General features: G+C 43.2%; 4 protein-coding genes and 1 long non-coding RNA gene across 8 annotated transcripts in view; 3 read left to right on the top strand and 2 right to left on the bottom strand.

Moving 5' to 3' along the window:
* Positions 1-15,323: 15,323 nt before the first annotated feature.
* Positions 15,324-65,985, bottom strand: LOC311150709 (uncharacterized protein). 4 transcript variants are annotated; one of them, XM_084188223.1, is made up of 12 exons: positions 65,848-65,985; positions 46,784-46,986; positions 37,182-37,286; positions 36,844-36,939; positions 28,521-28,631; positions 27,342-27,465; positions 26,215-27,154; positions 25,824-25,912; positions 23,084-25,446; positions 19,454-19,596; positions 19,129-19,199; positions 15,324-18,880 (listed from the first exon to the last, which is right to left on the bottom strand). In XM_084188223.1, the coding sequence occupies exons 1-12, from the start codon at positions 65,870-65,872 to the stop codon at positions 15,411-15,413; spliced, it is 7,740 nt and encodes a 2,579-aa protein (XP_084044349.1). In that variant the 5' UTR covers positions 65,873-65,985; the 3' UTR covers positions 15,324-15,410. The 4 variants fall into 4 exon arrangements, with proteins under 4 accessions (XP_084044349.1, XP_084044351.1, XP_084044350.1 ...); XM_084188225.1 differs by lacking the exons at positions 15,324-18,880; positions 19,129-19,199; positions 19,454-19,596; ... (3 more) ...; positions 27,342-27,465; positions 28,521-28,631 and adding exons at positions 30,703-30,838; positions 32,619-32,718; positions 33,715-33,840; XM_084188224.1 differs by lacking the exons at positions 15,324-18,880; positions 19,129-19,199; positions 19,454-19,596; ... (3 more) ...; positions 27,342-27,465; positions 28,521-28,631 and adding exons at positions 30,703-30,838; positions 32,619-32,718; positions 33,694-33,840.
* Positions 65,986-66,190: 205 nt separating this feature from the next.
* Positions 66,191-75,927, top strand: LOC311099047. The gene is made up of 4 exons (XR_014609676.1): positions 66,191-66,356; positions 71,906-74,537; positions 74,705-74,783; positions 74,882-75,927. It is a non-coding gene; the product is annotated as an uncharacterized lncRNA (long non-coding RNA).
* On the bottom strand, positions 75,739-86,992 carry LOC311099046 (rho GTPase-activating protein 45-like). The gene is made up of 22 exons (XM_084139651.1): positions 86,851-86,992; positions 85,783-86,176; positions 82,811-82,978; positions 82,617-82,701; positions 82,440-82,512; positions 82,249-82,327; positions 81,975-82,109; positions 81,685-81,746; positions 81,478-81,582; positions 81,130-81,210; positions 79,860-80,024; positions 79,530-79,667; positions 78,978-79,279; positions 78,629-78,780; positions 78,345-78,437; positions 78,125-78,190; positions 77,816-77,964; positions 77,516-77,701; positions 77,285-77,422; positions 76,740-76,987; positions 76,318-76,543; positions 75,739-76,105 (listed from the first exon to the last, which is right to left on the bottom strand). Exons 1-22 carry the CDS (start codon positions 86,935-86,937, stop codon positions 76,019-76,021), a joined length of 3,219 nt encoding a protein of 1,072 aa, XP_083995777.1. The 5' UTR covers positions 86,938-86,992; the 3' UTR covers positions 75,739-76,018.
* Positions 86,993-93,526: 6,534 nt separating this feature from the next.
* Positions 93,527-108,365, top strand: LOC311098678 (kidney mitochondrial carrier protein 1-like; the record flags this gene model as incomplete). Its single annotated transcript, XM_084139214.1, has 9 exons — positions 93,527-93,590; positions 93,681-93,828; positions 96,110-96,204; positions 100,188-100,273; positions 101,277-101,372; positions 101,449-101,573; positions 101,684-101,810; positions 104,343-104,423; positions 108,324-108,365. 9 exons carry the CDS (start codon positions 93,527-93,529, stop codon positions 108,363-108,365), a joined length of 864 nt encoding a protein of 287 aa, XP_083995340.1.
* Positions 108,366-137,075: 28,710 nt separating this feature from the next.
* The window catches only part of LOC311098616 (endothelin receptor type B-like), a gene marked incomplete at its 3' end in the record, with an annotated part of 4,466 nt that continues 4,056 nt past the window's right edge, over positions 137,076-137,485 (top strand). Inside the window, exons 1-2 of the mRNA XM_084139148.1 lie at positions 137,076-137,118; positions 137,282-137,485. The exon at positions 137,282-137,485 is cut by the window's right edge and continues 243 nt beyond it. Of these exons, the coding sequence (XP_083995274.1) occupies positions 137,300-137,485 (186 nt within the window). The 5' untranslated portion in view covers positions 137,076-137,118; positions 137,282-137,299. The remainder of the gene's footprint in view (positions 137,119-137,281) is intronic.

Genomic DNA, 137,485 nt, shown 5'->3' on the forward strand with positions numbered 1-137,485 from the left:
CTAGCCCAGCTGATTTGTAGAGGGTCCAGATTTTTCAGCTCTTTCAGAACATCAGCTGTCTGAATTTGTGTAAAGGAGAAGCGGGAGGTGCATGGGCAAGTTGCAGCGGAGGGTGCAGAGCTGGTTGCCGGGGTAGTGGTAGCCAGGTGGAAAGCATGGCCAGCCGTAGCAAAATGCTTGTTGAAATTCTCGATTATTGTAGATTTATCGGTGGTGACAGTGTTTCCTAGCCTCAGTGCAGTGGGCAGTTGGGAGGAGGTGCTCTCATTCTCCATGGACTTTACAGTGTCCCAAAACTTTTTGGAGTTAGTGCTACAGGATGCAAATTTCTGTTTGAAAAAGCTAGCCTTTGCTTTCCTAACTGATTGTGTATATTGGTTCCTGACTTCCCTGAAAAGTTGCATATCGCAGGGGCTGTTCGATGCTAATGCAGTACACCACAGGATGTTTTTGTGCTGGTCAAGGGCAGTCAAGTCTGAGGAGAACCAGGGGCTATATCTGTTCTTAGTTCTGAATTTCTTGAATGGGGCATGCTTATTTAAGATTGAGAGGAAAGCACTTTTAAAGAACAACCAGGCATCCTCTACTGACGGAATGAGGTCAATATCCATCCAGGATACCCGGGCCAGGTCAATTAGAAAGGCCTGCTCGCTAAAGTGTTTTAGGGAGCGTTTGACAGTGATGAGGGGTGGTCGTTTGACCGCGGACCCATTACGGACGCAGGCAATAAGGCAGTGATCGCTGAGATCCTGGTTGAAGACAGCGGAGGTGTATTTAGAGGGTATATTTTTCAGGATGATATCTATGAGGGTGCCCATGTTTACAGATTTTTGGTTGTACCTGGTAGGTTCGTTGATAATTTGTGTGAGATTGAGGGCATCTAGTTTAGATTGTAGGTTGGCCGGGGTGTTAAGCATATCCCAGTTTAGGTCACCAAGCAGTACGAACTCTGAGGATAGATGGGGGGCAATCAGTTCACATATGGTGTCCAGGGCACAGCTTTGGGCTGAGGGGGGTCTGTAGCAAACGGTAACAGTGAGAGACTTATTTCTGGAAAGGTGGATTTTTAGAAGTAGAAGCTCAAACTGTTTGGGCACAGACCTGGGTAGTATGATAGAGCTCTGCAGGCTATCTCTACAGTAGATTGCAACCCCACCCCCTTTGGCAGTTCTATCGAGACGGAAAATGTTGTAGTTGGGGATGGAAATGTCAGAATTTTTGGTGGATTTCCTAAGCCAGGATTCAGACACTGCTAGAACATCAGGGTTGGCGGAGTGTGCTAACGCAGTGAACAACTCAAACTTAGGGAGGAGGCTTCGGATGTTAACGTGCAATAAACCAAGGCTTTTACGGTTACAGAAGTCAACAAATGATAACACCTGGGGAGTAGGAGTGATACTGGGGGCTACAGGGCCTGGGTTAACCTCTACATCACCAGAGGAACAGAGGAGGAGTAGAATAAGGATACGGCTAAAGGCTTTAAGAACTGGTCTTCTAGTGCATTGGGTACAGAGAAAAAAAGGGGCAGATTTCCGGGCGTTGTAGAATAGATTCAGGGCATTATGTACAGACAAGGATATGGAAGGATATGAGTACAGTGGAGGTAAACCTAAGCGTTGGGTAACGATGAAAGAGATAGCATCACTGGAGGCACCGATTGAGTTGGTCTCCACGTGTATGGGGGGTGGGACAAAGGAGCTGTCTAAGGCAGGTTGAGCTGGGCTGGAGGCTCTACAGTGAAATTGTACAATAAGAAATAACCGAAACAGCAATAAGCAAGGCATATTGACATGGGAGAGAGGCATAAAGCAATCACAGGTTTTATTCGAGAGAGCTAAGACAACAGCTGGTAATGACGACAAAGTTTGGGCTGAGGCTAAACATAAACAGGATGCGGTACCGTATAAAGGAACAGTCCAGCAGGCATCAGCTGTATAGCTGAGTTATCATAAGGTCCAGTGAACAGCAATAGGAGAGTTCGGATGTAGTTCGGGGGCTGCTACAGCACTGGCGAGCAAGAGGCCCGGCTTGCGTGTGCTAGCGGGCCGGGGCTAGCTGATGGATGTTCGTGGTCGATGTCGTAATGGGAAGCCTGTTGAAACCACATCAGACGATTTTGTCGGCAAACCAGTCGTGTTGGATCGGCGGGGCTCCGTGTCAACACTAGGAGGTCCCGTCCGGTTGACAGAGAGGTAGATAGCCAGGAGATGGGCCTGGCTCGAGGCTAGCTCAAGGCTAACTGGTGCTAACAGCCATTTGGTTGCAACTAGCTGGTTGCGATGATCCGGCGCTAAGGTCCAGTGATTCCGGCAGAAAATCCGATATGCTCTGGGTCGATAGCACGCTGTGCAGACTGGCCGACAAATTGTCCAGGCTAGAGCTAGAGCTGGCTGGTGGGTAGTGCAGGCCACGGACAATGGTGAAGCCGCTAACGGTGGCTAATAGCAAGTAGCCATTCAGTTGCAGCTAGACTAGTTTCAGCTTAAGGTTCTTGATAAAAGAAATAATAGAATTCTTCCCACGTTGGGTGAGGCGGGTTGCAGGATAGTATATTTAGTTAAAGAATGAAAAGTAAAATTTAGAAATATATACAAAATAGACCGCACTGCTATGCCGTCTTGGACTCACATCATTATGACATGAACATGTGTTTGGGTTGACACCCTTACAAGCATTATACTTCAAATCTTACCTCAACATTGTGTGAAATACACATATAAACAACAGCCTAAATGTAGTCTATCTTTGCTTGGAGGCGATGAAGAGATTAGGGATCTTTCCCCTTCGTGTTTCCATTGCAATTCCATTACTTTGTTCGAGTTCGATTTACCTCTTTAACCACTGAGGTATTTGTATTTGTATTTATTTCCTGATCCCCATTAGCGGCTGCCAAGGCAGCAGCTACTCTTCCTGGGGTCCAACCACAATTTACATACAATAAAACAATACATAACACAACACCTTATTACACACTACTCTACCATAACAAATGTACAATACAAAATCAATAATACAGCAAAATAACATTATTAAAATGTGTGTGTGTAGAGTGCGTGTTAGCATGTGTTTGTGAATGCTGTGTGTGTGCATGTGTGTGTGTGTCTCTTCAAAGTCCGCGCTGTTCCATAAAGTGTAGTTTTATCTGTTTTTTAAATCTGATTTTACTGCTTGACTGAGTTACATGATGTGGAATAGAGTTCCATGTATTCATGGCTCTATGTAGTACTGTGCGTTTTCCGTAGTCTGTTCTGGACTTGGGGACTGTGAAGAGACCTCTGGTGGCATGTCTTGTGGGGTATGCATGGGTGTCAGCATTTCAAACAGACAGCTCAGTACATTCAGCTTGTCTACACCTCTTTAAAAAACAAGCAGTGATGAAGTCAATCTCTCTTCCACTCTAAGCCAGGAGCGACTAACATGCATGTCATTAATGTTAGCTCTCCGTGTACTTTTAAGGGCCAGCCGTGCTGCCCTGTTCTGAGCCAACTGTAATTTTCCCAAGTCCCTCCTTGTGGCACCTGACCACACTACTGAACAGTAGTCTAGGTGCGACAAAACTAGGGATTGTAGGACCTCCCTTGTTGATAGTGTTGTTAAGAAGGCAGAGCAGCGCTTAATTATGGACATACTTCTCTACTGTTGTATCAATATGCCTTGAAAAAAAACGTATTAAAAAAAATTCTAAAAAATAAATAACGGAAAAGTGGTGCGTGCATATACACTGCTCAAAAAAATAAAGGGAACACTTAAACAACACATCCTAGATCTGAATGAATGAAATAATCTTATTAAATATACTTTTTTCTTTACATAGTTGAATGTGCTGACAACAAAATCACAAAAAAATTATCAATGGAAATCAAAAAAATGTATCAACCCATGGAGGTCTGGATTTGGAGTCACCCTCAAAATTAATGTGGAAAACCACACTACAGGCTGATCCAACTTTGATGTAATGTCCTTAAAACAAGTCAAAATGAGGCTCAGTAGTGTGTGTGGCCTCCACATGCCTGTATGACCTCCCTACAACGCCTGGGCATGCTCCTGATGAGGTGGTGGATGGTCTCCTGAGGGATCTCCTCCCAGACCTGGACTAAAGCATCCGCCAACTCCTGGACAGTCTGTGGTGCAACGTGGCGTTGGTGGATGGAGCGAGACATGATGTCCCAGATGTGCTCAATTGGATTCAGGTCTGGGGAACGGGCGGGCCAGTCCATTGCATCAATGCCTTCCTCTTGCAGGAACTGCTGACACACTCCAGCCACATGAGGTCTATCATTGTCTTGCATTAGGAGGAACCCAGGGCCAACCGCACCAGCATATGGTCTCACAAGGGGTCTGAGGATCTCATCTCGGTACCTAATGGCAGTCAGGCTACCTCTGGCGAGCACATGGAGGGCTGTGCGGCCCCCCAAAGAAATGCCACCCCCACACCATGACTCACCCACCGCCAAACCGGTCATGCTGGAGGATGTTGCAGGCAGCAGAACGTTCTCCACGGTGTCTCCAGACTCTGTCACGTCTGTCACATGTGCTCAGCGTGAACCTGCTTTCATCTGTGAAGAGCACAGTGCGCCAGTGGCGAATTTGCCAATCTTGGTGTTCTCTGGCAAATGCCAAACGTCCTGCACGGGGTTGGGCTGTAAGCCCAACCCCCACCTGTGGACGTCGGGCCCTCATACCACCCTCATGGAGTCTGTTTCTGACCGTTTGAGCAGACACATGCACATTTGTGGCCTGCTGGAGGTCATTTTGCTCTGGCAGTGCTCCTCCTGCACCTCCTTGCACAAAGGCGGAGGTAGCGGTCCTGCTGCTGGGTTGTTGCCCTCCTACGGCCTCCTCCACGTCTCCTGATGTACTGGCCTGTCTACTGGTAGCGCCTCCATGCTCTGGACACTACGCTGACAGACACAGCAAACCTTCTTGCCACAGCTCGCATTGATGTGCCATCCTGGATGAGCTGCACTACCTGAGCCACTTGTGTAGATTGTAGACTCCGTCTCATGCTACCACTAGAGTGAAAGCACCGCCAGCATTCAAAAGTGACCAAAACATCAGCCAGGAAGCATATGAACTGAGAAGTGGTCTGTGGTCACCACCTGCAGAACCACTTCTTTATTGGGGGTGTCTTGCTAATTGCCTATAATTTCCACCTGTTGTCTATTCCATTTGCACAACAGCATGTGAAATTTATTGTCAATCAGTGTTGCTTCCTAAGTGGACCGTTTGATTTCACAGAAGTGTGATTGACTTGGAGTTACATTGTGTTGTTTAAGTGTTCCCTTTATTTTTTTTAGCAGTGTATATTCACCCCCTTTGCTATGAAGCCCCTAAATAAGATCTGTTCCTCTGTAGCTCAGCTGTTAGAGCACGGCGCTTGTAACGCCAAGGTAGTGGGTTCGATTCCCGGGACCACCCATACACAAAAATGTATGCACGCATGACTGTAAGTCGCTTTGGATAAAAGCGTCTGCTAAATGGCATATTATTATTATTATTATTAATTACCTTCAGAAGTCACATAATTAGTTAAATAAAGTCCACCTGTGTGCAATCTAAGTGTCACATGATCTGTCACATGATCTCAGAATATATACACCTGTTCTGAAAGGCCCCAGAGTCTGCAACACCACTAGGCAAGGGGCATCACCAAGCAAGCGGCACCATGAAGACCAAGGAGGTCTCCAAACAGGTCAGGGACAAAGTTGTGGAGAAGTACAGATCAGGGTTGGGTTATAAACAAATATCAGAAACTTTGAACATCCCACGGAGCACCATTAAATCCATTATTAAAAAATGGAAAGAATATAGCACCACAACAAACCTGCCAAGAGAGGGCCGCCCACCAAAACTCACGGACCAGGCAAGGAGGGCATTAATCAGAGAGGCAACAAAGAGACCAAAGATAACCCTGAAGGAGCTGCAAAGCTCCACAGCGGAGATTGGAGTATCTGTCCATAGGACCAGTTTAAGCCGTACACTCCACAGAGCTGGGCTTTACGGAAGAGTGGCCTGAAAAAAGCCATTGCTTAAAGAAAAAAATAAGCAAACACGTTTGGTGTTCTTCAAAAGCCATGTGGGAGACTCCCCAAACATATGGAATAAGGTACTCTGGTCAGATTAGACTAAAATTGAGCTTTTTGGCCATCAAGGAAAATACTATGTCTGGCGCAAACCCAACACCTCTCATCACCCCGAGAACACCATCCCCACGGTGAAGCATGGTGGTGGCAGCATCATGATGTGGGGATGTTTATCATCGGCAGGGACTGGGAAACTGGTCAGAATTGAAGGAATGATGGATGGCGCTAAATACAGGGAAATTCTTTAGGGAAACCTGTTTCAGTCTTCCATAGATTTGAGACTCGGACGGAGGTTCACCTTCCAGCAGGACAATGACCCTAAGCATTCTGCTAAAGCAACACTCAAGGGGTTTAAGGGGAAACATTTAAATGTCTTGGATTGGCCTAGTCAAAGCCCAGACCTCAATCCAATTGAGAATCTGTGGTATGACTTAAAGATTGCTGTACACCAGCGGAACCCATCCAACTTGAAGGAGCTGGAGCAGTTTTGCTTTGAAGAATGGGTAAAAATCCCAGTAGCTAGATGTGCCAAGCTTATAGAGACATACCCCAAGAGACTTGCAGCTGTAATTTCTGCAAAAGGTGGCTCTACAAAGTATTGACTTTGGGGGGGTGAATAGTTATTCACGCTCAAGTTTTCTGTTTTTGTGTCTTTCTTCTTGTTTGTTTCACAAGAAAAAATATGTTGCATCTTCAAGGTGGTAGGCATGTTGTGTAAATCAAATGAAACAAACCTCCCAAAAAATCAACTTTAACTCCAGGTTGTAAGGCAACAAAATAGGAAAAATGCCAAGGGGGGTGAATACTTTTGCAAGCCACTGTATACATACAAGATATTCGCCCGTTGTTTTCAAAGTAATCTCACAGAGTTTCTAAACCCAGAGACGCAACATCGCGAGACTTCCGGGAAGGCTTGCGAAACAAACCAAGCAGACCAGTCTGGGGTTTGGGGTTTGAGAAGTCAATGAGAGAAGTGAAAAATTATTCCCTAGTTGTTCATTTTCTTGAAATCTATAGGCACAACCTAGATTCGAGACAATGTCTTAAGTAGTTAAAAATGTTATTACTCCAACCTCATGTATCGAAAGAGTGCCTTTGATTTGACGGCCTGCACATGCACATTTTGGCACGAGACGACCGTTAGACCCGATGACGTGTTTCTGCGCATGAGCTTAGCTAGCCAAAATCGCCATGAAATCGCCTACAAGCGTGATCGGGGTTTCTATTGGAGAAGCAGTTTTAGCCTATCTTCATACTGTATTGTCTTTGGTAATCTACTCACGTTTGCATACGCTGATACATGAACCGTCTACATTCAGGTAGCATCTGGTTTATACAGACCAACATCACATGTGCACTAGCCACAAATATTATGGATATACTGACAAGATACATGTCTCTCCGCCCTAACAATGGGAGTTGTTGTCCACAAAGTGGCAAGGTGGGTTGTCAAGCTCCTGCCTGTCCTTTCTTTGGATTGGTGGATATATCTCATTATTGTAATACTTTTTTGAATATCCGATGAGGGTTGTTGACGTCAACCACCTGTATTCAATGGAGAGAGATGCTATGCTACTAGCCTTATGCCATGAATATGCATAGCCATCTCTAGACAACTCTGATATAGTGTTTTTTCTCAAAGTTGCCGGGATGTCACATGTCCTACTTATATCAGTACACTCATAACAACTTAAGCATTACGAAAATTCTATTAAATCAAATAAACCTCACGTAGCAAATAAGCCATAAATTTTTTTTGTTGACCAAATTCGACACCCTCTCATTGACCTCCATGCAAAAAGCTTGGTGGAGGAAAACAAAAGAAAAACGCCACCTGCTGGAGGGAGACAGACATGTCCCCCCCCCCGTCCCCAGTGAAAGTTGCACCCCTGGTTTAAAGTACTTAAGTAAAAATACTTTAAAGTACTACTTAAGTATTTTGGGGGGTAATCTGTACTTTACTATTTATATCTTTGACTACTTTTACTCCAATACATTCCTAAAGAAAATAATGTACTTTTTACTCCATACATTTCCCTGACACCCAAAAGTAGTCATTACATTTTGAACGCTTAGCAGGACAGGAAAATTGTCCAATTCCGGACTTATCAAGAGAACATCCCTGGTCATCCCAACTGCCTCTGATCTGGCGGACTCACTAAACACAAATGCTTCGTTTGTAAATTATGTGCTGGAGTGTGCCCCTGGCTAGCCGTAAATAAAAAAAACCCAGAAACAAACCGTCTGGTTTGCTTAATATAAGGAATTTGAAATTGTACTTTTAATACTTAAGTATATTTCAGCAATTACTTAAGTACATTTAAAACCAAAGACTTTGACTTTCACTCAAGTAGTATTTTCACTTTTACTTGAGTATCTATCTTTACTTTTACTCAAGTATGACAATTGGGTACTTTTTCCACAACTGCTTATTAGGAATTTTCTAATCTGACTTCTCTATGTGGCCGTCTATGGAAATTGTCTTTCTGGGCTGGGCGTCAGTTAAACTGCAGTACCGAAGCAAAACTGTAGGAGCAGTAGAAACCGTGCTTCTAGACCAGAACCCTGGCCCCTTGTCTTTAACGCATCTATGGCTGTCATTTTCATCCCATTCTGGAACTTTGAGGGTTCATAATGCTGAGGTTGTTACGTGTGTACTAATATAAGTGTGATGCACGTGACTTCCCAGCATCTTTAAAATTTGAGACAGTTAGACCACTAACCGAAAGGTCGCTGGGTTGAGTACCCGAGGGGGTGCAACTCAATATTAGGAAGGTGCTCCTAATGTTTTGTACACTCTGTGTATTTGTACATTCAGTGTATATCTATATACACAGAGTGCACAAAACATTAGGAACACCTTCTTAATATTGAGTTACACCCCCTTTTGCCCTCAGAACAGCCTCAATTCATCGGGGCATGGACTCTACAATGTGTCGAAAGCATTCCACAGGGATGCTGGTCCATGTTGGCTCCAATTCTTTCCGACAGTTGTGTCAAGTTAGCTTGAGGTCCTTTGGGTGGTGGACCATTCTTGATACACACAGGAAACTGTTGAGCGTGAAAAACCCAGCAGTGTTACAGTTCTTGACACACTCAAACCGGAGAGCCTGGCACCTACTACCATACCCCATTCACAGGCACTTAAATCTTTTGTCTTGCCCATTCACCCTCTGAATGGCACAAATACACAATCCAAGTCTCAATTGTCTCAAGGCTTAAAAACATTTATTTAACCTGTCTCCTCCTGTTCATCTACACTGATTGAAGTGGATTTAACAGGTGACATCAATAAGGGATCATAGCGTTCAACTGGATTCCCCTGGTCAGTCTATGTCATGGAAAGAGCTCGTGTCCCTAATGTTTTGTACACTCAGTGAACAAAAATATAAATGCAACATGCAACAATTTCAAAGATTTTACAGTTCATAGAAGGAAATCAGTCAATTGAAATAAATAAATAATGCCCTAATCTATAGATTTCACGACTGGGCAGGGGTGCAGCCATGGGTGGGCATAGGCCTGGGCTGGCATGGTTACACGTGCTCTGCGGTTGTGAGGCCAGTTGAATGTACTGCCAAATTCTCTAAAACAACGTTGAAGGCGGCTTATGGTAGAGAAATTCTCTGGTAACAACTCTGGTGGACATTCCTGCCGACAGCATGCCAATTGCACGCTACCTCCAAACATCTGTGGTACTGTGTTTTATAACAAAACATTTTAGTGGCCTTTTATTGTCCCCAAGCACAAGGTGCACCTGTGTAATGATCATGCTGTTTAATCAGCTTCTTGATATGCCACACCTGTCAGGTGGATGGATTATCTTGGCAAAGAAGAAATGCTCACTAACAGGGATGTAAACAAATTTGTGCACAACATTTGAGAGAAATAACCTTTCTGTGCGTATGGAATATTTAACATTTCTGGGATCTTTTATTTCATCTCATGAAACATGAGACCAACACTTTACATGTTGCGTTTGTTTTTGTTCAGTATATTATAGTCATAAAAATGCACTCAGACTCAGACATGCCTTTTCATTTTTCTTCTTTAATATATTGAAATGTATCACACCAATGTCAACTTTAAAAAACAGATGGATAAACATGTAAATACAAAGCCTCATAGATGCTTTTATCCAAAGTGACTTACAGTATACAGTGACATGACATTTAAGCATTATAAAAATGTTATAAAAGTGGGTAATTAATTATATATAGAGAGAGAGAGAGAGAGAGAGAGAGAGAAAGGGGAAAGAATATACAGTTGTCACATTTTGACATAAAGTAAAAACAAAAACGTGCACATAGAAAAATGTCACTTCAGCTCGGTCGATAGGCAACCCATAACTTTTATCCAAAGTGACTTACAGTATACAGTTACATTACATGATAGTTAAGTGTTATAGACGTGTTAAAAAGGTGGATAATGATAAAGACGGGGAGAAAGGGGAAAGAAGAGATATATAAACTCCGCAAAAAAAGAAACGTCCTTTCACTGTCAACTGCGTTTATTTTCAGCAAACTTAACATGTGTAAATATTTGTATGAACATAACAAGATTTAACAACTGAGACATAAACTGAACAAGTTCCACAGACATGTGACTAACAGAAATGGAATAATGTGTCCCTGAACAAAGGGAGGATCAAAATCAAAAGTAACAGTCAGTATCTGGTGTGGCCACCAGCTGCATTAAGTACTGCAGTGCATCTCCTCCTCATGGACTGCACCAGATTTCCCAGTTCTTGCTGTGAGATGTTACCCCACTCTTCCACAAAGGCACCTGCAAGTTCCCTGACATTTCTGGGGGGAATGGCCCTAGCCCTCACCCTCCGATCCAACAGGTCCCAGACGTGCTCAATGGGATTGAGATCCGGGCTCTTCGCTGGCCATGGCAGAACACTGACATTCCTGTCTTGCAGGAAATCACGCACAGAACGAGCAGTATGGCTGGTAGCATTATCATGCTGGAGGGTCATGTCAGGATGAGCCTGCAGGAAGGGTACCACATGAGGAAGGAGGATGTCTTCCCTGTAACGCACAGCGTTGAGATTGCCTGCAATGACAACAAGCTCAGTCCGATGATGCTGTGACACACCGCCCCAGACCATGACGGACCCTCCACCTCCAAATCAATCCTGCTCCAGAGTACAGGCCTCTGTGTAACACTCATTCATTCGATGATAAACGCGAATCCGACCATCACCCCTGGTGAGACAAAACCGTGACTCGTCAGTGAAGAGCACTTTTTGCCAGTCCTGTCTGGTCCAGCGACGGTGGGTTTGTGCCCATAGGCGACGTTGTTGCCGGTGATGTCTGGTGAGGACCTGCCTTACAACAGGCCTACAAGCCCTCAGTCCAGCCTCTCTCAGCCTATTGCGGACAGTCTGAGCACTGATGGAGGGATTGTGCGTTCCTGGTGTAACTCGGGCAGTTGTTGTTGCCATCCTGTACCTGTACAGGTGTGATGTTCGGATGTACCGATCCTGTGCAAGTGTTGTTACACGTGGTCTGCCACTGCGAGGACGATCAGCTGTCCGTCCTGTCTCCCTGTAGCGCTGTCTTAGGCGTCTCACAGTACGGACATTGCAATTTATTGCCCTGGCCACATCTGCAGTCCTCATGCCTCCTTGCAGCATGCCTAAGGCACGTTCACGCAGATGAGCAGGGACCCTGGGCATCTTTCTTTTGGTGTTTTTCAGAGTCAGTAGAAAGGCCTCTTTAGTGTCCTAAGTTTTCATAACTGTGACCTTAATTGCCTACCGTCTGTAAGCTGTTAGTGTCTTAATGACCGTTCCACAGGTGCATGTTCATTAATTGTTTATGGTTCATTGAACAAGCATGGGAAACAGTGTTCAAACCCTTTACAATGAAGATCTGTGAAGTTATTTAGATTTTTATGAATTATCTTTGAAAGACAGGGTCCTGAAAAAGGGACGTTTCTTTTTTTGCTGAGTTTAGTTGTCACATTTTGACATAGTGTAACACAATTTATAAAAAGGAATGTCACTTAGCCGGTCCAGAAGCAACCCCCAGAGTTTGTATCCCAGGTGGGGACAGAACTCACTCTGTTACAATGGTGCCGTAACCCGGATCACAGACTGCTGTAGCAGACTACTAGGGGGTGAGTGTAGTGGATGTGAAACTAGCAGGCTAGAACTAGTAGCCATCATGTGGTGAAGTCACCCTCACCAAGATCTTAAGTGAACTGTTTCTCACCGAGTCACAAGCTCTGTCTGTCAGTACAGTTGACTTCAGTGCCAAGTGTTGTGTACAGAGGGTGGGATGGAACACACTCCGTTACAGCAACATGTTGGTGCTCCATTTGCCTTCCAATCAGGGTCCTAGATTCTAAAGGTTCTAAAGATTCTCAGAGTATGAGTGCTGATCTAGGATCAGGTCCTCTTTATCTTATTTATTATGATCTGAAAGGCAAAAACACTTATGAAACCAATTAACTAGCCTACTGATTTTGCTACACTCGTTATGTCTAGGGGTCCTAAGCCTACTTACTTAACTACCAAACCTATTCTATATCTTCTCCCCCCAACAAGAAAAAACCTCACAGTCACCACAATCTATTTTCCTGAATTTTTCTAAACTTGTAACCTTTTTTTTTATTTTAATTTTTTTCATAAAAGTTCCTTAACTGAAGAGACCAATATGTACACTAGTGCTGAGCGATTAGCCGACGATTAGCCGACATTCCAGAGGTCCCCCCTCTGAATTGACCAACGTCTTCAATTATTTGAATTCCATTTAGTTCATTTTTTTGTGAGCTCAAAGCACTGTTTTTAGAAAGAAATCAAATCAAGAAGCACAAACTGTGGGACTTAGTAGGAAGTTGTCGTTTTCAACAGGCAAAAACTAAACATAGTTTAGCGCAGAAAACGTGGTAATTAGCTACAATGACCATAATGCATTGCGCCTACTGCTGCCTGTTATTGACACACACAGACCGCATGAGAGGAAGGGACTGCAGAACTCGAACTTGAGGGAGAGGGACAGAGACACAGAGTCCCCACACAAAGCATCCTTCTCCCCATCTGGTTTGCCATCAGCACTCTTCTGAACATGAGTAGCTTCACAAACTGGGGATTGCTCAAAACTCTCCTTGAGAGACTCCACCCCCTGAGAGACCAACTCCATTCACAGCGCCCATGATCACATGCACCAAGCTCCATCTGATAGGTGGCCAGTGACTAGAGACCTGGAGCAACCACCAACAGGGACAAGTGAACATCGACCAACATCTTCATCTCCTCACACTTAACTTCACAAAACTCACTCTGAAGTGTATCTGGCTTTTCCACCAAACTCACTTCTTTAATGCCCTATTCTTCTCCCAAGACACAGCCGTGTCATCCCGCAAAATCCAGACCGGGTCTCCCAGCGGACCCTCACTAACCTCACAGAACATGTCAGCTAAAAGAACAAATGAATCACTGACAAACTCTGAATCCAACAGATCACTCAGGGGAACCAAATCCTTTCTCAGACCACCAAGAGAACCTAGTTGCTCAGTGTCACTCAACACAACAAAGAACGTCTCCCCTAAATTGACACATGAATCAACCTCATCCTGTGCAGAGGGCACACTACATCACATACAGGGCTGTGAAAAAGTATTTGCCTCCTTTCTGATTTTCTCTATTTTTGCGTATTTTTGATACTGAATGTTAGATCTTCAACCAAAACCTAATATTAAAGGGAACCTACGTTTATTTTATTTCTTTAATTAACAAAGTTATGCAACACCCAATTCCCCTGTGTGAAAAAGTAAATGCCTCCTTACACTCAATAATAGGTTGTGCCACCTTTAGCTGCAATGGCTGCCACCAAATGCTTCCTGTAGTTGTTGATCAGTCTCTCACATCGCTGTGGAGGAATTATGGCCCACTCTTCCATGCAGAACTGCTTTAACTCAGCGACATTTGTGGGTTTTCAAGCATGAACTACTCGTTTCAAGTCCTGCCATAACATCTAATTTGGGATTAGGTTTGGACTTTGACTAGGCCATTTCAAAACTTTAAATTTGTTGCTTTTTAGCCATTTTCATGTAGACTTGATTGTGTGTTTTGGATCATTGTTTTGCTGCATGATTCAGCTGCACTTCAGCTTCAGCTGACAGACGGATGGTCTGACATTCTCCTGTAGAATTCTCTGATACAGAGCAGAATTCATGTTTCCTTCTATTAAGGCAAGTCGTCCAGGTCCTGAGGCAGCAAAGATTCCTCAAACCATCACACTACCACCACCATGCTTGACTGTTGGTATGAGGTTCTTACTGTGGAATGCAGTGTTTGGTTATCGTCAGGCATAAATGGGACCCACGTCGTCCAAAAACCTCATACCAACGGTCAAGCATGGTGGTGGTAGAGTGATGGTTTGAGGATTCTTTGCTGCCTCAAGACTTGGACGACTTGCCTTAATAGAAGGAAACATGAATTCTGCTCTGTATCATAGAATTCTACAGGAGAATGTCAGGCCATCCATCTGTGAGCTGAAGCTGAAGCACAGCTGGGTCATGCAGTAAGACAATGATCCAAAACACAATCAAGTCTACATGAAAATGGCTAAAAAGCCACACATTTGAAGTTTTAGAATGGCCTGGTCAAAGTCCAGACCTAACCCCAATTGAGATGTTGTGGCAGGACTTGAAATGAGCAGTAGTTCTGCATGGAAGAGTGGGCAAAAATTCATCCACCGCGACATGAGACTGATCAACAACTACAAGAAACGTTTGGTTGGAGTCATTGCAGCTAAAGGTGGCAAACACTTTTTCACAGCACTGTATATCTCTGCCCAGAAGTTCTCTGCTAGAGACACAAACTTTCTCACTATGGAGAACCATTACCTGAACCACCATCTAGTTTGGCAAAGAATGTTTCCTCTAAGTCCCCACACAAATCATCCTCCTCCCTATCTGGTTTGCCATCAGCACTCTTATGAACATGAGTAGCTTCACAAACTGGGGATACCTCAAAACTCTCCTTGAGAGACTCCGCCCCCTGAGACACCTGACTTTTCACTGGGGTTATGCTGCGTTCATAACATCTCGTAAATTCGTAAATACCAACATACGACTGGGAAAGATCCACTTGAATGCCCCTCCAACTGGTAATTACTAGTGGGAATCTTGTCTATCATCTCTAAATACCTAACCTAATCAATAACAACATCTACAAAAAAAACAAAGAAATATAGAGAAGTTGTTGCTGTTCATCATTTTCTTAAAACCTCAAATTGCAGGGCTTTTAGTATTGTTGTATGTATTGTCAATACCGGTATAACCTGTATCTCGTTCTTCGCTTCTCTGCTCGGCTCAGATTGAGTCCTGGAGAGGCCTTGGGTCAGTCTGGGACACCTGCTTCCCTGTTAAGCCGTTGGTTGAGTTTGGTTCTTTGTCATTGGGCATCTCATTTACCCCTGAATCATTCACAGACATTCTGTCCTCTTTTGGGTCAATGTCCTTAACAGGTTGGTATTGACTGATATCGTCACTATAGACTTCATGGAGGCTATTCAGGTCAACGTCCTTCATGGGTTGATATTGACCGATCTCCTGACTGTAGTCTTCATGTAGGCTATTCAGGTCAGTATCCTTCATGGGGTGGTATTGACTGATCTCCTGACTGTAGTCTTCATGGAGGATATTCAAGTCAACATCCTTCATGGGTTGGTATTGACTGATCTCCTGACTGTAGTCTTCATGTAGGCTGTTCAGGTTCACATCACTACTCATGCTGATATCGGAGTCATTAGAGAGCTCTTCAAAGAACTCTTCAAAGCTCTTCAAACCCAACACAGGCCCACTCTTCGAAGGCCCACCTGTGTTGCTGGAGCTTGGTTGTTGGCACCTTGTCATGACTCCTGTTTCATTCACAGTTTTTCTACATATACCATCTACTGAAGAAAGTAATTCCTTCGCCATCTCATCAGAACATTTCTCCCTACAAAGTTTTTTCGTTTTCAGGTGCGTCTTCAAATCAGTATGGAATATAAAAGTCTTTGGACACACCAGGCACTTGATGGGGCCATTGTTGTAGTGTTTTAACATGTGCCTTCGCATGTCACATGCCTTCGAGGATATTTTCCCACACACCTGGCACTTTCTGGAACAGTCTTTTGTGTGTCCTTTCAGATCATCTGGTTGCTGGAAAGTGTCCCCACAGTAAGGACACTTGTACTCACCAGGGTTGGATTGGTCAATGTCCTTAATGGGTTGGTATTGACTGATCTCCTGACTGTTGTCTTCATGGAGGCTATTCAGGTTCACATCACTACTCATGCTGTTATCGGATTGCTGCGTGTCATGAGAGAACTCTTCAATGCTCTTTGAAGGCCCACCTGTGTCGCTGGAGCTTGGTTGTTGACAACTTGCCCCTTCTCCTGTTTCATTGACATTTGTCCTACATCTACCATCTACTGAAGACAGTAATTCCTTCGCCATCACATCAGAACATTTCTCCCTACAAAGTTTTTTTGTTTTCAGGTGCTTCTTCAAATCAGTATGGTATACAAAAGTCGTTGGACACACCGGGCAGTTGATGGGGCCATTGTAGTGTTTTAACATGTGCCTTCGCATGCCACATGCCGTCGAAGTTGTTTTCCCACACACATGGCACTTTCTGGAACAGTCTTTTTTGTGTCTTTTCAGATCACGTGGTAGCTGGAAGGTCTCCCCACAGTAAGGACACTTGTACTCACCAGGGTTGGATTGGCCAACGTCCTTAATGGGTTGGTATTGACTGATCTCCTGACTGAAGTCTTCATAGAGGCTATTCATGTTCACCTCACTACTCATGCTGATATCGGAGTCATTAGAGAGCTCTTCAAAGAACTCGTCAAAGCTCTTCAAACCCAACACAGGCCCACTCTTCGAAGGCCCACCTGTGTTGCTGGAGCTTGGTTGTTCACACCTTGTCATAACTCCTGTTTCATTGACATTTGTCCTACATCTACCATCTACTGAAGAAGGTAATTCCGTCGCCATCACATCAGAATATTTCTCCCTACAAAGTTTTTTCGTTTTCAGGTGTGTTTTCAAATCAGTATGGAATATAAACGTCTTTGGACACACCGGGCACTTGATGGGGCCATTGTTGTCATGTTTTAACATGTGCCTTCGCATGTCACATGCCTTTGAGGATATCTTCCCACACACATGGCACTTTCTGGAACAGTCTTTTGTGTGTCCTTTCAGATCATCTGGGAGCTGGAAAGTGTCCCCACAGTAAGGACACTTGTACTCACCAGGGTTGGATTGGTTAACGTCCTTAATGGGTTGGTATTGACTGATCTCGTCACTGAAGTCTTCATGGAGTCTATTCAAGTCAACGTCCTTAATGGGTTGGTATTGACTGATCTCGTCACTGTGGTCTTCTTCGAGGCTAATAAGGTTCATATCACTACTCATGCTATTCTCGGATTGCTGCGAGTCATGAGAGAGCTCTTCAATGCTCTTTGAAGGCCCACCTGTGTTGCTGGAGCTTGGTTGTTGGCAGCTTGTGATGACTCTGGTTTCATTTAACATTTTCCTACATCTACCATATCCTGAAGACAGTAATTCTTTCATCATCACATCAGAACATTTCGCTCTACAACGTTTTTTCAGTTTCAGGTGTTTCTTCAAATCAGGATGGTATATAAAAGTCCTTGGACACACTGGGCACTTGTAGGTGCCATTGTTGTTGTGTCTTAACATGTGCCTTCGCATGCCACGTGCCGTTGAAGTTATTTTCCCACACACATGGCACTTTCTGGAACAGTCTTTTGTGTGTCCTTTCAGATCACGTGGTAGCTGGAATGTGTCCCCACAGTAAGGACACTTGTAATCCCCAGGGTTAGATTTGAGGTGGAGCTTGGTTGTAATTACTTTATCAGAACATTTCTTACTATAAGACCTTTTCAATCTTCGGGGCAATTTCAAATCAGCATTGTCCTTCACCATCATATCAGAACATTTCTCCCTACAAAGTTTTTTCGTTTTCAGGTGCTTCTTCAAATTAGTATGGTATACAAAAGTCTTTGGACACACTGGGCACTTGATGGGGCCATTGTTTTTGTGTTTTAACATGTGCCGTCGCATTTCCATCATTCGAGAAGTTGTTTTCCCACACACATGGGACTTTCTGGAACAGTCTTTTGTGTGTCCTTTCAGATCATATGGTAGCTGGAAAGTGTCCCCACAGTAAGGACACTTGTAATCTCCAGGGTTGGATTTGAGGTGGAGCCTGGTTATAATTACTTTATCAGAACATTTCTTCCCACATGATCTTTTCAATTTCAGGTGCGATCTCAAATCACAATTTAATATAAAAGTCTTTGGACACACAGGGCACTTGTATGCGCCATTGTTGAAGTGAAGTAGAAGGTGCCTTTGCAAACTTACAATACGAGTAGTTATTTTCCCGCACACATGGCACTTTATGGAGCCATCTTTTGTGTGTCCTTTCAGATCAGGCTTTTTGTCTCTTTTCAGATCAGGTGTTTTTTTCAGATAATTTTTTTGCTGGACAGTTTCCCCACAGTAGTCATCACCACTCTTGTTCTCCTCACAGCTACTCTTCTGGTGTTCCTCTAAGTCCTCACTGAATTCAAAGTCTTGCCCACACTGGGTGCATTGGTGTGACCTCTGCTCAATGTGAGATCGCATGTGTCTTGTCAAGCCCAGTGTTTCAGTGAAAGTCTTGCGACAGAAAGAGCATGCTTTGACTCTTTGGCTTCTTTTGTGAGTGGTGTTGGATAGCTCAGGAGTTATTGAGTCCTGAGGTACACTCTCTGAGACTCCACCTAGTGTTGAAGAGAGAAAAGTGAGCAAGACATCCACATCTTATCAACAAACTCAAGTCAAGGTACTACAGCCTAAAAGATACAGTAAAAGTGTTCACTGAACTCAAAGGATGATACACATAAGCACTTGGTTATTCTGACAGCAGAATAGCATGGACGCTTAGGGCTAGTAACCTAGTTTGTTTATTCAGTAGTTTTGAATAAGGAGCTCATGTTCACTGCTCTACACACTAAGGAACACTCCTTACCAGAATCACTGACAGTGGTCCTTTTAATGACAGTGGTCCAAAGTTTATTATCTGGCGGTTTGGCATCTTCCCTGAGGAGAGACAAATATAAAGTAAGTTATGATTTTCAATGGGTAAGTTCAGTTCCAAGGTCCTAGCCACTACAATAGGGGCATTCAAATCTGGGCCTCGAGGTCTGCACCACTGCTGGTTTTCACCCTTCCCCCAATAACCCCTCAAATCAGGGACAGACCCTCTGTACAATAGGTGAATGTATTCCTTCGTCGATCAATTTACTCCCTTGAAGCCTGGATTTGAATACCTCTGTTCCACAGCTGACACTCACTCAGTTTCAGGTGACCGCTCTCTTTTCACACCCTTTGTTTCGGTCTTCTCATTTTTGTCACCATGTCCTCTTTTCTGTTTTCTCTTTCTGCCTCTTCTTTTCTGTCCGTGGGAACCCGTGGCCTCAGCAGGCAGTTTCCCGCTCTGTATAAAATATATATTCTGGTCATAAAAATGCACACTCAGACTTAAAGCCATGCCTTTTCATTTATTTTCTTGAATTAACTTAAATGTATCACACTTATGTAAACTTCAAATGAAGGTGGATAAACATGTAGCTAATACTAGATGACATAGATGCTTTTATCCACAGTGACCAAATGATATTAAAGTGTCATAAAAGTGGATAATTAATGATATAGAGGGAGAGAAAGGGGATAAAATACAGTGAGGGAAAAAAGTATAAAAGTATTTGATCTCCTGCTGATTTTGTATGTTTGCCCACTGACAAAGACATGATCAGTCTATAATTTTAATGGTAGGTTTATTTGAACAGTGAGAGACAGAATAACAACAAAGAAATCCAGAAAAACGCATGTCATAAATGTTATGAATTGATTTGCATTTTAATGAGGGAAATAAGTATTTGACCCCTCTGCAAAACATGACTTAGTACTTGGTGGCAAAACCCTTGTTGGCAATCACAGAGGTCAGACGTTTCTTGTAGTTGGCCACCAGGTTTGCACACATCTCAGGAGTTTTTTGTCCCACTCCTCTTTGCAGATCTTCTCCAAGTCATTAAGGTTTCGAGGCTGACGTTTGGCAACTCGAACCTTCAGCTCCCTCCACAGATTTTCTATGGGATTAAGGTCTGGAGACTAACTAGGCCACTCCAGGACCTTAATGTGCTTCTTCTTGAGCCACTCCTTTGTTGCCTTGGCCGTGTGTTTTGGGTCATTGTCATGCTGGAATAACCATCCACAACCCATTTTCAATGCCCTGGCTGAGGGAAGAAGGTTCTCACCCAAGATTTGACGGTACATGGCCCCGTCCATCGTCCCTTTGATGCAGTGAAGTTGTCCTGTCCCCTTAGCAGAAAAACACCCCCAAAGCATAATGTTTCCACCTCCATGTTTGACGGTGGGGATGGTGTTCTTGGGGTCATAGGCAGCATTCCTCCTCCTCCAAACACGGCGAGTTAAGTTGATGCCAAAGAGCTCGATTTTGGTCTCATCTGACCACAACACTTTCACCCAGTTCTCCTCTGAATCATTCAGATGTTCATTGGCAAACTTCAGACGGCCCTGTATATGTGCTTTCTTGAGCAGGGGGACCTTGCGGGCGCTGCAGGATTTCAGTCCTTCACGGCGTAGTGTGTTACCAATTGTTTTCTTGGTGACTATGGTCCCAGCTACCTTGAGATCATTGACAAGATCCTCCCGTGTAGTTCTGGGCTGATTCCTCACCGTTCTCATGATCATTGCAACTCCACGAGGTGAGATATTGCATGGAGCCCCAGGCCGAGGGAGATTGACTGTTCTTTTGTGTTTCTTCCATTTGCGAATAATCGCACCAACTGTTGTCACCTTCTCACCAAGCTGCTTGGCGATGGTCTTGTAGCCCATTCCAGCCTTGTGTAGGTCTACAATCTTGTCCCTGACATCCTTGGAGAGCTCTTTGGTCTTGGCCATGGTGGAGAGTTTGGAATCTGATTGATTGATTGCTTCTGGTGGACAGGTGTCTTTTATACAGGTAACAAACTGAGATTAGGAGCACTCCCTTTAAGAGTGTGCTCCTAATCTCAGCTCATTACTTGTATAAAAGACACCTGGGAGCCAGAAATCTTTCTGATTGAGAGTGGGGTCAAATACTTATTTCCCTCATTAAAATGCAAATCAATTTATAACATTTTTTACATGCGTTTTTCTGGAATTTTTTGTTGTTATTCTGTCTCTCACTGTTAAAGCCTACCATTAAAATTATAGACTGATAATTTCTTTGTCAGTGGGCAAACGTACAAAATCAGCAGGGATCAAATACTTTTTCCCCTCACTGTATATAGTAGTTACATTTTGACATGAAGTTATTTGTTTAAATATAATAATACAAAAATAAGGAACGGCACTTCAGCCCGGTCCAGAGGCAACCCCCAGAGTTTGTGGAACACACTCCGTTATAGCAACATGTTGGTGCTCCATTTGCCTTCCAATCAGGGCCCTAGATTCTAAAGCTTCTCAGAGTACGAGTGCTGATCTAAGATCAGGTCTTATTTATTATGATCTGAAAGGCAAAACTGATCCTAGAGCAGAACTCCTATTCTGAGACACTTTGTGAATAGGGGCCCAGGTTTAGGAGAGCTACCGCCATATTCCTTACATTTTCGAGTATCTACACATCTGCTAACACCAATGCATTATAGGAAAAGGGGTTGAAAGCCATTGTTGTCCATCATTTCAGGGCTCCAGACTGTGACCATTTAGTCCCTTTGACTTGGCTGTGCAAGTAAAAACAAATAATTGGTCGCACTGGTGCAAGCTGAACATTCTACCTGGTCAAGTCAATCAAAACATCCTATTTTTTAGGCAGATATAACTATGAATTTGTTAAACAGTAAAGTAAATTATCTGCCCTGCCTGCCTGTTTCACTGGGGCCGGCTGTAACGAGCTAGCTTCTCACACTCTCTCTCGCCCCTCGTGATTGTATACCACTTCAAAATGCAATTGCGGGAAAGAAACAACTTTGGGAGCAACTAGTTGTCCATATTAAAGTGAGGAGTGTCTCAGCTTTCTGTAGGTATACTTTTATTTCTCAACTATCGTTACTGAGCTCAAAGTACACTGTTTTACAATCAAGATATCTGATATGGCTTTGAAACACGGACCGTGCAAAATTGTGCATTGGCAATCACGAGTGCACTAGGCCTCATTGCAAAGTTTTTTTTAGGACATTACATTTACTGTTAGATTAATACATGGCTACTAGCAGTAGGTGTTATATGTAGAGTGCTAGCTAATGTGATCTATCTAATGCATTTTGAGTTTCCACTTCCTCAGGTGGTGAATTAGTACCAATTGAATTAGGCCTAGGCTATATATAATATTACACATGACGATGATGAAGACAAATTCATCTCTATTGAACGAAAAAATATGAACATTCTAAAGCCCTATTTTGACAGTCAAATATAACACAAATAGCCTAATTGTCAACCCAAATGACAATCAATGGATTAGGTTGGATATCAAAATATTTTGAATCATGCATTCCTGCTTGGATATGTTAGATGTAACAACCTATTTATTGAATACCGTCTCAGTAGTCTATTAAACTTCTTGATAAAGCATTGTGAATGACTGACTTCATAAATTACATGTATTTATTATTGAAATAAGTTTGCTAATATGGAATAATTGATGCTAAAACCATCAAACTAGTAGTAGTTTAAAGAAAAGAGAAAACAAATGGTGCACATTGTTTTAAACTTATCGTTCTATTTATTGTTATCGCATCAATTCAGGCAATTTATCGCGTTACGGATTTTTGTCCATATCGTCCGGCTCTATGTGATACTGCGAAAAAAACTGAAAAAGTTAGTGGCACCAGTGCCATCAGCGGAAAATGTTAGTCTGGAGCCCTGCATTTCCTTAAAACCTTTAGTATTGTCGTATCTATTGTCGATTACGGTATCACCTGTATCTCGGTCTTCACTTCTCCGCTCGTCTCTGGTTGAGAATCCTGGAGAGGCCTTGGGTCAGTCTGGGACACCTGCTTCCCTGTTAAGCCGTTGGTTGAGATTGGTTCTTTGTCATTGGGCATCTCATTTACCCCTGAATCATTCACAGACTTTCTGTCCTTCTCTGGGTCAACGTCCTTCATGGGTTGGTATTGACTGATCTCATCACTGTAGTTTTCAGTGGTCATCATGGAGGCTTCATGGAGGCAATTCAAGTCAACATCCGTAATGGGTTGGTTTTGACTGATCTCCTGACTGTAGTCGTCATGGAGGATATTCAAGTCAACATCCTTCATGGGTTGGTATTGACTGACTGTAGACTGACTGTAGTCTTCATCAAGGCTATTCAGGTTCACGTCACTACTCCTGCTGTTATCAGATTGCTGAAAGTCATAAGAGAACTGTTCAAATAACTTTTCAATACTCTTCGAAGGCCCGCCTGCGTTGCTGGAGCTTGGTTGTTGGCAGCTTATGACTCCTGTTTCATTTTTCCCACATCTACCATCTATTGATGACAGTAATTCCTTCACCATCACATCAGAACATTTCTCCCTACATTGTTTATTTTTTTTCAGGTGCATCTTCAAATCAGTATGGGATATAAAAGTCCTTGGACACACTGGGCACTTGTAGGGGCCATTGTTGGTGTGTCTTAACATGTGCCTTCGCATGCCGCATGGCTTCAAAGTTGTTTTCCCACACACATGACACTTTCTGGAACAGTCTTTTGTGTGTCCTTTCAGATCATGTGGTAGCTGGAAAGTGTCCCCACAGTAAGGACACTTGTACTCACCAGGGTTGGATTGGAGATGGACCTTGGTATTAATTACTTCATCAGAACATTTCTCCCTACAAGATCTTTTCAATCTCAGGTGCGATCTCAAATCAGCATTTGTTATAAAAGTTGTTGGACACACAGGGCATTTGTATGCGCCATTGTTGAAGTGAAGTAGAAGGTGCCTTCGCAAACCCAGCATACGAGTAGTTATTTTCCCGCACACATGGCACTTTATGGCGCGGCCTTTTGTTTGTCCTTTCAGGTCAGGTTTATTGTCTGCTTTCAGATCAGGTTTTTTGTCTCTTTTCAGATCTGTTTTTTGCTGGACAGTTTCCCCACCACTGTCTTTTTTTATCTTCTCCTCACAGCTACTCTTCTGATGTTCCTCTAAGTCCTCACTGGACTCATAGTCTTGCCCACACTGGGTGCATTGGTGTGACCTCTGCTCAATGTGAGATCGCATGTGTCTTGTCAAGCCCAGTGTGTCAGTGAAAGTCTTGCCACAGAAAGAGCATGCTTTGACGCGTTGGCTTCTTTTGTGCGAGCTGTTGGATGGCTCAGGAGTTAATGAGTCCTGAAGTACAATCTCAGTTAGTAAATCATTAGGTACACTCTCTAAAATAATTTCTACGTTCTGCCCTTTGCCCATATGACCACTGTGCTCATCTGAATTAATTTTGTGAGAGGTGTTGGATGGCTCAGGTGTTAGTGAGTCCTGAGGTACCATCTCTGAGAGTTCTTCTCTGTTCTGCGCTTCGGCCATCTGAACACTGTGCTCCTCTGAGTGAATTTTGTGAGAGGTGTTGGATGGCTCAGGAGTTAGTAAATCCTGAGGTACCATCTCTGGGAGTTCTTCTCTGTTCTGCGCTTCGAACATATGACCACTGTGCTCCTCTGAGTTAATTTCGTGAGAGGTGTTGGGTGGCTCAGGTGTTAGTGAGTCCTGAGGTACCATCTCTGGGAGTTCTTCTCTGTTCTGCGCTTCGGCCAACTGAACACTGTGCTCCTCTGAGTGAATTTTGTGAGAGGTGTTGGGTGGCTCAGGTGTTAGTGAGTCTTGAGGTACCATCTCTGGGAGTTCTTCTCTGTTCTGCGCTTCGGCCAACTGAACACTGTGCTCCTCTGAGTGAATTTTGTGAGAGGTGTTGGGTGGCTCAGGTGTTAGTGAGTCTTGAGGTACCATCTCTGGGAGTTCTTCTCTGTTCTGCGCTTCGGCCAACTGAACACTGTGCTCCTCTGAGTGAATTTTGTGAGAGGTGTTGGGTGGCTCAGGTGTTAGTGAGTCCTGAGGTACCATCTCTGGGAGTTCTTCTCTGTTCTGCGCTTCGGCCATCTGAACACTGTGCTCCTCTGAGTGAATTTTGTGAGAGGTGTTGGATGGCTCAGGAGTTAGTGAGTCCTGAGGTACCATCTCTGGGAGTTCTTCTCTGTTCTGCCCTTCGGCCATATGACCACTGTGCTCCTCTGAGTGAAAGGTCTGTATGGGCTGTTCCTCCTCCCTCTTATGAGATGATGGGCAATGAAGAGAAGCATGGACTCCACCTAGTGTTGAAAAGAGAGAAGTGAGCAAGACATCCATATATCGACATAACTCAGTCAAAGAGAACAAGTAAGACAGATTCAGTGCTTGATAAAAATAGACTAGACCACATTTGAACAAATCTCAATACTGTGCCCATTTAATGCAGTGAAGAGATATGGAACTTCTCAAATAAAGAACAAGGTACTGCAGCCTAATAGATGCAGGGAAAGTGTTTACTGAACTCGCAAGAGAGTATCATGGACATTTCGGTCTAGTAACCACTTTCTCTGCATCTTTAAGGCTGTCATTTATAGTTTCTTCTTCTTTATTCAGGAGTTTTGCATATCTAAGGATCTTGACGTTCACTGCTCTACACTCACTAAGGAACTTTTCTTACCAGATTCATCGTCAGTGGCCCTTTCATTGAGAGTGACCCCTGTATTGACAGTGGTCCAAAGTTCATTATCTGATGGTTCAGCTTCTTCCCTGAGAAGAGACCAAAATGAAAGTCAGTTTTCAATGAGTAAGTTCACTGCCAAGGTCCTAGCAACTACTAGTAACCGCTACTACTTCAAATCTGGGCTGAGGTCTGCATCACTGCTGGTTTTAATCTTTTCCCCAATACCCCTCGAATCAGGATTCAATCCTCTGTACACTAGGTGAGTGTATTCTCTGAACAATCACTGATATTAATAAATACATTTACTACCTGGGAGAAAAGAAAACCAGCAGCACTGCAGACCTTGAGGCCTGGATTTGAATACCTCTGTTCCACAGCGGACACTCACTCAGTTTCAGGTGACCGCTCTCTTTTCACACCCTCATTTTTGACACCACATCCTCTTCTCCATTTTTTCTTTCTGCCCCTTTTTTTCCCCCCTTGAGAACCCGTTGCCTCCGCCGGCAGTTTCCCTCTCCTTATAATCAGTTTTAGTGAGGGCTTGGGTAATGGCATATCGCTAATGTCAAGCGTGTGTGCTCCAATCTTCTCGATCTTTAATCTGGTGGTACCAGGTCCTATTTTCTTTCCTTTCTTCCTGCCTCTTTTTTTCTGTACTTGGGAACTCGTCGGCTCATCCAGCAGTACCCCTCTCTTTAGCGTCAGTGTTAGCGAGGATTTGGGTAGCGGCATATCGCTTATGTCAAGTGTGTGCATTTCAATCTTCTCATTTGTAATACCACGACCTCTTCTCCGTTTTTTCTTTCTGTCAATTCCTTTCGGTCCTGGGCGTCTTGTCTCAGCCTGCAGTCTCCCTCTCCTTAGAATCAGTGTTAGCAAGGACTTGGGTAACGGCATATTGCTAATGTCAAGCCTGTTCAACCGCAGTACGGGTTGACGGCGCAGACAGGAAGCGGTCAAGCGGCTGGTTTTCAGCCCGCTGCGGGTCTGAGGGCAGAGAACAGCTTTATCTCTCCTGGTCTCTTTGATCATCTCTTTGTTTATTGTCTTGCGTTTAACGGTTATCTCAGTGGCATCCTCTATAGTCTTGACCTCTACCTCCACAGAAGCAGAAACAGCTGGTTGATTTACAGTCCAGACCCTACAATCTGCCATTCTGCAGTCCCAGCTCATCCCTGGTTCATCACATGGGAAAAGGGTTTGATATCCCTGCATGGTGGGATAGGACGGTTTCTCTGGGCCTGCTTGGTAAGAGGCAATTTCTTCCTTCACAGAGGAAGGGAAAGACAGTGAAGAGAGGATGTAGTCACCACCAGTGGACCTTAGAGCTAGAAAAGGAGAGAGACCATCACAGGTTAACATCAGCAATTACTGATCAATTATAAGTTATCTTAATTTCCTGCATTTCCACCGGTAAATTTTGAAATATTAGGACAGCCGCGTTTTCTTTAACAAATAAAATAAATTCAGGCAAACAGGCGGGTAAATTATTTCCAAATCCTGTACCCCACCTACCATTGGTGTCTAAGTGATGTCCATTTTTATGGTGACGGAGGACTGCCTGTAATGGCTCAGGGTGAGCCACAGACTGCACACACTCCTCTAAGAGAGCAGGGGCAAGGCTAAGCCACGATGCAGTCTAAGAGATGGAGAAAGTTACAATTGTTACAAAACCAATTAACTAGCCTGCTAATATTGCTGCTCTCGCTAGGTCTAGGGGACTTAGGCCTATTTAACTGGTCTGTAACCGGATTTATGATGTGCATCTATGTGAGAAATCAGCGTATGAGGACCGTGTTGTATAATATAATAATAATATGTCATTTAGCAGACGCTTTTATCCAAAGCGACTTACAGTCATGCGTGCATACATTTTTTTTTTGTGTATGGGTGGTCCCGGGGATCGAACCCACTACCTTAGCGTTACAAGCGCCGTGCTCTACCAGCTGAGCTACAGAGGACCATAGGAGACAGCACATTTTACCGGGATCCACGACCTCTTGGTCGGACAGTCCAAGCAGATTAGTATTCGTTGTTCATAGTGACAAAATAAATGTTGAAAAATACTAAACTACAAAAAGGCATGCCAAACTAAAGATATTAACTGGCCACCTCTCCTCACTGAATGCCAATCAACCTGATTGCGCCCACCTGTGCACTTTATCAAGGCTTGACAGAGCACCTGGACCTGGTTGCTGCTGCCACCTGGGGAAGGAGTGTGGAAGTGGTAGTGTCTAATCATGCTCCTAAGACCTAACTTACCTATAACCTATTCCATATCAAAATGGTGTTTCAAGGTTCTGTTTGGAATGAGAGGCACTTTGGGACACATTCTTTCCTGAAAGCCGCATTCATACTAGGGATGGGTGTGAGTACTAATCCAAGGAGTGTATTCGATTGCTAATAATCTAATACAAATACTTAAAACGTACAAAATTCTACTATTAAGCAGGTTAAATGTATAAGCACTGACAAAATTACAAACTCTAAGATGTGTCAATTGTTTGTGGAGTGTGTTAAGTGCAGTGAAAATATGTTACATTTCCTTATCAGAACAACCAGAAATTAGAGCAACCGATAGCATACCATACTTGAGTACTCAAAATATTATAATATGAGAGTACTCGAACACAGACATTCTTTCAAATGGCCATCCCTAATGCATACCTCAGATGATGTACAGAATAATAATACCTGTTTAAGGTTTGGAGCAGGAATCAGTTTCTCCAGTCTGGACAGGAACTCCCACACAAGAATCTGCAGTGTTGAGTCATACTTGGGGCCATACTCCTCTGGAAAAACATTCTAATAAACAGGACAATCAGATGACAGTAGAATGTACATACAGTGCCTTCAGAAAGTATTCACACCCCTTAACTTTTTCCAAATTTTGTTGTGTTACAGCATGAATTTTAAATTGATTAAATTGAGATTATGTTGTCACTGGTCTACACACAATACCCCATAATATTAAAGTGGAACTATTTATTTATTTATTTGTACAAATTAATTAAAAATGAAAAGCTTAAATGTCTTGCATCAATAAGTAGTCAACCCCTTAGATATGTCAAGCCTAAATAAGTTCAGAAGTAAAAATGTGCTTAACAAGTCACATAATAAGTTGCATGGACTCACTCTGTGTGCAATGTTAGTGTTTAACATGATTTTTGAATGACTACCTCATCTCTGTACCCAACACATACAATTATCTGTAAGGTACCTCAGTCAAGCAGTGAATTTCAAATACAGATTCAACCACAAAGACCAGGGAGGTTTTCCAATGCCTCGCAAAGATGGCACCTTCGGTAGATGGGTAAAAATAAAAAAAGCAAACATTGAGTATCCCTTTGAGAATGGTGAAGTTATTAATTACACTTTGGATGGTGTATCAATACACCCAATCACTACAAAGATACAGACGTCCTTCCTAACTCAGTTGCCGGAGAGGAAGGAAACCGCTCAGGGATTTCACCATGAGGCCAATGGTGACTTTAAAACAGTTACAGAGTTTAATGGCTGTGATAAGAGAAAACTGCGGATGGACCAACAACATTGTAGTTACTCCACAATACTAACCTAATTGACAGAGGGAAAATAAGGAAGCCTGTACAGAATACAAATATTCCAAAACATGCATCCTGTTTGCAACAAGGCACTAAAGTAACACTGTAAAAATAATTGGCTTAGTAATTCACTTTTTGTCCTGAAAACAAAGTGTTACGTTTGGGGCAAATCCAATACAACACATTACCGAGTACCACTCTCTGTATTTTCAAGCATAGTGGTGGCTGCATCATGTTATGGGTATGCTTGTAATCGTTAAGGACTGGGGAGTTTTACAGGATAAAAAAGAAATGGAATGGAGCTAAGCACAGGCAAAATCCTAGAGGAAAACCTGGTTCAGTCTGCTTTCCACCAGACACTGGGAGATGAATTCACCTTTCAGCAGGACAATAACCTAAAACACAAGGTCAAATCTACACTGGACTTGCTTACCAAGAAGACAGTGAATGTTCCCAAGTGACCGAGTTACAGTTTGACTTAAATCTACTTGAAAATCTATGGCAAGACCTGAAAATGGTTGTCTAGCAATGATCAACAACCAATTTGACAGAGCTTAAATTTTTTTTTTTTTAATTGCACAATCCAGTGGGCAAAACCTGGTTAAAAATACGTCAGTATGACTTATTTTTATGACGTCTTATTCTGGTCGAAACCGGTTGAAAAATGAAGTTTTTTTAATGTATTTTTATTGACCACCACATGACCAGTTGGTCATAACTGTGAACTCCATCTGACCAGCTGGTCATAATTCTGACCACTATATTATGTGCTTCTATATTATGTAGCCTACTGGTCATAACCTGGTAATGACCACCTGACTACAGCTTATTACCTACACTCTTAGAAAAAAGGATTCCAAATGGGTTATTCGGCTGTCCCCATAGGAGAAGTCTTTTTAGTTCCAGGGAGAAGCCTTTTTGGTTCCACATAGAACCCTTTTGGTTTCCATGTAGAACCCCCGGTGGAAAGGGTCCTACATAGAACCGAAAAGGGTTCTACCTGAAACCAAAAAGAGCTATTCAAAGGGTTCTCCTATGGGAACTGCCGAATAACCCTTTTAGGTTCTAGATAGCACCTTTTTTTCTAAGAGTGTACTGTAAAAAGTATTGCAGAGGATAAAGTTGGATATTGAAAAAATTGCTCATTACATTTCTATTTATTTCCATAGTCACCAATTAAAGTTAATCTGCAACATATTCTTATATTTAAAATAGATCAAGCAATGGCAAAAACAAATCTACAATTTACAGTAATTGTTTCATAATTCACTCACAGACATTACATGTATAGAAAGACTGGGACACGGAGTATATAAAGGCCCATTGTTTTATTTGATTAATGATTAATAAGAGTGGTGTGGTTGGGTAGATCCTCATCATGAAGCTCTGAGCACAGAAGCCAAACTGGAGCGTAGTGGCCCTCTTGAAGAGTCGTGTGATGGGTCAGATCTGCAGTTAAGACAATCAGCACATTACAACTTAATCAATTTGAGATTTTAAAAGCAAACAAGAAAATGACATTATTGAAGAAACTTTGTGGACTCAGCTGGCTAAAAGTATTTCCATGGTACTAGTTGAAGAAGTTTGTGACAGTTATAGCTTAGAGATGTCTTCAAAAAAGAGCAACTTGCTCATATACAGTGGGGGAAAAAAGTATTTAGTCAGCCACCAATTGTGCAAGTTCTCCCACTTAAAAAGATGAGAGAGGCCTGTAATTTTCATCATAGGTACACGTCAACTATGACAGACAAATTGAGAGAAAAAAATCCAGAAAATCACATTGTAGGATTTTTTATGAATTTATTTGCAAATTATGGTGGAAAATAAGTATTTGGTCAATAACAAAAGTTTCTCAATACTTTGTTATATACTCTTTGTTGGCAATGACACAGGTCAAATGTTTTCTGTAAGTCTTCACAAGGTTTTCACACACTGTTGCTGGTATTTTGGCCCATTCCTCCATGCAGATCTCCTCTAGAGCAGTGATGTTTTGGGGCTGTCGCTGGGCAACACAGACTTTCAACTCCCTCCAAAGATTTTCTATGGGGTTGAGATCTGGAGACTGGCTAGGCCACTCCAGGACCTTGAAATGCTTCTTACGAAGCCACTCCTTCGTTGCCCGGGCGGTGTGTTTGGGATCATTGTCATGCTGAAAGACCCAGCCACGTTTCATCTTCAATGCCCTTGCTGATGGAAGGAGGTTTTCACTCAAAATCTCACGATACATGGCCCCATTCATTCTTTCCTTTACACGGATCAGTCGTCCTGCCCCAAAGCATGATGTTTCCACCCCCATGCTTCACAGTAGGTATGCTGTTCTTTGGATGCAACTCAGCATTCTTTGTCCTCCAAACACGATGAGTTGAGTTTTTACCAAAAAGTTCTATTTTGGTTTCATCTGACCATATGACATTCTCCCAATCCTCTTCTGGATCATCCAAATGCACTCTAGCAAACTTCAGACGGGCCTGGACATGTACTGGCTTATGCAGGGGGTCACGTCTGGCACTGCAGGATTTGAGTCCCTGGCGGCGTAGTGTGTTACTGATGGTAGGCTTTGTTACTTTGGTCCCAGCTCTCTGCAGGTCATTCACTAGGTCCCCCCGTGTGGTTCTGGGATTTTTGCTCACCGTTCTTGTGATCATTTTGACCCCACGGGGTGAGATCTTGCGTGGAGCCCCAGATCGAGGGAGATTATCAGTGGTCTTGTATGTCTTCCATTTCCTAATAATTGCTCCCACAGTTGATTTCTTCAAACCAAGCTGCTTACCTATTGCAGATTCAGTCTTCCCAGCCTGGTGCAGGTCTACAATTTTGTTTCTGGTGTCCTTTGACAGCTCTTTGGTCTTGGCCATAGTGGAGTTTGGAGTGTGACTGTTTGAGGTTGTGGACAGGTGTCTTTTATACTGATAACAAGTTCAAACAGGTGCCATTAATACAGGTAACGAGTGGAGGACAGATGATCCTCTTAAAGAAGAAGTTACAGGTCTGTGAGAGCCAGAAATCTTGCTTGTTTGTAGGTGACCAAATACTTATTTTCCACCATAATTTGCAAATAAATTCATAAAAAATCCTACAATGTGATTTTCTGGATTTTTTTTCTCTCAATTTGTCTGTCATAGTTGACGTGTACCTATGATGAAAATTACAGGCCTCTCTCATCTTTTTAAGTGGGAGAACTTGCACAATTGGTGGCTGATTAAATACTTTTTTCCCCCACTGTACATACTTTGCGTCCTTCTCCACCACAGCGGTCATGGGAATATTTGAAGACTTTCCAGAGGGCCCGCAACACACCAACCTCCTGAGTTTTCTGGCTTTTCATGATACTTACGGTAAAAAGATAAGAAAATGAATTAATGATTGGCATAATGTGGGCATGCAGGACACGACAGAAGAGTAACGCACAGTAAAACATCTTTAACAGTCAGAATCTACTAAAAGTGGTAGCAAAGGCATGTTTGCTCTTCTGTCCCCTCATATTGAAGTGGGACATTAATTCATTGGTCATCAATTTCAAACATTTTAAGAAGAGGATATCAAAAGTAGACTGTAGTTGGATAATTACCATTAACTCATCTCTAAAAATAGTAAAAAGTATGTGTAAAGAGGCAATAGAGACAAAATATTATCTTGTTCAAAAGTTCTGTCTGTCATATCATTCCTGCAACAAGCATTGTTAGAAATGGGTGTGATTCCAAATCTCTTCCTCTTCTCTGCAACTGCGCACGTTTGAGTTTAAGTGAGCAAAACAGAAATGGGAGAAACTTTACATGACTCACCAAGGGAGTCAGCTTTACAAACTTATATTATTGCTATTAGTGCTACTTCAATTGGATCTACTTACACTACACTGAGAAAAAAGGGTTCCAAAAGGGTTCTTCGGCTGTCCCCATAGGATAACCCTTTTTGGTTCCATGTAGAACCATTTTTGGTTCCAGGTAGAACCCGTTTGGGTTCCATGTATAACTCTCTATGGAAAGGGTTCTACATGAAATCCATAATACTTCTACCTGGAACAAAAAAGGGTTCTTCAAAGGGTTCTCATATGGGGACAGCTGATGAACACTAAGGTTCTCGATACCACCTTTCTTTTCCTAAGAGTGTAAGATCAGGCAATAATGGGCAGCTAAATAGGCAGCTGAATAGCATGTCTCTTGGGGAATCCAGTCTCAGTGAGACCTGATGCAATGAAAATAGTTAATGATCATCAGCATAGCTAGCACAAACCTAATCGTTACAAAGCTGGTTGGTAGGAATCAATACACACTGAAGATCAGAGTATCAAACCGGAAAAAACTAACATTTTGCACACTGTCAATTACTATTGATTTAAGGAGGGGTGGTTCTGCTCTCCCCTGGGATGTGGCAGAATAGGTCACTGGTAACTTGGTGGGTGGCCAAGCACTGCTGTAGAGGCCATGCATCAAGTCATTGACATGTTTCAGGAACTGTAAAGAAAGACAAATCATGATTAATCATTACCTAAGGTCTTTACAAAGTTAGACTTAGCCTAGCAAGTGCATTGACTATGTTGCCCCTCAGCAATCTGGCAGTCAGGCAGACAGACGGATAGAGATAGACAGCAAAACATAGGCTATTTGCATTCTTAGTCAGCAGACTGGATAACTTCTGTACTCCTCCTCTTTGTTCCCTCCTCCATCCTTCCATCCAAGCTAGAAGATTCCTGCAAAAAAAGAGAATCGAGAATTGAAAAAGACAGTTGAGAGGTGTAATGTTAGAATGAGTGTTGAGGGGGAGCAAAGACAGGCAAAATTTATCATATTGTCAAATACAAAATACACAAAAATACAAGGATCTCTGATGAATCAAGAAAGTCTAAACATCCATATTGGTGGCACATGTTTCACACACACACACACGTTTCCTATCTGTGTATTCATGTACCATCTCTCGCTCTCACACACACACAATGTTGACATGATGACAATGTTTTCCATAAGTTATTGCGATCATAGTCATCATCTCTCCCCCCCTCACACAGAACACACACTCATAGCTAGCATGACAAAGTTATCATAATCTCTCACACACACGCAGAGAACACACACACACGTTTACTATCATTAACTAAACAGATATCAAAATGTCAAAATGTTAGCTAGCTAGAACCAACGCCTACAAAATGTTAAATAAAAACTTACCATGTCCATGGAGATTAGCCAGAGAGCTAACGTTAGAATTAGCCAGCTAATTTAGCTAGCTAGCAAATCTTTCCTTGACGTTCTTCTCCCCAACAAACCACTGCTTTACTTACAAAAGTAAAACAAGACTGCAGGAGAACAGGGACTACCACTTAGCAGGCACATCTTTTAGATGTTTTTTGTCTAAATTTCAAGAAAACTGTTGTTGTTTTCCCACTGTGTTGTTGTGTAGCCTAAAGGGCGCTCTGTCCCAACTAACATATGGAATGTTGACCTATGTGCTCGAGCAGGCTGCCTGCGCGCAGAGATCTATTGCTGTGCGTGAAGGATAGATTCCAATCCAAGTTTTAGCTGGAACTGATATGCCTACCTCCTAATTTAGCTACTGAAATTAAAATACAATTACTGCACACATTATGTTAATTGCTTAAAAGCTTTAAGGAAAAATATTATAGTCATATTTTCAGGGTCAAATTCAGGTGCAATCATTTTGGATTAATTATTGATGGAAATAAATGCGATAAAAATAGGGTTTTGTAAATCCTGGTGGATTGTAGTAGGATATTGAAATAAAAGACATAGGCCCACGTGTTATTTGTTAAATTCTGAAAACACATTTTGTTAGTCAAAATAGAACATCAAAACAGCATTCAGTGGAACAGAAGAAAATGTGCAGCACAATAAACAGTACAATTAGCTAACACAGACAAAAGACTACCATTAGAAAGCAAACACATACAGCAAACTACCAGATATTACTAATTAAACAACCATTATTTCATTGTACCACAGTTTTACTGCATTATAACAGCAGTGACATTTTTTAAGGGTATCCTGTATTATTGTGCCTGTTTATCTTACATGCTGGTAGCCTAGAACAAATGTTATGGAAATGAATGTGCACTTTTCAATTGGGTGGACTGCAACTACGAAAAACATAGCCTTCAATAAAAGCAATAGCATTTAGAGTATTGGATATTCTCTCAATTAGGGACCATCTCTGATAGCTATAGGACCACAGAGACAGGAATACATTTGAGCTTTTAATGACCTAGCAAATTCAATGACTTGGAGGTGAAATTGATCACATTTCTTTGTTTTTGTAAATAGTTCATCACCTGCCGTATAAAAACCTCAAATGTCCCTACTCCTGAAAAAGTTAATCGGACCGGATAAGCTGAAGTAGACTTGGCTGAGTACTATTAGCCGGAGCCCAGAGTAATATGATTCTGCCGGACTCGGGAAGAGCTCGGCCCACATGAAGCCCCCCGAGACCGAGTCAATGCAGAGTCTCAAATGGAATAAGCCCGAGCCCATTGTGTTGACTGGGTACAGTATGCCACGAGACCCTAACCCGCTTTGGTGCGCTCTGCCAGCTGTTGTTTGCCAAGTGTGCTAAATTTTAATAATTGTAATGGTTCTAGTGTCTTATATGCAATGAATGCATGGCCCACAAACACTATGCACATGTTTATATAGATTGGTTTCTATTAATTGAATAGCATTTAGATAACTGGTCAGTAGTTCAATCAGATTTAAACTTAAAACCTGATATTAACCAAAATAAGATGTATTTTTCATGACCTTCATCTGGTTATATGTCCAGACCAGATTTCAACCAGTAAAAGACGTCTTTATCACGTCGTATGCCCACTGGGTAGAGAATTACCCAGAAAGACTCACATTTACATTTAAAGCTACATTTACATTTTAAGCTACATTTACATTTTAGCAGACGCTCTTATCCAGAGCGACTTACAGTTAGTGAGTGCATACATTTTCATACTGGCCCCCCGTGGGAATCGAACCCACAACCCTGGCGTTGCAAACGCCATGCTCTACCAACTGAGCTACACAGGACCTCACAGCTGTAATCGCTGCCAAAGGTGCTTCTACAAAGTATTGACTCAGGGGTGTGAATATGTATGTATTTCATTTTCAATACATTTGCAAACATTTCTAAAAACATGTTTTCACTTTGTCTTTATGGGGTATTGTGTGTAGATGGCTGAGAAAAAAACTACTATTTAATCAATTTTGAATTCAGGCTGTAACAACAAACTGTGGAATAGGCCAAGGGGTATGAATACTTTCTGAAGGCACTACATACAGAAATCGTGTATGAATAACATCAGCCTGGAAATACGGTTGTTGGTTTGCAATCTATGGCAAGAAAATGGGTTCCATTGAAAGGAAGGGCTCACTGATTATGATTCTCGCATCAGGTTGGACCTGGAAGCAGTGAAATGCAATCATGTCACTTTTCCCCCAGCATGCTATGACACTGACCTGGAAGAAGAGTTCCCTCTCCTCTGGCTGCTCCAGCAGGGTTTCAATCAGCTTCATGAAGCTGGCCTCTGATGCTTCCACCTTTGGATCTGAAACCTGCAGCAATAATGCACAGTGGGTAAATAAAACTAGCCATAGGATAACAAGACTTCCAAAACACTGTGGATCTACTGTATATAGACATTTAGAAAATATACATACTGCCTTACATACTTAGCCTTTTGAGGCAAATGAGGGAATAAAACCCACATTATAAGCACCAAGTTCCATGTCACAAGGACCACACTACTACCAATAGAGCAATTAGAATCAAGGTTCCTTCTCTGAGCAGTCCTCACCTCTCCCTTCTGATTGGAGACACAGTTCCTTATCCTGTTCAGGTGTGGCTGGACGGTGTCAGGGCGACACAACTCATCATCACAGCGACACAACTCCAGAACCAGCTGTCAATCAAATGAGAATTGATCATAAATGGCAACAGGTGTGTATATGTGTGATCGTTGAGTTCAATGTTCAAGTAGGATGAGGTTGCACTTATCTAATGTAAATCTTGCGTTTTCCTAGGGCTGGCACGGTAATTGTATAATCGTGTAACAGACTATTATGGATGAAGACCGTCATGTAAATAAAATAACTATCATAAGCGTTTTAATAAAAAATAAAAACATTTTTATGTCGACAAACTTGACCTATATGCAGTCAAATAAAAGTAAGCGTGGATCACATCTAACAGCCGATATAAGGAAAGACGAGAGGGCACAAAACTAGCCGGTTTTAGAATGTTGTGTTGTGGAACAGATAGGGCAAGGGCAGATAGCCTAGTGGTTAAGAGTGGGGTCCAGCAACATTAAGGCAGTTATTTACAATTAAAAATACTACATGACATTACATTTCATAACACTTTTCACAACACATTAAGCGTGTGCCCTCAGGCCACTACTCTACTACCACATATCTACAATACAAAATCCATGTGTACGAGTGTGTATAGTGCGTGTGTTAGCATGTGTGTGTCTGTGCGTGTCTCTTCACAGTCCGCACTGTTCCATAAGGGTGGGTTTTTATCTGTATTTTTTAATAACAGAAAGGTTGCTGGTTTGAATCCCCCAGCTGACAAGGTGAAAAATCTGTCGATGTGCCCTGGAGCTAGGGCTGGGCTGAATACCGTATTTTACGATATACCGGTATTGATGCACGGACTGGTTTGGGTTTTTACTTTACCTTCTATAACGTTATTTGAATGTTTGCCTTGTTAAATGTGATAAGCAGTTTGTAACGTCCATTTTTATAGTTTACTTCGCTACTTGAGTCATCTCTCTCTACTCTCTCTCTATGCCGCTTTCCACACAGACCTAGCCTCGCCCCGTCACTCAAGGAGCGCATTTGTTGTTCCTCGACCACGAGACACTTGCATTCAGTCTACATGGTAAATTTACATTTACGTCATTTAGCAGACGCTCTTATCCAGAGCGACTTACAGTTAGTGAGTGCATACCATTTGTTATAACTGCTGCTCCAGGGCTATTGTATATACTGGAAACCCATCTTCTAAAAAAAGGACCAAAGCCAAATCTTTCCATTGTATATAATAAATATTTCCACTCTACTTGATCAAATGCTTTTTCAGCATCAAGTGATACATCTGGTACCTGCAACATCTTAGCTCTATGCACCATATTATAAAATGTCCTTGCATTATCGGAGCTATATCAATTTGAAATTAAACCAATCTGATCAGTTGAAATCAAAGGGTGAATAACTTTCCTAAGTCTGTTTGCTAATAATTTTGAAAGTATCTTAAAATCAACATTTAGTAAAGAGATTGGTCTATGGTCTGAGCATTGAGACAGGTCTTTTTCCCCTTTAGGAATGAGTGTGATAATTGCCTCAGCAGTAGTTCCATTCACAATATCATGATCCCCCCAAAGTATTATACAGTCTAAGCAGTATTGGTTAAAGTATAGTTACAAACTGCTTATACAATTCTGAGGTATAACCATCACTTCCTGGTGCCTTTAATTTTGGTATCTCGAAAATGCAGCACATGCAGCAATGTTGATGACAACTATGCTGTTTTCACTTTGCTTCTTAATATAAATCCACTAGCGTTCTATAATTACACTATTAGTTTGTGCTTATTACATCTGCAAACAGCTAGTTTGTCTTTGTTTAGCAAGTTTGTCCTACATCTTGTTAGCCGCTAATGCTAATTGCTAGCTAGCTAGCTAATAAATGAGTCAGAGCAAACGTAACTAGCTATGCAGCCTGATAATGCCAGTGAGGGTGTAGACCTACATCAGCATGTTGTTTGTGCAACAGTATCTTCTAAATCAAAGAAGAAAACGCAAAGCATGAATATGTTAGCTACATGAAGTAGCTAAGAGAAAACATTCAATGTAGACAAAGACTATAGGGTCCCCTAGGAAACACAACACTTTGTTTCCTACCCTGTCACAATAACTCCTCCCTGGCATTTTCATTCGTTGTCATGTCAAAGAACACTGTATTCAACGTGCCCACTATTATATTCTAACTATAGAATTAAAATAATCATTCTATTTCCATGATTTCAACAGTTCACCCAAGTGTTTTGCTCTAAAATCGCAAGTCAAATCGCAATTGCAACATTTGGTTAAAAATAAGGTCTAGATTGTTTGCCCATATCGTGCAGCCCTACATGGCATTCTGGAAATGATCTCAAATGAGTGAAGGAAATGCAAATATTTATGAAAATGCTGAAAGTGATTTTGGGTTGATGTTGAAATGAACAGTATAAAACAATCAGAATAGAGAAAGACCCATTGAAATCACTTATAATGTATGTGTTGCCACCCTAGGATCATGCACTACTCATTTTATAACTTGTATTATTCAAAAACATCAAATACCATCATACCGTAAAATATTTTTTAAATACCGTGATATATTTTGGCCATATCGCCCTGCCTTGAGCAAGACACTTAACCCTAATTGCTCCTGTAAGTCGCTCTGGATAAGAGCGTCTGCTAAATGACTAAAATGTAAATGTAAACGAAAAAACTGCTGACTGAGTGAAAATAGCCAGGCATTCAAATGAGATGTATGGTTGAGTACGTTTCCGCATTAACATGGACTCTTTACTACAGTTGAAGTCGGAAGTTTACAGAGAGGGAAAAAAGTATATGATTTTGTACGTTTGCCCACTGACAAAGACATGATCAGTCTATAATTTTAATGGTAGGTTTATTTGAACAGTGAGAGACAGAATAACAACAACAAAATCCAGAAAAACGCATGTCAAAAATGTTATCAATTGATTTGCATTTTAATGAGGGAAATAAGTATTTGACCCCTCTGCAAAACATGACTTAGTACTTGGTGGCAAAACCCTTGTTGGCAATCACAGAGGTCAGACGTTTCTTGTAGCTGGCCACCAGGTTTGCACACATCTCAGGAGGGATTTTGTCCCACTCCTCTTTGCAGATCTTCTCCAAGTCATTAAGGTTTCGAGCCTGACGTTTGGCAACTCGAACCTTCAGCTCCCTCCACAGATTTTCTATGGGATTAAGGTCTGGAGACTGGCTAGGCCACTCCAGGACCTTAATGTGCTTCTTCTTGAGCCACTCCTTTGTTGCCTTGGCCGTGTGTTTTGGGTCATTGTCATGCTGGAATACCCATCCACGACCCATTTTCAATGCCCTGGCTGAGGGAAGGAGGTTCTCACCCAAGATTTGACGGCACATGGCCCCATCCATCGTCCCTTTGATGCGGTGAAGTTGTCCTGTCCCCTTAGGAGAAAAACACCCCCAAAGCATAATGTTTCCACCTCCATGTTTGACGGTGGGGATGGTGTTCTTGGGGTCATAGGCAGCATTCCTCCTCCTCCAAACACGGCGAGTTGAGTTGATGCCAAAGAGCTCGATTTTGGTCTCATCTGACCACAACACTTTCACCCAGTTCTCCTCTGAATCATTCAGATGTTCATTGGCAAACTTCAGACGGGCCTGTATATGTGCTTTCTTGAGCAGGGGGACCTTTCAGTCCTTCACGGCGTAGTGTGTTACCAATTGTTTTCTTGGTGACTATGGTCCCAGCTGCCTTGAGATCATTTACAAGATCCTCCAGTGTAGTTCTGGGCTGATTCCTCACCGTTCTCATGATCATTGCAACTCCACGAGGTGAGATCTTGCATGGAGCCCCAGGCCGAGGGAGATTGACAGTTTTTTTGTGTTTCTTCCATTTGCGAATAATCACACCAACTGTTGTCACCTTCTCACCAAGCTGCTTGGCGATGGTCTTGTAGCCTATTCCAGCCTTGTGTAGGTCTACAATCATGTCCCTGACATTCTTGGAGAGCTCATTTGGTCTTGGCCATGGTGGAGAGTGGAATCTGATTGATTGCTTCTGTGGACAGGTGTCTTTTATACAGGTAACAAATTGAGATTAGGAGCACTCTCTTTAAGAGTGTGCTCCTAATCTCAGCTCGTTACCTGTATAAAAAACACCTGGGAGCCAGGATTCTTTCTGATTGAGAGGGGGTCAAATACTTATTTCCCTCATTAAAATGCAAATCAATTTATAACATTTTTGACATGTGTTTCTCTGGATTTTTTTGTCGTTATTCTGTCTCTCACTGTTCAAATAAGCCTACCATTAAAATTATAGACTGATCATTTCTTTGTCAGTGGGCAAACGTACAAAATCAGCAGGGGATCAAAAACTTTTTTCCCTCACTGTACATACACCTTAGCCAAATACATTTAAACTCAGATTTTCACAATTCCTGACCTTTAATTCCCTGTCTTAGGTCAGTTAGGATCACCACTTTATTTTAATAATGTGAAATGTCAGAATAATAGTAGAGAGAATGATTTATTTCAGCTTTTATTTCTTTCATCACGTTCCCAGTGGGTCAGAAGTTTACAAACACTCAATTAGTATTTGGTAGCATTGCCTTTAAATTGTTTAACTTGGGTGAAACGTTTCGGGTAGCCTTCCACAAGCTTCCCACAATAAGTTGGGTGAATTTTGGCCCATTCCTCATGACAGAGCTGGTGTATCTGAGTCAGGTTTGTAGGCCTCCTTGCTCGCACACACTTTTTCAGTTCTGCCCACAAATGTTCTATAGGATTGAGGTCAGGGCTTTGTGATGGCCACTCCAATACCTTGACTTTGTTGTCCTTAAGCCATTTTGCCACAACTTTGGAAGTATGCTTGGGGTCATTGTCCATTTGGAAGACCCATTTGCGACCAAGCTTTAACTTCCTGACTGATGTCTTGAGATGTTGCTTCAATATATCCACATAATTTTCCTTCCTCATGATGCCATCTATTTTGTGAAGTGCACCAGTCCCTCTTGCAGCAAAGCACCCGCACAGCATGATACTGCCACCCCCGTGCTTGACGATTGGGATGGTGTTCTTTGGCTTGCAAGCCACCCCCTTTTTCCTCTAAACATCATGATGGTCATTATGGCCAAACAGTTCTATTTTTGTTTCATAAGACCAGAGGACATTTATCCAAAAAGTACGGTCTTTGTCCCCATGTGCAGTTGCAAACCGTAGTCTGGCTTTTTTATGGCGGTTTTGGAGCAGTGGCTTCTTCCTTGCTGAGCGGCCTTTCAGGTTATGTCGATATAGGACTCGTTTTACTGTGGATTTAGATACTTTTGTACCTGTTTCCTCCAGCATCTTCACAACGTCCTTTGCTGTTGTTCTGGGATTGATTTTCACTTTTCGCACCAAAGTACGTTCATCTCTAGGAGACAGAACGTGTCTCCTTCCTGAGCGGTATGACAGCTGCGTGGTCCCATGGTGTTTATACTTGCGTACTATTGTTTGTACAGATGAACGTGGTACCTTCAGGCGTTTGGAAATTGCTTCCAAGGATGAAAGAGACTTGTGGAGGTCTACAATATATTTTCTGAGGTATTGGCTGATTGCTTTTGATTTTCCCATGATGTCAAGCAAAGAGGCACTGAGTTTGAAGGTAGGCCTTGAAATACATCCACAGGTACACCTCAAATTGACTCATATGATGTCAATTAGCCTATCAGAAGCTTCTAAAGCCATGACATCATTTTCTGGAATTTTCCAAGCTGTTTAAAGGCACAGTCAACTTAGTGTATGTAAACTTCTGACCCACTGGAATTGTGATACAGTGAATTATAAGTGAAATAATCTGTCTGTAAACACTTGTTGGAAAAATTACTTGTGTCATGCACAAAGTACAGTGGGGAGAACAAGTATTTGATACACTGCCGATTTTGCAGGTTTTCTTACTTACAAAGCATGTAGACGTCTGTAATTTTTATCATAGGTACACTTCAACTGTGAGAGACGGAATCTAGAAAATCCAGAAAATCACATTGTATGATTTTTAAGGAATTAATTTGCATTTTATTTGCATGACATAAGTATTTGATACATCAGAAAAGCAGAACTTAATATTTGGAACAGAAACCTTTGTTTGCAATTACAGAGATCATACGTTTCCTGTAGGTCTTGACCAGGTTTGCACACACTGCAGCAGGGATTTTGGCCCACTCCTCCATACAGACCTTCTCCAGATCTTTCAGGTTTCAGGGCTGTCGCTGGGCAATACGGACTTTTAGCTCCCTCCAAATATTTTCTATTGGGTTCAGGTCTGGAGACTGGCTAGGCCACTCCAGGACCTTGAGATGCTTCTTACGGAGCAACTCCTTAGTTGCCCTGGCTGTGCAGGATTTTAATCCATGACGGCGTAGTGTGTTACTAATGGTTTTCTTTGAGACTGTGGTCCCAGCTCTCTTCAGGTCATTGACCAGGTCCTGCCGTGTAGTTCTGGGCTGATCCCTCACCTTCCTCATGATCATTGATGCCCCACGAGGTGAGATCTTGCATGGAGCCCCAGACCGAGGGTGATTGACCGTCATCTTGAACTTCTTCCATTTTCTAATAATTGCGCCAACAGTTGTTGCCTTCTCACCAAGCTGCTTGCCTATTGTCCTGTAGCCCATCCCAGCCTTGTGCAGGTCTACAATTTTATCCCTGATGTCCTTACACAGCTCTCTGGTCTTGGCCATTGTGGAGAGGTTGGAGTCTGTTTGATTGAGTGTGTGGACAGGTGTCTTTTATACAGTTAACGAGTTCAAACAGGTGCAGTTAATACAGGTAATGAGTGGAGAACAGGAGGGCTTCTTAAAGAAAAACTAACAGGTCTGCGAGAGCCGGAATTCTTACTGGTTGGTAGGTGATCAAATACTTATGTCAAGCAATAAAATGCAAATGAATTACTTAAAAATCATACAATGTGATTTTCTGGATTTTTGTTTTAGATTCCGTCTCACAGTTGAAGTGTACCTATGATCAAAATTACAGACCTCTACATGCTTTGTAAGTAGGAAAACCTGCAAAATCGTCAGTGTACCAAATACTTGTTCTCCCCACTGTAGATGTCCTAATCGACTTGCCAAAACTATAGTTTGTTAACAAGAAATGTGTGGAGTGGTTGAAAAACGAGTTTTAATGACTCCAACCTAAGTGTATGTAAACTTTGACTTCAACTGTACGTGATTAAACTTTGTTGCTCCTTGTTGTAGCAAATGAGTATCATGAAATACATGCACCCATTGGCTTACCAAAAACAGGGCACACTGTGACTTGACAGAAATGTCAGCAAGTTAGGTTAGCTAACTCCAGCTAGCTAGCCCTCCGCTAGCCCAAACTTAGACCCCTTTAACAATGATTTCATTTAGTAATAAGACGGGGTCTAATGGAACACGTGCTGCTACACCGGTACAGATTTGGTCTTGACTTATCGCGAACGCATTCGGTTGGTCTACAGTTCTTCTTAAAAGGTCATCCCTTAAATCCCTGAGCGGTGCCCAGGAAATAATTAAATAAAATGTTTAGATGCTACCACCCCCCTTCAAATCAAAACCAAACATGGATGTCAATGTTTGCACGCACACGCTACATTCAACTTCTTGTCTGCGTCGTGTCTGCGGCAGCATGTGCCCGTATAGCGAGGCTGATTAGCTAGGACAAAAAGGTGTGAAACAGACAGGGGTGTATCCATTAGTCGGATTCTGTTGCAAAACATTTTCTCTGTACCAAAACATTTTCAATGGAAACCGTTTACTCCAATGTAAAATGGTTTACGAGAGACAAATTCAGGTAGGTCCCTCCCAGTTTCATTATGTTTGCTCTGTTTGGTTCCTAGAGAAAACGGTAAACGGTTTCCGTTGCAAAACTGCTATACATGCAAAGCCACAACACAACATGGAATCCATATTTGGTATTGATTTGGAAGGGGGTGGTATCTTCTAAAAATGTGATTTAATTATTTCCTGGGCACTGCTCAGCGGTGCAAACAACAACCTTCTAATAAGAACCGTCCACCGACCACGGATATTCAGTGCATTCGGAAAGTATTCAGACCCCTTGACTTTTTCCACATTTTGGCTACAAGCCACTCCTGCATTGTCTTGGCTGTGTGCTTAGGGTCGTTGTCCTGTTGGAAGGTGAACCTTCGCCCCAGTATGAGGTCCCGAGCACTCTGGAGCAGGTTTTCATCAAGGATCTCTCTGTACTTTGCTCCGTTCATCTTTCCCTCGATCCTGACTAGTCTCCTAGTCCCTGCCGCTGAAAAACATCCCCACAGCAAGATGCTGCCACCACCATGCTACTCCGTAGGGATGGTGCCTGGATTCCTCCAGACATGACTCTTGGCATTAAGGCCAAAGAGTTCAATCTTGGTTTCATCAGACCAGATAATCTTGTTTCTCATGGTCAGAGAGTCCTTTACATGCCTTTTGGCAAACTCCAAGTGGGCTGTCGTGTGCCTTTTACTGAGGAGTGGTTTCTGTCTGGCCACTCTACCATAAAGGCCTGATTGGTGGAGTACTGCAGAGATTGTTGTCCTTCTGGAAGGTTCTCCCATCTCCACAGAGGAACTCTAGAGCTCTGTCAGAGTGACCATCGGGTTCTTGGTCACCTCCCTGACTAAGGCCCTTCTCCCCCGATTGCTCAGTTTGGCCGGGCGGCCAGCTCTAGGAAGTCTTGATGGTTCCAAACTTCTTCCATTTAAGAATGATGGAGGCCACTGTGTTCTTGGGGACCTTCAATGCTGCAGAATTGTTTTGGTACCCTTCCCCAGACATGTGCCTCAACACAATCCTGTCTCGGAGCTCTACGGACAATTCCTTCGACCTCATGGCTTGATTTTTGCTCTGACATGCACTGTCAACTGTGGGACCATATATAAACAGGTGTGTGCCTTTCCAAATCATGTCCAATCAATTCAATTTACCACAGGTGGACTCCTATCAAGTTGTGGAAACATATCAAAGATGATCAATGGAAACAGGATGCACCCGAGCTCAATTCCGAGTCTCATAGCAAAGGATCTGAATACTTACGTAAATAAGGTATGTCTTTTTTTTTTTTTTTGCAAAAATATCTAAAAACCTGTTTTCACTTTGTCATTATGGGGTATTGTGTGTAGATTGATTGTTATGTATTTAATCCGTTTTAGAATAAGGCTGTAACGTAACACAATGTGGAAAAAGGGAAGGGGTCTGAATACTTTCCGAATGCACTGTAGGCTCGTACGTGAGAAAATTGTCGCCAAACAGGCACAGGCACGAGTTCGGCAAATAACTCGCAAGGTGGGTTAGTGTTATACTGCTAGACGGAGATACATTAAACTGTACAGCTTGGCTAAACAGTAAAGACAAGAACAGCCTAGGAGCACATGCAGTGTCAGGAGTGGAGGAAGAGAAAAATTGCAGGAGTCTTTTGCTTTTCGAATGGTTATAACGGTGACGGAGGTCATTTGGCTGACAAATAACCTTCATACAAAACTCCATGACCGTCACAGCCCTACGTTTTCCTTCCATAATGGTTCACTTCAGGAAGTTACACTGATCCTAGATCTGTGCCTAGCGGCAACTCCTTTCCCTCCTGTCACCCCGACTCACCCGTGCTCTCAGTCCCATGAGGAGTTGGACCCTCTCTCTGTAAGTCATCAGATCAGGGACTATTTCCAACACGCTGGTGGCAAACTCTTCCAGCAGCCCATAGTCCATGACGTCTCTCCGCTCTACAACCTGCCACAGAGCAGCACACACCAGCCGCAGCGGAGGAACAAAAAGACGCAGAGACGACAGAGGAAGAGGAGGACCTAGAAGAGAAAATGAAACATTTGAATGAAAAAACAAGCTAGCTACTATAACTTGAGGGGCCGTATTTTATATAATGTAACAACCCTTTTTGCTCTTGTTCACTCCCCTTTCCAGAGGGGTATACTACAAAGCAGAATCAATGAGTTAGCCAGCTAACTTGCCTAAATATTCCTTAATAACATTACATTTTTTAGAAAGATAAGCTTGAAATGGCCATGTCTAATTAACTCAACAAACCAAAAATACTTACAGTGGGGAGAACAAGTATTTGATACACTGCCGATTTTTCAGGTTCTCTTACTTACAAAGCATGTAGAGGTTTGTAATTTTTATCATAGGTACACTTCAACTGTGAGAGACGGAATCTAAAACAAAAATACAGAAAATCACATTGTATGATTTTTAAGGAATTAATTTGCATTTTATTGCATGACATAAGTATTTGATACATCAGAAAAGCAGAACTTAATATTCGGTACAGAAACCTTTGTTTGCAATTACAGAGATCATACGTTTCCTGTAGGTCTTGACCAGGTTTGCACACACTGCAGCAGGGATTTTGGCCCACTCCTCCATACAGACCTTCTCCAGATCCTTCAGGTTTCGGGGCTTTCGCTGGGCAATACGGACTTTCAGCTCCCTCCAAAGATTTTCTATTGGGTTCAGGTCTGGAGACTGGCTAGGCCACTCCAGGACCTTGAGATGCTTCTTACGGAGCAACTCCTTAGTTGCCCTGGCTGTGTGTTTCGGGTCGTTGTCATGCTGGAAGACCCAGCCACGACCCATCTTCAATGCTCTTACTGAGGGAAGGAGGTTGTTGGCCAAGATCTCGCGATACATGGCCCCATCCATCCTCCCCTCAATACGGTGCAGTCGTCCTGTCCCCTTTGCAGAAAAGCATCCCCAAAGAATGATGTTTCCACCTCCATGCTTCACGGTTGGGATGGTGTTCTTGGGGTTGTACTCATCCTTCTTCTTCCTCCAAACACGGCAAGTGGAGTTTAGACCAAAAAGCTCTATTTTTGTCTCATCACACCACATGACCTTCTCCCATTCCTCCTCTGGATCATCCAGATGGTCATTGGCAAACTTCAGACGGGCCTGGACATGCGCTGGCTTGAGCAGGGGGACCTTGTGTGCGCTGCAGGATTTTAATCCATGACGGCGTAGTGTGTTACTAATGGTTTTCTTTGAGACTGTGGTCCCAGCTCTCTTCAGGTCATTGACCAGGTCCTGCCGTGTAGTTCTGGGCTGATCCCTCACCTTCCTCATGATCATTGATGCCCCACAAGGTGAGATCTTGCATGGAGCCCCAGACCGAGGGTGATTGACCGTCATCTTGAACTTCTTCCATTTTCTAATAATTGCGCCAACAGTTGTTGCCTTCTCACCAAGCTGCTTGCCTATTGTCCTGTAGCCCATCCCAGCCTTGTGCAGGTCTACAATTTTATCCCTGATGTCCTTACACAGCTCTCTGGTCTTGGCCATTGTAGAGAGGTTGGAGTCTGTTTGATTGAGTGTGTGGACAGGTGTCTTTTATACAGGTAACGAGTTCAAACAGGTGCAGTTAATACAGGTAATGAGTGGAGAACAGGAGGGCTTAAAGAAAAACTAACAGGTCTGCGAGAGCCGGAATTCTTACTGGTTGGTAGGTGATCAAATACTTATGTCATGCAATAAAATGCAAATTAATTACTTAAAAATCATACAATGTGATTTTCTGGATTTTTGTTTTAGATTCCGTCTCTCACAGTTGAAGTGTACCTATGATAAAAATTACAGACCTCTACATGCTTTGTAAGTAGGAAAACCTGCAAAATTGGCAGTGTATCAAATACTTGTTCTCCCCACTGTAGAAGGACTGAGAAGCTCAGTTCTGGTGACTTTTTTAAAATACATTCTACTCCAAAATATGATTTTCACCTCCAGAAATGAGCCCAACAACATATTGGTAAAAATAATATACAAATTATTTTAACATATTGGATCATGCATGTAACCTATGCATGGTCTGCATCAGGGGTATTCAACTCATAACCTACGAGGTCCGGAGCCTGCTGGTTTTCTTTTCTACCTGATAATTAATTGCACACCTGGTGTCCCAGGTCTAAATCATTCCCTGATTAGAGGAGAACAATGAAAAAAAATGCAGTGGAACTGGCTTCGAGGTCCAGAGTTGAGTTTGAGGGGTCTACCTTATCAGATGTCCTATTAGCAGTAAGCATTATCACCTCTAGCCCAACTGATGCAGCATAGTGGCTATAAAATGTACATAGGCTGAAGCATGGGGTTTGTCCATCTGCATTTACCCCATTGGACACAACATCCTGATTGTCATTATTATTTATTATAAATATGAATCTATAGCTTATTAATTATTATTCACTCTAAAAATGAGATTATTTTGGTTTCTATTACAGTGTTGTTGCTCTTTTAAGACATTGCCCCTTTAAGCGCCCTGTTGTGCAGCTGCGCCTAAACCATGCTTGAAACCGGTTGTAAAACTGCATTTGTAAAATGATTGAAGGAGTAGAGAATTAAACATGGTAGCAATGGAAAACTGGGATCCCCCTCTTTAAAACATTTGCCAAAACAATGTTGTGCAATTACTTTTTGTCAGAATACATGTTTCCCTCCTATGGCTCTCGCAACTTGAATGCGCCTCGAGAGGAATATTTATAACAATAACAATAGGCCGACTAGGTAAATAGGTAACGTATTCTACTATAGGGTTGTCTGATTGTTTTAATAACAACATTACATGGCAAAAATAGTAGAACTGGAAAGTTCCATTCTGAGTGATAAAGTATAGTCTTTGAATTACTTTACTAGCAGCTACAGTAGGCTACACACCGTTGTCTGAGTTGAGCAATGCGGTGGTGCGCATTATAGACTACAGTGGCTTGCGAAAGTATTCACCCCCTTCGCATTTTTTCCTATTTTGTTGCCTTACAACCTGGAATTAAAATGGATTTTTGGGGGGTTTGTATCATTTGATTTACACAACATGCCTACCACTTTGAAGATGCAAAAATATGTTATCTTGTGAAACAAACAAGAAATAAGACAAAAAAACAGAAAACTTGAGCGTGAATAACTATTCACCCCCCCAAAGTCAATACTTTGTAGAGCCACCTTTTGCAGCAATTACAGCTTGGGGTATGTCTCTATAAGCTTGGCACATCTAGCCACTGGGATTTTTGCCCATTCTTCAATGCAAAACTGCTCCAGCTCTTTCAAGTTGGATGGGTTCCGCTGGTGTACAGCAATCTTTAAGTCATACCACAGATTCTCAATTGGATTGAGGTCTGGGCTTTGACTAGGCCATTCGAAGACATTTAAATGTTTCCCCTTAACCTACTTGAGTGTTGCTTTAGCAGTATGCTTAGGGTCATTGTCCTGCTGGAAGGTGAACCTCCGTCCCAGTCTCAAATCTCTGGAAGACTGAAACAGGTTTCCCTCAAGAATTTCCCTGTATTTAGGTCAGAAGTTTACATACACCAAGTTGACTGTGACTTTAAACAGCTTGGAAAATTCCAGAAAATGATGTCATGGCTTTAGAAGCTTCTGATAGGCTAATTAACATAATTTGAGTCAATTGGAGGTGTACCTGTGGATGTATTTCAAGGCCTACCTTCAAACTCAGTGCCTCTTTGCTTGACATCATGGGAAATTCAAAAGAAATCAGCCAAGACCTCAGAAAAAAAGTTGTAGACCTCCACAAGTCTGGTTCATCCTTGGGAGCAATTTCCAAACGCCTGAAGGTACCACGTTCATCTGTACAAACAACAGTACGCAAGTATAAACACCATGGGACCATGCAGCCGTCATACCGCTCAGGAAGGAGACGCATTCTGTCTCCTAGAGATGAACGTACTTTGGTGCGAAAAGTGCAAATCAATCCCAGAACAACAGCAAAGGACCTTATGAAGATGCTGGAGGAAAAAGGTACACAAGTATCTATATCCACAGTAAAACGAGTCCTATATTGACATAAGGCCACTCAGCAAGGAAGAAGCCACTGCTCCAAAACCGCCATAAGAAAGCCAGACTACGGTTTGCAACTGCACATGGGGACAAAGATCGTACTTTTTGGAGAAATGTCCTCTGGTCTGATGAAACAAAAATATAAAATACATCTTGTACTCCAAGATGGCGTAGTAGTGCGGTCGTGTATTGTGTTGTGTCCTCGTGTAAATAGCCTGTTTCTTTTGTTTTTTGTCTTTCATTCGTATACAGTGAGGGAAAAAAGTATTTGATCCCTTGCTGATTTTGTACGTTTGCCCACTGACAAAGAAATAATCAGTCTATAATTGTAATGGTAGGTTTATTTGAACAGTGAGAGACAGACTAACAACAACAAAATCCAGAAAATCCAGTATGTCAAAAATGTTATAAATTGATTTGTATTTTAATTAGGGAAATAAGTATTTGACCCCCTCTCAATCAGAAAGATTTCTGGCTCCCAGGTGTCTTTTATACAGGTAACGAGCTGAGAATAGGAGCACACTCTTAAAGGGAGTGCTCCTAATCTCAGCTTGTTACCTGTATAAAAGACACCTGTCCACAGAAGCAATCAATCAATCAGATTCCAAACTCTCCAACATGGCCCAGACCAAAGAGCTCTCCAAGGATGTCAGGGACAAGATTGTAGACCTACACAAGGCTGGAATGGGCTACAAGACCATCGCCAAGCAGCTTGGTGAGAAGGTGACAACAGTTGGTGCGATTATTCGCAAATGGAAGAAACACAAAAGAACTGTCAATCTCCCTCGGCCTGGGGCTCCACGCAAGATGTCACCTCGTGGAGTTGCAATGATCATGAGAACGGTGAGGAATCAGCTCAGAACTACACAGGATGATCTTGTCAATGATCTCAAGGCAGCTGGGACATTAGTCACCAAGAAAACAATTGGTAACACACTACGCCGTGAAGGACTGAAATCCTGCAGCGCCCCCAAGGTCCCCCTGCTCAAGAAAGCACATATACAGGGCCGTCTGAAGTTTGCCAAGGAGAACTGGGTGAAAGTGTAAAATTGAGCTCTTTGGCATCAACTCAACTCGCTGTGTTTGAAGGAGGAGGAATGCTGCCTATGACCCCAAGAACACCATCCCCACCGTCAAACATGGAGGTGGAAACATTATGCTTTGGGGGTGTTTTTCTGCTAAGGGGACAGGACAACGTCACCGTATCAAAGGGACGATGGACGAAAACACACGGCCAAGGCAACAAAGGAGTGGCTCAAGAAGAAGCACATTAAGGTCCTGGAGTGGCCTAGCCAGTCTCCAGACCTTAATCCCATAGAAAATCTGTGGAGGGAGCTGAAGGTTCAAGTTGCCAAACGTCAGGCTCGAAACCTTAATGACTTGGAGAAGATCTGCAAAGAGGAGTGGGACAAAATCCCTCCTGAGATGTGTGCAAACCTAGTGGCCAACTACAAGAAACGTCTGACCTCTGTGATTGCCAACAAGGGTTTTGCCACCAAGTACTAAGTCATGTTTTGCAGAGGGGTCAAATACTTATTTCCCTCATTAAAATGCAAATCAATTTATAACATTTTTGACATGCGTTTTTCTGGATTTTGTTGTTGTTATTCTGTCTCTCACTGTTCAAATAAACCTACGATTAAAATTATAGACTGAGCATGTCTTTGTCAGTGGGCAAACGTACAAAATCAGCAGGGGATCAAATACTTTTTTCCCTCACTGTATATTTCTCTATCTCACTTTACATCCTTTAATCTAAATATGCTTTCCTGCAACCCGCCTCACCCAATGTGGAACGGAATCTATTATTTCTTTATTTTTATCAAGAACCTATGGCTGAAACTAGCCAGCTAGCCAGCTAACTAGCTACTTGCTATTAGCCACAGTTAGCGGTCTTCACCACTGTCCGTGGCCTGCACTACCTACCAGCCAGCTCTAGCCTGGACAATTATCGGCCAGTCTGCACAGCGTGCTATCGACCCAGAGCATATCGGATTTTCTGCCAGAATCACTGGACCTTAACACCGGACCATTGCAACTAGCTAGCTGCAACCGAATGGCTGTTGTTGGCTAATATCCCCTTCCCAACGTACCAGTTAGCCTTGAGCTAGCCTCGAGCTAGGCCCATCTCCCAGCTATCTACCTCTCTGTCAACCGGACGGGACCTCCTAGTGTCGACACGGAGCCCTGTCGATCCATCACGTCTGGTCTGCCGACGTAATCGTCTGATGTGCTTTCAACAGGCTTCCCTTTGCGACGACCACGAATATCCATCTGCTAGCCCCGGCCCGCTAGCACGCGCAATCAACAGCCGTGCCTTCTGCTCGCCTGTGCTTTAGCAGCCTACAATCTGCTCCCGGACTTACTTAGTGCTGTTCACTGGACCTTATGATCACACAGCTACACAGCTAATGCCTGCTGGACTGTTCCTTTACACGGTACCCCATCCTGTTTATCTGTTTAGCCTCAGCCCAAACTTTCGTCGCCATTACCAGTTGTTGTCTTAGCCCTCTCGAATAACACCTGTGATTGCGTTATGCCTCTCTGCCACAACGCACTAGAAGAACAGTTCTTAAAGCCTTTAGCCGTATCCTTAATCTATTCCTCCTCTGTTCCTCTGGTGATGTAGAGGTTATCCCAGGTCCTGTAGCCCCCAGTATCACTCCTATCATTTGTTGACTTCTGTAACCGTAAAAGCCTTGGTTTCTTGCATGTTAACATCAGAAGTCTCCTCCCCAACTTTGAGTTATTCACTGCGTTAGCACACTCTGCCAACCCTGATGTTCTAGCAGTGTATGAATCTTGGCTTAGGAAGGCCACCAAAAATTCAGAGATCTTCTATCCCGAACTACAACATTTTCCGTCTAGATAGAACTGCCAAAGGGGGCGGAGTTGCAATCTACTGTAGAGATAGCATGTAGAGCTCTATCATACTACCCAGGTCTGTGCCCAAACAGTTTGAGCTTCTACTTCTAAAGATCCACCTTTCCAGAAATAAGTCTCTCACTGTTGCCGCTTGCTACAGACCCCCCTCAGCCCCCAGTTGTGCCCTGGACACCATATGTGAATTGCTTGCCCCCCCATCTAACCTCAAGAGTTCGTACTGCTTGGTGACCTAAACTGGGATATGCTTAACACCCCGGCCTTCCTACAATCTAAACTAGATGCCCTCAATCTCACACAAATTATCAAGGAACCTACCAGGTACAACCCTAAATCCGTATACATGGGCACCCTCATAGATATCATCCTGACTAATTTACCCTCTAAATACACCTCCGCTGTCTTCAACCAGGATCTCAGCGATCACTGCCTCATTGCCTGCGTCAGTAATGGGTCCGCGGTCAAACGACCACCCCTCATCACTGTCAAACGCTCCCTAAAACACTTCAGCGAGCAGGCCTTTCTAATTGACCTGGCCCGGGTATCCTGGATGGATATTGACCTCATTCCGTCAGTAGAGGATGCCTGGATGTTCTTCAAAAGTAAACATGCCCCTGCACTGCTCCGAGACCTATGCTGTCACCATGGTTACCATCGACAGGGGCTGCCATAGCGACCCCAGCCCTGATGTTAAACTCAGAACAGGTGAGAAGAGAGAGAGAGTCTGTCTGATCTGTCTGTTATGAATATCTTGTAGATCTAGAATTAAATTACATCCGTTATATTAAGAAAACCTTAAATAAGCAAACACCATTCAAAAAATGCAGAAATAAGAACAGATATAGCCCCTGGTTTACCCCAGACTTGACTGCCCTTGACCAGCACAAAAACATCCTGTGGTGTACTGCATAAGCATCGAAAAGCCCCCGCGATATCCAACTTTTCAGGGAAGTCAGGAACCAATATACACAATCAGTTAGGAAAGCAAAGGCTAGCTTTTTCAAACAGAAATTTGCATCCTGTAGCACTAACTCCAAAAGGTTTTGGGACACTGTAAAGTCCATGGAGAATAAGAGCACCTCCTCCCAGCTACCCACTGCACTGAGGCTAGGAAACACTATCACCACCGATAAATCTACGATAATCGAGAATTTCAACAAGCATTTTGCTACGGCTGGCCATGCTTTCCACCTGGCTACCCCTACCCCGGCTACCAGCTCTGCACCCTCTGCTGCAACTTGCCCATGCCCCCCCGCTTCTCCTTCACCCAAATTCAGATAGCTGATGTCCTGAAAGAGCTGCTCAATCTGGACCCCTACAAATCAGCTGGCCTAGACAATCTGGACCCTTTCTTTCTCAAATTAGCCTCCGAAATTGTCGCAACCCTTATTACTAGCCTGTTCAACCTCTCTTTTGTATCGTCTGAGATCCCCAGAGATTGGAAACCTGCCACGGTACGTGACACTCTAGATCCAAACTGTTACAGACCTATATCCATCCTGCCCTGCCTTTCGAAAGTATTTGAAAGCCTAGTTAACAAACAGCTCACTGACCATTTCGAATCCCACGTACCTTCTCCGCTATGCAATCTGGTTTCCGAGCTGGTCATGGGTGCAACTCAGCCACGCTCAAGGTCCTAAACGATATAATAACCGCGATCGATAAAAGACAGTACTGTGCAACCGTCTTCATCGACCTGGCGAAGGCTTATGACTCTGTCAATCACTGCATTCTTATTGGCAGACTAAATAGCCTTGGTTTCTCAAATGACTGCCTCGCCTGGTTCACCAACTACTTCTCAGATAGAGTTCAAAGTGTCAAATCAGAGGGCCTGTTGTCTGGACCTCTGGCAGTCTCTATGGGGGTGCCACTGGGTTCAATTCTCGGGCAGACTCTATTCTCTGTGTATATCAATGATGTCGCTCTTGCTGCTGAGGACTCTCAGATCCACCTCTACGCAGACGACACCATTTTGTATACATCTGGCCCTTCATTGGACACTGTGTTAACAAACCTCCAAACAAGCTTCAATGCCATACAACACTCCTTCCGTGGCCTCCAACTGCTCTTAAACGCTAGTAAAACTAAATGCATGCTCTTCAATCGAACGCTGCTGCACCCGCCCGCCCGACTAGAATCACTACTCTCGGCGGGTCTGACTTAGAATATGTGGACAACTACAAATACCTAGGTGTCTGGTTAGACCGTAAACTCTCCTTCCAGACTCACATTAAGCATCTCCAATCCAAAGTTAAATCTAGAATCGGCTTCCTATTTCGCAACAAAGCCTCCTTCACTCATGCTGCTAAACATGCCCCCGTAAAACTGACTATCCTACCGATCCTTGACTTCGGCGATGTAATTTACAAAATAGCTTCCAACACTCTACTCAGCAAATTGGATGTAGTCTATCACAGTGCCATCCGTTTTGTCACCAAAGCCCCATATACTACCCACCATTGTGACCTGTACGCTCTCGTTGGCTGGCCCTCACTACATATTCGTCGCCAAACCCACTGGCTCCAGGTCATCTATAAATCACTTCTAGGCAAATCCCCGCCTTATCTTAGATCATTGATCACCATAGCAACACCCACCCGTAGTATGCGTTCCAGCAGGTATATCTCACTGGTCATCCCCAAAGCCAACACCTCCTTTGGCCGCCATTCCTTCCAGTTCTCTGCTGCACCCCAGTATCTCTATTTGCACATCTATCACTCCAGTGTTAATACTAAATTGTAATTATTTTGCACTATGGCCTATTTATTGCCTTACCTCCATAACTTACTACATTTACACACACTGTATATATCTTTTCTATTGTGTTATTGACTGTATGTTTTGTTTATTCCATGTGTAACTCTGTGTTGTTGTTTTTATCGCACTGCTTTGCTTTATCTTGGCCACGTCGCAGTTGTAAATGAGAACTTGTTCTCAACTGGCCTACCTGGTTAAATAAAGGAAATATAAAAAATAACTGTTTGGCCATAATGACCATCGTTATGTTTGGAGGAAAAGGGGGGATCTTGCAAGCCGAAGAACACCATCCCAACCGTGAAGCATGGGGGTGGCAGCATCATGCTGTGGGGGTGCCTTGCTGCAAGAGGGACTGGTGCACTTCACAAAATAGATGGCATCATGAGGAAGGAAAATTATGTGGATATATTGAAGCAACATCTCAAGACATCAGTCAGGAAGTTAAAGCTTGGTCGCAAATGGGTCTTCCAAATGGACAATGACCCCAAGCATACTTCCAAAGTTGTGGCAAAATGGCTTAAGGACAACAAAGTCAAGGTATTGGAGTGGCCATCACAAAGCCCTGACCTCAATCCTATAGAACATTTGTGCACAGAACTGAAAAAGCGTGTGCGAGCAAGGAGGCCTACAAACCTGACTCAGTTACACCAGCTCTGTCATGAGGAATGGGCCAAAATTCACCCAACTTATTGTGGGAAGCTTGTGGAAGGCTACCCGAAACGTTTGACCCAAGTTAAACAATTTAAAGGCAATGCTACCAAATACTAATTGAGTGTATGTAAACGTCTGACTCACTGGGAATGTGATGAAAGAAATAAATAAAAGCTGAAATAAATCTCTCTCTACTATTATTCTGACATTTCACATTCTTAAAATAAAGTGGTGATCCTAACTGACCTAAGACAGGGAATTTTTACTAGGATTAAATGTCAGGAATTGTGAAAAACTGAGTTTAAATGTATTTGGCTACGGTGTATGTAAACTTCCGACTTCAACTTAGATTGCACACAGGTGGACTTTATTTAACTAATTATGTGACTTCTGAAGGTAATTGGTTGCACCAGATCTGTTTTAGGGCTTCATAGCAAAGGGGGTGAATACATATGCACGCACTACTTTTCCGTTATTTAGTTTTTAGAATTTTTTTAACAAGTCTTTTTTTTAATTTCACTTCACCAATTTGGACTATTTTGTGTATGTTCATTAAATGAAATCCAAATAAAAATCCATTTAAATTACAGGTTGTAATGCAACAAAATAGGAAAAACGCCAAGGGGGATGAATACTTTTACATGGCACTGTATTTAATTCCCTTCATCTGAACATCGGAGTGTCAGCAATCATGCATGTCAGTTCAGTGCACACAGCATAACAGAGAAAATTATATATTTTAAAATACATTTATTTGAATATAACATTTGTAGAACAGACGCTTCTGTCTGTATTATGCCATGTCATCTCCAAACCAGCCCCCCCAAAATGACCTCTCCAAAATCCATATGACGGAGAACTTTAACTCTTTGAGTTGTCTTGGGTATGTCTGTATCAGTTTTGCACATCTGGACTTGGTGATTTTCTCCCATTCTTCCTTGCAGATTTTCTCGAGCTTAAATTAGATTGGGAGCGGCGGTGAGCAGCAATATTAAAGTCTTTCCACAGATTTTCAATGGGATTCAAGTCTGGGCTTTGGCTGGGCTTCTCAAGGACATTCACATTCTTGTTCTGAAGCCATTCCAGCGTTGCTTTGGCTGTATGCTTGGGCTCATTTTGAACGTATATCTTCACCCCAGTCTAAGGTTGTTTGTACTCTGAAACAGGTTTAATCAAGGGTTTGCCTGTATTTGGCTCCATTCATTGTTCCCTCTATCCTTACCAGTCTCCCAGTCCCTGCTGGTGAAAAGCACCATGCTCCACGGTAGGGCTAGTGTTAGACAGGTGATGAGCGGTCTGGTTTTCTACAGACATAATGCTTTGCATTCAGGCCAAAGAGTTACATTTTTGTCTCATCAGACCACAGAATATTTTGCCTTATGCGCTCAGTCTTTCACGTGCCTTTTTGCAAACTCCAGGCGTGCTGTCATGTGCCTTTTTCCCAGGAATGGTTTCCGTCTGGCCACTCTCCCATAATGCCCAGATTGGTGAAGTGCTGTAGAGATTGTTGTCCTTCTGGCAGGTTCTCCCATCTCAACCAAGGAACTGTGTAGTTCTGTCAGTGGTCATTGGGTTCTTGGGTTCCTCCCTGACCAAGGTCCTTCTTGTCCCATTGCTCATGTTTGATCGGACGGCCAGCTCTAGGCACAGTCTTGGTAGTTCCATATTTCTTCAATTTCCCAATGACGGAGACCACTGTGCTCTTGGAAACGTTCAACACTCTAGAAATTGTTTTATACCCTTCACCAGATACTGTTTATGCCTCATCACAATTCTCTCTCTGACAGTTCCTTCAACTTCATGGTATAGTGTCTGCTCTGACATGCACTGTCAATTGTGGGACCTTATATAGACAGGTGTGTTTCTTCCTAAATCATTTCCAAACAATTGAATTGGCCACAGGTGGACTCCACTCAAGTTGTAGTGACTAGGGTTGAATATTTTACAAAATGTTCCATCCCGAGAAAAAATCACTTTCTCCCGGGTAACCCAGTATTTCCTGCCAAAACCGGACGTGTCATTCAAAAGCATTATAAAGCATATAAATAGGCCTATGTCTGGATTTGATTAGAGCTTTAATTGAAAATTCAAGCCTGATGCTACCTGAACCTGATGAGCCATACATTAAATACATTTTATGAGTCGTACATTAAAGCCCAAAGATTGTGCGGTTAGCCAATAAATAAATGATATACGGAAGTTTACATACACTTGGTTGGAGTCATTAAAACTCGTTTTTCAACAACTCCACAAATGTCTTATTAACAAACTATAGTTTTGGTAAGTTGGTTAGGACATCTACTTTGTGCATGACACAAGTAATTTTTCCAACAATTGTTTACAGGCAGATTATTTCACTTATAATTCACTGTATTCCAGTGGGTCAGAAGTTCACATACACTGTGCCTTTAAACAGCTTGGGAAATTCCAGAAAATGATGTCATGGCTTTAGAAGCTTCTAATAGGCTAATTGACATCATTTGAGTCAATTGGAGGTGTACTTGTGGATGTATTTCAAGGCCTACCTTCAAACTCAGTGCCTCTTTGCTTGACATCATGGGAAAATCAAAAGCATTCAGCCAAGACCTCAGAATTGTAGACCTCCACAAGTCTGGTTCATCCTTGGGAGCAATTTCCAAACGCCTGAAGGTACCACGTTCCTCTGCACATACAATAGTACGCAAGTATAAACACCATGGGACCACGCAGCCATCATACCGCTCAGGAAGGAGACGCATTGTCTCCTAGAGATGAACGTACTTTAGTGCAAATCAATCCCAGAACAACAGCAAAGGACCTTGTGAAGATGCTGGAGGAAACAGGTACAAAAGTATCTATATGCACAGTAAAACGAGTCCTATATCGACATAACCTGAAAGGCCGCTCAGCAAGGAAGAAGCCACTGCTCCAAAAAAGCCTTCAGTTTGCAACAACAAATGGGTACAAAGACCGTACTTTTTGGATAAATGTCCTCTGGTCTTATGAAACAAAAATAGAACTGTTTGGCCATAATGACCATCATTATGTTTAGAGGAAAAAGGGGGTGGCTTGCAAGCCAAAGAACACCATCCCAACCGTCAAGCATGGGGGTGGCAGCATCATGCTGTGGGGGTGCTTTGCTGCAAGAGGGACTGGTGCACTTCACAAAATAGATTGCATCATGAGGAAGGAAAGTTATGTGGATATATTGAAGCAACATCTCAAGACATCAGTCAGGAAGTTAAAGCTTGGTCGCAAATGGGTCTTCCAAATGGACAATGACTCCAAGCATACTTCCAAAGTTGTGGCAAAATGGCTTAAGGACAACAAAGTCAAGGTATTGGAGTGGCCATCACAAAGCCCTGACCTCAATCCTATAGAACATTTGTGGGCAGAACTGAAAAAGCATGTGCGAGCAAGGAGGCCTACAAACCTGACTCAGATACACCAGCACTGTCAGGAGGAATAGGCCAAAATTCACCCAACTTATTGTGGGAAGCTTGTGGAAGGCTACCCGAACCGTTTGACCAAAGTTAAACAATTTATAGGCAATGCTACCAAATACTAATTGAGTGTATGTAAACTTCTGACCCACTGGGAATGTGATTAAATAAATAAAAGCTGAAATAAATCACTCTCTACTATTATTCTGACATTTCACATTCTTAAAATAAAGTGTGTGATCCTAACTGACCTAAGACAGCGAATTTTTACTAGGATTAAATGTCAGGAATTGTGAAAAACTGAGTTTAAATGTATTTGGCTAAGGTGTACAGTGGGGGAAAAAAGTATTTAGTCAAAAGATGAGAGAGGCCTGTAATTTTCATCATAGGTACAAGGCAACTATGACAGACAAATTGAGAAAAAGAAATCCAGAAATTCACATTGTAGGATTTTTTATGAATTTATTTGCAAATTATGGTGGAAAATAAGTATTTGGTCACCTACAAACAAGCAAGATTTCTGGCTCTCACAGACCTGTAACTTCTTCTTTAAGAGGCTCCTCTGTCCTCCACTGGTTACCTGTATTAATGGCACCTGTTTGAACTTGTTATCAGTACAAAAGACACCTGTCCACAACCTCAAACAGTCACACTCCAAACTCCACTATGGCCAAGACCAAAGAGCTGTCAAAGGACACCAGAAACAAAATTGCAGACCTGCACCAGGCTGGGAAGACTGAATCTGCAATAGGTAAGCAGCTTGGTTTGAAGAAATCAACTGTGGGAGCAATTATTAGGAAATGGAAGACATACAAGACCACTGATAATCTCCCTCGATCTGGGGCTCCACGCAAGATCTCACCCAGTGGGGTCAAAATGATCACAAGAACGGTGAGCAAAAATCCCAGAACCACACGGGGGGACCTAGTGAATGACCTGCAGAGAGCTGGGACCAAAGTAACAAAGTCTACCATCAGTAACACACTACGCTGCCAGGGACTCAAATCCTGCAGTGCAAGACGTGTCCCCCTGCTTAAGCCAGTACATGTCCAGGCCCGTCTGAAGTTTACTAGACTGCATTTGGATGATCCAGAAGAGGATTGGGAGAATGTCATATGGTCAGATGAAACCAAAATAGAACTTTTTGGTAAAAACTCAACTCATCGTGTTTGGAGGACAAAGAATGCTGAGTTGCATCCAAAGAACACCATACCTACTGTGAAGCATGGGGGTGGAAACATCATGCTTTGGGGCTGTTTTTCTGCAAAGGGACCAGGACGACTGATCCGTGTAAAGGAAAGAATGAATGGGGCCATGTATCGTGAGATTTTGAGTGAAAACCTCCTTCCATCAGCAAGGGCATTGAAGATGAAACGTGGCTGGGTCTTTCAGCATGACAATGATCCCAAACACACCGCCCGGGCAACGAAGGAGTGGCTTCGTAAGAAGCATTTCAAGGTCCTGGAGTGGCCTAGCCAGTCTCCAGATCTCAACCCCATAGAAAATCTTTGGAGGGAGTTGAAAGTCTGTGTTGCCCAGCGACAGCCCCAAAACATCACTGCTCTAGAGGAGATCTGCATGGAGGAATGGGCCAAAATAGCAGCAACAGTGTGTGAAAACCTTGTGAAGACTTACAGAAAACGTTTGACCTGTGTCATTGCCAACAAAGGGTATATAACAAAGTATTGAGAAACTTTTGTTATTGACCAAATACTTATTTTCCACCATAATTTGCAAATAAATTCTTTTTTTTTTCTCATTTTGTCTGTCATAGTTGACGTGTACCTATGATGAAAATTACAGGCCTCTCTCATCTTTTTAAGTGGGAGAACTTGCACAATTGGTGGCTGACTAAATACTTTTTTCCCCCACTGTATGTAAACGTCCAACTTCAACTGTAGGCTACTGCACATTACGCACGACAGAAGAACATTAAAGCCAATAGATATAGCTAGCTATACGCTCTCTTGGATAAATAAATTAAACAAGCTCCAGTAGGCTAATATTTTTGAGTGTGAACTGTATTACTGTACAGTATTGTATTACACTGTATTATATGGACAGGAATTACGCACCTCGTTCAAACCATGATAAAGCAGAAGAGAACATTATTATTAACATGCGATTCTGGTGAAGCACATGCAGCCTATGAAGTTCAAAGTATAGGCGAGCGAATAGTATTTTAATTTTGAGAAATATTTGTATGATTTGTAGGCTGATGCATATATACCTTTCAGAATATTTCCCCTAATCTAATTAGCCTACCTTCTCTTTCTCTCTCTAGTGTTGCTTCATTCCTTCCTCGCGTTCAACTGTTTTGTTGTCCTTATATCCATCATTCTAATGACATACTTGAATAATATAGGACTAGAATTAGATGCAGAAGGCTTTCACTTCTCTTCATGAAGATTGAATGGTTATGGTTCTGAATAAATAACTGAATAACCTACCGCCATCACGCGTTCGCTCTTCTTTCAAAACTACCTGTAAAGTTATATTGGCTGCTGTATTTAACATTCAGCAAACATGAGCTTGCGTCCCTCTTCGAATAGTCGATTGGTATAAGAAATGCTAAAAAAATTATGTCCAGCAAGCTGTTCTAGTCTAGCTTTTCCTGCATGGGACTCCAAGAGCTAAGGAGCGTTTTTTAAAGAGAGAGGCCAGTGGAGCACAGGTGTGTGTGTATTGCGCAAGAGACAGAGGCTATAAATTAGAATCTTATTATGCATCACCCATCATTCATCATTCAAATATAAGGCTAATACTGCATTGAATGTATTACATGAAAGAGGTAGGCTAGGACATCTATATATAGGCCTGAACAGGATGATCTATTTTGGATGCAATTTGAATGGAATTGATGGAGAGAAAGACTGCGAGAGTGTGCTTGTGCATGCACTGATTTAAACCAACGATATTCGAGTGATAGGCTGTTTTAAAACTCTGCAGCTGCAATAAAGAAATAAATAAAAGATTTACAATTAAAAAATATGGTGACCCCCAAAAGCCAGATGGAGATGTGTAAACTAGACGCGCATTCTGTCTTTATATTGCTGTAGCATAGGCTATGTAAATGTAGGCCTACCTGTCACACGAAAAAAAGTTACCATGAGATAATAGGTCTACATGCATTGTGAACTGCACGCCATACTGAGATGGGATGTCTGTCCCCACCCCTTGCGTTGATGATTCAGCATGCCAGATTTAGACATTGCATATGATTTAACTGTTCCATTTCACGTCATGATGTTCATATATATAATTTATTATAATTTACCAGTTTCTCTCAGTTATTTCTCCCGGGAAAAGGGAGTGGTTTTGGGCAGTAAATCTCAGTAACCGGGATCCCGCCATTTAACCCTAGTAGTGACATCTCAAGGATTATCAAGGAAATTGGATGCACTTGAGCTCAATTTGGAGTGTCATAGCAAAGGGGTGTGAATACTTATGTAAATTAGATATATCTGTATTTCTTTTCCATAAATTTGTAACAATTTCTAAAAACATGTTTTCACTTTGTCATTACAGGGTAGTGTGTAGATGTGTGAGAAAAAAACGACTTAATACATTTTGAATTCAGGCTGCAACAACAAAATGTGGAATAAGGGGTATGAATACTTTCTGAAGGCACTATCTGTTTCATGTCTCAGGTAGCACGTGAAAGACAGCATGGATAAAATGCAAAAATGTAATAATATTTGCCATATTCTAATAATTCTCATGTGCCAATGTATCGCCCGTGCCATGGTGAAATTTGCACTCCTGTAAATCTGAAAGAATTGGATGGTGAAACTTGCATCCAGCCAACCAGAAAAGCAAGGCAATTCATGCATTTTTTAGATTCAGGACAATCCTTGCAGGGGTCACATTAGATTTCAGAAATCAGCATCCTTGCAGGGGTCACATTAGAGTTCAGAAATCAGCATTTTCAAAATGCAGACCATCAGAAAATCTGCGTTTTAATCCAATTCACCTGTGTTTTTTATATTGAAAGTCAACCGTGTTTTTTTTGCTTCAATAGAGTGATCAGGGGCGTGTAAATATTTACATTTGCATTTTAGTCATTTAACAGACGCTCTTATCCAGAGCTACATTTTTTTTTCCTCATACTGGTCCCCCATGGGAAATGAACCCACAACCCTGGCGTTGCAAGCGCCATGCTCTACCAACTGAGCTACAGAAAATACATTAGTGTAACACATTTGGCAGAAAATGGCAACCAAATCTCACTTAGGGCCCCCAAAACGCTTAGGGCCCCCTGCACATATTCAAGTTAGCCTTATGAACATAGAAACTTGGTTGCAGTTTCTATGATAATTTGGTAAAATGTTTAATACATCTTTAATACTGGTAATCAGAATGTGTTGTTAGGTGTCAAGTTATATGGCTGCAATTTGATTGTTTGAAGTGTAATTTTACAATTGTTTTCAAAAAAGCTATTGTTTACCTATTATTATTTTCTAAATCAATAATGTTTATTTATTGGGCCCACCACTCAGATTATATTTTGGCCCACCAAACCCAAAAGTTTGAGCACCCCTGCTATATAACTACACACATTACACTAGGCTCTACACACATTACACTAAAAAAAAATACTATGCTATGGATATTTTACAAAATGGCTGTGGTTTAACCTCCTCCCCAGGCTCAAGCCAGGGGTGTGATCATTAGTCCAAACAGTTGCAGAACGAAACTATTTGCTACTAAAACGAGAGTTTCTATTGGACAAATTCAGGGAGGTCCCTCACATTTCGTCCAGTTTGCGTCTGTTTAAGAAACGTTTTTCAACAGAATTGGCGTAATGAATATGCCCCTGGACCCAGCTTCAGCCTCAGGTTGAGGGAGTGGGGGAAGGGCTATACATTACGGACATTTCTGACGTGCAAACAGACAAGCCAAAATCGAAAAATGACCCTTAACTTAACCATTAACCAAATGTTTTACTAATTATGAATTTAAATATAGGTTTGCACGTCAGAAAGGTCCGTGTAGCCACTAAACAAACCATCTTTTATATAGCCCTTTCCGCGAGACTACAGGCAAAGATGGTGGTTGGCTAAATAGCTAGCCAGGTAGTTAGCTTGCTTGAAATTGTGGCAGCAATGCAGACTGCAACAGGTCACCTATACAATTAATTGCAATATATGGATCATTTACCCTTTTCCTCCCGGAGCGTTTGCATTTTGTTGTTTCGCAAACATTAGCTAGACCAAAAAGAGTGGCTCTCGACAGATATGTCCGTGAAAATCTTGTTTACGGCATTAGACCCACAGCTCAGTGCATCAGACGGTGAATGCATAGTAAGAAATGAATGCCTGTTTTTTACTGTGATGTTATAATCTTCAACGTTACACATTTTAAATCTATACTATTTTAATTTTAAATATAGAATGACATTAAATTGAAACTGTTTATGTAGCTAATCGTTTAAACAAACGGTTCAAACGTAAATACGGCAGGCAAAATTATAGACAGACAAATGAAGACCTCCTAAACACGTGATTTTGAAGTGCGGAAGTAAAGTTGTGATTTCGAAGAAATCTACGGGAAAACGTGAGTGAATATTTGTTTCTCACGGGTTGGAAAATTGCTAACCTAAAGAATCCATTATGGATGACGACGAGGAGACCTACAGACTAGGGAAAATCTGTAAAACAATCATGCAGGTAAATTGAGAATACTTAACTCCAGGCAGTTGGTTTACAACTTGCTCTCGATTCGGGTACCCAAGGCATTAAAAAGGCGTTCTGCCTTATCCCAAGGATTGTTAGTTAGTTGACTGAACTCCACGGTGAAGGAAGTTTCTGACTGGAATTCAGCTCTGATTCGTCCAAGTATTGACCTTGGTCCTCTGTAGCTCAATTGGTAGAACATGGTGCTTGTAACGCCAGGGTAGTGGGTTCGATCGCCGGGACCACCCATACGTAAAAAAGTATGCACACATGATTCTCCATTTTATACAATGTCTATAATTAAACACATTTGCCACTAGAAATGTGTTCAACATCCACTGAAGTAGCTAGTTAGCAAGTTTACTAGATAGCAACAAATCAAATTGCATTGGTCACATACACATTTTTGGGCAGATGTTGTTGCGGGTGTAGCGAAATGCTTGTTTACCTAGCTCCAACAGTGCAGTAGTTTTTTATTATTTTACTTCACCTTTATTTAACCAGGTAGGCCAGTTGATAACAAGTTCTCATTTACAACTGCGACCTGGCCAAGATAAAGCAAAGCAGTGCGATAAAAACAACAACAACACATAGTTACACATGGGATAAACAAAACATACAGTCAATAACACAATAGAAAATATATATACAGTGTGTGTAAATGTAGTAAGTTATGCAGGTAAGGCAATAAATAGGCCATAGTGCAAAATAATTACAATTTAGTATTGACACTTGAGTGATAGATGTGCAGAAGATGATGTGCAAATAGAGATACTGGGGTGCAAATGAGCAAAATAAATAACAATATGGGGATGAGGTAGTTGGGTGGACTAATTACAGATGGGCTGTGTACAGGTACAGTGATCGGTAAGCTGCTCTGACAACTGATGCTTAAAGTTAGTGAGGGAGATAAGTCTCCAGCTTCAGAGATTTTTGCAGTTCGTTCCAATCAGTAGCAGCAGAGAACTGGAAGGAATGGCGGCCAAAGGAGGTGTTGGCTTTGGGGATGACCAGTGAGATATACCTGCTGGAGCGCATACTACGGGCGGGTGTTGCTATGGTGACCAATGACCTAAGATAAGGCAGGGATTTGCCTAGCAGTGATTTATAGATGACCTGGAGCCAGTGGGATTGGCGACGAATATGTAGTGAAGGCCAGCCAACGAGAGCATACAGGTCACAATGGTGGGTAGTATATGGGGCTTTGGTGACAAAACAGATGGCACTGTGATAGACTACATCCAATTTGCTGAGTAGAGTGTTGGAGGTTATTTTGTAAATGACATCGCCAAAGTCAAGGATCGGTAGGATAGTCAGTTTTACGAGGGCATGTTTGGCAGCATGAGTGAAGGAGGCTTTGTTGCGAAATAGGAAGCCGATTCTAGATTTAACTTTGGATTGGAGATGCTTAATGTGAGTCTGGAAGGAGAGTTTACAGTCTAACCAGACACCTAGGTATTTGTAGTTGTCCACATATTCTAAGTCAGACCCGCCGAGAGTAGTGATTCTAGTCGGGCGGGCGGGTGCAACAGCATTCGATTGAAGAGCATGCATTTAGTTTTACTAGCGTTTAAGAGCAGTTGGAGGCTACGGAAGGAGTGTTGTATGGCATTGAAGCTCGTTTGGAGGTTTGTTAACACAGTGTCCAATGAAGGGCCAGATGTACAGTGAGGGAAATAAGTATTTGATCCCCTGCTGATTTTGTACGTTTGCCCACTGACAAAGACATGATCACTCTATATTTTTAATGGTAGGTTTATTTGAACAGTGAGAGACAGAATAACAACAAAATAATCCAGAAAAACGCATGTCAAAAATGTTATAAATTGATTTACATTTTAATGAGGGAAATAAGTTTTACTAGTGTTTAAGAGCAGTTGGAGGCTACTGAAGGAGTGTTGTATGGCATTGAAGCTCGTTTGGAGGTTTGTTAACACAGTGTCCAATGAAGGGCCAGATGTATACAAAATGGTGTCGTCTGCGTAGAGGTGGATCTGAGAGTCACCAGCAGCAAGAGCAACATCATTGATATACACAGAAAATAGAGTGGGCCCGAGAATTGAACCCCCATAGAGACTGCCAGAGGTCCAGACAACAGGCCCTCCGATTTGACACATTGAACTCTATCTGAGAAGTAGTTGGTGAACCAGGCGAGGCAGTCATTTGAGAAACCAAGGCTATTTAGTCTGCCAATAAGGATGCGGTGATTGACAGAGTCGAAAGCCTTGGCCAGGTCAATGAAGACGGCTGCACAGTACTGTCTTTTATCGATCGCGGTTATAATATCGTTTAGGACCTTGAGCGTGGCTGAGGTGCCCCCATGACCAGCTCAGAAACCAGATTTCATAGCGGAGAAGATACGATGGGATTCGAAATGGTCGGTGATCTGTTTGTTAACTTGGCTTTCAAATACTTTCAAAAGGCAGGGCAGGATGGATATAGGTCTGTAACAGTTTGGATCTAGAGTGTCACCCCCTTTGAAGAGGGGGATGACCGCGGCAGCTTTCCAATCTCTGGGGATCTCAGACGTTACGAAAGAGAGGTTGAACAGGCTAGTAATAAAGGTTGTGACAATTTAGGCGGCTAGTTTTAGAAAGAAAGGGTCCAGATTGTCTATCCCAGCTGATTTGTAGGGGTCCAGATTTTGCAGCGCTTTCAGAACATCAGCTGTCTGAATTTGTGTGAAGGAGATGCGGGGGGGGCATGGGTAAGTTGCAGCGGAGGGTGCAGAGTTGGTGGCCGGGGTAGTGGTAGCCAGGTGGAAAGCATGGCCAGCCAAATGCTTGTTGAAATTCTCGATTATTGTAGATTTATCGGTGGTGATAGTGTTTCCTAGCCTCAGTGCAGTGGGCAGCTGGGAGGAAGTGCTCTTATTCTCCATGGACTTTACAGTGTCCCAAAACTTTTTGGAGTTAGTGCTACAGGATGCAAATTTCTGTTTGAAAAATGTAGCCTTTGCTTTCCTGACTGTTGTGTAAATTGGTTCCTTCCTAACTTCCCTGAAAAGTTGCATATCGCGGGGGCTATTTGATGCTAATGCAGTACGCCACAGGATGTTTTTGTGCTGGTCAAGGGCAGTCAAGTCTGAGGAGAACCAGGGGCTATATCTGTTCTTAGTTCTGTATTTTTTGAATGGGGCATGTTTATTTAAGATTGAGAGGAAATTACTTTTAAAGAACAACCAGGCATCCTCTACTGACGGAATGAGATATATATCCATCCAGGATATCTGGGCCAGGTCAATTAGGAAGGCCTGCTCGCTAAAGTGTTTTAGGGAGCGTTTGACAGTGATGAGGGGTGGTCGTTTGACCGCGGACCCGTTACCGACGCAGGCAAAAAGGCAGTGATCGCTGAGATCCTGGTTGAAGACAGTGGAGGTGTATTTAGAGGGTAAGTTAGTCAGGATGATATCTATGAGGGTACCCATGTTTACGGATTTAGGGTTGTACCTGGTAGGTTCGTTGATAATTTGTGTGAGATTGAGGGCATCTAGTTTGGATTGTAGGATGGCCGGGGTGTTAAGCATAAATCAATTTAGGTCACCAAGCAGTACGATCTCTGAGGATAAATATGGTGTCCAGGGCACAGCTGGGGGCTGAGGGGGGTCTGTAGCAAGCGGCAACAGTGAGAGACTTATTTCTGGAAAGGTGGATTTTTAGAAGTAGAAGCTCAAACTGTTTGGGCACAGACCTGGATAGTATGATAGAGCGCTGCAGGCTATCTCTACAGTAGATTGCAACTCCAACCCCTTTGGCAGTTCTATCTAGAAGGAAAATGTTATAGTTGGGGATGGACATTTCAGAATTTTTGGTGGCCTTCCTAAGCCAGGATTCAGACACTGCTAGAACATCAGGTAAACCTAAGCGTTGGGTAACGATGAAAGAGAGAGCATCACTGGAGGCACCGATTGAGCCGGTCTCTGCGTGTGTGGGGGGTGGGACAAAGGAGCTATCTGAGGCAGGTTGAGCGGGACTGGGGGCTCTACAGTGAAATTGTATAATAAGAACTAACCGAAACAGCAATAGGCAAGGCATATTGACATTGGAGAGAGGCATAAAGCAATCACAGGTGTAATTCGAGAGAGCTAAGACAACAACTGGTAATGGCGACGAAAGTTTGGGCTGAGGCTAAACAGATAAACAGGACATATAAACAGGATGGGGTACCGTGTAAAGGAACATTCCAGCAGGCATCAGCTGTGTAGCTGAGTGATCATAAGGTCCAGTGAACAGCAATAGGTGAGTCCGGGAGCAGTTCGATGGCAGCTACGCACAGGCGAGCAGGAGGCAAGGCTGTTGATTGCGTGTGCTAGCGGGCCGGGGCTAGCAGATGGATCTTCGTGGTCGTCGCAACGGGATGCCTGTTGAAACCACATCAGGCGATTACGTCGGCAGACCAGTCGTGATGGATCGGCGGGGCTCCGTGTCGATACTAGGAGGTCCCGTCCGGTTGACAGAGAGGTAGATAGCCGGGAGATGGGCCTGGCTCGAGGCTAGCTCAAGGCTAACTGGTGCTAGCTTCAGGAGAAGAGATGGGAGAACCTTCCAGAAGATCAACCATCTCTGCAGCACTCCACCAATCAGGCTTTTATGGTAGAGTGGCCAGATGGAAGCCACTCCTCAGTAAAAGGCACATGACAGCCCGCTTGGCCTTTGCCAAAAGGCACTAAAAGGACTCAGACCACGAGAAACAAGATTCTCTGGTGTGATGAAACCAAGATTGAACTCTTTGGCCTGAATGCTAAGCGTCACGTCTGGAGGAAGCCAGGCACCATCTCTACGGTTAAGCATGGTGGTGGCAGCATCATGCTGTGGGATGTTTTTCAGCGGCAGGGACTGGGAGACTAGTCAGGATCAAGGGAGAGATCCTTGATGAAAACCTGCTCCAGAGCGCTCAGGACCTCATACTGGGGCGAAGGTTCACCTTTCAACGGGACAACGACCCTAAGTACAAAGCCAAGACAATGCAGGAGTGGCTTCGGGACAAGTCTCTGAATGTTCTTGAGTGACCCAGCCAGAGCCCGGACTTGAACCTGATCAAACATCTCTGTAGAGACCTGAAAATAGCTTTGCAGCGACGCTCCCCATCGAACCTGACAAAGCTTGAGAGGATCTGCAGAGAAGAATGGAAGAAACTCCACAAATACAGGTGTGCCAAGCTTGTAGCGTCATACCCGAGAAGACTCAAGGCTGTAATCGCTGTCAAAGGTGTTTCAACAAAGTACTGAGTAAAGGGTCTGAGTACTTATGTAAATGTATAATTTCAGTTTATTATTTTTAATAAAACAATTTTTACATCCATTTTAGAATAAGGCTGTAATTTAACAAAATGTTGAAAAAGTGAAGGGGTCTGAATAGTTTCAGAATACACTGTAGGTCCCAGCCATAGTTACACTACAGCTAACACCTACTAATTCACATCAGATTACCTTTTTTCATAGTATTGTAACAGAGCTGTTACTTTTGGTGTGGCCCCGTCCTATATTGATCACTCGTCCCTATTCAGGGGCCCGTAATGACTCTCCCTTGTTTCTTTCCTTCCAGTCGCTGGTGGACATGGCACCCAAATACGTCCTGGAGCAGTTTCTACAACAGGAGCTCCTCATTAAGATCACAGTGCATGAGATATGTGCGCTAGTTTAGAGTTGCAGTTGCAGAACAAATCTATTGGTACACTTGCACCTTTCTTAAGTAATTCCCTATTTCTTCCCCCAAAAAATTGATGAAATTGAATAAAACTTTTGGTCTCCACACCTTGTCATTGGATTTTCAGCCTTGCAGAAGGATTTTAGTTTTGTAAACCTAAGTTTACCATTTTAATTAAGAAAATAAAGATAAATGGCATGGACAAAATTACTGGCACCCTGGAGATAGTACTTGGTTGCACAGCCTTTGGCCAAGATAATGTAGCCATCGATAAGCTTGCCACACCTTTCTACAGGCAATTTGGCCCACTCTTCAGCAGCAAACTGCTCTAATTCTTCTATATTTGAGGGATGCTCTCCACCAACTTCTGGTTTCAGATCTCGCCATAGGTTTTGGATGTGATTCAGATCTGGACTCTTCGCTGGCCAGTCTAGAACTGTCCACTGTTTCTTCTTGAACCATTCCTGTGTGCTTTTTGACCTAATAATCTGCATATTTCATGATGCCTTGCGCATGTTCAAGGCCCCCAGTACCAGAGGCAGCAAAGCAACCCCACAGCATTATCAAACCTCCCCATGTTTGATTATAGGGAGGGTGTTCTTTTCAATAAATGCTTCATTTGGAGGTCAGTAAACAGAGCGCTGATCTGTATTGCCAAAGAGTTCTAATTTTGTTTATTTGTCTACAGAATATTTCCCCCCAGGAAAAAAAATAAAAATAAAAATAAAATATATATATATATTGTCACGTGCTGAATACAACAGGTGTAGACCTTACAGTGAAATGCTTACTTACAAGCCCTTGTTTAGGTGTTTTTTTGCAAAGTTCAATCAGGCTTTTGTGTCTCCTTCAGCAGTGGGGGCTTCCCCACAACCAAACAAAGCATTCAAATAAAATAACACGCATCAAAAGAACCCTGGAATGGTTAATTGATGGATACAAGAAGCATTTGTCAGCAGTTATCTTGGTCAAAGTCTGTGCAACCAAGTACTAGCTTCAGGGTGCCGATAATGTTGTCCATGCCATTTTGTCTTTTATTTTCTAAATTACATTTGTAAACATAAGTTTACAAAAAAACAATTGGTTCTGCAATTTTGAAAATCTAATAACAAGGTGAGGAGACCAACATTTTATTTTAATTTCAGCTTATTTGAGAAGAAATTGGGAATGATTTAAGAAAAGTGCAAGGGTGCCTATATATTTGGCCGCAACTGTATAACCCGCACACACAGTGTCTTGCCTAAAGGGGGCTTTGAGTGTGTTCGAGTTGGCTTACTAAAGCAGATGAGAACAGATAGAACTCAATGATTGCAGATAGGGGAGGTACATCTGCGACAACTGAAAGTCGGACACTAGTGGTTTTCTAACAAGGCTCATATCAACATGGCAGTGTCAACATAGCTGGCGTTCTACAGCTGCACCATCGAGATCATCCTGACTGGTTGCATCACCGCCTGGTATGGCAACTGCTCGGTGCTACAGAGGGTAGTGCGTACGGCCCAGTACATCACTGGGGTCAAGCTTCCTGCCATCCAGGACCTATATACTAGGCCGTGTCAGAGGAAGGCCCAAAGAATTGTCAAAGACTACAGTCACCCAAGTCATAGACTGTTCTCTCTGCTACCGCACGGCAACTGGTACCGGAGCGCCAAGTCTAGGCCCAAAAGGCTCCTTAACAGCTTATACCCCCAAGCCATAAGACTGCTGAACAATTAATCAAATGGCCACCCGGACTATTTACATTGAAACCCCCCCCCCCCCCTTTGTTTTTACACTGCTGCTACTCGCTGTCTTATCTATGTATAGTCACTTTACCCCTACCTACATGTACAAATTACCTCGACTAACCTGCACATTGACTTGGTACTGGTACCCCCTGTATATAGCCTCGTTATTTTATTGTTACTTTTTATTTTATTTTTTAACTTTATTTTATTTAGTAAATATTTTCTTAACCAACAATGCAGTTCAGGAAATAGAGTTAATCATTTCACGGTAAGGTCTACACCTGTTGTATTTGGCTCTTGTGACAAATAAGATTTGATTTGATTTATAAAACTTTTCCTTCAGAATGTCGAAATAACAGTATGAAAAATCTATGCACTAACTGTAAGTCGCTCTGGATAAGAGCGTCTGCTAAATGACGTAAATGTACTTTATAAAGTATTTTTACTTAAGTACTTTACACCACTGGCAGTTGGAATGGAGAAACTGTGGAGACTGCATAAAAAAACTGCATGACCTTTGATCATTTGGTTTTTGTAATGTTCATGCAGTCGACATGTAGACAAGTCTGACAAGTTCTATACCCAAAATGCAACACATTGAAAATTGGCGATCAGCACTGATCAATGATGGTCTCTGAGTGCATGAAACGAATGCGCTCAAACAAGCCCCATGTCTTTATACTACATAAACAAAATATTATTATATGCTCTTTCATTTGAGTCTTTTATTTCCTATCCTTTTAGCTGGTTCCTGAGCACATAGTGATGACAAAATAAGAACTGTCAGAGTTGCTGCTGCGATAGTATCTTTTTAGCACTGAATGCAGAATTATTTCTATACCATGCAATACACAATGCATGTCTTTTTTAGTTGCCATGTTCCACACTAAGACACGCACACACAATTCATGAACATGCTGCAGTCATTATGTACTATGTTGCCATAGTGATTCCTTGATTGATGTGTCAGTAAACTGAAGGAGAGCCAGTTACCCAGGATTCAAGCAGGAGACCCCGTGGCCAGATACTTTGGACTGAAAAGAGGACAGGTGTGACACACTCTCACACACACACAAATGACTGAGGCGTTTTATGTGCAATTTTTGTTTCCTCCTGTGTTGACCGGCAGGCCTGTCTGTTCTGACAGGTAGTGAAGATCATCAGACCTAGTGAGACTGCAGGAAGATACATCACCTACAGGCTGGTGCAGTAAACACACACACACCAGCTCTAGATTATGGACCAGAAGGAGTATGAGATTGTGGACAGGGAATGGCTGAAGATGTTACATATGAAGAAGAAAGAACATGCTCTCATCACTTTGTCTTCCAATAACTTTTGTGTTGACTTGCTTACCTTTTGGCAATGCTAGTTTTTATGAGTATGCTTGAGGTGAAAACCTCTGCATTTGTTAGATTTTTTAAATTATCATTTTTGTTTTCTAAGGGCAAATTATTTATTTCAGAAATGATTCCAATTGTTTTTAAAATCCAAGAGCAAGGCAAGGTCTTTTCACATTTGAAAACATGTCCCACACAACTGATTGAAGCTGAATGCACACTGAACATTTGTGTTCATTATTACCGTGACTGCAGTTACTGTTGCAAAACAGGCAGAAATCTCAGCAACAATCATTGGGAGTCAAACATGTGCATAGTGCTTGGCTGTTGAATTTAACGTCACTAATGATATACAACATCATGTTAGAACTGTAACAATATAAACATATGGAATTATCAGCTCTCAATGACTAGCACCCCGACCAGCAGCAGTGCTGAAGCATTGGTGTGTGAGTTCACAGGCAGATGGCAGGCTAGAGTATAGACATACCATATGTATACACCATACAAGGGGTGTACAGAGAGAACATAAAAAGAGGAAATTGCAGGCACAAAAAAACTTTAAATGCACATTCCTTCCTGGTATCTCACCAGGTAATTAAAACAATAAAAATAGATTTGTGTAGCATTTTGGCAAAACTGGTTTAGAAAATCATACCTCAAGTCACAACAGCAATTTAATATTCTGCCATCCAGTCAGTGTACTGACTTTTTCCTCAGTAGTCAATGCATTAAAATAGAAAGTTGGAATCACTTTCATTCCAACTCCAATTTCCCAAATAAATTCAAATTTGTAGAATTCATTAAAAAGTACTTTTTCATTTGAAAAACGGAATTCCATTTCTTACAGAAGTTCTTCATTGAAGAGTTCAGGTCCAGAGGGTCAGTGGGTACTGTGGCTGAGGGTTCCTCCTCAGTCTAATTCCACTGGTCTCTCTGTGTGGTTATTTGGCGTCTGTCCTGTTGTCTCCCTTGTCGATACTCCCCTGGGCTCCTCCCCCACAGTCTCTCTCCTCCTCCTCTCCACCGTCCTAGGAGAAACACACAGCAGAAATGGTTCAATGTGATAAACAATAGTGTGCATGTTTTCATTGTGTGTAAGCGTCCTTCTATTTGTGTGGTTGGTACCGCTCTTCCACCCTCTCGAGGCCCATCATTTTATTTTCCTAACATCACTTGTTTCTAGAGCAGAACCAGCACACTGTTTCACTATGACACCCTACACCCACAGTCGCTCACTCACCTGGCTTAGGGCTGAGGGGGAAACTTGGGTGCCGTTGGAGCAGTCATGGAAGAGGGTGCTGTAGAAGACTATGAGAGTCTCTACGATGCGGGCCTGGTGGGGGTAGTCTACCAGGGAGGACAGGGACACAGTGGCCCCAGAGGGACGGGGACGCATCAGAGTGGGACCAAACACAATGCCCAGGTTACTGGGACTCATCTTGTTCTCCTGCTCACACTCACACACCCTGAGACGGAGGAGGAGAAAGGGAGGGGAGAAGTAAAGAAATAAGGAGGAGGAAGGTAACAAAAACAGAGGGAATAAAGGAAAGAGAAAGGAGAATTGGCCACGATGAGCTATTTGTTCTTCATCAAACGTTAGGATTAAGGTTCCGTGTTAAAATCACATTTTATGTGTGTGCGCCTTACTCATGGTCACCTCACCTGCGCAGGTGCTGTGCAATATAGCGCAGTGTGGCTGTGTTAGCCTGCGGCAGCTCCGTTAGCATCAGCTCCCTCAGGCTGTGGACCAGAGTCAGGACCTCCAGGGGAGTCTCAGCACCCAGGTCTGCCAGCACTGCTGCCCCAGCCACCTCACCTCCATCTGGGCTAGGAGACGCAGAACGCAGGCTCTCCTTGGCCAGCCCCATCAGAGATGGATAGAGATGGAAGGGCAAGATAGGCTCTGGCAGCTGGAGAGGGAGGAAGGGAGAGCGAGGGGGGTGGAGAAGAAAAGAGAGGGGGGGTGGAGAGGAAGAGGGGGACCGAGAGGGAGGGGGTGGAGAGGAAGAGGGAGGTGGAGAGGGAGGGAGGGAGGGAGAGGGAGGGAGGGAGGGAGGGGGGTGGAGGGAGGGAGGGGGGTGGAGGGAGGGGGTGGAGAGTGAGGGAGGGGGGTGGAGAGTGAGGGAGGGGGGTGGAGAGTGAAAGAGGGATAGTGAGTCTTGAAGTGGAGCAAGAGTATTTTGTGAGTGTATGTAACAGTATGTTACCTGTCTGAGGTAAAGTTTGAGCATGTTGCTGATATCATGAGGAAAGGCTTGGGACAGTTCCACCAGCTCTTTCCCATTCTCAAAGGCCTGGCACAGCTTCTCCACACGAGTCTTCACCCCGTTCACACGGTAGATACCCTACACACACACACTTTATATGTCAAGTAATTATTTAAATGTGTGTGTGTTCTATGCGTGTGTGTACTACTCTGTGCGTAAGTGTAAAAGCACCTTCATGCTAAGAGCCCTGCTCTCTATCTCTGTGATGCACTTCCTGATGACCAGAGGCACACCATCGGGGTCTCCCAGCCCCTGCGTGAAGTCCCTGCCAAACAGCAACAGGCGACCTTGTAGCTTCTTATGGCCACACTGGATAGCCAGGCTCTCCAAGCAACGCCTATGGCACGCCAGATAACACTACAGGAGGGAAGACAAGCAAATAATATAGTACCTTTACAGTCAGTAAACAGAGAGAAGACATATTATACAGTATATTCTACCTCCTAGGGGGTGTGTGTGTGTGTGTCTCACCTCCTCACACTCTGCACCCTGGAAGTACACGTAGCTGTTACACTCTCTGCATTTGGCAGGTGTGCGGAGCTTGCGGAAGCGGTGGGTCTTTGCTGCCTTGGACATTCCCACATTCCGGAAGGTAACAGTGGGAACGGCCATCTCAGGCTCTGTCCCCGAACACACAGCAAGAGAAAAGAGGAGAGAGTTCAGAATGAGAAAGAGAGGGTCGTATCCTTACCTAAACTATTCATGCAGTTCTCCCACTGTGTGGATCTCGATTTAGACAGGGTTCAGACAAACAGACTTGAGGAGGACAGTGTTTGTTACCCTGTTCAAACGAGGTGACGTTTCCATCATGTTCCTCCAGCTCTTCATTGGCTTTTGTTACATGCCCTGAAACACACCAGCAACACACTATTATATATCATTGAATATTCTGAATGATACATCGCTGGACCCTTTTCTGTATTCTAGATATTGCTTAGGCTTTATGGTAGCTGTGCTGGAGGTTGACATTCTAGTTTCTACATCAGGGGCTCTAAGGTACCAGTGCTGGAGGACTCCAGACCATAGACTCCTCCCAGACTGTCCGAGTCCCTCATCGTTGACGGCCAGGACTTGTGTGATTGGTGACCTTGCCCTTCAATAAGGACACAAACCACCAATTAGCTTTCAAATTAAGCACCATAATGAAAAATTATAATCTTGGTTCGTGGTTCCTATAAATCACATCTGTGGTTAGAAAAAAATGCTACTCTTCTGCATTTCTTGTGTGGCCTGAAAGTGACGTTCCATTTAGATGACCCCTTACATGAGGCAATCAGGACTCACCATGTCTCTGTGTGACTCCATCCCCAGCACCACCCTCCTCGTCTGTGGTAGGTATGGTCTCCGTGCTGATTGGTGCGTCCGTGGTAGGTGTGGTCTCCATGCTGATTGGTGCATCTGTGTTAGAGCTGTTGTGGCGGGTTCGTCCAGACAGTCTGATGAGGGAAGGAGAAAATTACATCGCTTCCTCCTGAGAATCACAGTAGTTGGTAGCCAACTAACTGGCCTGTTCTGACCCTTTGAAGGCTAACGCCACTTACAAAATGTTTCTCTGCACCTGGTATTTTCTGATCTCTACAACAATATGAATCACTGAAAGGTCAACTGTAAACAATTTCAAGTGTGAACCCACTGGTTTGAGGAGTAGGGCTTAAAGCGGTAGTGAGCTGCTGGCTCTGGGTTCGACAGATGTCTGGCATCCTCTGTGCTCGTGTAGAGATGTCTGGCATCCTCTGTGCTCGTGTAGAGATGTCTGGCGTCCTCTGTGCTCGTGTAGAGATGTCTGGCGTCCTCTGGGCTGTTGTGTAGATGTCTTGCGTGAGCGGCGTACTGTTGTCCCGGCTCGTAGAGCTTGGTGCTCTCACACAGAGTCTGGTAATGGACCGGCAGCGCTGCCGTCTGCATGTGCAGCAGCTGATAGTATGACACCGTGCACTGGGGAGGGAGACATGTTTTGAAGAACTACAACACACAGGACTAAGCAAGTTGATGGAGACAAACTACAATTTCCATGAACACATTTTGTCTGTCCCATAATCTTGTGGACAGACTTCGTAAACATAATCGAGCAGTTATAACCTAAATGTTGATGTAGACATAATTAGGATGTTTGATTGGGCAATGCAATCCACCTGCAAACAAGTTGAGGGTTTTACTTCCGTGTTAGAGGCGTGAGTTGACTTACAGATCTGAGGGTGTGGTCTGTGTGTCTGATGACATCATGGATCTGTCTGAGAGTGCTGCCCTTAGTCTGCTCTCTCTCCTGGTGCTGCGCCTCCGCCTCGGATATACATGCACGATACACAGCCTCTGCCTCTTCAGCCTGTAGAGTGATACACAACACGGACCAGCCATTAGGTGCGATTAATTTAGCTCGCCTGGCATAACTGAGTTGGCAGAGTTGGCACTTCAGGATAAATGAAAAGGTCTGAAAAGTGCAAACTTGGTCCATCTGGCATGCAAGGCAAGCTAAATCGAGATGGGCTCTCTGCCCCTATTAGCCTAGTCAGCTGACCTTGATCCTGGCCTCCTCCTCCAATCGCTTCTTCCGATCCAGAGCTTTAAGCCCGCCCCCTCCCCCTTGTAGCTCCTCCTCCACCCGACCCCTGGCCTTGTCATACTCCTCACAGCGAATCACGTACGAGCCTCGAGCCTTACGCATGCTACTCTCAGCATCAGTCTGGGAACACACAAACACATAAAATAATAATAATACATTTTATTTGATGGACGCCTTTCAGGGTAATCAAGGACATCTTACATTACAAGTTGCCATTAAAAGCAAGTGCAGTACATAAAATTAATTGCATCAATCAAAGTACAATTTTAATCAAAGGACCAGACGAAATCGGATAGATAAAAAGAGGATGGAGGGGTTGGGTAGAGGATACGAACCTGGTTTAGGTTTAGGGGGTAGGGTTGGAAATAGGATACAGACCCGGTTTAGGGTAAGGGTGTGGGTTGGGGGGATACCTAGGTATACTGAGAATGCACAGAAGGGAGGGTAGGACAGAGTCAATCATAGAACAGGCTATAGGCATCCTTGAAGAGTTGTGTTTTTAGGAGGCCTTTGAATGAGATGACTGTGTCTGCATGTTGTATGTGTGGGGGGAGTGCATTCCGGAGCCTGGGGGCAGAGCAGCTGAAGGCCCGGGAACCCATGGTGGAGAGGTAGGATGGGGGGAGAGACAAGGACACCAGCAGAGGAGGAGCGGTGGGAGCGGGAGGGGGCATAGACTGGGAGAAGATCAGAGAGGGAGGTGGGTGCCAGGTTGTGGAGGTATTTGTAGGTGAGGAGGAGTGTCTTAAAGTTAATAAGGGATTGCACAGGGAGCCAGATGAGGATTGGTGTGATGTGTTTGGTTGATCTGGTACGGGTGAGGATTCTGGCATCAGAGTTCTGGACCAGTTGAAGTCTGTTGGTGAGTTTGGTGGGGATACCAGTGAGGAGAGTGTTGCAATAAACCAAACAGGAAGTGACCAGGGCATGGATGAGTGTTTCAGTGCTGGAGTGTGATAGTGAGGGGCGGAGCCTGGAGATATTGCGGAGGTGAAAAAATGCTGTCCTGGCTATGGTTTTTATGTGGGGTTGGAATTAGAGGGAGCAGTCTAGAGTGACACCGAGGCTTTTGACTTTTGACAGAGGGATTGGTAAACCATCTAATCTCACTGAAATATGGAATATCAATGTCTTTCTCGTACATGACATAAGAGTGAGACATGATAACACATGCGCGCCACTAACATGTCAAAGCAACATAGACAAGACATAGGAGTGAATTCACCAGTTTCCTCTGGGCCCTCTGCCACTGTTCTCCGAGCTCTCTGCGTCTCCTCTCATGCTCCTGTTTACACTGCATCAGAGGCTGGGACAGAGGGGTTGAGATAGAGACATGATCTCACTTGTAATAATCCTTGTAGGTGTGTGTGTGTGTGTCACAGGCTGCTGATGGGAGGACGGCTCATAATAATGGCTGGAACGAAGCTAATGGAATGGCATCAAACAAATGGAAACCATGTGATTGATGTATTTGATACCATTCCACTCATTCCGCTCCAGCCATGAACACAACTGTCCTCCCCAATGAAGGTGCCACCAACCTCCTGTGGTGTGTGTGAGATACTGTATTTACCTGTAGAACAGTGTGTATGGAGCCAGTGGTTTGCTGCACCCCCACACTCTGCTCCAAGTCCTGCTCCAGAGCCAGAGAGTAGATGGAGAAGAACGGCATCTGGGGCTGAGAGAGATTTTAATGTGTGCATGTTCATGTTTGTCCGTGTGTGTTTGTGTGTGTGTGTGTGTTTGTTTGTGTGTGTGTGTGTGTGTGTTCTCCTATTACCTGTGCAATGCTCTGCTTACTGGACTGACACAGCCTCTGCAGACCCTTGGCAAACTCCATCTCTGGAACACACAGACACAGAAACTCACACACACACACACACACTGCCTGGCTAGCAGAAATTGAAGTGGACAACAAAAAGCTTGGCCCAGTTCCATTTCTGCCCCTAGGTACTGGACAGGTGTATGTAATATAGTTGACGCTCCAAGAGGCCAAGAACAACTGCTGATGGACACAGATAGAACAGGAAAAAGAGACAGAATAATTAGAGGAGGAAGTCATCAACCCACCCAGAGCACTTCTTTTCTCCACGTAGCTGATGACGTCCTTCATGTATCTGGACACAGCCTTGGCATAGGAGAGAGCTGAGTCCACTCCTCCCTCACTGCACTGCAGTAGGAGGTCCACCTGTTCTCCGCTCAGCACTGACACACACACACAGCGACGCAAGCATGCACGCACAGACAAATGCACAAACACACATTCACATGAGAAAGTATGACATGATTGGAAAGGGAAACAGAATGCTTAGACATCGAGGACAACATGTCATTTTGTACTCACTGCAACAGTGCTGTTGGTCACTCCTCCCTTGACAGTCTTTTGCCTGGGCCGAGTCTAAGCCATACAGGTTCTCCATAGACTGCACACACACACACCATTTCCGAGGTCACACAAATGCTTAGACTGAGCCATCCTTCACGACTGAGCCATCCTGAGCCATCCTTTTTTTTTTTACACACACACACACTCACCCTGCTCCTCTCTGTTAGCGGTAGAGACAGGAGGGTACTGCTGTCCACTTCTCCCATCAAAAGTTCCGACACACTGAGGGAGAGAGAAGGAGAGGGGGGTAAAATAGGGATAGAGGGGGGAGAGAGAAAAACCTTATCAATGTAGATGCTAGGGATAGTAAAGCGAAACACACTTACCTGCTACTGAAAGCCACAGCCATAGTCTCTATGGCCTTCTCAAAGTCCTGCTTACCCATGGCACTGCTGTCCTTGTAACTAAACCCTGGACACATTCAATCAAATGCACACATTTGATCTCAGTGCACACCCCACCCACACCTTCATCTACACACATTTCAACAGGTGTCCAGTTCTAACAGTAGAGCTCTGACCTTTGACCTTGGAGATGAGCGTTCCGGCAGCAGTGAGGGTCTCTACAGTGTTGAGGAGGGGGTAGGCACCGATCACCTGCCTCAACACACGCAACACCTCCCCCAAACACTCCTGGGCCAGGTCACGACGGTCCAGCTGCCTGTCTGAGAGGTTATCTATCTGCCTGTCTGAGATAGGGACAGACAGCTATTTATTTATAGGTCTAGAACTGAAAATGAAACATGAAGAAATAACCATGAAAAACAGGTTGAGGTGATGTTCATAATTGAAACAGAAGTGCAGTGAGGCAACCATGCGAGTGATTAAGTTATTCCCTAAAACGGAATCACGAAAACTAAATAGAAATTAAACTGAAATGAGAATTAGAAAAAAATACATTTAAAAATGTATTATAATAACCTTGGATTATACGCTCACATGGCAGAATTTGGATTGAATTTGTTTAAAAAACAAAATCAGAACAAACATTCCCCAGAATGCATTAGATCAAACACGGCAGTATGGAAGGGAACAATCGAACATCTCATAATCGTTCAATTATAATCAAACTAATATTTAAAATGGTATGTGTATTCTTTGCATTAATAACTGCATATCCTTTTGATAAAATATATGTCAAATGAATTAAACTTTCACGTTTCACTTCTCAGTTGAATTCGTTTGAATTAAATTCTACTTCCTTCAATTCAAATTCATTAGAATTCACCCCAACCCTGACACACACACACACACACAAAAGGAAGGAACAATATGTTATAGAAAATGTAGGTTATTTGTACATAAACAGACAGTATACAGTGTACACTATACACACACGGCACAGTACAAGTATAAACACACATATAATGAATCAAGCAGGAGGCCATGTAATAAAGCACTGTTTACTGGGAAAAGAGGAAGAACCAGTAGCCGTCCTTCAAACACAGCTACTGTTATACTTCTCCTTTTGTGTGCTTGTTGCTCAGTTGGTCCTACGACGGTTAAAGTGTGAAAATCAGGAACTGTAGTGCTATTGTCTGTCACACTGCCACTCTTGGTGTAGGAGGTGGTGGTGGACACTGACAGCACGTGAACCAACGTAAAAATGTAGTCAAAATGCAGTTTGGGGCTGAAACGTCAATGTTTTAACAAAAATAACTGTGTACTACTGCTTGGACCCCTAATTAGTTTTTAAAAAATAAAACCAGACAGAGTTGCACCTAACTCTTTGTGAATGTACCATCAGTTTGGCTCTTGTTGTCACATTGTAATAACTCACATACCCACTAAGAAAAGGATCTCTCACTCTCCCTCCCCCTTCCCTCCCTTCGTTGTCTCTCTCTCTCCCTTATCTCCTCGCCCTACTTGGAGACTGAGAACAGGAAGTTGAGATGAAAATAGCTGCCTGGTAAGGAAGTGAAGTTTTTTTTTTTTTTTTTTTGTCATTTAGCAGACGCTCTTATCCAGAGCGACTTACAGGAGCAATTAGGGTTAAGTGCCTTGCTCAAGGGCACATCGACAGATTTGTCACCTAGTCGGCTCGGGGATTAGAACCAGCGACCTTTCGGTTACTGGCACAACGCTCTTAACCACTAAGCTACCTGCCGCCCAAGTCACCCTGACATGGCTTAGCTGGGTCGTTCCAAGAAATAACTGCCTTTTGCATCCCTTTGATATTTTTTACTAGAAATTGTGCACCAATTTAGAATTTTAAAAGCCTGTTATATTAAATTAAGTGCCCTTTAATATAGACCACATGGAGAAATTAATAAATCCGATTTTTTTATATGAATAAAGCAGTGGAGGGCGGCTGCTGTTGGGAGGACGGCTCATAATAATGGCCGGAATAGAGTAAATGGAATGACATCAAACACATGGTTTTCATTTGTTTGATACCATTCCATTCACTCCATTCCAGCCATTCCACGCCATTATTATGAGCCGTCCTCCCCTCAGCAGCCTCCACTGAAATAAAGACTTGCTAAAGTGCTAGAATTCAGCATTTTGTCCCTCTGTGCACACTCTGTGACTTCCAGGAAGATTTATACCACTTAACCACAAACTGTCTCCAAGGTTTCATCATCATTGTAAATCCCTAGTTATTTTTGTTGCTTTGACAAAGGCATTTCTGAAGATTATTATTTATTTAAATGCGATTAATGATTCCTTTTATGAAAAAAAAAAAAAACTAGTTTTAAGGTCAACACTGTTACATGAACTGGACTCTCATTATAATATCATGAAACTATTCCTTTTTAAATAATGTTTTCAAAAAGAAACATTGAACATTGAAAAATCAGTGTAAAAGCATTTTCTGGTGTTTTGTGGTGGAAAACTGAGTGGGTCGAGCATAACACGTTAACCCTGTTACACATAGATAGACAGGCTAGAAATGTTTTAACAATTGCATTTTTTTGTGTGAAGCTTGCATTCAATTGCCCCTCCCTGTTGCACACAAGCTTCTATTTCCCCTGTCACAAGGGGATTTATGTCTGATTTAAGATTAAATCGTCAACCCTGTTACTTTATTTGACACTTAATAGGCACTTACTATAGTAATTTTTTGAGATGGGAAAAAATATTTTGTATTAAGTTGAACATGTGCTCTTTATGACAGAATGTTAAAATTAGGTGAAATCTAAAGGTTTTTTTCACCAAGTTCCACATCTGAAAATGCACTGAATTGGTGGAACGACCCAGCTAACGCTTGCTACATTCCAAATCGACCCCTAGACCTCGTAATATAAGGGTTGAGGGTTATAGGAAAGCCTGTGAGCTGTGTTTACACACCAGACAAATATTATAGTGCTGCGTACCTTGTGTGACACACTCCCTCTTCCTTCCTCAGTTTCGCCAGGCATACACACACGTTTCAACATAACTAAGGGCCAGGGTTTTTACCTGACTAAGAAAACTCTGAACTCTAGTTATAGGCTAAAGATATGAGATTTTCCTGGTCAAAAACTCCTGACCATTATAATGCCTCTCTCACCTTCCCACAGCACCATTTCTTTCAGTTTCTCCACAGCCTCAGCGAAACAAGCCACATCCCTGAGCAGAGAGGGGATGTCCTCCACCTCGATGCCCACATCTGAGGCCTCTGTGGTGGGGCTGGAGGCCCAGCTCGCTCCCTTCCCCTGGGTCTTACTGAAGGCCCAGGCTCCAGCCGCCTGTAGGGGGAGGCCAGCCGCACTGGCATGTCGACTCAGGGCTGTGGGCCGTCTAAGGCAGGCTCCAAGGACAGGGGAAGGGCTGGCGGCCGTGGCCAGCCTGGTGCGCAGCAGACAGGCGGTAGTGGGGCAGGGAGGGTCCTGGAGGGATGCAGGGAGAGGGAGGGGGACGTCCAAGCCACCATCTCTAGTGAGTTGTTCCTGGAGGACAGATAGCTGGTGGTGAGACACACCAGAGGACAAGGGAGAGGTAGGGTGGGGAATGGGTGGTAGAGAGCCGGGTAGGTAGAAAGAGAGGAAGGAGATGAGAGAGATGGGGAAGAATTAGAATGGTGGTGATGAGTGATGACAAGGATGTTATGACTAGACGATGATGATGCTGATGATGAAGACAACTGTTGTTGAGAAACCTGTACCAATAAAACAATTTGAAAGGCCATGAGTCACAATGCAAAAGCATATGGGAGAAACACAGAAAGAGAGAGATGATTCAATGAGGATGACCAAGACTGGAAAATTCCCAAACAGTGACAAGTTGACTGATCATTGCCAGGTGAAAGGTGTGTCAGACTGGAAGCCACGCCCACACCTGGCGGCATTGCAAAACATAAGTCCCCTAAAGTTAGCATTAGCAAACAATACAGATGTAACATAAGACAGTTTCCCCCTCAGGGACATTCGTTCTAACTTATCGTACACTACCAATGCTTGAGGCAACTTCAAGTAGATTTAGCTAGTAGCTAAATTATGTATATACCAACGCAAACTCGCGGAGCTTTACAAGCAGTGATATAAATTACGAAAAACATTAAAACGCGCAAGCTAGCCAGGACTGAGGTGCAAATATTGTCTTCATAAAGCTAGGCTAACTTAGCTAGCGAGTTACTTACTGATGAGTTGTGGGACCCAAAGTTTCCCCCTAGACTCTTCTTTAAAACTGACGTTTTATTTAATTCCTTTTTCTTTCTAGAGAACATTTTTAAATAGCATCCTATATATTTTAATATAGATTTCACTCGATTGAGATTGACATTTGCTCCAACCGTTGCTTCCCCAAATTGACTTGTGCTGCTTGGATTGACTGGCTATACCAAACTCTGTGGCTGTAGCTAGTAGATGAGGTCAGTCTACACCACGCCTGTAGACTACTGAACTGCATGGCCATACTGACACCTGCAGGGGGAAATATTTAATGATTTCTCACCCGAATGATGGTGCCAACTATGGCAATATAGTGTCCAATCTTGGTGCCAGTACCAACCAATCAAAATACCTATTTGATTGGTTTCCTAACTAGACCCACAACTGCACATTACATTAACCATATTAGATAATATACGAAGTAATGTTTATGTCATGATATGATTACAGCTTTTTGTAATAAATTGTTTATTTGCAATACAATGATGGCCCATACCACACATACAGTACCAGTCAAAAGTTTGGACAGACCTACTCATTCCAGGGTTTTTCTTTATTTGTACTATTTTCTACATTGTAGAATAATAGTGAAGATATCAAAACTATGAAATAACACACATGGAATCATGACGTATCCAAAAAAAGTGTTAAACCAATCAAAATATATTTTATATTTGAGATTCTTCAAAGTCGCCATCCTTTGCCTTGATGACAGCTTTGCACACTCTTGGCATTCTCTCACCCAGCTTCATGAGGTAGTCACCTGGAATGCATTTCAATTAACAGGTGTGCCTTGTTAAAAGTTAATTTGTGGAATTTCTTTCCTTCTTAATGCGTTTGAGACAATCAGTTGTGTTGTGACAAGGTAGGGGTGGTATACAGAAGATAGCCCTATTTGGTAAAAGACCAAGTCCATATTATAGCAAGAACAGCTCAAAAAAGCAAAGAGAAACGACAGTCCATCATTACTTTAAGACATGAAGGTCAGTCAATCCGGAAAATGTCAAGAACATTTAAAGTTTCTTCAAGTGCATTCGCAAAAACCATCAAGCGCTATGATGAAACTCGCTCTCATGAGGACTGCCACAGTAAAGGAAGACCCAGAGTTACCTCTGCTGCAGAGGATAAGTTCATTAGAGTTACGAGCCTCAGAAATTGCAGCCCAAATAAATGCTTCACAGAGTTCAAGTACCAGACACATCTGAACATCAACTGTTCAGAGGAGACTGCATGAATCAGGCCTTCATGGTCGAATTACTGCAAAGAAACCACTACTAAAGGACACCAATAAGAAGAAGAGACTTGCTTGGGCCAAGAAACATGAGCAATGGACATTAGACCGGTGGAAATCTGTCCTTTGGTCTGATGAGTCCAAATTTGAGATTTTTGGTTCCAACCGCCGTGTCTTTGTGAGACGCAGAGCTGGTGAACGGATGATCTCCGCATGTGTGGTTCCCACCGTGAAGCATGTAGAAGGAGGTGTGATGGTGCTTTGCTGGTGACATTGTCTGTGATTTATTTAGAATTCAAGGCACACTTAACCAGCATGGCTACCACAGCATTCTGCAGTGATACGCCATCCCATCTGGTTTGGGATGAGTCGGACGGCAGAGTGAAGGAAAAGCAGCCAACAAGTGCTCAGCATATGTGGGAACTCCTTCAAGACTGTTGGAAAAGCATTCCAGGTGAAGCTGGTTGAGAGAATGCCAAGAGTGTACAAAGTTGTCATCAAGGCAAAGGGTGGCTACTTTGAAGAATCTCAAATATAAAATCTATTTTGATTTGTTTAACACTTTTTTGGTTACTACATGATTCCATATGTGTTATTTCATAGTTTTGATGTCCACTATTTTTCTACAATGTAGAAAATAGTAAAAAGAAAGAAAAGCCCTTGAATGAGTAGGTGTGTCCAACTTTTGACTGGGACTGTAGGCCTTGACATTTTGACAGTGATTCTCATAAACGTTAGTTTAATTTGAATACAGGAGTGACATAGTGAGTGACTGCATGCAATCCCTATTATGTTGGCTCTCCTCATCCAGATATAGGCTAACATACATTGAAATGTTGGCAAATGTAGAAGACAGTATCATATACAGTATCTCAAGTGTTTGAGCACTGGAAGCCAAATGGAACTCCTCCCAGTGAATGGAATGGCCTCCATTGGAGTTTGGTATATTTGGAACTTCCATATGTGCCTATTGTACTTTGTGGAATTCATCTCATTACATTTTCAGTCTCTTTTATGACACTGTCTATTCTCAGACTCAGTCCATGTACCTCAATGTATGAGAGCGAGAGATTATTTTCAGGCAAACTTCACCTATGATTTATTTTTTTCATCTAGTAGAAATGTACTGTAGTTCACGTGTCTAGAGTAGAGCCCCATGATGTTCATATACAGTATACCTCAATAGAACCGATGTCAATTTAACATCTATTCCATGTTGGTTCAACGTCATTTCATTGAAATGACCTGGAAACAACATTGATTCAACCAGTGTGTGCCCAGTGGGATGTGTCTGTGGCTAGCTAGTTGGTTAGCCAAGACAGGGAACGTGCACAGAGACATGGATATACAAAGGAACAACAACATTTCGTTACCTCCACATTACTGGCCTGTAATTCAAAGTGAAAAAAGGAAGCCTGTGCTAAAAGATCCACTTAAAATCATCTATTATTTGCAACAATGCTGTTAAGTAATACAACACAGCAAATACTGTGGTCCTCTGTAGCTCAGCTGGTAGAGCACGGCGCTTGTAACGCTAAGGTAGTGGGTTCGATCCCCGGGACCACCCATACACAAAAAAATGTATGCACGCATGACTGTAAGTCGCTTTGGATAAAAGCATCTGCTAAATGGCTTATTATTATTAAATAAATGTACCTTTTGGCCTAAATTAAAAACGACAGGTTTGGGTCAAATCCAATACGACAGAGTGAAACCCTCTGTATTTTAAAGTATTGTGGTGGCAGCATCATGTTATGGGTATGCCTGTCATCGGCAGGAACTGGGGAGTTTGTAAGGATCAAAATAAATATGAAAGGACCAATTTCCAGGTAAAAAGTTAGCGGAACACCTGCCTCAGTTTTCTGAAAACCCTGGGATAAAGTTATTTTTCAGCGGGACAATTACAAAACAATATGCCAAAGACACACTAGAATGGCTTTCCAAGAGGTGTTGAGTGTTCCAGTCTCAGTCCTGACTTAAATTTGCTTGAAAATCAGAGACAAGGTTTGAATATTGCTGTCCATCAATTATTCCCAACTTAATTTACAGAGTAATTTTAACAAAAACAATGGATATGTTGCCCAAAGTAGGTAGAATCTTATTCAACGTGATTGGCAGCCATTACAGCTGTGAAAGGTTGTAACGTAATACGTTGGGAGTCAGGTGCAGAAGGTGAGTTTAATAATGAATCGATGCAGATGAACAAAACATGAGAAGCGTACAGAACGTGAGAGAAAACAATACTTCCTAATGACTGATGTCTAAATAAAGGGGAAGTAATCACGGAGATGATGACCAGGTGTGTGTAATGATGGGGAGCAGGTGTGCGTAACCATAGCTGCCAGGGCCGGTGGTTAGTAGACCGGTGACGTCGAGCGCCTGAGGGAGGGAGCAGGAGTAGGCATGTCAGTACGGGTACGGTGATGAGGGAGGGTAGGCTTTCCTGGTTGATAGGTCCCATGGTGAAGGATCACGGGGCCGCCCCTCTGCCCTAGTGGACCCCAGGTTGGGACGCACCGGACACCGCTGAAGCCCTTCCTGGCTGCAATGGGGACAGAGCCCCAACGACGCTCTGCCACGGAGAGGTGTGTGGCCCCTACCTCCATGGGTTCAGGCTCTGCCTCAGGACAGCCAAAGGAGGGAGGCAAGTGGCAAGGTGGGTACCGGCACTCCCAAAGAAGGTTATCCAGACGGATGTCATCGCGAGGAGTGCATCCAAAGATTTTTCATGAGCATGGCCCTATTTCTATTACAACATATTCGATGACTGTAATTCATATTCCATTCACCCAGTTCAATGTAACAGTGATAGGTTTGGGCTACTACATGATACTCACATTTTCCCTATACACATCATGAGGTTGCTACAACCTAGCCTATGAATTAAAGTTTACAACGTAAGTGCACACAGGTCGAGAGAAAAAATGGAGGTGACATAGTGACACATGCACATACAGTGACACATTCAATACCGCCTTGCATACTCTTGCCTGCATCTAGCTGATATAGGGTGTAATCATTAGTCCAACAGCTGCGAACAAGTGTCTATTGGACAAATTCAGGTATGTTCATCCCCGTTTTGTTCCGTTTGCTTCCGTTTTAAGAAAGCTTTTTCAATAGAATTGGCGAAATGAATACACCCCTGATCACGCGTAAACACAGTTAGCTTTCATAGCAGCCACATAGACCCATGGGGCGGCGCACAATTGGCCCAGCGTCGTCCAGGGTAGGGGAGGGAATGGCCGGCAGGGATGTAGCTCAGTTGGTAGAGCATGGCGTTTGCAACGCCAGGGTTGTGGGTTCGTTTCCCACGGGGGGTATAAAAAAATAATGTATGCACTCACTAACTGTAAGTCGCTCTGGATAAGAGCGTCTGCTAAATGACTAAAATGTAAAATGTGAATGTATCCCTTCTCGCATCTATGCGCTCTCCTCCTTTCACCTTGTCCTTTCGCTTGTGGGCTTCAATGCACAACACATCAGCTGTATGTGAAAAAACCTTTCCAAGCCAAACCATATCATAACTGCTACACATAACTCCACATAACGTCATAGTCAACATAGCTAATAGAACTAATGCGTTAGTAAACCCGCTACAATCCTGCAGTAAAGTTACACCGGCGGGGCCCCGGTGGCAATAAATTAGTCAAACCAAAAGCTTACCTTGACTTGGAAGAGTTCCAGTGTTGTGTTGGATAGTCATAGCCAACTTGCTAACATAGCATCCCTCTGTTTGAGCAGGGTGTTTGAGTAGGCTAAACTAGCTAGCTGAGCAAGTGAAACTGAAAGTGAAAAAAATTTATGAAATCTCTCTCTTGCTTCTCCTTCATTTTGGAAGAAATTAATTTGTTCGAAACTGTTCAACTATTGTCTTCTCCCTCTCTCTTTGAGTCAACTACTCACCAAATGTTATGCATTGCAGTGCTAACTAGCTGTAGCTTACGCTTTCAGTACTAGATTAATTATCTGATCCTTTGATTGGGTGGACAACATGTCAGTTCATGCTGCAAGAGCTCTGATAGGTTGGAGGACGTCCTCTGGAAGTTGTCATAATTACTGTGTAAGTCTATGGAAGGGGGTGAGAACCATGAGCCTCCTACGTTTTGTATTGAAGTCAATATACCCAGAGGAGAACGGAAGCTAGCTGCCCTCCGGCTACACCATGGTGCTACCCTACACAGTGCTGTTGAGGCTACTGTAGACCTTAATTCCAAAATAGTGTGTTTTAATCAAGTATTTGGTGACATGTGATTATAGTTTTATTTAAAAAGGATAACTTTTTAAATGTTTAAAAATATATATTTTTATGAAATTCACTGAGGATGGTCCTCACCTTCCTCCTCTGAGAAGCCTCCACTGGTGAACTCGGCATGAGAGTGTGACGAGGTGATCTGATGTCATATCCTATTCTCTGTAATCTGTTCAGATGCAGTGGCTGCTGATGAACCAAGGAGGAAGCCAGCTCTCCTCCAGTACATCTCCAATGCCTCGGGTACGGTCTTGCTTCTCCTGCAAGAAAAGGTGTTGATTTGTTCCCTATGCAGGGTTTCCCAAACTCGGTCCTGGGGCCCCACCTGCGTGCACATTTTGTTTTTTGCCCTAGCACTACACAACTGGACCGAGTTTGGGAAACCCTGCTCTAATGGAGTGAGGGCTGTGCCTGCACAACTTTTTTTAGCCAGCATCTTAAATCCTGTTGCTAGCAGTAGGGGGAGCCAGTCCCTCTGTTTACAGCCCTAAATAAATAGGACAAAACAAACACTATATGCCTTTATTATTATATTTTTATTGTGTTGCTTTTAGCTCCTTAAATTTAAGATCAGTGTTGTTATCACAGCCTTTTCAACTGTTCATTTAGTAAGTGTAGGCCTTAGTTGAACTTTCTTATTGGTGTATTAACTAATTTACCACCTGGTGATGTCACCAGGCAGGCCAAAACTCCATCCCACCCAAACAGGCTGAAATTTCAGGCGGTCTTTTCAAACAGCTCTTACACTTTTTCTCTCTGCCTCATGAAATGTGTAGAATTGCAGGAGATTAGCTTTAAAGCGGCAACAACAAAAACGAAAACGGTCTCTGGATCAGTGAGCAAGCTGTGACGTGATACACTGCTGCTATGGCAACGGGCGGTGGGAGGGGATATAGAAGGAGCTGGTGGGAGTGGCAAAGCAATATGCCGCACGATTAAAGAGAGAGAGAGAGAGAGAGAGAGAGGGAACTGAATAAGTGTGCAACAGCAACCTTTTGGGAACTGAATAAGTGTGCAACAGCAACCTTTTTGCCGGTGTATTCGTTACTCTCTCCCGCTGTCGCTAATGCGGTAATAGTGTGTTTACCACAGATATTGCAACCTTTATAACCACCACATACCGGTATACTTTCTGTCTAACGGAATAACGACAGCGTGTATTAAAATGTCCAATGTGAACTGGAAACCTTTCGTTTTCGGCGGTCTGGCATCCGTCACTGCTGAATGCGGTGAGTTTTCTTTACACAGGTGTGTGAGGTGGACTAACATTAGTTTTCTGTCATTATTTCTCAATACATGTCTTTCCCTCCGTTGTGTAGGTACCTTTCCTATAGATTTGACCAAGACGCGGCTGCAAGTTCAAGGCCAAGTGGGCGACAGCAAGTACAGAGAGATTCGATACCGGGGAATGTTGCACGCCATAGGCAGAATATGCAGAGAGGAGGGAATAAGTGCACTTTACTCAGGGTGAGTATTGAGCTATATAAGAAGAGCAGTCTTATCATGATGATTCTATTTTTATTGTACTTTTCAGCATTTTGCACAGATTAAGCCTAGTTCAAGATTAAAATGAATGTTAAATTGAGATTCTCCATTGAAATTGGTTCTTAGTTCAGGATTTGGCTTAATCTGTCTCCAGGAAACGGCTACTCAATAAATGCCAAGCTATGTGAGCATCAGTGTGTTGCTACACATGCCAGCAAAGTTTCAAATAAATCAGGGGTCCCAAACTTTTTTGGCCGATGACCCTATTTTGATATCTGAAAATTCTCTTGACCCCAACCCAACCATGTGGAAAAATTGTAATTAACAGTTACTTTTTTATTTGGGGCTATGGCAGTCAATTGAAAAACATCTTAACAGTATTTCTGATTGTTTTCTCCACTCACCATCACATACTTTTAATGTGGGGCTATGACAGTCAATTGCAAATTAGTCTGACATAATGTATCTTATCTCACCCCCACTAATGAGATGGGTGTGCTTGATGCATGTCGCGTAGGAGCTTCTCAAAGTCAGGGGGCGTGGTCGATAGTGCGTACCTCATCTCAGCTGTCACATCCAACCTGGATCGATATTTGGTTTTAATGCAGATGAGAGCACTGATGATGCTAGGGAAAAATATGAGGTCAAATGATGTCAGTGATCTTTCAGGTCAGAAAGTCAGAGCTCTAGAAAGAGGCCAGAGTTCCCGAGTTTGAATTCCAAGTTGGATGACCGTTCAAATATGGTAGCGAGGAAGCCCAGTGGCCGGCAGTGGGAGAAGATGGAACGAGATGGATTTTGGCCGACATTATGCTACATCTTTGGTATTCCCTTTGCGTCAGAAACCAAAACTCCTCAGTGACTCGTGAATGCATTTGGTCACATGACAGCTCAATCAGCTTTTCAATTTCGCTTACCCACGTGTCAGCAGATCCAGGATCACAATCAAATGGATTGGGAAGTAGGTCCCAAAGTGCTCTTCTAAGCGTTGGAGGTGAACAGTCATCACTTGTGTCGGACACTTACTGATGCTGTTTTCTGTTAGAAACATGCACAGCCAAGAGAAGGGGGCATGGTTCGCTTTTGAAAGACTTTCCAATAAGAATTTTTTCCTCTGAATCCACTGATTCGGTCACTCATCTATAGAATGTTTTTGTATTTCCCCTGCATGCTTACGTTCAGTTCATTCAGTTTCCCAAATATGTCTGTTACATAGGCAAGGAGACACATTTTATTTTCATTACACAGAAAGTCATATATTTTTTACATTCATTGTGAATGACAACCGTTCCCCTCTCAATATGAAAAAACCTTTCCAACACATCCCCTCGAGAACCACCAAGCCTCAGAGTGAAATAGAACATTGTTATGCTCTGATCCCATATCTCCAAATAGTTTTGCGAACAGGCGTGCGCGCAGTGGATGTGGTTTGATGTAGTTTACAATCTTAGTTACCTGCTGCAGTATATCTCCGAGTTCTGTACTCAGCTCCTTTGCCGCCAGTTGCTCTCGGTGTATCATACAATGTGTCCATATAGCAGAGGGAGACACATTCATAACTAGAGTGCAGAGGCCATCCCGCCATGGAGCCCCAAATGTGCAAAATCGTGAGATGGAACAATATGTCGTCATGAATAGTATCCCCCAACATTTATAGCGAACAAAAGTCAATGTATGGGCATCTCGGCCCTCACAGCTAACATCCATTTGTAGAGAATAAGCTGCTGAGTTTTTGAGTCGTTCAGTCAGTTTCCTCATGGTTGCTAGCAGTAGAATCAATTATTGGTTTAACAGTGTTATCTGACAAGGGTATTGATGTGAGTTTCTGTGACTCTGCCTCCCCACACATATAAATTGCAGCTGGTAATATCAAAGTCTCTTCAATAGTGTGTGGTTTCATAGCATAGTGGGCCTAGCCATTCACCGTGAAAATGAGTGCAACGGTCAAGTGCAGCCTTTCCCATGATCTAAGGGCGCTTTCTGGTTTAATTGTATCTTTTAGATTTGAATAATTTTCATTTAGATTAAGGTTAACCACATTAAAATCATTTTGAGATATATATATGTGTGTGTATGTATATGATTTTTTTCTTCAGGATTTTGGAAATTCTCCCTCGACCCCATTTTCATATTAGGCGACCCCTAGTTTGGAAACTGCTGCAATGAGTGGAAGTCCTCCCTTTGATTCTAACTCTTAAGTCTAACTGTTAAGCCTGTTTTACTTAAGTCATAGTCACTCATTGCGTGTGTTTCTGTGTTGCAGTCTCGCCCCTGCAATGTTGCGCCAGGCATCCTATGGGACCATAAAGATTGGCACATACCAGAGCTTCAAACGACTACTGGTGGACAGGCCAGAAGGTAAGAGAACAACAACACATCAGGATTTTAGATCTCTTAGCTATTTGCTGACCTTGTTACATGTGTTCTAAATCAGTCTGTAGTGTGTGGCATTGCAATAAACAGTGACGTGTGTGTGTGTGTGCATGTGTGTGTGTGTGTATATGTATATATATATATATATCTTAACTTATCTCTAAGTCACTGTTCATTGCAATGCACACACACGCTATATATACAGTACCAGTTCAAAAGTTTGGACAACTACTCATTCCAGAGTTTTTCTTTATTTTTACTATTTTACACATTGTAGAATAATAGTGAAGACATCAAAACTATGAAATAACACATACGGAATCATGTAGTAACCAAAAAAGTGGAATGCTCTGGAATGCATTTCAATTAAAAAAATAATTAATTGGTCATTTAGCAGACGCTCTTATCCAGAGCAACTTACAGGAGCAATTAGGGTTAAGTGCCTTGCTCAAGGGCACATCGACAGATTTTTCACCTAGTCGGCTCGGGGATTAGAATCAGCGACCTTTCGTTTACTGGCACAACGCTCTTAACCACTAAGCTACCTGCCGCCCCAAGGTGGGCCTTGTTAATTTGTGGAATTCCTTTCCTTCTTAATGCGTTTGAGCCAATCAATTGTGTTGTGACAAGGTATGGGTGGTATACAGAAGATGGCCCTATTTGGTAAAAGACCACGTCCATATTATGGCAAGAACAGCTCAAATAAGCAAAGAGAAACGACAGTCCATCATTACTTTAAGACATGAAGGTCAGTCAATCTGGGAACTTTGAAAGTTTCTTCAAATGCAGTCGCAAAAACCATCAAGCGCTATGATGAAACTGGCTCTCATGAGGACCGCCACAGGAAAGGAAGACCAAGAGTTAACTCTGCTGCAGAGGATAAGTTAATTAGAGTTAACTGCACCTCAGATTGCAGCCCAAATAAATGCTTCACAGAGTTCAAGTAACAGACACATCTCAACATCAACTGTTTAGAGGAGACTGCGTGACTAAGGCCTTCATGGTCGAGTTGCTGCAAAGAAACCACTACTAAAGGACACCAATAAGAAGAAGCGACTTGCTTGGGCCAAGAAACACGAGAAATGGACATTAGACCGGTGGAAGTCTGAGTCCAAATTAGAGATTTATGGTTCCATCCGCCGTGTCTTTGTGAGACGCAGAGTAGGTGAATGGATGATCTCCGCATGTGTGGTTCCCACCGTAAAGCAGGGAGGAGGAGGTGTGACACTGTCTGTGATTTTATTTAGAATTCAAGGCACACCTAACCAGCATTGCTACCACAGCATTCTGCAGCGATACGCCCATTCCATCTGGTTTGCGCTTAGTGGGACTATCATTTATTTTTCAACTGGACAATGGCTCAAAACACACCTCCAGGCTGTGTAAGGGCTATTTGACCAAGAAGGAGAGTGATGGAGTGCTGCATCAGATGACCTGGCTCCACAATCACCCGACCTCAACCCAATTGAGATGGTTTGGGATGAGTTGGACCGCAGCGTGAAGGAAAAGCATATGTGGGAACTCCTTCAAGACTATTGGAAAAGCATTCCTCATGAAGCTGGTTGAGAGAATGCCAAGAGTGTGCAAAGCTGTTATTGTGGTCCTCTGTAGCTCAGCTGGTAGAGCACGGCGCTTGTAATGCCAAGGTAGTGGGTTCGATCCCCGGGACCACCCATACACAAAAATGTATGCACGCATGACTGTAAGTCGCTTTGGATAAAAGCGTCTGCTAAATGGCATATTGTGGTCCTCTGTAGCTCAGCTGGTAGAGCACGGCGCTTGTAACGCCAAGGTAGTGGGTTCGATCCCCGGGACCACCCATACACAAAAAAAATTTATGCACGCATGACTGTAAGTCGCTTTGGATAAAAGCGTCTGCTAAATGGCATATTATTATATTATTATCAAGGCAAAGGGTGGCTTCTTTTGAAGAATCTAAAATATATTTTGATTTAACACTTTTTACTACATAATTATATGTGTTATTTCATAGTTTTGATGTCTTCACTATTATTCTACAATGTAGAAAATATATATATTTTTTTTTAAGAGTAGGTGTGTCTTAACTTTTGACTGGTACTGTGTATGTATATAAGCCTTACACAACTATAAGACCCACTAATTATTTTATCAATAGTTTAACCTGCTTTTTTAAATTTTATTTTTTACTAATCACTGATCTGGCTTTCAAGTCTGTCTACGAAAATAACCTTTTCTGTTACAAATTTAACTAGAACCATGCATAATGGATTTCCACTAATAATGACTAACTTCTAGTAGCAGGCATTGTTTATTTTCTATAGCCTAATCTCTCAAGCCCACGTGCTAGTGATTAGCCAGCTAATCTTTATACTGTATTTCAAGTTTAACCAACTTGGATCTATTTGCTAACTAACAAGGTTGAATTGTTATGAACACACCCTTCTGTCTGTCTCCAACTGTTTGAAAAGCATGTAAGCCTGTCGACCTTGTTCAGATGTTGAAATCAAGTGGCATATCTTATTTCTCAGAATGAGGAGTTGCCAATTCCTTATATAATTGTGTTTTATGCTTATTGCACATTTATAAAACACAGACTAGACAGCTAGTGACTACCGACCCATAGCACTCACATCTGTAGCCATGAAGTGCTTTGAAAGGCTGGTCATGGCTCACAACACCATTATCCCAGAAACCCTAGACCCACACCTAATTTGCATACTGCCCCAACAGATCCACAGATGATGCAATCTCTATTGTGCTCCACACTGCCCTTTCACACCTGGACAAAAGGAACACCTATGTGAGAATGCTATTCATTGATTACAGCTCAGCGTTCTACACCAACACCATAGTGCCCTCCAAGCTCATCACTAAGCTAAGGACCCTGGGAATAAACACCTCCCTCTGCAACTGGATCCTGGACTTCCTGACGGGCCGCCCCCAAGTGGTAAGGGTAGGTAACAACACATCCGCCACGCTGATCCTCAACACGGGGGACCCTCAGGGATGCGTGCTCAGTCCCTTCCTGTACTCCCTGTTCACTCATGACTGCATGGCCAGGCACGACTCCAACACCATCATTAAGTTTGCAGATGACACAACAGTGGTAGGCCTGATCACCGGCAACGACGAGACAGCCTATAGGGAGGAGGTCAGAGACCTGGCCGTGTGGTGCCAGGACAACAACCTCTCCCTCAACGTGATCAAGAAAAAGGAGATGATTGCGGACTACAGGAAAAAGAAGAGGACCAAGCACACCCCCGTTCTCATCGACAGGGCTGTTGTGGAGCAGGTTGAGAGCTTCAAGTTCCTTGGTGTCCACATCACCAACAAACTAGCATGGTCCAAGCACACCAAGACAGTCATGAAGAGGGCACGACAAAACCTATTCCCCCTAAGGAGACTGAAAAGATTTGGCATGGGTCCTCAGATCCTCAAAAGGTTCTACAGCTGCACCATCGAGAGCATCCTGACTGGTTGCATCACTGCCTGGTATGGCAACTTCTCGGCCTCCGACCTCATGGCACTACATAGGCTAGTGCGTACGGCCCAGTACATCACTGGGGCCAAGCTTCTTGCCATCCAGGACCTCTATACCAGGCGGTGTCAGAGGAAGGCCCTAAAAATTGTCAGACTCCATCCACCCTAGTCATAGACTGTTCTCTCTGCTACCGCACAGCAAGCGGTACCAGAGTGCCAAATCTAGGTCCAAGAGGCTTCTAAACAGCTTGTACCCCCAAGCCATAAGACTCCTTAACATCTAATCAAATGGCTACCCAGACTATTTGCATTGTGAACATGTGTGCGTGTGTGACCCATTTTCGCTGAGAGGAATGCACAGAGTAATACCTCCATTACACACTATTGTTACATGGACACACATACACGTCATACAGAGGTAATGTGTGTGCGGGTGAGACTAAGAGGAACGATAATTCAATGTATAAAGAATAGCCTGAATTGAATTTCTCCTCTCTCTTTCTCAGATGAGACGTTGTTGACCAACGTGCTGTGTGGTGTTCTGTCTGGAGTAATCTCCTCCTCCATCGCCAACCCCACGGATGTGCTGAAGGTAATGACACACACACACACACACTTGTAAATGGTGTGAATAGTTTATTGGGTATTAGAAGCCAACAGAGAGACCGGTAGGGCTGATCTAAACAAAATACAGCAACACTTTTTTTACCACACTGTTTGGCTCTGTTTCCTTGCCTTTGAGGAGGATAAGCAGTGATACTCTGGCCCTGCCCGATCCAGCTCAGTCTGAACGCTAGGGTTTTTTAGTTTCACACATTAATGGATGGGAGGGTGTGTGAGCGGGGTGAATGTACTTGTAGTTTCTAAATAAGGTTCCTACATTCATTCTATGGGTACAAGGGTGTGTCTCTGGGAGGTGGGGGTTGAAGAGTGTGTATGGGCGGGGAGGAGGTCACCGAGATGCCACTATCACTAACTGTGTGATATTTATTGACTCCTGCCCACAAGAAATGGCACAGTAATGATATGGCTGAGTGAAAAATGATCTATGTGAGCGTATGTGTGGTTTTAGGATTGAATTGTGTTGGCTGAAAGTTAGAACAGTGCGTTTCAAAAGCAGTGTGTTCCGTTTGGCACTGTGTGGGGGAGGGGGGTCATGTGCTTAGCACACTTAAATAACCCTCCGGGCACACACGCATCACTCAACCAGCTATGCAGGCAGGTTTATTTCCCTATAAGTTGGATGAGACTGATCTGCATTCAACACATACAGACAGCCTGTATGTTATTGTTATTGTTTGTTTGGTCTTAAGAGCATTGGCAAGGCTTTAAGTAGGCCAGAATTCAGAACAGTGGGTCAGAATGCAGACAGGGACAGTTGGTGAACCCTTGTCACCTGTATCCTGAACACTGTGGCTCTACACACACCAGCAGTGTTTCCCCTAAGCTTAACTCTTTGTGGCAGAGGGCCACATTACATTGTCATCCAGTGCTGATAACACTTTCACTAGTCTCTCCTGTCATCTGCATACTGGTTTTCTGTTGATTTTAACTTGACTTTTATCCTAACTGTTTTTCCTTCCTGGTTTTCCAAGATCCGTATGCAGGCTCAGGGCAGTGTAATCCAGGGAAGCATGGTGGGAAACTTCATCAACATCTACCAACAGGAGGGAGCCAGGGGGTTGTGGAAGGTAGGCACATGGACACACACACACACACACACACACACACACACACACACAGACTTTTAACCCCCCTCTCTCTCAGGGTGTGTCTCTGACAGCGCAGAGAGCAGCTATCGTGGTGGGGGTGGAGCTTCCTGCCTATGACCTCGCAAAGAAACACCTGATTCTGGATTGTCACATGGGTGACAACATTTATACACACTTCCTGTGAGTGACATCGTCAATACTCACCCACTACTCCGTTAACTCTCCACAAGAATGGAACCTATGGCTACGTAAGACTAGGGAACTTCTGACCCTTGCCCTCTGACCCACAGGTCCAGTTTTGCATGTGGTCTGGCGGGGGCTCTGGCCTCTAACCCCATAGACGTGGTCCGCACACGGATGATGAACCAGACATACGGAGCTGTCACCTACCAGGGAACACTGGACTGCTTACTACAGGTAGATTAGCACACCAGGGTTTCCGTTAGCCGGTAATGGCTGGGTTTTGGCCCAAAGATCAAATACATTTGTGCCGACTAATTGTCCAGGAGAAGGGGGGAAAAAACATAGCCTGGAAATTCCAGTCGATTGAAATACATTTGATCGGTCATGCTTATCAGTCTATAGGTTAATCTGCATAAATCTGCATAAATTTGCTCGTACAGGGCTCTAAATGTACATTTTTCATTGGTAGCGCTGGTGCACCCAACTTAAAGTTAGGAGCACCAGAAAATATTTTGAGATACAGCCTATATTGGGCGTATATGAATTATAGCTACTTTTGAAGCACGTTGTGCCCTAGAAACTATAACACTGTAAAAACATGAGTTTATTATAAAAGCTAAAATGTTGATACAACTACCTGTCATTGAAATTGCAAAGTCATTTTGTAGAATATTAGGTTTTTAATATTGTGTAAAAGCACTATTTCCCTATTGAGATGCATTACATTGAAAATGGTACACTGTCTCTTTAAAAACGTCAGGTTTGTGATGAGGATGTGCAAGAGATCTGTCATTCATTGCTATGATTGATCTCCTGAAGAAGCTATCCCTTTCCCTTTCTTTCTGTGTCCCCAAGTGTTTGGATATACTGGTTACTAGGTTGTTACTGGTTACTAGGTTGTTAGCTAGCTAGCCGACTTAACAAAGTGTTACAAATGGTTAACGACGCGCATATAGTTTTATAACGGCCCACAACATGGTTTATGAATGTAAAATGTAAAATGTGATCTGCTATAGGGAGATAAAAATGTTGTGCCGGTAATATGGGTCAGATCTTTTGACCTGGTTGTGCTACAAGCAAGCCATTTTTTCTGTAGTAATGGTGCATCCATGACTCTTGTCGAATCTGCACTCGCTTTTTCTCTAGGGCACTCAGAAACAATGGTACAGTGACGCCTTAAGACAACAATTAAGGCATCGCTGTACCATTGTTTCTGAGTCGCACAGTGCTCCCAAAATTCCTGGATGAACAGCAACATATTTTGTTGCATACGTGACCAAATTGGTCACACTTTAGAGCCCTGGGCGCATGTGTATTTTCCTTAGTTTATGTATCTTATTTATCATACTCGCACAGCATACAGATACAGAGCCTATATTTGAGTGGAAAATTTGTCAGACAGCTCGTTTGTTGCTGCTGGAGTGAAATGTGTGCTTTTTATAAGCCCTATCATTGCGCAACAATTCTGAATGCAATCGCGTATTCACAGTTATTGCCACAATTTAAAAAGAGGTACGCTTTTTTTCGGAACTGGTAATTGAAGCGTGCTTCCCATTCGCCATTCAAGTGTAAGCAGGCTTCAGCTCTTCACACACCACTTTGCAATGAGCTGGAGGCAGTATGCATTTTGAGAACGTAATTGTTTGAAACCTGAACATTTTACTTCATATTATGAGGCATGTCTTACCTTGCTTCAAAGTTGCCTAGCCAAAATTATTTAATAAAGACTTTCATATGCCATTGAAACCAGTAGCCTATTTCTCATGTTCTACTGGTTTTCAAATCAATTTTCTTTCATTGTCCAGTAGCCAAACTTAAATCCTAGTCATATTAGCAACCCATGCTAGTTGTTGCATCTTTAGATCTCTCCTCTTTCTAAATTTCTAAAGATATTTTCATCTTTCACATGAAACCGCTCACATGTGCGGTGCGCTTTTGGCAACTGGGTTTCCCCGCTAATTGCATTATGGAACAAATATTTGTGTGTAGCCTTGTGCTTATAATGTGAAGAAATAATCATTTATCAAAATGTTAAGCTAATAGTTCTGATCTGTATCATCAGTCTCATTGCTGTTGAAAGCTAATTTTTTATTATTTTGGTGTAGCCTAGGCCTACTGGTTGTATAATTTGGGATCTATCATTCCACAACTGTCCCAGAGTCTGTTTGGAATAGGCTATTTATTTCTCGCACAGAACGACAAGCTGACCAATAGAATATGTAAACTTTTCTACTATGGGGGATTACTAGTGATTTTGCTCTTCGTTACTCGTCTCGTTGGCTGAGGAAATGTAAATGTGGACAGTTATTCTAGCATCTTCAAATGCGTATCGGAATTCGATAAGAAGGACGCATTCCGTTGCATCCTCGAGTTGCATGTTTTGTTAAGATGAATGACCATAATCTACATGTGATTTCTGTCATTCTACGCACCGTGGGTGGACGCCCTGATCAGGTTAAGCACCCAATGCATATGGATCCGGTACATTTCTCAAATGTCCAGTAAATTTAAAATGCTGCCAGTCAAATGTACGGCGCCACATTTTTCTAACGAAAACCCTGACGAGCACACACCACATGATGAACCAAGGGTGTAATCATTAGTCCAAACCGTTGCAAAACAGAATGTATTGGACAAATTCAGGTAGGTCCATTCTGTTTTAAGAAACGTTTTGCAACAGAATAGGCATAATGAATACGCCCCAGAGATGCGGGGCAATGATGGGTACAGGGCTGTGTGTGTGTGTAACATTTTGTCTCTTTTTAGACGTCACGGTCTGAGGGCTTCATGGCACTCTACAAAGGCTTCTTCCCCAACTGGCTCCGTCTCGGCCCATGGAACATCATCGTATCCTTTCACCTACTCACAGGAGTGTGTGTGTGTGTGTGTGTGTTTTTATCTACCACCGAAGGTTTGCACCAGAGTCGGGAGTCAATTCCAGTTTAATATCCATCTGTAGAGTTGGTCATGGAATTTCTCCATAGGAATGCAATTCCTAAATTGACTGGAATTTTGATGGAATTGATCCCAACCTTAGTTTGGACATTCCAATGGAGCCAGAGGCTGACTCTAATGCAGTTGCACATACATTACTGCTCCTGTAATAGCAACCCAGTTTCACCTAGGGTAGCAGAGGGATCTGGGAGCCAGAATAGGGGTTAGAAGTGGGAAATATGGAGGGTAAGGAGAGGGGGAGGAAGAAGGGGTTGGGGGTAGAGGGAATAGAAAGGGAATGAAGATCTGAGGGAGCAAGAGCGGGGGTGAGATGTGTTCCATGTGGTGTGTTAAGGCTGGTTTACAGTTGGTCTATCGACATGTCTGTAGACAGATGTCGCAGTGACTTCATGAACAAGTATAAACACAAAACGACAGCCTCTGGATGACATCAGCAGCCCGGTGCTCCAAATAGCCTACTTGCTCTATTTGAACATCGTCAAACCCATCTATTTAAAAATGAATTTAGTAAATGTCAACCTAGCAAGCCAGGCAACTAAAACCAACTTTCTAAACAATGTTTTGGTTTGTTGCTAGCTTGGTAGCTAGCTGGCTATCCAGTGAAAATTAATTACCAGAGTGCCTTCGGAATGTATTCAGACACCTTGACTTTTTCCACGTTTTGTTACGTTACAGCCTTATTCTAAAATGGATTAAAAAATAATAATAATCCTCAGCAATACCCCATAATGACAAATCGAAAATAGGTTTTTAGAAAATTTTGCAAATGTATTAAAAATAAAAAACAGATACCTTATTTACATAAGTATTCAGACCCTTTGCTATGAGATTCAAAATTGAGCTCCGGTGCATCCTGTTTCCATTGATCATCCTTGATGTTTCTACAACTTGATTGGAGTCCACCTGTGGTAAATTCAGTTGATTGGACATTATTTGGAAAGGCACACACCTGTCTATATAAGGTCCCATAGTTGACCGTGCATGTCAGAGCAAAAACCAAGCTATGAGGTCGAAGGAATTGTCCGTAGAGCTCAGAGACAGGATTGTGTCGAGGCACAGATCTGGGGAAGGGTACCAAAACATTTCTGCAGCATTGAAGATCCCCAAGAACACAGTGGCCTCCATCATTCTTAAATGGAAGAAGTTTGTAACCACCAAGACTCTTCCTAGAGCTGGCCACCCGGCCAAACTGTGCAATCGGTGGAGAAGGGCCTTGGTCAGGGAGGTGACCAAGAACCTGATGGTTACTGACAGAGCTCTAGAGTTCCTCTGTGGAGATGGTTGTCCTTCTGGAAGGTTCTCCCATCTCTGCAACACTCCACCTATCAGGTCTTTATGGTAGAGTGGCCAGATGGAAGTCACTCCTCAGCAAAAGGTACATGACAGGCCGCTTGGAGTTTGCCAAAAGGCACCTAAAGACTCTCAGACCATGAGAAACAAGATTGAACTCTTTGGCCTGAATGCCAAGCGTCACGTCTGGAGGAAACCTGGCACCATCCCTACGGTGAAGCATGGTGGTGGCAGCATCATGCAATGGGGATATTTTTCAGCGGCAGGGACTGGGAGACTAGTCAGGATCGAGGCCAAGTTGAACGGAGCGAAGTACAGAGAGAGCCATCATTAAAACCTGCTCCGATCCTCAGACTGGGGGTGACGGTTCAACTTCCAACAGGACAACGACCCTAAGCACACAGCCAAGACAACGCAGGAGTGGCTTCGGGACAAGTCTCTATGTCCTTGAGTGGCCCAGCCAGAGCCCGGACTTGAACACGATCTAACATCTCTGGAGAGACCTGAAAATAGCTGTGCAGCAACGCTCCCCATCCAACCTGACAGAGCTTGAGAGGATCTACAGAGAAGAATGAGAGAAACTTCCCATATACAGGTGTGCCAAGCTTGTAGTGTCATACCCAAGAAGACTCGATGCTGTAATCGCTGCCAAAGGTGCTTCGACAAAATACTGAGTGAAGGGTCTGAATACTTATGTAAATGTATTATTTCCGTTTTTTATTTTTAAACATTAGTAAAAATGTCTAAACCTGTTTTTGCTTAGTCATTATGGGGTATTGTGTGTAGATTGAGTGGAAAAAATAACGTAATCAATTTGAGAATAATGTGGAAAAAGTCAAGTTGTCTGAATACTTTCCGAAGGCACTGTAGCTGACGTCTTAATTTTAGCTACTTTTTATTCATTATTCACCGCAACATTATTAACAAGGTAAAATAGCTTATGATTGTCAGTGTCCACAAAATCAAAGTAAATAGTCTATATCTGAGAACTGCAGAACTCCTGCACCATCTTGTCACCGGTGGATTTGGTCTTGTTGCTGTAGCAGCCCAGTAACCACAACAATGGACGTTGCGAGAGTCGCAGAGACATTAACTTTTTTTCATGTCTGTGCAACAAGGAAACCGACAGTTTATAGACATTTCATCGCAGTATAAATTAAATGTTGTTTTGACAAGCAACACTTGTCGCATTCTAATTGTCTACAAACATGTTGTTAGAAAAAGTATAAACTGCCCTTTAAGAGCGAGGGCCTGTAGATTGGGCAGAGGTAGCAGCTGTAACTAAGATAACTAAACCTCAGTCATTACAGTGAGGTAACCAGGGGATCACCGAGGGGAGTTAGGAACAGGTAACCAGGGGATCACCGAGGGGAGTTAGGAACAGGTAACCAGGGGATCACCGAGGGGAGTTAGGAACAGGAACGGAAGTCTGGAGGGTGTAGTGGACCTAGAGGAGTGGACGTGGTGTGTTTGGGATGTGTGTGTTATGTTCCTAACTAAGCTCCTGCGCTGAGAAGGATGATGTGTGTTATGTTCCTAACAAAGCTCCTGCACTGAGAAGGATGATGTGTGTTATGTTCCTAACAAAGCTCCTGCACTGAGAAGGATGATGTGTGTTATGTTCCTAACTAAGCTCCTGCACTGAGAAGGATGATGTGTGTTATGTTCCTAACAAAGCTCCTGCACTGAGAAGGATGATGTGTGTTATGTTCCTAACAAAGCTCCTGCACTGAGAAGGATGATGTGTGTTATGTTCCTAACTAAGCTCCTGCACTGAGAAGGATGATGTGTGTTATGTTCCTAACTAAGCTCCTGCACTGAGAAGGATGATGTGTGTTATGTTCCTAACTAAGCTCCTGCACTGAGAAGGATGATGTGTGTTATGTTCCTAACAAAGCTCCTGCACTGAGAAGGATGATGTGTGTTATGTTCCTAACTAAGCTCCTGCACTGAGAAGGATGATGTGTGTTATGTTCCTAACAAAGCTCCTGCACTGAGAAGGATGATGTGTGTTATGTTCCTAACTAAGCTCCTGCACTGAGAAGGATGATGTGTGTTATGTTCCTAACTAAGCTCCTGCACTGAGAAGGATGATGTGTGTTATGTTCCTAACAAAGCTCCTGCACTGAGAAGGATGATGTGTGTTATGTTCCTAACTAAGCTCCTGCGCTGAGAAGGATGATGTGTGTTATGTTCCTAACAAAGCTCCTGCGCTGAGAAGGATGATGTGTGTTATGTTCCTAACTAAGCTCCTGCACTGAGAAGGATGATGTGTGTTATGTTCCTAACTAAGCTCCTGCACTGAGAAGGATGATGTGTGTTGTGTTCCTAACTAAGCTCCTGCACTGAGAAGGATGATGTGTGTTATGTTCCTAACTAAGCTCCTGCACTGAGAAGGATGATGTGTGTTATGTTCCTAACTAAGCTCCTGCGCTGAGAAGGATGATGTCAGTGTCTTTTTTTTCCTTCTCTTTCTGTGCCTTGTCCTTAACTCCTCCTTAGTTCTTTGTTACCTACGAACAGCTGAAGAAGATGGAGGTCTGATGGAGAGAAGGAAATGTAGCACTGTGGAGGGGAGAGGAGGAAATAACTCAGCCAGAGAGGGGAAAGAATGGACCAAAATAGGGGTGGACGTATCCTGTCTAGCCTCCGACTTCTTGTCTGGGTGGTGTGTCGACCACGCCCCCCTCAGACGCATTTCTCCTTTCTGATTGGCTGCTGCCGTGATGGCGCTCTGGTTGGCTGGGAAAGAGGAAGTGAAAGTTGAGGATAATTGCACAATCAGAAAGCAAGGTGAAGCTAAGACCATTTTGAAACTATGTCCCTAAATTATTTATTTATTCTATTTTTTTTAGCTCAGTCAAGCCTCAATGCTGGTATCAAATAAACACACAAGACATAGAAAAATGTGGGTTGTGGGTTGTGAGGTGGGGATTTGTTACTACGTCGAAAAATTACTATTCATCCGGACCTTTGCGACCTAGGAAATTTGAATGACCGGACTTTCTCAAATAGTACTTGAGTACGCCTGATGTACAATAACTCAAATAATGTTAAAAGCAGTGACTACTACTAATAATGTTAAAAACAGCTCAGAATTGTATGGATTTCAGATGCCTTGGTGTGCGTTCTCTCTGGTTGCCAGAGGAACTGCCAAAGGAAGCTGTGGAAAAGACTGCGAACATTTCTGTAGAAGGTTATCTGCCAGTCACTAGTGGGCAGCAAATGATGCCATTTACTCAAGGACTGGCCACTTTCTGAAACCCTAGATGTCTGTACAGCCATGGAAAGCTTATGTGATGGCTGAGGGTGTAATATATTTGTTAAGATGGTTGGCTGTGGGTTTGGATTTTGTACGTCAGAGGATTCTCTAGTTACAGAACACGGGGGGTAGGACTTTTAATGGGACTAGTTATATAACCAGATTAAAGATCATAGGGCAGGTGACCACTAACTCACACACACAAAAGGGCACATGGGTTCTTAATGCCAGGGTGAATTGGCACAGTGTATGGATGACACACACAGTTAATGGGGATGTTGTGTACGGACTAGTCTGGGTCAGTATTATAAATACACTCTGGACAGCCTGATTGGCACGCTGTACCTTATGTCATTTCAGGACCCCTATCTCTGACACACACGCGGAGCCCCAGTTCTTACTATATGTCACAGCAGCAGAGCCCCCATATTCTATCCCTGTTCAGGTCGGGGTGTCCAATCCAACCCATTTAACCTTTTTCATTTAACAGGATATCACTTAAGCTTCCAGAGAGATGTGCCTGTAGTCTGCAGGGAAGTGTAGCCTGTAGCCTGCAGGGAAGTGAATGTTCAGGAGAGGTGGCTGATGTATATTTAGCAATTGCGCCTGACTACCAATGCGGAGGTGGCATTCTGTGTGCTGGTGTTGTTGACTTCTGTATGGCAAGGCCTCGGAGTACCACAGTGGAAAGGTTGCCATTTTATGATCCCAAGACACAGAACTAATTTACCTGTCAACTAACTGTTAATCCTCTACCCTTCACTTCTACTACTTCTTTATGTTATTCACTGGTTATCAGTTAGCTCGTTTGGAGGTGAGCTTGCTAGTTTTGTTTGAGCTAAGGTTGAACCTCAGAATGTCTTCATGTGAGAATATGGTTCTTGTATATGATTTGTTTATAGCCCCCAAAGCCTTAATTCCAATGTGTCACTGTCATAGCCCTGTAAATACTCCTGTTACTGTGTACTCTAAATAAACCTGATTAAAACAAGGCATACATAAACTTCTGACTGGTCTCATGTTTTCAATCGCACTATAGCGCTAAACTTCCGTGATACGTATTGAATCGAGTCCTTGGGCTATCAAGGCAATATTGCTAACTGTCCAATTCTTTCATATCAGCTATGGATTTGTCACACCTGTCATTTCCTCCATGGAAGTCCCACTACAGACAGTTACACATTCCTCAACAGGGTGGCGCTGTGTACCATATGTATGCATGAGCTCTCTCGCACACACTTTTACTCTCCAGGACCCTAAATCTAGCACCGCCATGTTTTAAAACGTCTCTCTCTCTCACTCTCACAATGAATAATTCAAAGGCTCTGATGTAATTGTTCTTTATTTCGGTGGATAAATTCCCAGTTTTCCCCACCAGTGTTTGTGAAGAGATGATGGGACTGCTGGGGAGAGATTGCCATGAACCGCGACTTTGTGTGTGCGTATGACTGCTTAGTTCTTTTATTGACAAAAATACACCATGGGACGGACTGTGTAGATGGCTGTTATTCTAACTCTTCTGAATCTGAGCCATCACGGTGTATTTTTACTCTTATCATTGGTATACAAAGCTTCACTTCTAAAAACGTTTGAGAATTCTGGTGTTTTCAGTCATTTCACAGTGGAGCAAGCTGTCTGAGACAAATAGAGGCAATATTGACCAAGAACAGTCCAAATGCGTAACTTCAAGCTCACCAACTACACACACGCACGCACACAGGGCTTCTCCAAGAGCCAATGGCCATGGGGGGGTTCCAATTACTGTGGTGCATTGTGGGTTGTATTCATTCCCATTTTGCCCCTGGGGTACAGGGGTTGGCTTATTGTGTTGGAGGGATCTGTATGTGTTTGAGGAATCAGGGTCTGGGCTCCATTCCAAAGTCTCCTTGATGATTTGCTCCCCCAATAATGAAAGGACAAAGATAGAAAGAAAGACATGGTAGAAGCTCCGTTCACTATTGTGGGACCATAGCCTATTGTTGCCTTCTGTAGCGTATCTGTCAGAATTCAGATCTACCAGGGGTGTCATCAAGGGCAGAGGGAAGGCAGCAACTGTTTGGTTTGGAATGTAGCCCTTTGGAAGGAGATGTGAGGAACTCTCGCCAGAAATGGAACCAGGCCCTATGGGCCTCCGGAGCTGAGCACAGGTTTCAGTCCAAACTACTGCCCCATGTTTTGTGATTCTCTCTTGAGACCTCCCCTTAATCTCTCAATATACCTTACTATGACATATGCTCTCTGGTAGGGATATACTTGCATTTTGCTAATCATCGTTCAATGAGTACATTAACTTTGAGTACATTCAACCAAAAACTGTTTTCTAGAACAGTTGCCAAAAGATCTACTCAAATTTAGGCTAACTTAATTTAGGAATGCTTAATCAGGTGGGGCCTGTAGCCTATAATCTAATCAGTCAATTAGCATATTTACAGATCCTGGGCTTTTGGGATTCATTCCTCAATGTTATTTGATTTAGACATTTTTGATTGGATAAATGTAATTAATCATAGTAACGCAGCGCAACCCCTGAGAGAGAGCGAGAGAGTGAGAGCCGATACACACACTATGCTTTCATGATGATAAGATGTTTTAGAGGAAGTGCCTCATATGTTTGAGGGTTACATCCGTAAGTGCACTAACAGCCTGCTAGATCATTTATCTGACGGTTTCACCACAGAGGTTCTAAACCTTACACTCCGCCACCCATGAGCCAAACAAACACGAAGCCCCCAAAACAACAGCATTCATGACCTACATTTGATCATTTAAGTAGTAGAGCATGGCACCCAGGGGACGGAGAATCATACGGATAAGCTTGTAAAACGCTAACACATACATCATCGGTTCCAAGTAACTTGTTTCACATTCTGTGGGCTAACCAGGTCTGAAAGAGCGTGGACGTTCCGGGTTCAGTACCGGGTCGGTTGCATTGGTGTCGTGACTCAGATCACACAGTTGATGTCTATGGTCTGGTCGATGATTGAGGAGGTCAGTGTAGTTTCCTAGAATGAACACTAGCTGGAGCTCTGGCCTTGCAACTGTGTGTCCTGTTAGTGGGGTTGGTCCTCATTGAATAAGTCCCTAAAACCTCTCTCTCCTCGCTCTCTCTCTAAACTTCTCAGTCACTGCTTCCACCCTGTATTGCTGCTCCAGATAAGGAATAAATATTTTGAAAATATAGCGATATCAGTTTCCCTCTGACGCCTGATTTAAAATGTCCTGCCCTGGGGCATAGAACAAACACAAACACACAAAGAGAGAGAAATTTGCAGGGTTTTTGGTGTCCAGCTGTGATCCAATCAGCTTTCCTTCAGCAGCACAGGCCGCTGGGAAACCTCACTGTAGCGATGGAGAGAATGAGAGAGAGAGAGAGAGGGGGGGGGGGGGGGGTCTGAAAGGTCCAGTGGATGGGAAGGAAAACTGGGCTGACCTTGAGATGGCCTGAGCATGCAGACATGCACAGACAGACAGGCAGGCAGGCAGGCAGGCAGCCAGGCACGTAGGTCTGTGTGCTAATGTGGTCTGGATTCACTGACCTACTCACTGACGTACTGACTGATCTACTCACTGATGTACTGACTGACCTACTCACTGACCTACTGACTGACCTACTCCCTGACCTACTCACTGACGTACTGACTGATCTACTCACTGATGTACTGACTGACCTACTCACTGACCTACTGACTGACCTACTCCCTGACCTACTGACTGACCTACTCACTGATGTACTGACTGACCTACTCACTGACCTACTGACTGACCTACTCCCTGACCTACTGACTGACCTACTCCCTGACCTACTGACTGACCTACTGACTGACCTACTCACAGATGTACTGACTGACCTACTCACTGACCTACTGACTGACCTACTGACTGACCTACTGACTGACCTACTCACTGACCTACTGACTGTAAGTTTAATGGAGATTATGTCATCCTTCTAGGGATATTGGTGTTACTGTGACTGTCTGTGCCTGAATCTGATGGAAGCTGCAGCCTCAACTCCTCACCTCACCTCAACTCACATATAATATTACATTTACTCAATTCAATTTAATTCAATACATCCTCGCTTTCCTAATTTTTTAAAAAGTGGACACATGGTCTCCATGCAGCGAAAATAAACACATACACAAACACACACAGAGGACCTGGGTTAGCTGACCCGCTGTCTCCCACCGGTACCGTATGTGGAATGGTAAACTAACCCATCACAAATGGAAAGTGAAGAAGGAAGAGTCTAAGTAATCCACTTTCACCTCTGTCACAAGATGAGTGTCACACGTGTGAAGGCATGAGATTCCGTTTATCACTTCTTCTTCTTCTCTACAGCTACACAATACTGTTAAGAGTTGTACAAGAGGTGAGAAGACGGTGGGAGGAGGGAAAGAGAGAGGGAGACATATTTGATAACACCACCTCCATAACCTAGAGGATATCTCTCTCTCTTTTGACCTGGTTACACACACATACAGTTGAAGTCGGAAGTTTACATACACCTTAGCCAAATACATTTCAACTCAGTTTTTCACAATTCCTGACATTTAATCCTAGTAAAAATTCCCTGTCTTAGGTCAGTTAGGATCACCACTTTATTTTGAGAATGTGAAATGTCAGAATAATAGTAGAGAGAATGATGTATTTCAGCTTTTATTTAGTTCATCACATTCCCAGTGGGTCATAAGTTTACATACACTCAATTAGTATTTGGTAACATTGCCTTTAAATTGTTTAACTTGGGTCAAACGTTTCGGGTAGCCTTCCACAAGCTTCCCACAATAAGTTGGGTGAATTTTGGCCCATTCCTCCTGACAGAGCTGGTGTAACTGAGTCAGGTTTGTAGGCCTCCTTGCTCGCACACGCTTTTTCAGTTCTGCCCACAAATGTTCTATAGGATTGAGGTCAGGGATTTGTGATGGCCACTCCAATACCTTGACTTTGTTGTCCTTAAGCCATTTTGCCACAACTTTGGAAGTATACTTGGGGTCATTGTCCATTTGGAAGACCCATTTGCGACCACATTTTCACTTCCTGACTGATGTCTTGAGATGTTGCTTCAATATATCCACATAATTTTCCTTCCTCGTGATGCCATCTGTTTTGTGAAGTGCACCAGTCCCTCCTGCAGCAAAGCACCCCCACAGCATGATGTTGCCACCCCCGTGCTTCACGGTTGGGATGGTGTTCTACGGCTTGCAAGCTACCCCCTTTTTCCTCCAAACATAACGATGGTCATTATGGCCAAACAGTTCTATTTTTGTTTCATCAGACCAGAGGACATTTCTCAAAAAAGATCAATCTTTGTCCCCATGTGCAGTTGCAAACCGTAGTCTGGGTTTTTTGTGGCGGTTTTGGAGCAGTGGCTTCTTCCTTGCTGAGCGCCCTTTCAGGTTATGTCGATATAGGACTTGTTTTACTGTGGATATAGATATTTTTGTACCTGTTTCCTCCAGCATCTTCACAAGGTCCTTTGCTGTTGTTCTGGGATTGATTTGCACTTTTCGCACCAAAGTACGTTCATCTCTAGGAGACAGAATGCGTCTCCTTCCTGAGCGGTATGACAGCTGCGTGGTCCCATGGTGTTTATACTTGCGTACTATTGTTTGTACAGATGAACGTGGTACCTTCGGGCATTTGGAAATTGCTCCCAAGGATGAACCAGACTTGTGGAGGTCTACAATTTTTTTTCTGAGGTCTCGGCTGATTTCTTTAGATTTTCCCATGATATCAAGCAAAGAGGCACTGAGTCTGAAGGTAGGCCTTGAAATACATCCACAGGAACACCTTCAATTGACTCAAATTATGTCAATTAGCCTATCAGAAGCTTCTAATGCCATGACATCATTTTCTGGAATTTTCCAAGCTGTTTAAAGGCACAGTGTATGTAAACTTCAGACCCACTGGAATTGTGATACAGTGAATTATAAGTGAAATAATCTGTCTGTAAACAATTGTTGGAAAAATTACTTGTGACATGCACAAAGTAGATGTCCTAACCATCTTGCCAAAACTATAGTTTGTTAACAAGAAATTTGTGGAGTGGTTGAAAAACGGGTTTTAATGACTCCAACCTAAGTGTATGTAAACTTCTGACTTCAACTGTACATACTCTCACAGCGTGGGTTTGTGTGTGTGTGTGTTTCCCTTTGTACAAGTGGCCCACACGTGGGAACAACATTATTGGCCTGCAGTTCATTTACTGGGAAAAAATCATTAGCAGCCTTTTTTTAGACATGAAATAACATAATGACCCTTTAAATACCTTTTAACAAAAGATGGGACCCTATCATTGTAGTATCACTGGGCCTCTCAATGCAGCAGCTTGTTACTGTGCTTATAACACTGTGCTCATTCATTCAACACAAATGCACACACACACACACACACACGCTCACACAAACAAACACACACACACACACGTACACATACAGTGGGGAATTTTTTTATTTAGTCAGCCACCAATTGTGCAAGTTCTCCCACTTAAAAAGATGAGAGAGGCCTGTAATTTTCATCATAGCTACACGTCAACTATGACAGACAAAATGAGAAAAAAATGATCCTGAAAATCACATTGTAGGATGTTTAATGAATTTATTTGCAAATTATGGTGGAAAATAAGTATTTGGTCAATAACAAAAGTTTCTCAATACTTTGTTATATACCCTTTGTTGGCAATGACACAGGTCAAACATTTTCTGTAAGTCTTCACAAGGTTTTCACACACTGTTGCTAGTATTTTGGCCCATTCCTCCATGCAGATCTCCTCTAGAGCAGTGATGTTTTGGGGCTGTCGCTGGGCAACACGGACTTTCAACTCCCTCCAAAGATTTTCTATGGGGTTGAGATCTGGAGACTGGCTAGGCCACTCCAGGATCTTGAAATGCTTCTTACGAAGCCACTCCTTCGTTGCCCGGGCGGTGTGTTTGGGATCATTGTCATGCTGAAAGACCCAGCCACGTTTCATCTTCAATGCCCTTGCTGATGGAAGGAGGTTTGCACTCAAAATCTCACGATACATGGCCCCATTCATTCTTTCCTTTACACGGATCAGTCGTCCTGGTCCCTTTGCAGAAAAACAGCCCCAAAGCATGATGTTTCCACCCCCATGCTTCACAGTAGGTATGGTGTTCTTTGGATGCAACTCAGCATTCTTTGTCCTCCAAACACGACGAGCTGAGTTTTTACCAAAAAGTTCTATTTTGGTTTCATCTGACATTCTCCCAATCCTCTTCTGGATCATCCAAATGCACTCTAGCAAACTTCAGACGGGCCTGGACATGTACTGGCTTAAGCAGGGGGACACGTCTGGCACTGCAGGATTTGAGTCCCTGGCGGCGTAGTGTGTTACTGATGGTAGGCTTTGTTACCAGCTCTCTGCAGGTCATTCACTACATTTTTACATTTACATTTTAGTCATTTAGCAGACGCTCTTATCCAGAGCGACTTACAGTTAGTGAATACATATTAATTGTTTTATATCTGCCCCCCGTGGGAATCGAACCCACAACCCTGGCGTTGCAAACGCCATGCTCTATCAACTGAGCTACATCCCTGCCGGCCATTCCCTCCCCTACCCTGGATGACGCTGGGCCAATTGTGTGCCACCCATGAGTCTCCCGGTCACGGCCGGCTGCAACAGAGCCTGGATTCGAACCAGGATCTCTAGTGGCACAGTTAGCACTGCGATGCAGTGCCTTAGACCACTGCGCCACTCAGGAGTACTAGGTCCCCCCGTGTGGTTCTGGGATTTTTGCTCACCATTCTTGTGATCATTTTGACCCCACGGGGTGAGATCTTGCGTGGAGCCCCAGATCGAGGGAGATTATCAGTGGTCTTGTATGTCTTCCATTTCCTAATAATTGCTCCCACAGTTGATTTCTTCAAACCAAGCTGCTTACCTATTGCAGATTCAGTCTTCCCAGCCTGGTGCAGGTCTACAATTTTGTTTCTGGTGTCCTTTGACAGCTCTTTCGTCTTGGCCATAGTGGAGTTTGGAGTGTGACTGTTTGAGGTTGTGGACAGGTGTCTTTCATACTGATAACAAGTTCAAACAGGTGCCATTAATACAGGTAACGAGTGGAGGACAGAGGAGCCTCTTAAAGAAGAAGTTACAGGTCTGTGAGATCCAGAAATCTTGCTTGTTTGTAGGTGACCAAATACTTATTTTCTACCATAATTTGCAAATAAATTCATAAAAAATCCTACAATGTGATTTTCTGGATTTTTCTTTCTCAATTTGTCTGTCATAGTTGACGTGTACCTATGATGAAAATTACAGGCCTCTCTCATCTTTTTAAGTGGGAGAACTTGCACAATTGGTGGCTGACTAAATACTTTTTTCCCCCACTGTAGCTCAGTACATATCCACCCACACATCAGATAACTAATAGCCTAGTACTGTAAATAGCAGTGTTAACTGTGTTATGGGGATCCCGTCTCATACAACGTGGCCTCAGAGAGTTTACCCAGCTGACCCCCCTACCATACAGCCATTTACGAGTCGTAAAAATTGAATTAGGACAGGCGGTATGCTGTGTGTGTGTGTGTGTGTGTGTGTGTGTGTGTGTGTGTGTGTGTGTGTGTGTGTGTGTGTTCTTTCATGGTGCCAAATGCAGACATTCTGCAGACAACATACTAAACACAGCATGTATGTGTTGAATGTGCGTAAGATGTCCATATTTGGAAGGCCGCCACGCTGCTTCGATTAAGACCCAGAAACCTCAGCCTCAGGCATTCAGTGTACAGTAACTAATGTGTTTGTGTGTGTGTGTGTGTGTGTGTGTGTGTGTGTGTGTGTGTGTGTGTGGTCATAAGTCCAGGCATCTGTATGACCTTTGATAATTTGGGTCCTTAGTATTGTATTGCTCCACTGTGAAGCCTAATAAAGTATTGAATATATTTAGCCTTCCATTAATAGCATGGGTCAGTGTGTGACAGGACAAAGGGTCACTACACACGACCCCAGGGATACTGTGAAATGACTACAGTGAAAAAGAAAAGCTTGGAGAAAGAGACAAGGGGATGCAAGGCTTTATTGAGTTAGAACAGACAGACAGACACACAGCCAGAGGGCATATTCATTATTAGTGGGCCGACTGCTAACTATTTGCCCTCTGTTTCTCATAGAATTTTATTAAAAAAAGTGTATCAAATTCAATAACCAAATTCAGCGTGTCCATCAATCTTTCTATCGCTCCCCTCTTTTTCTCTCCTTCATTGTCTTCTTTCCCTCCCCTCCCCTATCCCCTACTCCTCTGTCGCTCTCTGTTATCCATGTATCAGTGTGTAAGAAAGAGAATGAGACCGAGGTCGAGAGTGGGCACCAGTCACTGTGGCCTTTCACTGTCCTCCATCTTAGGTTCCATAACTTCTCCAAGATGGCCGCTTGCCGCCCAGACACAGGCTGTATACAGTACTGTCAAAACAACACATTCATCTATGTCTCTACTGCCAACATAAAGGAGAGCAGAGAGTTTAGTTTAGTAGGTTAGGGCAGGAATGAAGACTTAATGCACAGAGATTGGTAATGCATGCGAACAATCAAGGGCCTCTTTGGAGACAAGCCAAGAGTGGGGAGGTGTGTGTGTGTGGGGGGGGGGGGGGGGAGGAGATAGTGGAAGAGAGAGAGAGAGAGTGAAGGGGGAGAACTTAATAAGAGTCAGACAGCTGCATCGCTGCTTCCTAATGTCATTACTTATACATCTGAACCCACCAGAAACACACTTTGTGAGTGTGTGTATACGCTGAGTGTACAAAACATTAGGAACACCTTCCGAATATTGAGTTGCACCCCCATTTTGCACTCAGAACAGCCTCAATTCGTCGGGGCATGGACTCTACAAGGTGTCGAAAGCGTTCCACAGGGATGCTGGCCCATGTTGACTCCAATGATTCCCACGGTTGTGTCAAGTTGGCTGGATGTCCTTTGGGTGGTGGACCATTCTTGATACACACGGGAAACTGTTGAGCGTGAAAAACCCAGCAGCGTTGCAGTTCTTGACACACTAAAACAGGTGCGCCTGGCACCTACTACATTTACATTTTAGTCATTTAGCAGACGCTCTTATCCAGAGCGACTTACAGTTAGTGAGATTATTATCTCTTAGATTATTATCTCTTAGAACAGCGCCGGAGAAGATGGCTGCCGTTTTACAGCCCTCTAACCAATTGTACTATTATGTGTGTTTTTCCGCGTTATTTGTAATTTATTTTGTACATAATGTTTCTGCCATCGTCTCTTATAACCAAAGAGAGCTTCTGGATATCAGGACAGCGATTACTCACCTCGCATTGGACGAAGATTTTTTCTTCAACGAGGCGTTCGCGAAGGATTTCCTACAGACACCCGACAAGGCCCAGATCCCCGTCATTCGCGTGAGGAAGAGACGGAGATATCGTGGACGCAGATCCGGGTGCCTTGTAAGGATCCGACGGCGAGCGAGTAAACTGCCTCTCCCATCAATCCTATTAGCCAACGTTCAATCTTTTGAGAATAAAATTGACGATTTAAGATTACGGTTATCCTACCAACGGGACATTAAAAACTGTAATATCTTATGTTTCACGGAGTCGTGGCTGAACGACAACAATGATAACATTCAGCTAGCGGGCTATACGCTACATCGACAGGACAGAACGGCAGACTCCGGTAAGACAAGGGGTGGCGGTCTGTGTATATTTGTAAACAACAGCTGGTGCACGAAATCTAATACTAAGGAAGTCTCGAGGTTTTGCTCGCCTGAGGTAGAGTATCTTATGATAAGCTGTAGACCACACTATTTACCAAGAGAGTTTTCATCTATATTTTTCATAGCTGTCTATTTACCACTACAAACCAATGCTGGCATTAAGATTGCACTGAATGAGTTGTACAAGGCCATTAATCAACAGGAAAACGCTCATCCAGATGCAGCGCTCCTAGTAGCCGGGGACTTTAATGCAGGGAAACTTAAATCCGTTCTACCTAATTTCTACCAGCATGTTAAATGTGCAACCAGAGGGAAAAAAACTCTAGACCACCTTTACTCCACACACAGAGACGCATACAAAGCTCTCCCTCGCCCTCCATTTGGCAAATCTGACCATAACTCTATCCTCCTGATTCCTGCTTATAAGCAAAAACTGAAGCAGGAAGCACCAGTGATTCGGTTAATAAAAAAGTGGTCAGATGACGCAGATGCTAAGCTACAGGACTGTTTTGCTAGCACAGACTGGAACATGTTCCGGGATTCTTCAGACAGCATTGAGGAGTACACCACATCAGTCACTGGCTTCATCAATAAGTGCATCGATGATGTCGTCCCCACAGTGACCGTACGTACATACCCCAACCAGAAGCCATGGATTACAGGAAACATCCGCACTGAGCTAAAGGGTAGAGCTGCCGCTTTCAAGGAACGGGACTCTAACCCGGCCGCTTATAAGAAATCCCGCTATAACCTCCGACGAACCATCAAACAGGCAAAGAGTCAATACAGGTCTAAGATTGAATCATACTACACTGGCTCTGACGCTCGTCGGATGTGGCAGGGCTTGAAAACTATTACAGACTACAAAGGGAAGCACAGCCGCGAGCTGCCCAGTGACACAAGCCTACCAGACGAGCTAAACCCCTTCTATGCTCGCTTCGAGGCAAGCAACACTGAAGCATGCATGAGAGCACCAGCTGTTCCGGACGACTATGTGATCACGCTCTCCGTAGCCGATGTGAGTAAGACTTTTAAGCAGGTCAACATTCACAAGGCCGCAGGGCCAGACGGATTACCAGGACGTGTACTCCGAGCATGTGCTGACCAACTGGCAAGTGTCTTCACTGACATTTTCAACATGTCCCTGACTGAGTCTGTAATACCAACATGTTTCAAGCAGACCACCATAGTCCCCGTGCCCAAGAACTCTAAGATAACCTGCCTAAATGACTACCGACCCGTAGCACTGACGTCTGTAGCCATGAAGTGCTTTGAAAGACTGGTCATGGCTCACATCAACAGCATAATCCCAGAAACCCTAGACCCACTCCAATTTGCATACCGCCCCAACAGATCCACAGATGATGCAATCTCTATCGCACTCCACACTGCCCTTTCCCACCTGGACAAGAGGAACACCTACGTGAGAATGCTATTCATTGACTACAGCTCAGCATTCAACACCATAGTGCCCTCTAAGCTCATCACTAAGCTAAGGATCCTGGGACTAAACACCTCCCTCTGCAACTGGATCCTGGACTTCCTGACGGGCCGCCCCCAGGTGGTAAGGGTAGGTAACAACACATCTGCCACACTGATCCTCAACACGGGGGCCCCTCAGGGGTGCGTGCTCAGTCCCCTCCTGTACTCTCTGTTCACCCATGACTGCATGGCCAGGCACGACTCCAACACCATCATTAAGTTTGCCGACGACACAACAGTGGTAGGCCTGATCACCGACAACGATGAGACAGCCTATAGGGAGGAGGTCAGAGATCTGGCCGTGTGGTGCCAGGACAACAACCTCTCCCTCAACGTGACCAAGACAAAGGAGATGATTGTGGACTACAGGAAAAAAAAGAGGACTGAGCACGCCCCCATTCTCATCGACGGGGCTGTAGTGGAACAGGTTGAGAGCTTCAAGTTCCTTGGTGTCCACATCACCAACGAACTATCATGGTCCAAACACACCAAGACAGTCGTGAAGAGGGCACGACAAAGCCTATTCCCCCTCAGGAGACTAAAAAGATTTGGCATGGGTCCTCAGATCCTCAAAAAATTCTACAGCTGCACCATCGAGAGCATCCTGACTGGTTGCATCACCGCCTGGTATGGCAACTGCTTGGCCTCTGACCGCAAGGCACTACAGAGGGTAGTGCGTACGGCCCAGTACATCACTGGGGCAAAGCTCCCTGCCATCCAGGACCTCTATACCAGGCGGTGTCAGAGGAAGGCCCTCAAAATTGTCAAAGACTCCAGCCACCCTAGTCATAGACTGTTCTCTCTGCTACCGCACGGCAAGCGGTACCGGAGTGCCAAGTCTAGGTCCAAAAGACTTCTCAACAGCTTCTACCCCCAAGCCATAAGACTCCTGAACAGCTAATCATGGCTACCCGGACTATTTGCACTGCCCCCCCACCCCATCCTTTTTACGCTGCTGCTACTCTGTTAAGTAAGTATTTATGCATAGTCACTTTAACTCTACCCACATGTACATATTACCTCAACTACCACAACTAGCCGGTGCCCCCGCACATTGACTCTGCAACGGTACCCCCCTGTATATATAGCCTCCCTACTGTCACTTTATTTTACTGTATATATAGCCTCCCTACTGTCACTTTATTGTACTTCTGCTCTTTTTATCTCAACACTTTTTTTGTTGTTGTTTTATTCTTACTTTTTTTGTTTAAAATAAATGCACTGTTGGTTAAGGGCTGTAAGTAAGCATTTCACTGTAATGTCTGCACCTGTTGTATTCGGCGCATGTGACCAATACAATTTGATTTGATAATTTTTGATTTAATTTAATTTTTTATACTGCCCCCCCGTGGGAATCGAACCCACAACCCTGGCGTTGCAAACGCCATGCTTAACCAACTGAGCTACCTCCCTGCCAGCCATTCCCTCCCCTACGCCAATTGTGCGCCGCCCCATGGGTCTCCCGGTCGCGGCCGGCTACGACAGAGCCTGGATTTGAACCAGGATCTCTAGTGGCACAGCTAGCACTGCGATGCAGTGCCTTAGACCACTGCGCCACTCGGGAGGTACTACCATACCCCGTCCAAAGACACTTAAATATTTTGTCTTGCCCATTCACTCTCTATATGGCACACATACACAATCAATGTTTCAATTGTCTCAAGGCTTAAAAATCCTTCTTTAACCTGTCTCCTCCCCTTCATCTACACCCATTGAAGTGGATTTAACAAGTGACATCAATAAGGGATCATAGCTTTCACCTGGATTCACCTGGTCAGTCTATGTCATGGAAAGAGTAGGTGTTCCTAATGTTTTGTACACTCAGTGTACATGCATGTGTGTGTGGTAATGTTTTTTCTTTGGTGTTGCAGCTGGTTGTGTGTTAACTGAATTTATGCAAATGTTAAGTGTTCAACACCCAAATATTATGACAAACACAGTTCTTCTCTTGTGAAACTTTCGGTGGTTTTTAGCGGGAGAATATGTAGCTCATCTATGTGTTACAATGCAAATGTCAGCCATGATGGATCCCTGTTCTCTCTTCTGCTCGGATGTAAAATAGCAGGACGAGCAGGTGAAAAGCAAAGCCCTCTGATAGGCCTCTGTCCTATTGCCTTCACTCGTCCTATCTTCTCAGATCAGTGCAGATGAAAGAGAGGGGACAGGGATAGTAGGCCACTTTGGAGTGTTAATATGCAGCCATAGAAGGGTCAGTGTGAGGGGTCAGCGGTCTGGGTCATGTTACTGTTATCTGATTGAAGATCTATTGGTTTTCTAGTGAGGGTGAAAGTTCAATAACCGATTAACACGTAACTTACCACATCAGTTCCTCGTCAATTTTCATGGGAAATGTTAAATTAGCCGTCCCGCCATAGAAGTGAATTAGCTTTCTCAACTGTTTCCACGGTAAATGGACGTGTATGTATAAAGTCGGCCTGGTTCAGTTATATAGTCTCTGACACTGTGTGTGTGTGTGTGTGTGTGTGTGTGTGTGTGTGTGTGTGTGTGTGTCTGATAACCAGGCCCCTGTCTCAGATTATCATAGACCTTGAATAGCAGAGTTACCTTGGGCACCGTAACCGTCACACTCAAACACACATAATAATTACTGCAGGACACACACACACACACACACACACACACACACACACTAGCAGTTTACCATGTGGTACTTGTCATGCATTAAGTATTGCGCTGGAAGGATAATGAGTCTAGTAATTACTTTTGGAGTGGTATGGTTTGATACAGTCTGAGAGTGAGTGTTTGCCTCATTAATCTGTTCCACTGTTATCATCCATATCCAGGAAACAGATCGGCACATGCTGTAGTGGTGAAGTGGACTTTGAGAACACATACAAATGACAACACATACCCTATTGCCCGCCTCAACTACACAAAGAAGAGGTGACCACGGCGCCTGAATTACAGCTGTACACCAGCAGACATCTCTCCTAACTTACAGTAGAACTGTGTTGGCAGAGAAACCACACTCACTAGAATGTTCTTACAATGCCTTACACAACGTAGGCCCAGTGCATGTGTGTGTGTGTGTGTGTGTGTGTGTGTGTGTGTGTGTGTCCCACAGGAGCCAGTGAACAACTTCATTAATTATATAATTTGTTGTTCTAGAGAGTTCCTATTCCAACAGAAACACTAACACCGAAACCTGAATCATTTCATTGGTAATCTTCTTCTCGTTGATCTTCAACGCATTCACTTTACGATGACTATTAAGTATTAACCGAAGAGCTCAGTGAATAGCGTGTGTGTGTGAATGTAATGTCCCCACATCAACTAAATACACTACTCAGTAAAAGGAGAGATTAGAACTATAGATCATATAGGGGTGGTTTTATCTCAGAAGTGTGACGGGAAATGTAATGAATAATGAGGGAGGGACTGAGTGATAGAATGAAAGAAAATGAGAAGGAGAAAGAAAAAGGAGGGGAGGGGAAAAAGAGAAGGGAAAAAGTATGTAGAGAGAGGGGATAGTGGGAGGGAGATAAAGGAGTCTCAGTCTGGAGACTGGAAAAAGAGAGAAGGGGAGAGATAGAAATCAGTGGGGATAAGGACGATGGATAGACACTCAGAGAGTCTCTTAACTTTCAATACAGAAGATTCCATTGACAGGATCACGAGGAGTTACTGGAGGATGGACAAACACACACACACACACACACACACACACACTATTTGGGAAACGCTCAGTACAGGAAAATGTATCGTTCCATACACTACCGGTCAAAAATTTTAGAACACCTACTCATTCAAGGGTTTTTCTTTAATTTTATTATTTTCTACATTGTAGAATAATAGTGACGACATCACAACTATGAAATAACACATATGGAATCATGTAGTAAACAAAAAAGTGTTAAACAAATCAAAATATATTTTATATTTGAGATTCTTCAAATAGCCACCCTTTGCCTTGATTTCAGCTTTGCACACTCTTGGCATTCTCTCAACCAGCTTCATGAGGTAGTCACCTGGAATGCATTTCAATTAACAGGTGTGCCTTCTTAAAATGTAATTAGTGGAATTTCTTTCCTTCGTAATGCATTTGAGCCAATCATTTGTGTTGTGACAAGGTAGGGGGGGTTTACAGAAGATAGCCCTATTTGGTAAAAGACAAAGTCCATATTATGGCAAGAACAGCTCAAATAATCAAAGAGAAATGACAGTCCATCATTACTTTAAGACATGAAGGTCAGTCAATCCGGAAAATTTCAAGAACTTTGAAAGTTTCTTCAAGTGCAGTTGCAAAAACCATCAAGCACTATGATGAAACTGGCTCTCATGAGGACCGCCACAGGAACGGAAGACCCAGAGTTACCTCTGCTTAAGAGGATAAGTTAATTAGAGTTACCAGCCTCAGAAATTGCAGTGAGACGCAGTGTGGGTAAACTGATGATCTCCACATGTGTATTTACCACCGTAAAGCATGGAGGAGGAGGTGTGATGGTGTGGGGGTGCTTTGCTGGTGACACTGTCTGTGATTTATTTAGAATTCAATGCACACCTAACCAGCATGACTACCACAGCATTCTGCAGCGATACGCCATCACATCTGGTTTGGGCTTAGTGGGACTATCATTTGTTTTTCAACAGGACAATGACCCAACATACCGCCAGGCTGTGCAAGGGCTATTTTACCAAGAAGGAGAGTGATGGAGTGCTGCATCAGATGACCTGGCCTCCACAATCCCCCGACCTCAACCCAATTGAGATGGTTTGGGATGAGTCGGACCGCAGAGTGAAGGAAAAGCAGCCAAAAAGTGCTCAGCATATGTGGGAACTCCTTCAAGACTGTTGGAAAACCATTCCAGGTGAAGCTGGTTGAGAGAATGCCAAGAGTGTGCAAAGCTGTCATCAAGTCAAAGGGTGGCTATTTGAAGAATCTCACAAATAAAATACAGTGGGGGAAAAAAGTATTTAGTCAGCCACCAATTGTGCAAGTTCTCCCACTTAAAAAGATGAGAGAGGCCTGTAATTTTCATCATAGGTACACGTCAACTATGACAGACAAAATTAGAAAAAAAATCCAGAAAATCACATTGTAGGATTTTTTATGTATTTATTTGCAAATTATGGTGGAAAATAAGTATTTGGTCAATAACAAAAGTTTCTCAATACTTTGTTATATACCCTTTGTTGGCAATGACACAGGTCAAACGTTTTCTGTAAGTCTTCACAAGGTTTTCACACACTGTTGCTGGTATTTAGGCCCATTCCTCCATGCAGATCTCCTCTAGAGCAGTGATGTTTTGGGGCTGTCGCTGGGCAACACAGACTTTCAACTCCCTCCAAAGATTTTCTATGGGGTTGAGATCTGGAGACTGGCTAGGCCACTCCAGGACCTTGAAATGCTTCTTACGAAGCCACTCCTTCGTAGCCCGGCCGGTGTGTTTGGGATCATTGTCATGCTGAAAGACCCAGCCACGTTTCATCTTCAATGCCCTTGCTGATGGAAGGAGGTTTTCACTCAAAATCTTACGATACATGGCCCCATTCATTCTTTCCTTTACACGGATCAGTCGTCCTGGTCCCTTTGCAGAAAAACAGCCCCAAAGCATGATGTTTCCACCCCATGCTTCACAGTAGGTATGGTGTTCTTTGGATGCAACTCAGCATTCTTTGTCCTCCAAACACGACGAGTTGAGTTTTTACCAAAAAGTTATATTTTGGTTTCATCTGACCATATGACATTCTCCCAATCCTCTTCTGGATCATCCAAATGCACTCTAGCAAACTTCAGACGGGCCTGGACATGTACTGGCTTAAGCAGGGGGACACGTCTCACACTGCAGGATTTGAGTCCCTGGCGGCGTAGTGTGTTACTGATGGTTGGCTTTGTTACTTTGGTCCCAGCTCTCTGCAGGTCATTCACTAGGTCCCCCCGTGTGGTTCTGGGATTTTTGCTCACCGTTCTTGTGATCATTTTGACCCCACGGGGTGAGATCTTGCGTGGAGCCCCAGATCGAGGGAGATTATCAGTGGTCTTGTATGTCTTCCATTTCCTAATAATTGCTCCCACAGTTGATTTCTTCAAACCAAGCTGCTTACCTATTGCAGATTCAGTCTTCCCAGCCTGGTGCAGGTCTACAATTTTGTTTCTGGTGTCCTTTGACAGCTCTTTGGTCTTGGCCATAGTGGAGTTTGGAGTGTGACTGTTTGAGGTTGTGGACAGGTGTCTTTTAAACTGATAACAAGTTCAAACAGGTGCCATTAATACAGGTAACGAGTGGAGGACAGAGGAGCCTCTTAAAGAAGAAGTTACAGGTCTGTGAGAGCCAGAAATATTGCTTGTTTGTAGGTGACCAAATACTTATTTTCCACCATAATTTGCAAATAAATTCATTAAAAATTCTACAATGTGATTTTCTGGATTTTTCTTTCTCAATTTGTCTGTCATAGTTGACGTGTACCTATGATGAAAATTACAGGCCTCTCTCATCTTTTTAAGTGGGAGAACTTGCACAATTGGTGGCTGACTAAATACTTTTTTTCCCCACTGTATATTATATAAATAAAATATATGTTTAACACTTCTTTGGTTACTACATGATTCCATATGTGTTAGTTCTTAGTTTTGATGTCTTCACTATTATTCTACAATGTAGATTTTTTTTTTTATAAAGAAAAACCCTTGAATGAGTAGGTGTTCTAAAACTTTTGACCGGTAGTGTATCTTCTGGTTAAGGTGTCCTGTCCTCACACACAACAGCCATTCACACTCATGGCCTGGGAAACCCCCAGGGTTTCTGCTCCAAGCTCCAAGCGTTTACCACTAATTAACCACCCTTACTGACTGGAGTTACAACATGCATGTTGTCTATCAATCTGGTCAATAGCTTTCTAACGGACACTTAAAATGTCTCTCTCTGTCTCTCTCTTTCTCTCTCTCTATCTCTCTCTTTCTCTGTCACAGTGCTGTATTGTGTTGCAGTCAGCTGGATCCCAGTGCTAATAGACTATCACAGCAGTCACACCACAGAGAGAGGCCTGAGGGGGACTACACACACATTCACACATGCGCACGCAAACACACAGACACACACACAGACACACACAAACACACACACAAACACACACACACACAAACACTCACAAACACAAACACACACACACAAAGACACACACACAGACACAAACACACACACACACACAAACACAAGTGTTTATGAAAGAGAATAAAGTGTGGGGCTGTTTCAGTTACATCTTCATTCACAACTAAAGATTCCAGCATCTGCGGCAAAGGTTCTTTTTCTGTGAGACGGAACAAAGGAAGGTTGTTCACACCTAGTATTCATCATATCCACACAATCCTCTTCTACTATGATCTACCCCAGTGGTATTCAAACTTCTTCAGCGGGGAACCCATTTTTTTCAGACAGAATTTCTGGAGACCCCATTTTTCCCCGAATAATTTATCACCACCCCACTCCAAATCTAATGACACAACCTTAAAATGGGTAAATTGAAATGCTTACATAAACAAATAACCTTCAATTCATTGCATTTTCATATCTTATAAAAATGAAACGAAATCAATAAATACATTTACTCAATAAAATGTTATTTTTTAAATTATCTTTCTCAAAAATGTTTGTATATTGTCCCATACAATCTGTACTCTTCATTTTTTGTACCCCCCTCCCCCCAAAAATGTAGTTGTTCTTTAAATGTTGGCGACCCCACCCCAACTTTGAATACCACTGATCTACCCTCTAACCCTCTGGGCATACCTATACCTAAGCCCTGCCCCCTCTTAATCCCCCCTCTTAATCTACTGTATCTATCAATTGCTTTCTTTCTCTCCTTTCTCTCGCTTTCGCTCTCTCCATTCTCCAATGTCCCCATTCGCCCTTCTCTCTCTCGATCTGCATGTGCGTCAACCCATCTCTTTGGATCTCAATGTTGCATTTGATTTGAGACTGGTGAAATGCAGGTTGCAAAGAAAACGTATCAGAAGTTGATCAAAAGAGTATAAAAAAACATCCCCACAACCCCCCCCCCCCTCTCCCTATTGGTGCTTTTGAGGTGTACAATACCTGAGACCGATTTCCATACAATTTTGGGGCGTATTTGTGACAACCCAATGAGCACGGGCTACCCTTTTCGGATGGGGTACTTTGTTAGCAAGGTTCCTTAGTCCCTATAGTGACGAATTAGGTTGTTTTGATAGCTACTGTATGTTTCTCTACGTGGCTATATTAACATGGACGAGCAAGATACAACGACCATATTTTATATTGTATAAACTTTAACTAGCCAGTTGAAATAAGATATAAACAACAACCTAAGTACATGGCTAGCTAGAAAAACAGGGTAGTTAGTGTGTTGTTATGTGTTAATAACATAATAACATAAAGACTACGCTACCCATAATGCAATGCACCACCCAAGCAGTGGATGTTGATAGTATGCCTTGCATGACTGCACACCGTTGTATTGCTAGTGGACGTATCTAGTTATTAAAAGTAGTTAAATGTAGACTCAACGAAATGACGTTGCCACGAGCAGTACCACAGATATTGAGATGAGCGAGATGCAAGACTTCGCTCTCACACAGTTACACACAGTATCTGCGCATGTGCACGGGTTCGCTTCACCCTGTTTACTGCATGGTAGCCAGGTCACCAAAACAGCGGAGAAGTTGAGCCCCACTATGCTTGAGGCTCAGAAATGTACCCACTATGCTGTTTACTTTCTGCATCTACGTCATATCACTGAGTCTACCTTTAAATCTATGCCCCGGACTACATCGTGGACTACATGAAAAGGTGGGCCGAGCACGCCTCCATTCCATCGACGGGGCTGTAATGGAGCGGGTCGAGAGCTTCAGGTTACTTGGTGTCCACATCACCAACAAACTAGCATGGTCCAAACACACCAAGACAGTCATGAAGAGGGCACGACAACACCTATTCCCCCTCAGGAGACTGAAAAGATTTGGCATGGGTCCTCAGATCCTCAAAACGTTCTACAGCTGCACCATCAAGAGCATTCTGACTGGTTGCATCACCGCTTGGTATGGCAACTGCTCGGCATCTGACCGCAAGGCGCTACAGAGGGTAGTGCGTATGGCCCAGTACATCACTGGGGCCAAGCTTCCTGGCATCCAGGACTTCTATACCAGGAGGTGTCAGAGGAAGGTCCTAAACATTTTCAAAGACTCCTGCCACCCAAATCATAGACTGTTCTCTCTGCTACCGCACGGCAAGCGGTACCGGAGTGCCAGGTCTAGGTCCAAAAGGCTCCTTAACAGCCTCTACCCCTAAGCCATAAGACTGCTAAACAGTCAATCAAATGGCTACCCGGACTATTTGCATTGACCCCCTTTTGTACGCTGCTGCTACTCGCTGTTATCTATGCATAGTCACTTTACCCCTACCTACATATTACATATTACCTCAATTACCTCAATTAACCTGTACCCCCTCACATTGGCTCGGTACCTGTACCCCATATAGCCTCGTTATTGTTATTTTATTGTGTTACTTCTGGTCAATCTGTATTTTAATAGATTTTTTTAGCAAATAGTTTTGACATACTTTTTTTGTTTTACTCTGCATTGTTGGTTAAGGGCTTGTAAGTAAGCATTTCACAGTAAGGTCTACACCTGTTGTATTCGGCGCATGTGACAAATACAATTTGATTTGGTCTGTCATTGTTCAAGGATCATACATAACAGTTAGCTAGCTACTCAGTTATGTATCTTAGCTAGCTAACGTTAGCCATCATCAAGCTGGTGCACAAGATACGATCATGCCAGCATAGCTACGTAGCGTAGCCACGCACATAGCCACACATCAAAACAATGTCATTTGTCACTATGGGGGCGACGGAACCTTGATAAAAAAGGGCCCTGTGCGAAAAGGGTAGCCAGTGCTCATTGGGTTGTCACATATTCTCATATTTCAGCCAGGTTGCTCAAGATCCACTGTGAAATTCCACGTCCGTCCAAGTAAGCAGGACATAGGTAGATTACTTCAAAACCATTCGGAATGAATCCAGCTGTCCCTGTATCGAGCCCTGAGTGTGTGTGTGTGTGTGGCCTAGGGCTAGGTGGCTGGGTCACACCAGACTTTACTCAGCAGGACTGAGGACATAGCTTAGGGCTATTGGGGTTAAAGATCAGGCTCTCTATTGGACGACAAGGAGGAGTCCTAGTTGAGACTGTATTAATATCCCTAGGATGAAGAATCATCACTTGTTTCAGACAACATGCTCACAACACTCTCCATTGTCCTAACGCAGAGGTATCAGTCATTTTGCCAATGGGGACATTTCTTTTAAAGGCAACTCAAACATTGTCAACTAAAAGTCAATTGTTTTATTTTTTTTTATTTTTTTTACAAATAAACCAACGCTATACTTACATGGCCCTAGTATATTGCCTATGAATTCTCCAACTTCCAATCTTTTCTAATAAGGGGTGATAGAAAGGAAGAAGAATGGTGAAGCCTGGGGAGGGTAAGGGAGAAGAGGAACATGTGTGAAAGGGAGAGGGTGTGTTTTTCTCTAAACACACACAAAAACACACCCTGTGGTGGGACTTACTAGAAGGTGTGTGCATCTCTTGCTGAGAGGTGAGAGAGAGCAGATAATGAGCAGGGGCAAGATTTATAAACGTTGCATACCCACAAAATATGCCCCAAAACAGTTTTCACGCAAAAGTTGGAATTTGTAAAAACTGAACTTGACGTGAGAATGTGCTTATCCTCCCGCAAACCATGTGTATGCACAGTTTCTAGTGGTTGAAGTGTTGCATTGCAAGAAGGCAAAAGTAGCCTAGTGGTAACATTTTACATTTTAGTCATTTAGCAGATGCTCTTATCCAGAGCGACTTACAGTTAGTGAGTGCATACATTTTTCATACTGGTTCCCCGTGGGAATCAAACCCACAACCCTGGCGTTGCAAGCGCCTTGCTCTACCAACTGAGCTACACGGGACTAACCTTGTGCAGCAATATATGATGACACTCTTAATCATAGCAAAAAAAACTGGTAGCTAAATATAATAACAAGATGCAATCATTTGCTGTTAGTGAGAAGAGCCAAAAATTGATTTATTTATCTTTGCATTCTAAAAACTAATTAGAAATAGGCATCTACAGTGCCTTCAGAAAGTATTCACATCCCTTGACTTTCCCCACATTTTGTTTTGTTACAGCCTGAATTTAAAATGGATTCAATTGACATTTTTTGTCACTTGCCTACACACAATACCACATAATGTCAAAGTGGAATTATGTTTTTCAAATGTTTTACAAATGATTTAAAAATGAAACGCTGAAATGTCTTGAGTCAATAAGTATTCAACCCATTTGTTATGGCAAGCCTAAATAAGTTCAGGAGTAAAAATATGCTTAACAAAACAAGTCACATAATAAGTTGCATGGACTCACTGTGTGTGTAATAATAGTGTTTAACATGATTTTTCAATGACTACCTCATCTCTGTACCCATACATACAATTATATGTAAGGTCCCTCAGTCAAGCAGTGAATTTCAAATACAGATTCTACCACAAAGACCAGGGAGGTTTTCCAATGCCTTGCAAAGAAGGACACCTATTGGTAGATGGGTAAAAAAAACCTGCAGACATTGAATATCCCTTTGAGAAGTTATGAATTACACTTTGGATGGTGTACCAATACAACCAGTCACTACAAAGATACAGGCATCCTTCCAAACTCAGTTGCTGGAGAGGAAGGAAACCGCTCCGGGATTTCACCATGAGGTCAAAGGTGGCTTTAAAACGGTACAGGCAAGTTACTAGGCAAGTCGGTTAAGAACAAATTCTTATTTACAATGACGGCCTACACCGGCCAAACCCGGACGACACTGGGCCAATTGTGCGCCGTCCTATGGGACTCCCAATCGGCCAGTTGTGATAAAGCCTGGAATCGAACCAGGGAGTCTGTAGTGACGCCTCAAGCACTGAGATGCAGTGCCTTAGACTGCTGCACCACTCAGGAGTTTAATGGCTGTGATAGGAGAAAACTGAGGATGGATCAACAACATTGTAGTTACTCCACAATAATTGACAGAGTGAAAAGAAGGAAGCCTGTACAGATTAAAAACATTCCAAAACATGCATCCTGTTTGCAACAAGGCACTAAAGTAATTCTGCAAAAAATGTGGCAAAGCAATTAACTTTTTGTCCTGAATACAAAGTGTTATGTTTGGGGCAAATCCAATACAACACATCACTGAGTACCACTCTCCATATTTTCAAGCATAGTGGTGGTTGCATCATGTTATGGGTATGCTTGTAATCATTATAGACGGGAGTTTTTCCGAATAAAAAGAAACAGAGTGGAGCTAAGCACAGACAAAATACTAGAGGAAACCCTGGTTCAGTCTGCTTTCCACCAGACACTGGGAGATGAATTCACCTTTCAGCAGGACAATAACCTAAAACACAAGGCCAAATCTACACTGAAGTTGCTTACCAAGAAGACAGTGAATGTTCCTGAGTGGCCAAGTTACAGTTTTGACTTAAATCTACTTGGAAATCTATGGCAAGACCTGAGAATGGTTGTCTAGCAATGATCAACAACCAATTTGATAGAGCTTGAATATTTTTTTAAGAATAATTAGCAAATGCTGGACAATCCAGGTGTGGAAAGCTCTTAGAGACTTACCCAGAAAGACTCACAGCTGTAATCGCTACCAAAGGTGCTTTCTACAAAGTATTGACTCAGGGGTGTGAATACTGTAAATTAGATATTTCTGTATTTCATTTTCAATACATTTGCAAATATTTCTAAAAACATGTTTTCACTTTGTCATGATGGGGTTTTGTGTGTAGATGATGAAAGACACATTCACAGGCTGTAACACAACAAAATGTGGAATAAGTCAAGGGGTGTGAATACTTTCTGAATGCACTGGATTTCCTATTATTTATTCATTTCCATGATCATTGCAGAATACATTGCTCACCTTTTCTGACACTAGCTAGGTTTCCATCCAATTGGCCACGGATTTTCATGCGAATATTCTAAAATCCACATAAAAACAATATGCGCATTTTCCCACCAGAGATGTTTCCATCAAATTGACTTGTTGGGGATCAAAATCTGTGCGTGATGATTTAGTACACATAAAAATAACTTTTGCGGTTAAATGTCCATGTACCGAATAACAAATCAAAGTTAAATGGGTTTCCATCGCATGTATAACTCTACTGATGGTTTTCTCACAAAAATGTTTGCGTTATATAGCGAGTGTGCCCACTCTGGTATTGGCACGTGCGCTTTAGCCAACAGCTATCAGATACAGTGCAGGTATAGCCTACATGATGAGATTATTTGTATTTGTCAAAAGGATGATCATGTCACCAGAATAAGACTCTCGATATTTATTGGAAAGGAGCATCAATCTCATCACATTGCACTTTCACCACCCTGTGAAGTTCATCACTTTTTTCATCTGTAGCCTAATAAACTGCATGCTTTCCCTACAAGTCGTAGTGGGAGGACCACACTCCAAATTTACATCGAAATGATGGTTATTAGATTAATATTTGCGCATAAACGCGTTTCCTCCGACATTAGTCGCATAATTAATTTCACCACACAAAAATATCCTACCTTGCCTATAGGCTATTTTGTTTTGTCGACATTTGGAAAGTTTCCCGACAAATGTTCAGTTTCCATCAGGCCTGTCATTACATTTGTTATACTACTTTACTTGCATAAAAAGGTTGGATGGAAACCTGCTTTGTGATGGTTTCATATTTGCGAAATAGCCTATAGGCTACAAGTTAGGATAGGCTACCATTCGTCCCATCTCTCATTTAATTGGACACACTTCATGGTAGTAAATAGATAAGCTGTTTTAAGTATTTTGCTCTATTTATTCCGATCCGAAGCGCAGCCCAGCTAGCAATGAGGAATCGGCCCAGAAGCGGCCCTCTTCCGGGCCGGAACTGATTCAATCGGCCTGGAATCGGGTGTCGGACTCCGCCCGGAATCAAAATGAATGACTGCCCAGAATCGGCCCAAGTACATCGGGCCATTTCCGTCTACCGGAATTCAGCGGACTTTTCCGGCATTTTACCAGAATCGCCCGAAACGGGCCGATGCAAATTTAAATAATAGTATACAAAATTACCCGATTTTATAATTTTAAATTATGATACCCATCCACAAAGTTTTTTTTTGTACCCCCTTTTCAGTCTTGTCCCATCATTGCAACTCCCGTACAGCCTCGGGAGATGGCTGCGACACAGAAGGGTAACGAACCAGCATCTGTAGCAACGCAGCTTGCTCTGCGATGTAGTGTCAATGCAAAACATGTCAATGCAAAACATGATTGCATTCAAACGATAGGTTTACAGGTCCACAACAATGTGCAATTGTTTTTGTCTTTCAGACACGGTCAGATAGCCTACAGCAAAGTCACTGCAAAAGAAAACATTCTGCCAACCCCTCCAAAGACATTTGACCAAATTCGCCATGCATTACTATTTCCTTAGATACTGTCTTGGCCTAATACCAATACTTCCAAAGTAGGGCCTATACAACAAATAAGGGCGTTATTGTCACCATCAAAGGTGAATGATGGCCATTTTTCAGGCGGAGTTATAATGCTCGTTCACGCGCGCAGTTTCACAACAGGTCTGATTTATAACGGAAAACATGCGTATGTATGGCGTAAGCCCAGATGATAAATCTCAATATTTTTGTGCGTGAGCAGTCTTTTCAGAAATGGCGCAAGTTAAATGTAGCAACGCTTATAAATGAGACCCTAGGACACTACTTCTTCTAACTCATTCCACGATCAGGACCCATGCAATGCTCTCCCTCTCTCTCTCGCTCTCTCCCTCCATCCATCCCTCCCTCTCCCTCTCTCCCTCTCTCCCTCTGGGACGGTGATCAATCACTGGTACTGACGGTATTCTGGCAGACAGCAATTCAGTCCTTAGAAAACAGCCGCAGGTGTGGATAGAATATAGATCCTACAGAATTTAATAGATGATTATCTCCTAAACAATGGTTAAGCCGAAAAATACAGGATTTTTAACTCCACAACTCGCTAATCAGGTAAATCCAGTTAAACCTTATCTATTCAGTCAGTTCAGTTCACTTGGATGAAGGAATTCCTGAAAAAATTTCTGAAGTCTATAGGTCTTATTGTCCTGACTCCTGTCCCAAGGTGACAAGACAGCCCAGTCAGTGTTCCACGGTCATAAAAATAACACCCCTCTCTACTTCCCCTCACTTTATTGAACAATAAATAACTTTTAAGCAGCTATCCCGCTGGCTTACAATCAATTATATTCACTGCATTGTTCATTCTCTCTCTCTCTCTCTCTCTCTCTCTCTCTCTCTCTCTCTCTCTCTCTCTCTCTCTCAGAAGAAGGGAGGGGTCGAGTAGAGGCAGTAACCGCTGTAACGGATAACAGTGCTCGAGGATTTAAAGTTAGACTGCGGTCAGCGTGCAGGAACCAGTAGGGTAACGGGACCAGAGAAGGATAGAAGGCTGTTCCGTCAAACTGGAGCACTGACCAAGGACTTCTTGATTCATTTTATAACATCTTGGAGCTATTTGACCAATTTAAACTTGATTTAACATTTACCAGACAAGGATCAACATCAACCTTCCTGCGGACGCGAGAAGAGAAGTGATGAGGACAGTTTGGACAAGATAACCATGACATAGTTGTAATAATAGCCCCACTCTTCTGTTTTTTATGGAACCACTTACTGCCCCTCTATGACAGTTGGGGAAGTTGTTTTCAAACGTTTAATTCACAACTGGGAGAGAAGGCCTATCAAAACAAACGTTTTCTGACGTGTTACTCAAAGGATCTTTAGAGAAGCTTCTTTCCATCTTGCAGGTAAGAAAAGGGTTTTACTGACATTCACCTGCTCATGCCTCTTTACATTGAACTTAGCTGCACATAGGGGGATATTTTAGGCTATCAGATTTTTCAACTCATGGGCTATTGGAACATTTTTCCGTTTTAAATGTTTAAAATGTTTTCATGTGTTCATGTGCAGACAGGACTCCTGTCGATTATGGCTAAGACCTTGTTCATCAGTTTCCTGCTGGTTCTCCTGGCGGGACATCTCCTCGTGGTTACCGGACAAGCCACCCGAACACCGGTTTCCCAAGACGCGCGCACAGACGTCCATCCGTCCGCCACACAGAAACCAGTAATCTCTGGGAGAGAGGACAGGTTCAACGCCAATGTCACCACTCCT

The sequence above is a fragment of the Coregonus lavaretus genome (assembly GCF_964263955.1).
Source record: "Coregonus lavaretus genome assembly, chromosome: 23".
Classification (NCBI taxonomy): Eukaryota; Metazoa; Chordata; class Actinopteri; order Salmoniformes; family Salmonidae; genus Coregonus; species Coregonus lavaretus.

Coding starts and splice junctions, on each gene's coding strand:
- LOC311150709 (XM_084188223.1), bottom strand. CDS start 65,872: ATGCAAACGCTCCGGGAGGAAAAGG. Junction 37,287..46,783: donor TCATGGGACTGAGAGCACGG/GTGAGTCGGGGT, acceptor TTTGATTGACAG/CTGGTTCTGGAGTTGTGTCG. Junction 27,155..27,341: donor ACATCACTTAGACACCAATG/GTAGGTGGGGTA, acceptor CTCCTTTTCTAG/CTCTAAGGTCCACTGGTGGT.
- LOC311099046 (XM_084139651.1), bottom strand. CDS start 86,937: ATGTTCTCTAGAAAGAAAAAGGAATTAAATAAAACGTCAGTTTTAAAG. Junction 79,668..79,859: donor AGGAGGAGGCCAGGATCAAG/GTCAGCTGACTA, acceptor ATCACTCTACAG/GCTGAAGAGGCAGAGGCTGT. Junction 78,191..78,344: donor TCTGGAGTCCTCCAGCACTG/GTACCTTAGAGC, acceptor GGTGTGTTTCAG/GGCATGTAACAAAAGCCAAT.